The following is a 104,880-nucleotide window of genomic DNA, read 5'->3' on the forward strand; positions in this document are numbered from 1 at the left end:
GGTTAAACAACCCTCATGTAACCCTGCTACTAATCGAGAGTTGTTTAACCTTTGAATACCCCACAATGGCTGGTTTCCCACAACATGGAGCAATACCTGATCACGCCAATTGGGGTTGCATATTGAAAATGGCGTCCAGACATCATCATCTTCCATTTGTGACCTTCCTATTTTTTCCTCATCTCTTCTTCCATCTTTTTTCTTTCCATAAAAAATCAATTAAGGAAGGAAACGCAGAATAGCTGCACAATGACCTGGTTCTCATGACATGGCACGGCCTGTCATGGGCTAACCCACAATGAGTCATGGAGCCCATGGGCGCCACTTTGCATATCCAACCCTCACTCAGGGTTTGTGTCATGCAGACCTGGCAAGCATGGGTTATACAAGGGTTAAACATGGTCTGTTCTAGGATTATGTGAGGGTTGTTTACCCCTCACATAACCCATGGTCACTGGGGTCACACAACACAAGCTCCGAGTGGGGGTTGGATATGCAAAATGGTGGCCGCATGTGCACCGCGGCGTCACTGAGGGTCAAATAACCGAAATCAGCTGTCTAGCTGCAAACGCAAGGCGGCTGAAGCGGGGAGGGGATGATCCCCTCCGTGCTTCTCCTGCCCTGCGGCCACTTATCCCTATAGGATTGCGCCCTTAATTTAAAAAAAAATCTATTTAGTAAAAAACATGTCAACCAAAGTAAAGCTAACTGCTCTAACAACAAACCAGAAGCATGGAAACAGTTATTAACTCTGAAATAGCCTCATCCCCTTCAATGATTTTACTGTATCCTTTCATCTTTATTCTATCAACGGAGGACAGAAACTAAACCCTGCATGTTTTTTTTTACCTGATAAGAAGTAGCATGTAAAATGTTTGAACTATGCCTCTTATGTGAGCTCTTTGAAACTGAAGTTGCAGTGACTAAGTGTTAAAAGTAAATAAAAAGCAGGAAACTGCAATTTATCATATAAAATATGATATAGAATAACAAGCAACAAAATGTTGCCAACATTAGCAGAGCAGGAAGAGCATTTCAGTATCTCAGACGATGGCTCCCCCTTGTGTTATATAGCCCATTTTGCAATAAACAGAAGTAATGATGGTATCGATAGAACGCTAGGCTATACTGGCAGTGTAACAAGTAAATTATATGTCTTTTGCTCTAGCTCTTTTAAAATCACCAACGGAGTTCTGAAAACCATTTTTTTTTTGCTGTATTTCCATATTTTGCTGCACAAAGGTGTTATGCATGACTGTTATATAGCAACTTACACTGGCACGATCCCACTTAAATGTCCAATTCTCTATATGTTTACTCAGAAATCATTCCCACTGTGTTCAATGAGGCTTCCTCCCAATTGAATGTGTTTGGGATTGCAGCCTCAAATCAAATTAAGGGTGTGATCATGAGCATGTTTAAATAGAAAGAATTTACACAACTCCCAGCATTCCCCTGCCAGCATAGCTGGCTGGGGCATGCTGGGAGTTGTACAATTTTCTTTTTCCATCTAAACATGTATAGGATTGCATCTTAAATCAGCTTGGTTTTCCTTCTGCTTTTTATGTTCACACACATACACAGTTTTGTTTTGTTCCTTACAGGACAACTAAAGGTGCTTCAGCTCAAGACATTTATTGCATCATGGCCCTGCCTCATTCATGGAGTTTTATCAGGGGTTCCAGATGAACATTGTCTTCCACTTTCAACTCTCCCATATTTTGCCACCTCTCCTTCCATCTTTTTTATTACTGTGGAAAATCCATTAAGGAAGAAAAACTGGAATAGCTGCACAATACCTTCTGATGATTAGCACTAGGACTCTTCCATCTGGAAGCACCCCCAAGACTCTGGTTCAGAAAGGCACTTCAACAGATTGGAAATCTTCATTATTGTAACAAGCCTTATTTAAGAATCACATTATTTATCATTATGGCCATACTTATTAAACAAAATCTGCAAGTTAAACCTCATTACTGAGGAGGTGAAGAGATAAAGTGGCCCTTGGAAGTAAATCCCATTGAACTCAGAGAAGCTACGAAGTAAACATGGTTAGGATTGCGCTGCACAAGGCAAGGATATGTCACCATGTCACATCTAGAAAGTGGCCTTCTCAGTAGTGGTATCCACCCTCTGGAACTCCCTCCCCTATGTGATTCGGGTGGCAGAAAATGTGGTGAGCTTAAATGCCTTCTGAAAACATACCTGTTTACGCAACCTTTCCCTGGCTTATAATTAATATCATGATGCTGCTCCATTTGATTTTTTAAAATTATTGTTTATATTTGTTTGTTATTTTTTCTTGTACCTGTAATGGTTTATTAACGGAGTATGGCTATAATGATTTTTACCCTGGGATGTGAACTGCTTAGAGATTTTGTTATATCAAGCAGCACACAAGTAATATTAATACATAAATAAATTCCATCCCATATGGTTGCTTCCAAACAGAGGGCTCTTAGCACTACCAGTTAGAAGGCATTACACAGCTCTTCTGCTTTTCCTTCTAAACAGATTTGCCGCAGTAAGAAAAAAGATGGAAGAAGTGGTGGGAAAACATGGGAAGGTTATGAATGGAAGATGATGGGCTGCCTGTAAAATTCCATGAATGAGACAGGGAGATGGCTCAATAAAAGCCAAGCCAGCCTTTCTGTATCATGTCAGACAGTGTACGTTACCCCCACCCCCTGTATGAAACACTGGACTAATACAGGCCCCCAAGTTGCCTATTTTACGTTGCTATCTCTCATTTTGCAGGGGTAAAAGCTAAAGATGTCTGCATGCAAGTGGATGGAGCACAACCACATTTTCATTCTACTGATACTGCAATTTAACTAGATTTATCTTTGCCGCAAGCTGATGTTTTTTACATGGGGGGATTTGTGTTGTCACATCATTTGTTTTGAACACTATATAGTGATTTCAGATGATTTAGGCTGCAACCCTTTACACACTAACCTGGAAGTGCTACTACATTCAATGGGGTTTACTTCTGAGTAGACATGTGTAGGATTGCACTGTCAGACCCAGAGACAGAGAAATAAATTCACGTTGAATTTCCAGTATAAATATCTGCTTCTTGATAACATGTATGTACTGCATACTACCTATAGCACCCTTAACATAAGAAAGCCTTGCTGGATCACACGAGAGGCCTATCTAGTCCAGGGACGGACAGGATCCTGGGATCTACTTTGAGTTTTTTTCTAGAACTCCAAGTTCCATCAACTGGAGCCTAGTGCAAGAGACACACACTTAGAATTTAAGAATGCTGGGCCCAGGATTTTGAGTATCAGAACTTAATGGCACTCATGGTCCTAACATACAAAAAGCCACTCCTGGTTCCCGTCCCCCGTCCCGTCCCGTCCGCCGCACTTCAGCGGTGTAATTTAGAGGAAGTGGCACAATTTTGTTGCTGCTATAGTTAAATAACTGGGAGTCAGAAATCCTTGCTGCAAATCATTCAGAGATCTACCAACCCCTCCACCCGCAATACGGGGATACTCCAGAGTTCCCCACCCCCGCTCCTTCACACCGGGCTTTTATCCTGCGATTGAGATTGCTCCTTCACAGAGGCTTGCAGGCTCTCTACATGACGCCGTGACCCTGCCGTGACCCTCCCGCACTAAACCCCCTTTGTTCCGTTTTTAAATAAATCGCAGATGAGCTATCGAGTTACCCCCTTGTGTTCCGCTTCAGTTTCCTCCGTGAAAAGCCGTAAAGCGACAAGAAGAGCCGGGGGATCAATAAAGGGGCGGGGGGAGGGAGCGCGTGTAAAGGGAGTCAGTTGTGACCCTGCATTTACCATGGAAGCAGAAATCCCCGTTTTAAATGCAGGGTTTTAGGCTGGTGTAGAAATGCTCCCAGCCAACCCTGATATCCCGCTGAGCAATATGCGGATAATTCTGAATTACGCCCATCCCGCAAAATCTCTCAGCCCCGTCCCTGAAGCAGGAGGCATTAAAAACAACAACCAACACTTCCCAATATCATTTCCCCCCACGTAAGGAAACCGCGAAAAGCGCTTCTATTTTGAATTCCTTTTTGCGAAGGGGCAGGGAGGAAGACGGTTTCCAAGCGACAGAGCTACTCTGCTGCCTAGATTTCTCAGCCCCCATTTTTATCCCGCTAACCGGGGCGGAAAAACACACGCTATCAACAGTAAGCGGCATCCAAGCCAAAGTTTAGTTCGTCTTCAACTTTATTGTATCTATGTTTTGTTTTGTTTTTAAGCGCGAGGGCGCCTTAGGTGTCCACAGCAGTCGCCTGATTTAATTAACACCTATCCTGCGCGATCTACTTTAGACGGTGACGCCGCTTCCCCCGTTTTCATTGTTCCAGCAGTCGCGATCGCGGGCAAAGGTCATCTAATTAAATTTCAGGCGGTCTTGGAGACACGTCCTGCACGTCAGCCGTTGGTGGGCGTAAGGGGCCCTGAGATTTCGAACGGGAAGCGAGCCAATCAGAGAGGAGGAAGGGGGAGGCGCTCAGTTTGAGTTGATGCGGGGCGGCAGACGGCGAGCGAGCTGCGGAGATGACGGCCGAGCGGTGAAAGGCGCGGCCGGCGGGCGGGATGGAGGCCGTGGAGAGCCGCGGGAGAAGGCTGGCGCAGCTGGCGGTGCAGCAGCAGCTCCGAGCCGCCTACGGGATCAAGATAAAGACGCGGGCGGCGAAAGGGAAGCCGCCGCGATCGGCACCCGCTGGGAATGGAGGGGTGAGGCGGCGCGGCTGGGCGGGGAGGAGTGGTCAGTGCATGAAAAGTTCCACGATCGGGTTCACGCGAATATTTGCGGGCGGGTAGGCCAGAGGCGCCCTCCGGTTCCGAGGTGGCCCAGTTAAACGCGCCCGCCTAGGGACCCTTCTCAGCTTTTCCCTTCGCCGCCTGCTAGGAGGCAAACGGCTGTCCTGCAAGCGGCGCCCCTATGTATGCCCCCCCGGGCCCCCTTTGTGAGGAGACTGAAGAGCCAAAACAAAGTTTTGCCCTCAAAAGACTCTCTTAAGGTGCGACCCTAAGTCCTGCAACTCCCAGCGTGCCCCAGCCAGCCTTGCTGGGAGTTGTAGGACTTTTCTGAAGTCTAAACGTGCGTAGGATTACGCCTTCAGTCGCCTGATGACAGGAGTCTGGGGTTGGAGGAGCGGGAGTGTCCTGAGGTGCAAACTTCAGGTCCTTGTTTATGTTGCTCATGTAGCTGTGGGGAACAGGGAACTGGAAACCAGCGAGCAACTTCAGCCTCCTCTTCTTGGGAACATAGGAAGCTGCTTTGTCCTGAGTCTAGCCATTGGTCTAGCTCAATGTTCCCTACATCAGTAGTCTTCGCTTTTTTGTTAACTGAGATCCACCTTTGTTGGGGGATCCTTCCAGAGCAAATTTTGTGGGTAGGGGGCTGCAGTGGGGATGAAAGAGGCCTTTTGCATGAGCAGCCTTCTGCTCATGTGACATTGGGTTTCATACTTTAAAAAACTGAGGTCTGCGTTAAGAACTACTTGAAGGCAAACTCAAGAGAAAAATAGTTCATCAATGCCAGTTTATCTTTAAAGGCACAATGCTATGTGTGTTTAGACAGAAAGAAGTCCTACAACTCCCAGCATTCCCCAGCCAGCATGAAAGTTGTTGGACTTCTTTCTTTAGGATGCGTAGGATTGTGCCTTAAGTAAGTGTCCTAACCTCTCCCAACTATGTTTTTTTAAGCTCAACTTTAAAGAGCAAATTGAAGATTCTTGTGGGTTGCTAAAGTGAGGGAAACTCAGAAAGGCTGAAGCCCTTCTAGATGGTGCATGTTATAAAATTACAAGAACTTCTGCAAATTTAGTGACAAAATTGAGGCAGAATAGAGGCACTGTTGCACAACTTCTGGGGGCAAAGATAAATTAACAGGCAGTTATTTTTACACAAGCAAGGATTTGTGTGTCTAAGGATAAGAAATTGTGATTAGATTAGAGTGATTAGATAATGCTATCTGTAGTTTTTTCTTGAGCGCAACAATCACAAAAGTAATTTTTTATCTAAAGAAACAAGTGTCTGAGGGGCCATAGGATAGTTCGGATTCCCACCTCAGAGGTCGGAGACAGCGCTCTGACCTCAGAGGGAGGAATCAGAGCTCCGACCCCTCCTTTCCCCCGCTCACAGCTGGCACGGAAAGAACCACGCCAGCTGCTTCTCTCAGGTTGGGAAGACAACCTTGGAGAGTGGGTGGGGAAGCTATTCTGGAGCCTCCCCAGCTTTCTTCCCTCTCCCTTTGAAATGCTTCAGCTAGACTGGGAAAAAAGCCCATCTAGCAAACATGCACGGTAGGAGAATGAATTAGGAGGCTTATGATCATCACAACAGGATTGCACCCTTAGTATTCAAAGGGCTATGGCTATAGGATGCAAGCTGTTCAGCAGGCCTGCACTGAATATTTATGGACAAGTCCATTTCTTTCAGTTTTTAGTACATAAAACTGTAAAATGTTATGTATATCATGTTGTCTTACCCCAATATGGGGATTCTTAGGTATAGGGTAGAATAGTAATCTAATAGGCATATATGAATGTAGTGGTTTAGGATGTTTGATTACATGTGTAAGCCTTTCTGAAATTGTTATTAGACTTTGATTACATTCCACAAACTGCTAGCTTTGAGGTTGTTCTGGAGGCCTTAAGCAACTTTGTGTCCAGTTCAGATTAAGCAACTTGCAAACCAGAGTTTAATTTTGCTAGTGGTTAATAGTGGTGTATGTGCATTTTAAAAAATATTAGAATTAAAGTGTTATAGTTCATAAGAATTAGTAGATGTTGTTTCCCTTGGATTCAATTTCCTTTTTATACTGCTTATCAATAACGTATTTTTATGAGGTGTCATGTTTAAATGTTGTGTTTTTTTCATAGGGCAAAATATTTGGAATACCTCTTCATGAATTACCTCATCAGGTTGTGCCTGAATCTGGAAATATATCTTGGTAGGTTTACTATACTACATGCTTTACCTAACTGAGGTCTTCTCTTCACAAATATGCCAATTTTAACTTTCGATCACATATTTTATTTGGTAAGACTGTGCAGTAAACCTGGGAGAGCGTAACATCCTCAGTCAACTCCTGAACCCCCTCAAACAACCCTTCCCCAAGGTTGGGGTGGGGGAAGGGTGGTTCTTGTTCATCTTGACTAGGAAGAAGGTAATTGCAACACTGCCTACTGGTCCAAGCATGGGGCTACAATGACATCTTGATACTGGGGAGAACTTGAGCCTTCCTAGTAGTTGAGTGTTGAAATTATGTAACAGTGGAGATGATGAGGAGAAAGGGCAGCAGATGCCTTGCAAAAAACTGTGTAGCTTTTTTGTTTTTTCCAAGCTATCGATGAGAAGCGGGGAACCTGTAGGTCAGGTCCTTTGGGCTGATCAAAACCCACTTTGTTGCCCAGAAGTTGAGGGTAGATTATTCAAGTCTTGCATTTAAATATCCTTACCATTCGCAATATGAAGATCATGATGGCTCATTAAATGTGTCACTTTGTGATATTTCAGTTTTCAAAGATTGACTTCTTAATGCAAGACTCTCTGGTTCTTTTTCTTTTTACATTCAGCTTTTTAGTTGAGGCTTGCAAATACTTAGAAGAACACATTCATACTGAAGGGCTCTTCAGAAAGTCTGGATCATTTGTTCGCTTAAAAACATTAAAGGTAAAGTACTGCCGTCTTCCCTGTGTCTTTGTTGTGATGCTATCAACATACCTTTATAAGTACAAAAATGCCTGATATTGCTAGGCATTTTGTACAAAAAACAAAGATACAGGTTTACTCTGCCCACAAATCTGTAATAAAGCAAATTAAATTGTTATCATGGTGTATGCAAATATGTCTTTAAATATCTAAAAAAAAATTGAGGTTCTGTAGGGCCTTCCTTCAAAGCATGTTGTTTTCTCTAGCTGTTTCTTTCAGTGTGGCTTTGGCTTACAGTGGCAATGTCTATTTTTTCTTCTCTGCTAGAGTAAACTGGACCAAGGTGAAAACTGCCTGTCTACTGCACAGCCATGTGATGTTGCAGGACTTCTGAAGCAGTTCTTCAGAGAATTGCCAGAGCCCATCCTCCCAAGTGACCTACAAGAAGCTCTCATCAAGGCCCAACTGCTAGGTAGTGAGGAGAAGAATTCTGCTACACAGCTGCTCTCATGTCTTATGAATGACAGGACAATTGATACACTCAGATATTTTTTCAAGTTTCTCAAGAAAGTGTCCCTAAGGTAAGCTTAGGATATCATGAATATTGTGCTTATGATCAGCCTTCTGTAATGTTGCTGGAAGAGAACTACCATGGTTGTGAGAATCATGTGGTGGCTGAACTTCTGGAAAAAACTGAATTACAAAAATTTCTGATGCCTTGAATCAATTGGGATCTAATTTAGCATTTTTGTACTTGTAAAATTAACATGACGTAAAGTACATGTTGTATAAATGTTTTCCCCAAATAATCCCCAAATAACTGAACTGAAATATTTGACTAGGAAAAAAAAACACAATGAAGCATGCTTAATATGGTTTATACTATGTTATGTTCAACGCTTGGAAATTTTATTAGAATACTTGTAAATATATAAAGACATGACAAGTCAATAGTATACAGTTCCTTACATTCTTTACACTTAAAAGAAAAATGAAGGCACAGAACAGCTATTGACATACTAATTTTAGCACTCTTAAAGATCTGTGGCATTGTATATCATACTTTCTAGGGTAGTCAACTGAAAAAGTTAATTGCAGCTGTACTGTAATTACAGTTGCAATTACTGTACTAATTACAACTCTGAAGTTCCCAATTTGACAGTGTATTGCGATATATATATGCATTATATTACTAACCAATCAACATGTACCAATGCACTTTAAGCAATGGGAAATGTTCTGTTGGAAAACAGCAACAGAAAATGTTCCATTTCTCCTCACTGCCATTGAGCTACAACTGCAAACATTTTCTTGTACAACATGCTATGTTTTGGCTTCTTGCCTTTTATTTCATACTAGGATTTTTATTTTGTCCAAGAAGATCAGAGCAGGTTACCATAAATTTAAATACACCAACAATTAAAAAAAAATTCAAAATAGACAGTCTACACCCCATCCTTTTTTCCATCTGTTCCTGCGTGAATGTGTCTCATGCAGGGGAGTCCGTCTTTGATCCCAACCCAGGCCTTCTATGAAGATGGTGTCTCCAGCCTCACATAGACTGCATTGCATTTATAACAGAAGTGAGGAATGCCTCAGCTAGTGCTTTAAGGCACAATCCTATTGGGGTGGTCATAAGCCTTGAAACCCAGAGGCTTACAGTTGTCCAGTGCAGAGTGGGAAGAGCAGTGGAGGCAGTCTTCACCTCAGCACTCCCACTCTGCATTTTGGCTAGATGGGCTTATTTGCCTGTCTAGATGGGGCTCTGTGTAGTGGGAGAGAAAGAAGCTGCAGAGGCTTGGGGAAACGGTGTAAGCCAGCCTCCCCTTCCTGCCTACTGGCACGCTCCATTTCCGTCCCCCTAGAGGTTGCTTTTGGGAAGGGGAGGGGAGCTCAGATTCTTGGCCTCAAGGTTGGAGTGTTGTCTCCAGCCTTGAATCTAGGCATCCAAACTATCCTATGGCTCCGCAGACCCTGTGCAGGGGCCGTAGGATTGCTCCCTTAAAAACCCTGTTTATTAAAGTACCCCAGAAACTGTATATAATTCTGGTATTCATCAAAGAAAGCTGTAATATATTTAAAGACTAAATTGGAGAATATATCCCTGTATTTAAAATCCTAAAAATGTATACAAAGAATGTATTTTAAGGCTTAAGTTAAAATACACAAAGCTTAACTACTGTAGACATACAGTTGAAAATAATTCTTTAACAACCTCACTAGTTTAAAGGCTCAAGTATTCATTAATCCAAGATATTTTGCTGTAGTCAGAGGGAAGGCAAATTATAATTGTATTAACTTAAACTCTCCCCCCAACACACACAGTCACTTGCTGCTACACATTCCTACAAGTGAGAATTAACTATACTGCAAAAATCTGAAAGGCTATAAGGAAGCAGGAATGTTTCTCCCAAATACTCATCTTATAAAAGATCTTTATTTAAAAACCTGTATGTTATCTCTTTTCTTAAATACTTAAAATACGTTAAGTTTCTTGCATGAGAATTTTTCTCATTCAGAGTGCTCACAAAAGGGAGGAACTGCTGGGTCTTACTTGTAGGGCCATGCCCCAAAGTTCAAAGATTATCTTAAGTAAAAGGCCCTGTTTGCCCTCCTGACCAATGCAGAAACCTACCCTTGGATTAACTTTTAAATAACAACATTGCTTAAAGGGGCATATCATTCCACCAGTCCCTGACATATATAATGTCATGTCAGTATAAATATTCTCCCCACCAGGTTCTGTCCTCTTGTCATGCCCCTCACTCAGAATTTTTTCCCTATATCATTCTCATCCTACCTACCCCAATACTTTCCTGAACCCCACTAACCAAAGTGGAATGTTAACACATCACCCCTCCCAGTCCCATGCTAATAAAAAGAGCGATAGTTAAATAGTTAGTTCTTCCTAACTGGCTCCTGCATGACTTGCTGATCTTCATGTAGCTGACAGGAAGATGAAGAAGGAGCTCCTCTAGCTGCACCTTGTTGGTCTTTTCAGGAGTGCATCTACTTTTGAAACTGTTTTCCTCCTTGTCCAAAATGGCAGCAAGCTTGAGAAAATAGAATCTTGTTTAGTCCTTTTGCAATCACCTAAGCAGAACAGCTATATTAGCTAGCCTGTGAAGAAGAGCTCTTTAAGTGTAATGCTGATTGGAAGTTTGACCAACTGAAATAATAACTGCATTCATCTAAAACTATTAGTTAAGACTAGACACTAAGTATGAAATTTCTAACACTGGATTTTTGGATTCCCCCCCCCCCCAGTTCTGCAGAGAACAAAATGGACAGTAGTAACTTGGCAGTAATTTTTGCTCCAAATCTCTTGCAATCAAGTGAAACTGATAAAATGTCAGCTCATACAGAGAGGAAACTTCGTTTACAGGCTGCAGTTCTGCAGACACTTATTGATCATGCAGAAGATATCGGTAAGCTGACGTTCAAAGACATGACCTGGGGTATTTCTGTAGTTATACTATTTGAATAGCACACATAATAATTGTCCTCTAATTCAGGGCATGTACCAAAGTTCATCCTGGAGAAGATACCTGCTATGCTTGGTATTGATGATTCTGTTGCTACTCCTAAACTGCAAGACTATGAGGAAAGTGAAGTTGCAACTCCTGGTGAACACACAAGGAATCGAAGACGGAGCATAGGAGGTGAGTACAATTCCCCCTGTAAATGCTTGTGTTTTTTTTAAAGAACCTGGCTCATATTTATTATTTATTTATGGGTGATACTTCTGTTCAATATAATAAAATCCCCAAGCAGTTCACATCTACATATTAAAATCACTTTTAAAATACAATATTAAAAACAATTCCAGTTACAATAATAGTCCTGACAATACAAGGACCAGTAAGATGGAGCAGCATGATTCAATTAATTACAAGCCAAGGAAAGCCCAGGTGAACAAGTGCATTTTCAGGAGGCATTTGAAACATACCACATTTTCTGCCTCCTGAACTGCATGGGGGATGGTTTTCCGTAGGGTGGGCACCACTACCAAGAAGACGCATTGTTGAGGTATTACATGGTGACATTCTGTTCATTTTGAAATGACCAGCAATGCCTCCTCTGCCAACCTTAAAGGTTGGCTGGGTATATATAAGGGAAGTCGGTCTGCTAGATATGTCAAGGGAAAAATAACTGTACAATAGCTTTTCAAATGACTAAACAAAATTAATTGTGCTTATGTTAAACATTGGTAATACAAATGCTTGATTTTAATAACTGTACTGTGTGTATTTGACTCTGGGAGACAGGTTACTTAATTCTTGATTTATAGATGTATATTTAAAATAAAATTCATTTACTTAAATTAATGTGTACTGCAGCTTGGACTCTCTCTTCCAAAGTGCTGTTTGGTCTATTTTATTGGACCAGAGCATCTAACTAATTCTAAATATTTCTGTCTTTGACTGGTGGATGCATACCTCTTAGAAAATATCATAATGTCAATTCTCAGTTCAGTAATCTAATTAATGCTAGCAGTTGATATATTCAGATTTCTGTATCCTCCCTTGGGTAACTAATGCAATTTGATTATTTGGCTATAAGTCATAAGAGAGCTAGTTGCCTTTGAACCTAAACTATGTCACTTCTACTGACATGACGTTCTAATGTACACTGCAATCTGCGTATGTAAGAGTAATTTATTTAAGATTTTGCTACTGCAATTAGATGTACAATGTGCATTTTGCAGTGTACAGTTATAAGATATCAGTAAGAATGGTAAGTATGTATGATTGTTCTTCACAATTTCTTTTAAGAGTGGGTAGCTGTCTCGACTTCGTTTTTAAATCTTGGGGATAGTAAGCTATTGTACCAGAAATGGTTCTATGTCTATATTTCTATATCTGAGTTTTGTATACAAGCTGATATGTCCAGCTTGCTTATTGTGTGTTTTGCTTTTCCCTGAAGTCATGTTTTATTCATTCCTTTTTTAATAGTATTGAACTGTGTGAAAATTTCGTGCCTACTTTTGCTGGGATCTCAAACTGCTGTAACAAGAAATGGAAAAATTGCTTAAAATTTTAATTTTAAAATTAAAATTTAATTTTTTTTGCCTTGGTGGTTAAAGTGAAGGGAGGGGGATTAAGAAGAAGAAACATAGATTGGATCTTCCAGCTGCATTCATAAAAATAAGCAAAAGGGGCTTGTTGAAGGGTGTCAGGGGCTTAACAATGGTACTGTGCATCTCTTGATGGAATATTTTTTAAAAACCAAATGGTTAGAGGTTTTAGTGAAGCGTTTCTTCCTAGTGCCATTTTCTAACTTATGGAATGGCATAAATGTGCTAAACAGGGAGGGAGGACCTTGCATAAATAACATCTGTTGTCAATTCAACACTTGCAGACATCTTATGCAAATCACCACAGTTCCATCAGCACAACTGGGAGTTAATCATACTGAAATGGTAATTTCCTAAGGATCACATCTGTTCACATAAATAACAGCAGTGTTTTGCCAAACTGACTATCATCTCAGAGCTAAAAATTGATGTACTACTAAGAATCTATCACTTATCCTTTATATAATAAAAATCAGTTTCCATATTTAGAAATGGAACAAGTTAAGGTTCTTATTAAGCTTTATTGCTTGATGTGTCTTCAATTTCAGATATGGTTAGTGGAGCTCTGAATAAACTTAAATCTAACAGAACACCCTCCACTACACCTCAGAGAGACAGACGTGGTAGGTATAATGCATTTGCATGAAGCACTTCAGACCATGTGCTCAAGACGTGTGCATTATAACAGACTACCTTGTACTATGTGGGAGATATACAAGCAAGTCTGTAATACTGACTTGCTTGCATTCTTCTGCAGACTTGCTGTTGCATTGTTACTAAAGGACTGAATTCTAAAAGTTAGAAACTGGGCTGCTTTTTGTTGCTGCATACTAAAGCTTGGGTGCCATTAGTGTAGTATTCCGCCATATTAACTACTAAAGAAGCTATCTCAGCTTGGATAAATGCTGCTTCAGAAACATTACTCTTTCCCTAAATTCCCAAGAGCTTCGGCTATTGGGCGATATAGAAATGAAATAAATAAAATAAATAAATGAGAGATCCTTCTTTTATTGCAAATAGTGCATGGCTTTTAATGTTTTTAAGGAGAGATCAGACATTTCTGGAAATTATGGAAATGTTTTTTTTATAAGGACAAGCAGTAGGGGAGGAAATAGGAAAATAGAAACGTTTTTGGTATTTGCTTCACTACTCATACACTGCACATTTCTGTGTTTGTTTCCTCAGAAGGAAGTATCAATAAGTCTGTGCTTACTCACTCATAAGTGTGTTTAGGACCACAGCCTAACGATGCAATCCTAAACATGCAATCAGAAATAAATCCCACTGAGTTCAATGAAGCTCACTCCCAAATAAGCGTGTATAGGATTGCAGCCTTAATTTAGTAGTATCATTGAGGTTCAACAGTGTATAAAACAAACTTTCTATGTAGCTGTAGAAGAAAACCATGTTCATAGTAAACCACCAGGAAAACCAACATGTGTTCATGTGTACGGTCAAAGAGTTAAGTATACAAAAATAGTAGGCAGCATTCAGTACCACTGCTGCACTCCCACTGTTTCTGTTGCACTAGCAGGACCCACTGCCAGCACAACAGGAACAAGCACTTCCACCAGAAATCTCAAAAATGAGTGACAACGTTCATTTCCAGATCGACACAAGTGAGTGGAGCTTCCTTCTGCAAGCTCAGCTGACCTGCACTGTTCCAGAAATGAGTGTTTCAGCTCATTTCCAATTGCCACAGGATCCCCTAGCATGTGGGCAGTGTTGGATACTGCCCAGTGGTTGCACAGTTACAACATATAACTCAAAATATCAGATACAATCCTTGGAGAAAGGCACTGTGAACTCAAGACTTTAAAGACTTGTCGACCTATAGAAAAGAATTGTTTCAAATGAAAGGCTTTAAAAGCACCTAAACAATTTGCCTGAACAAGGCGTAATTCCAATACTTGAAATTACGGAGTTTTTTCGAAGTTGGCTGTGAACGATGGAATTTAGATTCTAAGGCATCCCTATTCCCATCTTCTCAAGTTCGTACGACAGAGGAGCCTTGATACCTCAGGTCTGCAGCAGCCTTCTGATGTTACAGAGGAGCTTGCAAGCCTAGGAGGTAGGTGACTCCATTGTAAGAGTAATACAGGTAGGCCCACAGTGACCTGGTTTGCACATAACCCAGAGTATGTGTTCAGTCATGGGTTGTTTTTGACTCATGGGTTGTTAGATGTAACATCATACACAATGGTTTAACTAGGTTGTTAACCACAAACAACCCAAGAAGAACCCATGGACTAGGTTCACACAATGCGGTGAGTTATCTTGGGTTAATTAACCCACAATTACCCATGGTGTGTGGGGCTGCCATTTTTAATATGCAACCTCCAATTCAGTGGGGGTTGCAACGTGCTGTGTGAACCTGACCATCGTGGCTTAACTGGAGCGTTAACCCATGCTTAACACAACTGCTAATTAAGGGTTAAGTGTCAGTTTTTTAACCCTCAATTAACCCACGATGCCTGGGTTCACACAACACACTGCAGCTGCCAATTGCGCTGATCCGAGGTTGCATATTCAAAATACAGGATGTGCACACCCTGGCTAATTGTGGGCTAACCCAAAATAGGCTGCTGTGTTATGCAATCTGGCCCATGGTTTGTTGCTGGGTTGTGAACTCTGGGTTGTTCATTTTTAACAACCCGCAGTTAAGACAACAGTGCAGAGTTCACACATAACAACCCACAATTCAATGACAGCTCATACTCAACCCATACTCTGGGTTGTCATTATGTGCAAAACAGGTCAATGACATTCAGCCTATCAAATTGATCTGTACTTAGCTAATACGGAAGGGCAGCTAAAACAATGGTTTAACTGTGACATCCACTTACTGAACCATTCATTATGAGACAATGGATTTCATGGGACTTTCAGTTTATCCAAAACTTCCAATTTTGTTATTTCTAGCCATGGAAAGAATTTTTCCTCCCAAAGATTTCTGGGACTTTTTTCTGGATGTTCACATCATAACTGCAGGAGGAAGCAGGCATCTGCAATTTTAAAAACTTTACTACTTATACTCTACCTCTGATGCTTTCATTAAAATATTTGAGTGCCAGACCTGCTTTGACTGCTTCTGCAAATATAAAGCGACATTGTTTCAGCTATACAACACTGTATCTTGTGACTTTCTTTACCATTTGAAGGCTTTTATTGTAGCTGTCACTTTTTTTTACAGTCTTTCCGTCGGTGACTCCAGTGATTGTTACACCAAGTTTTAAGCGTAAATATCCCGCTGATTCCTGTCAAGGCTTGTCTAGCAAGAAAAGACGCTCTATCAGGCATAATATGGGTCTTGAACTGCTACCAAGTAGCATTTTTAGCATTAACTCAACACCTGGATCAGGTAGAGTGACAATTACTTAATGTCTCCAGTTTCATCAGTTCAGATTTCTGTCTCTTCATAATATTTGTAAAGTTGCAATTTAACTATAGATAATTTTAAACTAAACACCTGTTTAACCCTTTGTTTTACAGCTCAGTTTGAAATGAGCCCCTCTATGTCGCTTGAGGCATCTCAGAGTTCACTATCTTCCTCTGTCACTAGTGAAAAACACCTGCCTAGTATAGGAAGCCGAAGAAGCAAAAGGCTTGCCAGCAAAAAAGTACAAAGGTAAGCTTGCTGAAACATCGGCACTCCTGGGACAGAAGAAATGCCATCTCTGTTTTGTGATATATAAAGTAGTCTGAATAGAACTTAATCTCTAAAATTTCTAGATGAAATATGAGTGAACAGTTCTGTTTCCTTGGTTATTTGAAAGCCAGAGTTGATTTCTTGCTTCCCATGTTACTGCTCTTTCTGTTCATTGTTAGATTTATTTTTTTAATTCTTTAATAGGGTAGAACTTTATACAGTCTTTTATTTTACCGCAATTTAGATATAATCTCCCGTTTGTCCTTAAGGGGCTGACTCACTGTGTATAAATTAGCTGAGATGGCTAGATGGCATCACCGATGCAATGAATATGAACTTGAGCACACTCCGGGAAAGAGCGGAGGACAGGAAGGCCTGGCGTGCTGTGGTCCATGGGGTCACGAAGAGTCGGACACGACTTATGACTGAACAACAACAACAAATCAAAGGTTCAGAACAATGTACAGTTAGCTTATATCTGCTTCCTTTCAGGGTTGAGTCTGGAAAAATGGGTTGCTTTTCTCCTAAAATTAGTCGGAAAGAGATGGTACGCAGGTCACTGCGATTGAAGTTCATTCTGGGAAGGAGCAGCAAAGAGGTACTGTGTATATCTCTTCCTTCGCTTCATAATGGAAGCTGTTCTGGAGTTTGCAGTTTGTTGATTTTAATAGTCTGTTGCAGCAATTCTGAAAAATCCATGCAGAAAATACCTGATATAGCTGGATCGGGTTTAGGATGCGGATTTCTTGGCTTTCTTGCTTTCTAGCAATCCTGTTTCATTTGTAACCCCTTAATTGCAAAAGTCTTTTACAGGCTATTCTTGTGGGTTTATTATTTTTGACAGGGGGTTAAAAAGTTAACCTATAGTAGTCTATGTATGAGAGGGGATGTGTGGCAAACATTGGTGAAATGGTTCATTAACCCCCATGAAGATCTTTGTACAGTCATTTCTCTGTCCCAAGCTCACCCAGTCAAGTCCTACTGCTTCTCAGTTCCCAATAGTTGACTCCTGCCTGCAGTCTTCTTCCCTTCCCATAGTTGGCTTCTGTCCCTTGCCACTGGCCTCTTGTCAACTGCTGTTCTTTCACAACCATTTTCCCCATAGATCATGTTTCTCAAGGGCTTGTGGATTGGGCTGTTGCTACTATCACTCGCGTGAACTCCCAAGGTCTCTATGTAAGACCATGGCAATGGGGAAAGGCAAGCTTTCCAAGCACAAATATGTCTCCCTTAAATTGCAAAGCATTAAAACATGGGGTCAACAAACTATTAACTGTTCATTTTTAACTAAAAAGAATACTGCAGTGGAGAATCAAGCTAGCAACAGATCTGAAAACATTGGTCGTCGACTTGCAAGTCAACAGGACATGGATAGTGGTGTGGATTCTATAAAGACAATTGAATTATTAAGCCCATGTGTTGGTGAGTCTAGAACAAAGAAAGGTAAATGTGGATCACTGCTGAATATCAAAGGTTGTTTTCTCTATCTGGTTCACCAATGGAAAGGAAGTTATACCTTTTAAAATCTGTCATATCTTCCTTTCAGGCTGTTCTGGGCTGCTCTCTTATTTTAACCATTTCCATATTCTTACTATCTAAATGGTATTTTTGCTCTGTGACCCATCCTTAGAATATGGTGAAGGATGGGATAAAAATCTCTATAACAAATAAAGAGGAAAAGAATTACCATGTAGTCTTTGGAGGCAAACCATTGTGCCTGCTGCATGACAGCCTTGCTAATCATTATTCAGGAGGTGTCTCATGTCTGTTCTACTTGGATAAGTTTCTCCACTCCCTACTCCCAATGATTTGCGATCTTTGCAGTGTTTGGCTGTTCTCATGGGACTCTTTTTCTTCTGGTTTTAAGACAGGTAGTCACCATTAAGGCTGACATTTTTCTCAGCTGTCTGTCCTTAGCACAGAGAAGATGCTGAGATGGTCTGAGCTGATCTCAGGCTAACTGCATGTGTTCGCAAGAAGTGCAGAGTGAGCAGCCACAGTGTGCTGATGTGCTTACCTGTGAGCCAACAGTTATAGCCTGTTATAGGTGTACTTTCTCTTTTCCAGGTGAAACAGTCATTTAGGGGTCAGGGTGGGGCAGTCTGCAAAGGCATGCACACATATGTATTTCAGATCATAAGTGATTATTTCTTGGGACCCTCTATCTCTTATATGGTATAAAAAAGTAACTACAACAAATTCTCTTAATTAGGACCCTTTTGGCACTTTAATTTTGAATATCTCCAAGAACCTTCCTGTAACCCTTGCTCTCTCCCCAAAAACTGAGATCTCTTTGCCCTTCCTTACAGAAACCTGAAATGGAGCCAGAGAGCACCAATGTAACAGGCACTGTTGTGTCTCCATTGTCAGTGAAAATGTAGAGTGGTGTGACTGCTACATCTATCTTCTCTTGGATGTGGGACCACCCTTGGTCTCCTGGTGGCTAGTTGTTATTCGCTGCAGGCAACCAGGAGAGTGCCTAATTGCAATGATATTATAAGGTACTATGATATTAATGTTCATTCAGTGTGCAACATTATAATTTACAGAGATCAAAAATAATCCTTTTTTCAAGGTTCCAAAGACATGAGCAAGTCAGAGGAAAACTTGCAAATTCCAAACCAGGAAACAAGCTACCGAATGTCCTGGACTGGCCCCAGTACCGCAGAATTTCAGGAGACTAGTAGCATTAGTACAACATTAATGGCAGATCTTGTAGCAGAGACGTCTTCTTCAGAACCTGCTCTTAAAGCTAGAGAACTACCAGTAATTAAGCCCACAGATGGACGGACTGAACAGGATAATAATAAACTACAAACCTCCTTTTGTGAGGATGAAAATAACTTGACTGTAGATACTTTACTGAAAATTAAGAAAGCATTTTCTGAATCTGGGAGCAATCTTCATAACTTATTTGAAACGGAACCTTCAAAATCAAATTTAACACAAGGAACAACATGTTCTTCAGAAGTCAATCTAAAAAGAGCGCTCTTGAAAGCTAAAGCTCAGAAAGTGACAAATTTAGAGCTGGGGACTCTGTTCACAAGCTCTACTAATAAATCAAGTGCCATTAACAAACATCTGTCCAGTACAGATCAAAGCAATGCTGTTGATGGATCCCTCTTCCATAATACTGCTGAGACTGATAATCCAATCCATGATCTAAGCAAAAGTGATGGATCCGTGCAAGAGGACCAACTGACTGCAGTGACATCTCCAGGTATCCAGTTAAACAGCACAGTTAATATGCAAAAGGAGATATTGGAATCAAATGAGCAATTCACTGCAGAAAGAATTACTGAAGATAAAGAACTTAAAAAGTGTAATGCAGAGCAAGAGATTAATGAATGCCTTGAAACAGGGGAATGTCTCCCTCAGTTGCCAGAAGATGGAGACAGAAATGACAAACAGTACCTACACATGGAAACTCATGAGAAATCTAAAATTTCACCTTCAGGAAAGGTTGCTGACCATATACATTGGTTCAACAAACTGTCATTAAATGAACCATGTTCCGCAACCAAAACCAAACCACTGCTTAAGTTCCAACGTACCCCTGTCCGACAGTCTATAAGGAGGATGAACTCCCTCTTGGAAGCTAATAAGCAGTCAGCTGCTTGTAAACTAATGAAAGCTGGTGAAAGCTGCCCTTCTCTTCCTAAATCAGTGAGCTATGAGACTGCACTGTCCTCTTGGGCAGAAACTACATCCAATACATCTATATCTTCACTGCCTTCTTCTGAACCAACATGCAAGCCAATGTCTTCTTCTGATCAGTTTGCTATATCTTCCAGATCCTATCCACAATTTATATATCCATTAGAGCAAGCCATCAGACCTGGTACAACCTGCAAAGGGACAGTGACTACTAATTGTCATTCCAAGTCTGTCCTTGAGGACCTAACTAATCATGAAGCACCAAAAACTGTTGTAAAAATTAACACAAGTGGAAATGTTTCAGTTGGTACACCTGATAAATGTGTTCTCAGGAAAACAACAGAAAAAAAGACTCGCTATAGAGGGTCTCCAAAAAACCCAATAGCCACAGTGAAACTTCTGCCAACTGTTAAACCTCTTGATTTATAGGTTTCAGAAGTCCAATCCTAGCCATGTTTCAGTGTTCTTGCATCTAGGTTTGCTTATTTAGTTTGCACCCAAAGTCTGTTAGTAGTTTGTCTTAAACTATTCAGTTTATTCTTTAGAAAAAAATTAAGAATTTTTTAGTTCTTTTTAAAAATGGGTCTGTCTTCAATTTGGTGGAAATGTTGATTGTGACTGAAACTTGAATAAGTAAATTCTGTTGGGTAGTGTTTATCTTGTGGTTCAGTCATATTTGTTTTTATGTTTTGACTGGATTTTAGGGGTGTGGGACTTGCAAGTGCTGGTAGCTACTGTTAACTCAGATTTAAAAAATTACAAGAAATCGATTTCTAGCTGATCTTCTAGAGAACGGAAAGTTTTAAAATTTGCATTTGTAAGGAAGTGCAGTCCTCATTTGCAAGGTATAATACTAGTACTTGCAAACCTTGAATTTGGCAAAATAGCCACTTTTCTTGCAACATTCAAGTGATCATAGGATTTGTGTTTGGCATTGGTGCACAACTTCCTGTAAGGCAACAGCAACTATTTTAAAAACTAGCAGCATCTGTACTTCTGAGATAGGATGTGCATTTTTTGTTGATTCAAACAAATGGCCATCAAATAAAATCGTAGGCACATTTAACCATTTTTCTAAGTAAGCAACTATATAATTATAGGTGAATGCACACTGAAGCTCCTCGCACAATATATGGTAGAATATTCCAAGGTTGCTGGATGTGTCTTATTTTATATGTTGCATACTTGGGGAGGAGCGAGGGTGGGTGACACAAAAGAACTTGCAAGTCTTTAATTTTTTTTAGAGTAATGTGATACAGCAAATTGAATGATTCAAAACAAAAGTGTGTTGATTGTGTCACTGAAATCAAGCAAACTGTATAAAGCCATACTGTTCATTTGCACAGGTATTTAGATCACTCTGCTGTAATATTGAAACTGTTCATATTTGTTTTTCAGTGTCTAAATTATTTACACTTGAAACTGATTTTTTTTAGCTTCTGTGTACCTTGATATGTGATAGGAGTGCTAAAAACTCTTATTTCCAAAACAATAAAGCTTATTTTTTCTATATTGTGCATGGTTCTTGCTAGTGACCCATTCTAAATTTTATTAGGCTTGTACATCTGATGCCTCCTTAAAAAAGGATATTAGCACATCCAGTTAATGCTGAAAAGGCCTGGCTTTATAAAAGTACTGTTATTATTTTATTAATCACACTTCTATAACCTTCCTCAAAGATACATTTGCTTTCAAGGAGCTTAATGAACCTGTTTAGGACTACAAAGTGGGTACCAACATTTCTGCAAACCCTTGTCTGTACATTGAGAAAGTCACAGAGCAAGAAAAGCATCAGGTGACAGCAGCAAATAGTGAGGGACACATGGCATGATGGGATTGCTACGTTATACAGGGCTAAACTTTTTATTGCTTTAAAGGTAGTAACTAACACCTGGAATTGAGCCCAAATGCAGATAAGCTACTGCTGATGAGCCAGAACAAATTAATAAGCTATGGACATCCTGAAAGGAGATAAGCTGGAGCATGGAGGCAGGGATTGCCTCCATGCCCCAGCTGTCCTGCACTGGGTACTCGGTAGCCTCTGACTTAGGAGGCTGCAGACTAGCTCAATAGGATTGCACCCTAAGATATCCAGATATAAACCCGTTTGCCCTAAAGTTAATCTGTAGACTGAATGGATGCCTCTGTCTGATATGAGTTAAAGGAGCATTTCTATGTAAATGAACAACCAATTTGAACATTTTTCAAATGTCAATATTTATACACAACCTACCAAATATAAGCATTCTATTTTCATCTCATGAAAATAAACTGCTAGTCTGCCCTGTAACTATCAGACCTTACTTCTACCAATCCGTTATAAGTATTTTGTTTGTGTCAGTTTCTTTGAGGATGGGTTTGGACCAAGGCAGAGTGAAACAAAAGAGCAACATTGGAAAGATGACAAAATAGTCCAGTGTGTAATATATTGTAATGTATGTTCCCATACTTAACAGTGCAATCCCATACATGTCTACTCAGAAGTACATCCCAATGAGATAAATGGTATTTGCTCCCATATACATTTGTACAGGATTGCAGCCTTAACCTCCAAACTGACATGGCTGCTGGCCATAAAAACAGCCCTATATTTTAAAGAAATTTGCTGTATAGGTAAAGCGTGGAAAATGTATGCAGTGTGCAAGAGATGCAAGACGCAGCTCTAAGAATAAAACAGTGTCAATAGTCTGTTTTTAGAATACTGTTTACCTGTAAATTAAATTGGCAATTTTCTGATTTAAATCAATCCAGCGCGCTGTGGAAACTTTCTTTCTCATCTCTGTTTCTTCTCTCAGCCCTTCCAGCTCTAGATCAAGCAAGGATGACAGATCTTGCTGGGAACAGGCAGGTAGCTTTGCACCCACGTTGAGCTACCACCACTGCCTCATAAAAAGTTACAGGTTTCCCCCTCAGGGCAATGAGATTTATTTTCACACATTTCCACCCTGAGAATAAATATACAGTTCCCTTTGGATCAACAGTCTGCTTCGCTACAGTACATTCATTAACTTGGAGGGAACACAAGGAAGGGCTATGTAAATGGACTCCCCGTGAGATCATCCTTGGAGCCAAAATGGGGTTTTGAACCATCAGTTTGCCCTTAGACTGTCACTGGAATGGACTCCAAGTGTTCACTTGTCCCAGGTTTGCAAATAGTGGTTGTTTTCTCCATAGTCCCACAAAAGGAAAAACATGATTCTTTCCCTATCACTAATGCAACATACCTCAGTATGACACAATTCTTTCTTAACTGTATGTGTTTTACCTTGATACTCTTGTGCTTCAATGGGGTCACAGATTTCCAGATATACAGTGCAATCCTCTATGTGTCTACTCAGAAGTAATACCCATTGATTTCAATTTGGCTTACTTCCAGTGCATAAGATTGCAGCCACAATAGTGATTAGAGCAGGGGTGTTGAACTTCAGGCCCATGAACCAAATCTGGTCAACCTGGGGTCCCGAACTGACCCTTGGGGTTCCCCCACTGTTAGTCATTTGGTGATTTCTCAGCATTTGCTTGGTCCTGCCCACCACTTCCTGGTGGCAGCTCCCAAAGCTTCTCTGAAATTTAATTCAGCCCTCAGGCAGAAAGAGGTTTGACACCCCTGGATCAGAACATCAGAGTAGGACTTGTTCAAGGTTCAAATCCACACTCAGCTCTGATGCTTATTGAGTAGCTTGGACCAGTCACCATCTCCCAGGTGGCTTAACCTACCTCCGAGGATAAAATGGATTGGGGGGGGGGGGAGTCCTGAGCTCCTGTATTGCAGGGATGAGGCACCTGTGGCCCTTCAGAGGTTGCTGGACAACAACTCATCACTGGGCATATTGGTTGGGGTTGATGGGAGATAAGGCTCCAACATCTAGAGGACCGTTTCCACCCCACCCCACCCCTGCTTTAGAGGAACAGCAAGACGACAATGTGAGAGAACTGATTTATACGTGACTGGAAAGGAGGGGGGGGTCTCAGTAGACCACATACACACACCGTGGCCCACTCTCCATACACGTGTAAATCAGTTCTCTCACACTGTTTCCTGCTCTTCCTCTAAACCTGAGGCCCTCCAGAAATTGGAATGCATCTCTGTTCAAACGATCAGTCGGGAATCCGCTGAAGGAAGATTAGCACACGCACACACTAGCGACGCGCCCCGACTCGGGGCCCAGCGCCTCGGGTTCTTCTCTTATCTCCGGCCCAGCGTGCGCAATGGGAGCGAAAAGCCCATCTGCCGGGGCTCGCGTCTGCCTCCGGGACGCCTGGCGTCCGTCCACGCACCTGCCACGGGAAGAGGAGGGAGGCGGCTGAGGAGCTGCTCCCCCAGCGCGTGATCGACTCATCGCGCTGACTGTGCACACGGGCAGCCTCCGCCAGCCCCGCCAAGCAAGCGACGCTCGGAGCCGCGGCGCTGCCCTGCGCCACACGGAGGAGAGCGCGCGGCCGTCGGCTTCGCTCTCGGCGGTGAGTGCGGCGGCTCGGAGAAGGGGAATCCGACTCAGACCCGCCGGCAAGGCTGAGCGGGGACCGAAAGCCAAGAAAGCGAGGCGCCGGGGCGGGGCGAGGGGGTGCTCTGGAGAGCGGGGACGGTTCTTCCTGGGGAGACCTGCGTCGGGGCACCGGGCGGGCGGTGGAGTGCAGCGGAGGCCACAGGGTGGGAAGCCAAGACGGAACAGCAGTAGCGCTGTGACGATGGAGAGGGCTCCAGGGCTGGCACGAGCAGACCTAATACAAATCATCCTCGTTGTTATCATTATTAATAATAATCATGTGCCTCGGCTTTTTTCTTTTCTTTTTTTTTACGATAAAAGGCCGACATATTTAATAGAATATGGACGGTTGCTTTTCCCCTTCTATTCTTTGTTTTCGCTATAATTGCAAATACCTCGGTTATATATATATATATAGAGAGAGAGAGAGAGGATAGAGCCGGTTGCAGGCGTAGAGACGGCACAGGGGAGTTCTGTGGGGCTTTCTCGTCGAGCCCCATCTCTAAAGCAGGGAGGAGCCGGATACAGGGGCAAGGACCACCCCCACGACCGCCTTTCTTTTTGGCTATCTCCTACCGCTTTTGTGCTGGGGTTGTTGCTGTTCGTGTATTATTTTTGCTATCTTGAGGGGAAATGGGAAGAGAAGAAGCTCGTACTGAAACCCCTTAACTGGGAGGGAATAAGATTATATTTTAATTTTTGACGCCTACAAACCCGTTTTGGGGACATACTAAAACGAATGTCGGAGAATACTTTAGTTGGCCATTCTCTGCCATTCGTTTTAACGTGTTGCCCTCATTTTGCTTTGGAATAATCATAATGCTGCATATGCTGTGTTTAGTATGGCGGATCTTCCCAGTATGCACTGGGAGAAAATTAAATTTCGGCTTGGATTTTGAGCACACTTACTTGGGAGTATAAGGCTCCCTTACGTGGGATAAACTGCATTGAACTCAGTGGTACTTATTTGTGAGTAGACATGTATAGGAGTGTGCTGGAAGACTAATTGAACCGAATAAACAAACATCTATAGGATTTGCTGGGGAAATATGAAAGGGAAATGGGATGTTCACATTCTGTTAATATTAGGAGTAATGGGAACTGGTGATTTGTTGGATTGTTTGCTTAATCTCTTCAACCATTTGGAGAATCCTCTCTGATGGGAATAAACAGAGATTTTGTGCTCCAGAGTAATGAGAGAGAGGGGAGGAGTGATGTGAATATTTGTTATATATGTTAGACATGACAGGGTCCATTCTCTTGAATGAAATAAACAACACATGCAGTTATATTGCAAACGTTCTCTTTTCAAGGCCTTCCAAATCAAATCCACAGCATTGCAGAATGTCGTCGTATGATTGAAAAGGCACTGAAGTTGGATTTAAACCTCCTTAAAGTGGATTAGGGACCCAATTTGAAATCCTGGTAGATGGAAAGAGAGAACCGGTGCAATGCAACAGCTAGAGTGCAGAGTTCATCATAAAGTGTTCGGAGCTAAATTTAAATTTCTAAGGAGTTTAGACGATCCTATGCAGGTTTAGACAGAAAAAAAGGCCTACAATTCCCGGCATGCCCCCAGCCAGCATAGCTGGCTGGGGAATGCTGGTAATTGTAGGCATTTTCTCTGTCTAAACCTGCATGGGATTGTGCCCTAAGTCAACCTTTTTTATTTGGCTATTTCTTTCCCACAAGATTATTATCACTAGTATCCCCTTGTCTTGTGATTCATGTAAGCCCATGGTTGAACCTGACTTTTGAGGCTTGCAGGATTGTTTGCCTTGCAATCCCACTGTGCAGATTGGATCCTCCTATGGTGGGGGTGGGCAACTTTTGGCTCTCCAGATGTCTGTGGATGCTTTTCTATATTATTGGGAATCTGAATTTTTGAATTTCTGTATATATATGTTATATCAAATAATGAAACAAGAAGCAGAATATTCTTTAAAAATGTGTTCTACAATTGTAATAATTTTTTTTTTAAGTATGAAGGAAAGTGCATTTGGCACATATCCTGCTCCTTTTGAGGTCTCTTAGGCCTGGACTTTCCCAACAAATCTCATATATTTTTGTTTATCCAAAATGCATTTTGGATGAATCTGCCTTGGCATACTGGGGCATTTGCCAGGGCCCCACACCCTGTTAGGGCCCACTGGAGCTAATGCCTTATTTGCCCCCCAGTGCCCACCACCTCTTGGATACTGGCAGTGTTGCAGCCTCCAGTCTCACCCTCATGCATCTGCAAGCACACAAGGGGGAGGCAGGCAGCTGTCCCTCTCCCTCACACTCGCCCTTGATCGGGCTTACTGGCAGCAGCGGCAGCACTCTGATGGGTTGAGAGCCCAATGGCTGGTTGGCTCCCAGCCCATTAGTGCCACCATGAGGGAAGCCCACTTGCTCCCAAGCATGAGGAGGAGGCTGGCTGCTCTAGCAGTAACATGGATGGTGGGAGGGTCATGTGGCAGCAGGTGCTGGGGGACCCACCAAGGGCTGCATGCCTAGGAGGACCCCCTGAAATCTGGAGCTGGGCCTTCATCTGTCAGCCACTGTTCTCAAAGGGATCTATCATCTTTCGTTCAAATGGTTGTCTTGAAGGTTATGAAGAATTTGTGAGGCTATTGCCACACTTAAAATTCTATCTAAAAATCATAGTTAATCAACATTATGGAGAATAATTAATTTAAAGGCTGCTTCATGGCCAGGAACTTTTTTTTAAGGCTGCAATCTTATGCACACTTACCTGAGAGTAAGCCCCATTGAATGCAGTTGGGCTTACTTCTGAGTAAATATGCATTGTGTTGTTATTCAGCTCCACACTTTTTTTTTCTTTTTCTCTTTTGCTTAACATAAAGATTAAAGAAGAGATTAGGTAAACTCAAAAGCTTGCACGCTACTTTATGATTTTTCATTAGTCCTAATAAAGGCTTTATTTGAGCATACCAATATGGAATCCTAATGGAACAACTTGACTGTTTGTTCTTTTTCTCAAAAATAATGAATTTCCTACATGGAAATTCATTATTTTTCCTACATGGAATCTCCTACATGGAAGTCGTAGTACCCTAATCCTCCACCCATTTATCTGGGACTAAGACCCATTGAACGCCATATGCATAAGCCACACATTTTCTCTCACAATCCCAGCCTTGCCTTTGAGAAATTAGTTTATTAATTTGCCCATAGAAGCTGACCAGTTCCCTTGAAAAAAAAGGGTGGGTGGAGCATGTGGTATTTCATACCTCATTACTTTATTTCTTTATTATATTGGCACAGGTTGCAGAATACAGACTGACGACACCATGACTTCAGCCTTGCTTTGCAGCAGCGTGTTACTTCTGCTGGCCTTTAGATTAGCGCTGGCATTTAGTCACAGTCCTAGGAGCCCAGATAGAGTTTCTGAAGCTGATATCCAGAGACTTCTACATGGGGTAATGGAGCAACTGGGCATTGCTAGACCCAGAGTTGAATATCCAGCACACCAAGCGATGAATCTAGTAGGCCCACAGAACATTGAAGGTGAGTATTTATTACTTTGAATTATTATCACTGTTATTATTTTAAGATTTTTAAACAGTAATTTAGGGAGCAATCCTATCTAGATAGGTGGCCGCCTCCAAACTCAGAGGTGACTGCCTATCCAAAGCAGGGCAAGAGAAGCATGGAGGGGATCGTTCCCTCCGCGCTTCTCCTGCCCTGCTTTTTCAGCTAGACAACTGATTGCGGCTGTCTAGCTGCAGGAGCACAGGGCAGGGAAGGAGGCTGCTGTACGACACATAAGATGTGTCATTCAGGCAGTTACGCTCTTCCCATCCTGGAACATCCCCAGCCACACCCCTTTTTCACCACTCCATGCTCCTCTTGCAAGCGCAGAGGACGGGGCTGTTCTGCGGCATGGAAGTGGGGGGAGGTCGGTTCCCAAAAAACAACATATCCTGTGGCTGTCCTTGTCCTATGCTATTCCTTGGCTGTGGATTCAAATCAAATGACAAACCAGTAACAGAAAATAAGATTTTAGATGGTTTCTCTTATAAAGTTTGTGTAATCTGTTATGCAGATGTGGTTAATGCTGAGCCCTAAGTACATTTTTCAGAGATTAAGGTTGCAGTCCTATACACACTAACCTGGGAGTAATTCCCATTAAACTCAGTGAGGCTTATTTCTGAGTAGACATGCATAGAATTGTGCTGTAGGTTTCATGGCAAGTTTGCTTTGAAGGGCAGTTTTGGTCTTTCCCTCTCTGCATGGAAATTGTTTCCAGCATGCATTGAGATGTATCTCAGTAACCTTGGCTATTTGATAGCATGTTATTTAACAGCATACTTTTTTTTTTTTTAAACCCACTATGATAATGCACATTTGTGGGTGCGCTTATCTGCATATCAGCTGTATGGTCCACTTATCACAGTGTTATCTATTTTGCAGCAGCGATCCAGAGTACCAAGCTGGGAAGGAAGCATAATAACAACTATACATTCATCTACACTAGGGGTGGGCAACTTGGGCCCCTCCAGATATTTTGGCCTACAACTCCCATCATCCCCAACCTTTGGCCATGCTGCCTAGGGCCAATGGGAGTTGTAGGCCAAAATATCTGGAGAGCCACAAGTTGCCCAGCTCTGATCTACACACATGTGCTCTGCTACTGATCTGTGGCCCTCCCCCTGGCAGAGAAGGGGAAAGCTCAGAGCTTCCCTGGCTGTGCAGTTCTTTCTGTTGAGATGTTTATTAACACATAATATGCCAACAATTGATTGCATCGCAATATTATATAAATCCATTATATAATATTTTAATATCTACGTTTCTTTCTTTTTTTTCAAATGGGTCAGGGGAGAGAGTGCCGATATTATTTTCTAGTCTATGCTGCATAATCTGATCTACTACCTGGTATGGTACACATGAACAAAATATTTGATGTTGTCAGATTGTTCTGGACATAATAGTGATGGGTAAAACTACAAAGTTTGTGTAGTGGGTAAAATGGCAGTGATTATCATTTTAGTTATGTGGGAAGGGGAATGATAGGTCGGAGGGATAATATGTTAGAAGTTGAATGGCAGGAGGGAGTCGAAGTTGCAGAAGGGAACTGGATAGCGCCAGCATCACTGTAGCCAGGCTATCCCTGTCCAGGAACGCTGCAGCTGATGAGCCAGCTGAATCTCGCAAAAGGTGCTCTGAGCCCCCAAGACCCCACAGGCCTCAAGTGACTCTGTTGGATCCAGGAGCACCCCCAAGCTGCATACCTGCTTCAGAACAGATGGTACCCCAACTTCAGAGAATCATAGAATAGTAGGGTTGGAAGGAGTGTATAAGACCATCAAGTCCAACCCCCTGGACCACCTTCCAATGAGTCCAGTTTCCTGGACCTGGGAACCCACAATGCCTCCATCCTATCAGGATTTACTTGGCAGTAGGTGCCACTGATTTCAATGACATAACTTTCAAGTATGTGTTGTTAGGATTGCAGCCTTATGTTCTCCTCAGTGTATTATGTAATTCCATTAAATCAATAGGATATCCTTCCAAGTATGTATGTTTAGGTGTGTGTGTTGGAAAGGGAGTAGAAATGCATGTTTATGGCTGAAAATGTGAGTGTATGGATTGAGGGGATAATTTCTCAAATACAGTCAGGGCCAGAAATATTGGAACAAGGATAACTGTTTTGGCAGTTGGCCTCTGTACACCACCGCATTGCAGTTGAAAGGAAACACACCCAGATGGGAGCCAAGTCAGGACTTTCAGCTGTAATGCAAGGGGTGTGACAAAAGTGGAGCACTAACCATTCAGGAAGTACAGCCAGTGACATGCACACACACCCATCGTTAGGGGCTCATAAGTAATGGAACGAATGGCTGACAAGCAGCTGCATGGCCAGGTGTGTCCTGTTTCCTGGGTACCCCATGACCAATCAAGCAGATGAAAGGCCTGGAGGTGGTTCTGAGTGGTACATTTGCATTTGGTAGCTGTTCACTGGAACTCCCAACATGAGGTCCAAAGAGGTGTCCATGCGAGCGAAGGAGGCCATCATTAGGCTGAGGAAACAAAATAAACCCATCAGAGAGATAGCAAAAACATTGGGAGTAGCCAATACAGCAGTTTGGAACATCCTGAAAAAGAAGGAATTAATGGCAAGCTCAGCAACAGCAAAAGGCCTGGAAGACCACGGAAGACAACTAAAGGGGATGACCGCAGAATTCTGCTCATGGTGAAGAGGAACCCTTTCACAACATCTAGCCAGGTCAAGAACACTATTGAGGAGGTAGGCATGTCATTGTCAACATCTACAGTCAAGAGATGGCTTTATGAATGTAAATACAGAGGCTTCACAACAAGGTGCAAACCACTGGTAACACTCAAGAACCGAAAGGCCTTTGCCAGCAAACACCTAAAAAAGCCTGCCCAGTTCTGGAATAGGATTCTTTGGACTGATGAAACCAGATGGGAAGAGGAAAGTATGGAGAAGGAAAGGAACAGCTCATGATCCAACGCTTACCACATCATCTGTCAAACATGGTGGAGGCAGGGTTATGGCATGGGCATGTATGGCTGCCAATGGAACCAGGTCACTGGTGTTTATTGATGACCTGACTGCTGATCAAAGCAGCAGGATGAGTTCTGAAGTGTATAGGGCTATACTTTCTACTCAGATTCAGCCGAATGCTGCCAAACTGATAGGATGCCGCTTCATACTGCAGATGGATAATGACCCAAAACATACAGCAAAAGCTACCCAAGAGCTTCTCAAGGCAAAGCAGTGGGATGTTCCTCAATGGCCAAGTCAGTCACCTGATCTCAGCGCAATAGAGCATGCTTTTCACTTACTGAAGACAAGACTGAAGGCAGAAAGACCCACAAACAAGCAGCAGCTGAAAGCAGCTGCAGTAAAGGCCTGGCAAAGCATCTTGAGGGAGGAAACTCAGCATTCGGTCATGTCCATGGGTTCCAGACTTCAGGCAGTCCTTGACTGCAAAGGACTTTCATCCAGGTATTAAAGGCGATCCTTAAGTTTGAAATGATGTTGGTTTGTTCCATTACTTATGAGCCACCAACGATGGGTGTGTGTGTATGCCACTGGCTGTACTTCCTGAATGGTTAGTGCCCCACTTTTGTCAAACCCCTTGAATTACAGCTGAAAGTCCTGACTTGGCTCCCATCTGGGTGTGTTTCCTTTCAACTTCACTGTGGTGGTGTACAGAGGCCAACTGCCAAAACAGTTATCCTAGTTCCAATATTTCTGGCCCTTACTGTACATCCCATTTAATCTGCATTTTTGTGTTCGTTTATTTGGGTATGGGGAGCAAGAGGGTGATCTGAAGGTTTCATCACCAGCTCTAAAGCTGAGCAGGTGGGGGGCTTTGAGCTGACACCAGAGAGTTTTACATATTCTGCCATGAACTTTTGGGAGAAAGGGCAGGGTAAAAAGAGCCCTACAGGAGAAGACCAAAGGTCTCTAGACCAGCACCCTGTTTCATACAGTAGCCAATCAGGAAGTTCACAAGCAGGGCGTGATAAGAATAGCCCTTCCCTGTTTCCACCCTACGTCATCCCCAGCTGGAGGTAGCTATCATGGCTAATAGTTTTTGATACATCTGTCCTTCGTGAATTTGCCCGATCCCATCTTGTGACAGAGAATTCCATAGATTATGTGTTGTGTGGAAAAATAATATTTTCTCCTGTGTTGAATCAGTTTCATTGGGTGACCATCAATTTTAGTATTATGGAAAAGGGAGAAAGGGTTCCTCTCTCTCTATTTTCTCCACACTATGCAAATATAACAAATATCTATCCCCACCAACCAAAACGTAATGTAGAACAATGGGGTTGGATCCAACCTTGCTCTTCTGTGAACAGAAGAACCAAGATGCAGGGTGAGGGGTGAGGGAGGCAATTCCACTGTTCGGGAGGGTCCCCATACCCTCCAGAGCAGCTTTCACAGGCTGCAGGGGGAAGGACAAATTAGCAAAAATCATTTGTGATGCAGAGTGTTACAGAATAAATATCTCGATCTGTGTACTTTGAAACTGAACAGCTGAACATTCAAATAAAGGAAGGCTTCTTTGACAGAATTATGAAAAGCCTCCTCATAGTACTGAGTCTTTGTATAGCTGAATGTATAGTTGTTGTTGATTTCATTTTGTTAATCACCATTCTTTTAATGAGGAAGTTAAGGGGCTTCCCTTGGATTACCCAATTTTTATCTGCACAACAAAACTATGGTATAGGTTAGAGTAAGAGAGTGAGAGAGTGACTGTCCTCAGTTACCCAATGAACATCATGGCTGAGTGAGGGCTTGAATTCTGATTTGCCTGGCCAGGGGTGTTGTTAGAGAAGGGCCCACGTGGGTATGGGCCCCGGATCTTTTTTTGAGCTGTGCCCTGGATCTTTTGAGCTGTCCTAATTGCCCTTTTTTTTTTACATTTTCCCATTGACTTTCATTGGAAAACAAAAACGGCCATATCTTTTTTAGTTTGTATGATAAATACATGGATTTTGGAGGCTTGGTAGCCCCCATGGAACTGATTCAATCTGCCAAATTTCAGGCAGTTAGGCCCAGTGGTTTTGTGCTAGTCACAGGTAAAATTTGCTATTTTCAAGAAAATCTGTCAAAGCAAAGGGCTATATTTTTTTTGTGCTTCCACCTACATGCATGGAATTTGGGGACCTGCCAGCCCCCATAGAGATGACTGAGCCTGCCAAATTTCAGACAGTTAGGCATAGTGGCTTTTGTGCTAGCCACAGGTAAAATTTGCTTTTTCCAAGAAAATGTGTCAAAGCAAAGAGCTATAATTTCTTTGTTCTTTCACAAAAGTGTAGGGATGTATGAAACACTTGCCTGGCTCCGTTCCGGAGCATCCGCAGTGGGGGGGAGGCACTCTGTCCCTCCCCCTGGAATCCTCCATGGCCGGCTCCACTCCGCGGCAACTCCGCAGAGCTGCCAGCCGGGGCCAGCTGCTGCTGGAATTCCAGCCGCTGCCGGGCTGCTGTGGCCACATATGGCGGCCACTATGCCGGCCACCATTTGCATGGCTGCCAAGCCGTCATAGGCTACGTAAGTATTTACGTAGCCTATCACAACAAAAGGCAGCCACGCAAAAAGCAGGGGCGCAAATGGCGTAGCGGCCACCATTTGCCCCCCTGCTCTTTGTCGTGATAGGCTACGTAAGTATTTATGTAGCCTATCATGAAGAAAGGCAGCCACGTAAATGGCGGCCGCTATGACGGCCGCCATTTGCAGCTGCAGCAGCCTTGCAGTGGCCGAGAGACCAGCCGGACTCACCGAATCCGCCGCTGCCGGAGCCGCCGCCAGGTACACTCCGTCCTGGGAGAATTCCACGGGGTGGCGGGGGGGGGGGGAGGCCATTCTGCCACAGATTCCAGGGGACTTACTGGAGTCCATGGCAGAATTCTCTGACATCCCTACATAAGTGTATGGAATTTGTAAATCTGGCAGCCCCTATGGAGCTGATGGAACCTGCCAAATTTCAGGCGCTTATGTTCAGTGACTTTTGTGCTAGTCACAGGTAAAGTTCGCTATTTTCAAGAAAATGTGTCAAAGCAAAGAGCTATATTTTTTTGTGTGCTTCCACATATGTGCATGGAATTTGGGGACCTGGAAGCCCCTACAGAGATGACTGAGCCTGCCAAATTTCAGACAGTTAGGTCCAGCGGCTTTTGCGCTAGCCATGCGTAAAGTTTCCTTTTCTCAAAGTCTAAAACAAAAAGTAAAAACTGTCAAGTCACCCAGGGGATTAGAGATCCTAATCAGAAGGTGTTTAAGGTGACGGTTAGGAGGTCACTATCCCTAATCTCTGGTGTAGGGTTTTTCTGAGGTGCAAAAAACTTCTCTCCCCCTGCTTTTCTTTTCTGCTCTTACATGTCTGCTGTTGTGAGCTTGCCTACAATGAAATTTTGAAGAGAGAGAAAGAAGGGAAGAAAGAGCTCCATGTGAAATACTGGTATTACATACAGCATCAGATTTTACTGCCTCGAACTTTGGCTTCTGCAGAAGTTTAGTAGCTTCAGTACAGAAAAGGATCCAATCAGCCTCCACAAACTTCTTTCCCCCCCTCCACTTTAATTTCTCCTAAATAGCTGTAGGACTCAAATTATCCCAAAGGAAGGGTTAGGACTATGTGGCATCATGATCAAGAAACTGCTGGGGCTTTTAAATAGGGTCTACAGTTTTAAAAAAGCTAGAAAAAGCCCTCAGCCACCTCACTTCATAAAGTTCATTTAAGTATGTGCAATCCTTACAAACCCTCCACAGCCTCCTAAATTCCTCTGAAGTACTACCTCTCTGAAAGGAGCCACTTGGCTTAGGAAATTCTCTCTACCCCCTACCCCCGCACACATTTCCAGTCACCATTCGTCTTTTCTTCTTCCCTCCCCTATCCTGTTCTTTCTTTCTCTTCTTTATTCTACCCAGAGCATATCTTGGGGAATTCTTAAAGAGAATTCTCTTCAGTGGGCAAGAGAAGTTCTGAACTGTATTTGACTTTATACAAACAGACAAGAGGGTTGGTTTTTCTCCTTCTCCTCACTCAAGCCTTTGAGAAAAGTGGGTTCACATGGTTGCAGAGAAACAAAACTGGGGCTGTTTTGTTTGTCAGTTGCCATTATCCAGCAATAGGAAGGGCTGTAGCTCAGTGGTGGAGCACATGCTTGGCATGCAGAGGTCCCAGGTTCAATCCCCAGCATCTCCAGGTAGGACTAGGAAAGAATCCTGCCTGAAACCCTGGAGAGCCGCTGCTGCCAGTCAGTGTCAACAATACTGTGCTAGATGGTCCCAGGGTCTGACTCAGTACAAGGCAGCTTCCTGTGTTCCTCTGAACAGAAAGCTTTAATAAAAATAGGAGTTTTGGGTTTGTTTTTTAAGTGGAGGGTAGATAAATATTGCTAATTTATGCAATCCTATGTATGCCTACTGCGAAGCCCCATTATGTTTAATGAGGCTTACCCTCAGGAAAGTGTGCATAGGATTCCAGCACAAGTTACTTTTGCAGGGAGGTTTGCACCTTGATGTTCTGCATGTTTACTCAGAAATAAGTCCTGAGTTGTGAGCATGGTACTGCAGGCTTAATACAGTGCCTACCCAATTCTTTCTAATGAATTGACTACCCTTTCAGCTCAGTCCTATGCATGTTTTGTCGTTTGGGGGGGGGGGGTTGCATTAACTCTAGCTTCAGTGGTGAGGGAAAGGCACTTAGTGTATGCTCAGAGTTTCTCCATAACTGAGCCCTAGTTTTGAAAACAGACTCATTGGCTAAATCCTGGTGAAGTCTTGGCACAAATGAAGTTATGGGGAGGATGATACAATGAAAGCTTGTGCATAGAGAGGAGTTGCATGAAACAAGACATCTGTTTTTATGAAAAGTTGCTGGAGGATGGTAGGATGAGGAAGGATGGTTGCATGGAGGGGGATAGAATTGGTAGGGGGAGAATGCAAGTGCACAGTGGTGAAAGAAGAACATTCTGCACATGCTCAGATGCAATCTCTACTTAAGAACATAAGAACAGCAGTTCTGCATCACACCAAGGTGCTTCTAGGCCAGCATTCTGTTCACACAGTGGCCAACCAGATGCCCACTGGAAACCCACAAGCAGGACATGAGTGCAATAGCACCTTCCCACCCATGTTCCCATGTTCCCCTGCTGGTAAACATCTCCTCTGATGGGGCAATGAATCCTGAAATTTTTATCCAATTCTTCCAAGGAGTTAAAACGTTATTGGCAGTTCCCTTTAAAAGAAAATCAAAATATAAACCCTGCACCTATTTTTCTGACATTGGGCAGGTGTAATCCCCTTCTCGGGGCTACTATGCCTGAAATTATCCAGTTCTGATGAAGAGAAAAAAGTTAGTTTTTTTTCCTAATTACTGGGGAAGGGCAGAGAGTATTTCCAAGTAGCGCCAGAAAGAGTGAAGCGGCTGGGCCAAAGCTAAAAGGACACTCAGCTGTGGATGTGTCTGGTGGTGAAAAGAAAATCCGATGCTGTAAAGAACAATATTGTTTAGGAACCTGGAATGTCAGATCAATGAATCAAGGTAAGCTGGAGGTGGTCAAACATGAGATGGCAAGATTGAACATCAACATCTTGGGAACCAGCGAACTAAAATGGACAAGCATGGGCAAATTTAATTCAGGTGACCATCATATCTACTATTGTGGGCAAGAATCCCTTAGAAGAAATGGAGTAGCACTCATAGTCAACAAAAGGGTGGGAAAAGCAGTACTGGGGTACAATCTCAAAAACGATAGAATGATCTCAGTACGAATCCAAGGCAAACCAGTCAACATCACAGTAATGCAAGTCTATGCCCCAACCACTGAAGCCGAAGAAGCTGAGGTTGATCGGTTCTATGAAGACCTACAACACCTTCTAGAACTAACACCAAAAAAAGATGTCCTCTTCATCATAGGGAATTGGAATGCTAAAGTAGGAAGTCAAGAAATCACCGGGATAACAGGCAGGCATGTCCTTGGTGTACAAAATGAATCAGGACAAAGGCTAATAGAGTTTTGCCAAGAGAACACACTGATCATAGCAAACACTTTTTTCCAACATCACAAGAGGCAACTCTACACATGGACATCACCAGATGGTCAATATCGAAATCAGATTGATTATGTCCTTTGCAGCCAAAGATGGAGAAGCTCTATACAGTCAGTCAAAACAAGACCTGGAGCTGACTGTGGCTCAGATCATGAGCTTCTTATTGCAAAATTTTGGCTTAAATTGAAGAACGTAGGGAAAACCACTAAATCAGTCAGGTATGACCTCAATCATATCCCTTATGGATATACAGTGGAGGTGAGGAATAGATTTCAGGGATTAGACCTGATAGAGTGCCTGAGGAACTATGGACGGAGGTCCGTAACATTGTTCAGGAGGCAGCAACTCAATCCATCCCAAAGAAAAAGAAATGCAAGAAAGCAAAGTGGCTGTCTTGTATGATCAAAGCCTGATGAGGCTTTACAAGTAGCTGAGGAAAGAAGGGAAGCAAAAAGCAAGGGAGAAGGGGGAAGATATATCCAACTGAATGCAGAGTTCCAGAGAATAGCAAGGAGAGACAAGAAGGCCTTCTTAAATGAACAATGCAAAGAAATCGAGGAAAACAACAGAATGGGAAAGACTAGAGATCTCTTCAAGAAAATTGGAGATCTCAAGGGAACGTTTTGTGCAAAGATGGGCATGATAAAGGACAAAGAAGGCAGGGACCTAACAGAAGCAGATGAGCTTAAGAAGAGGTGGAAAGAATACACAGCAGAACTACGCAGGAAAGATCTGAATGTCCCTGATAGCCGTGATAGTGCGGTTACTGAACTTGAGCCAGACATCCTAGAGAGTGAAGTCAAGTGGACCTTAGGAAGCATTAGTAACAACAAAGCTAGCAGAGATGACAGTATTCCAGCTGAGCTGTTTAAAATCCTAAAAGATGATGCTGTTAAAGTGCTGCACTCAATATGCCAACAAATTTGGAACACTCAACAATGGCTACAAGACTGGAAAAGGTCAGTTTACATTCCAATTCCAAACAAGGGCAATGCCAAAGAGTGTTCAAACTACCATACAATTGTGCTCATTTCACAAGCCAGCAAGGTTATACTCAAAATCCTACAAGCTAGGCTTCAGTAGTATGTGAACCGAGAACTACCGGAAGTACAAGCTGGGTTCCGAAGAGGCAGAGGAACTAGAGATCACATCACCAACTTTCGCTGGATCATGGAGAAAGCAAGAGAATTCCAGAAAAACGTCTATTTCTGCTTCATTGACTACGCTAAAGCCTTTGATTGTGTGGATCACAACAAACTGTGGCAAATTCTTAAAGTGATGGGAGTACCAGACCACCTTACCTGTCTCCTGAGAAATCTGTACGAGGGTCAAGAAGCAACACTAAGAATCGGACATGGAACAACCGATTGGTTCAAAATTGGGAAAGGCGTATGACAAGGCTGCATATTGTCACCCTGCTTATTTAACTTATATGCAGAGTACATCATGAGAAACGCCGGATTGGATGAATCACAGGTCGGAATTAAGATTGCCAGGAGAATCATCAACAACCTCAGATACGCAGACGATACCACCCTAATGGCAGAAAGCGAAGAGGATCTAAAGAGCCTCTCAATGAGGGTGAAAGAGGAAAGTGCAAAAGCTGGTTTGAAACTCAACATTAAAAAAACGAAGATCATGGCATCTGGCCCCATCACTTCCTGGCATATAGAAGGGGAAGAAATGGAAGCAGTGACAGATTTTACTTTCTTGGGCTCCAAGATCACCGCAGACGGTGACCGCAGCCATGAAATTAAAAGACGCTTGCTCCTTGGGAGGAAAGCTATGGCAAACCTAGACAGCATAGCGAGAAGCAGAGACATCACCTTGCCGACAAAGGTCCGCATAATCAAAGCTATGGTTTTCCCAGTAGTAATGTATGGCTGTGAGAGCTGGACTATAAGGAAGGCTGAGCGCCGAAGAATTGATGCTTTCGAACTGTGGTGCTGGAGAAGACTCTTACGAGTCCCCTGGACTGCAAGGAGGTCCAGTCAGTCCATCCTAAAGGAAATCAACCCTGACTGCTCATTGGAAGGACAGATACTGAAGCTGAAGCTCCAATATTTTGGCCACCTAATGCGAAGAGAAAACTCTCTGGAAAAGACCCTGATGCTGGGAAAGACTGAAGGCAAAAGGAGAAGGGGACGGCAGAGGATGAGATGGCTAGATAGCATCACCGATGCAATGAATATGACCTTGAGCACACTCCGGGAGAGAGTGGAGGACAGGAAGGCCTGGCGTGCTATGGTCCATGGGGTCACGAAGAGTCGGACACGACTTAACGACTAAACAACAACAAGTCAACAGGAAGCATAAAGATTCATTTTTCCAAACATTGACTCAGGTTTGGTGCTGAGCTGAAGTGGTCCGACTACAAATTGGCCCGAGCAGAAGTGGGATGTTTTCCAAAATGCTGAATTGGGCTCTGAGTTGAAGTGGGGTGGGGGGTCAGTGCACACTTCTGATGTATGTATATATGTAATCTGTACACACACGCAAGCACACTGTATGCATGCACCACACACACGCACGCACACACACACATATTAGACGTGCGCTTAGACTTGTGTGTGTGTGTGTGTGTGTATATGCAAATTTGTGTTATGGGCCTGTGCTCTGGATCTTTTAAGACCCTAGCAATGCCCCTGTGCCTGGCCAATGTTAAACACTCTAAAGGGCTAATTACTGCACCACACTGGCTCTAGAGTTAACCCCGAGACTCTGAAAAGTGCCTAAACATGTTCATGAGACTCAGGCGTTGTTGATGATACGGGCAGGAACTTTGTTATTAAAATAACTTTCAAAAGCTTCCTTGATAAACGCTTTGCTGTTCCTTGCATAGACATTAGGTGGCTGTTGAGTGCTGGATGTAAGTTCTAGGAATCCACTTAAGACCGTATTTATACATTTTAGTCAGCAGATGGTGCACTGTATGTTAACAGCTAAGCAGAAGCCAAATGCATTTTGTAAGAGTGTAATGGAATAATGTCCAAGATGTTAGGGATACAAATCAAAGCTTGATGTTAACAACAATTTATTTGCTGCTGCCTGGGTTTTCTTTGAAGATTTCCTATAATTCCTTAAAAGAACAAAATAATTAAGTATACCAGTAACTACTACCACCTTCCTATATCTTACATTCATATTGCTGTGTTGCTGTCATTTAACAAATCTATAGCAGGGCAGTATGAACGAAGAGGCAGCTTGAAAGTAAGTATATTTTTAAAAAACTAACTTATTTTTACAGCACAATTCTGTGCATGTCTACTCAAAATAAGCCCCATTGAGTTAAATGAGACTTACTCCTAGGTAAATGTGTCGAAGCCTGTATTCTTAATAGACTAATCTAAACTGGAATTTGGATTCAAAAGATGTAGTCTGTCAAAGTTCCATCTGCATCAAGCATTTCTCTTGCAAAACCCTCATTCACTTTGATTGCAAAACCCTCATTCACCTAAAAGCCCAATCCCATCTGCTCTAATCTCAGAGTGCAGATGCCAACCAGGAACCAGAAAAGAGATTTAGAGATACCTTATAATCTGAATTCCAAGGAACATGAGCAAATTATATTAAATTTAACTGTCTTATTATGCAATGTACCAAAGGGTTTCAAAAAACACCTTGTTGGTGTTGATCAGATGAACAGCTGGGTAGCCTTTCCTGAGAAAAGGACAAGTGAGACCTGCTGTTTATATGTATCAATCCTGTTGGCTGTACTGCTTTAGCCTTCAAGTAGCACATTGGGGCAAACGGGCTATTATGCAGTGAATGATTTAAACATATACCCTGAAAGGTATGGCTGACTTTTTTTTTCTGTTTCAGGAATTTAAATTAATACAGAGATAAATTCAGTGGCTAATTACTTATAAAGTTCATTTGAAATCAAAATTAAATGTTTCCTGTATATAGCCTTCTATATAGGAGAGCTTACAGTTCCACTATGTTGCCCAGTCTTCAAAGGAAAATAAAATAAGTTAAGAGCTGATGCATTCTGTCTTACAGTCCCTTAACAATTAGACATTGAGAACACCAAACAGCTAATCCCAGTCCCCACCTCCAGTCCTCCTGTGGATTTATTCTCCATTGCCTGTGTTATTGTTTTTCATTGTTTTGTCCATCAAAACTGCAATTGATAGTTCTTAAGCTCCTTTCTTTGAGTGAGTTCAGTAGTCTAAAAAGCTTGCTGGAAAGAATACTTTGCTGGTATACTTTGGAGAGAATAGTGCAACTACCAAATTGGCTCTAAAATAATTTGCCTGAGGAATGTCACCAGCCATCCTGATATACACCTTCTGAGTTTCTGTGTCACCACATTAGGTATGTCATGATTATCATTATCACGGACATCAGTGCATATGTTACATACCACACATCTTTGGAGAGGCATTCCCATCAGCTGTGTTTGTTTGGTGGGGGGCATTGTGTGTGTATGTGAAAGAGAGAACACAAAGCTACCCAGATAGGGGGATGAAAATACACTCTGTGAAAATGCACTCTGATTCCAGTGACCAAGAGCATCTCTACAACAGCCTAAAATTCTGCATTTAAAATGGGGCTTTCTGCTTTCGTTTTAAATGCAGGATCACGACGGACTCCCTTTATACGTGTTTCCTCCCCCTTTCCCCCCTTATCTGAGTCTTCCATATATTTCATTACACACCCACTAGATGGTGCTATGGTCTAACTCCTCTTATTGCGGCTTTTCCTCTTTTCACGGAAGGAACTCAAGCGCTGTAATTTAAGAGCTCATTATCTCCTATCTTTAAAAAAATGTAATAAAGGTCATTTGGTGAGAGAGATGTCATGGAGGTTCACAACATCATCTAAAGGACCTGCAAACTTCCATGAATAACCAATCTTGATAGCAGGATAAAAGCTCCATGTGAAGAAGCCCCAAGTCCACATAAGTCCTGGAGAGGCTGCAGAACGTATCTCAGGTATTACTAAATCTGGGGACTTTAGCAACAGCTTCTGCACATCTAGCATGCATAGATTCAACATGGCTTGAAAACCTATGGGTGAACTGAGGTCAGCACAAGGGTTCCCTGAACAGGTGACTATTCTGCATTCTATTCATTACTTCCTTGCACAACTCCTTCCTTTGTACTCTTTCCCAGCCACTGTGTTCAATATATCAAGAGGGCAGTCTTCTGTTGACTTTTGTGGTTGACAGTGTAGCATATTTATACTGCATTATTTTGATTCTGGAGCTGCATTGCCTAGTAAGCCTAACATTGAAAGTACAATGCCAGAATTAATGGTGTGTTTGAATTACTGTCTGCAATAAAGCAGTCAGCACTTTGTTTCTGCCACTCTGGCCCTTTACTAGGTAAACAGTTCATGAAGGTTTATAAGGAATATGATTTGCAAACACTATAAAATCACTCAAAAGTGCAAAAAATAAGGCATTAAAATCAGGGGGTTATTGGCCCTGTCTTTTGGGAGAAAAAAAGAGTTGGGATGGGTGGAAGAATCTTGAACTGAAGGAAACAATAATGTGTATTGGTATAAAAAATTTGCTTTGTATGTAGTCCAGAGAAATTTTGGCAAGCACTGGAAACTGTAACTATATACACACAATAAATAATAGACTATATATGGAGACTGTGAGATTACTTTTTGCATAGTGGGCAGAGCTGTGGTGTAAAGGAGTCTGTACAGTGTACAAGTGTTGACTTGATGGTTTCTGAAGGACTTTTTCTATACAACTAAGTGGTAAACATGGATATCCAAACACTTTGGGGAATGTAATACAGAACAATAAAATTTTGGTCTTTGGGATTTCAAAGCAGCAAACACTCAATTGAAAGGCCTGTGTTTATGTTTGTTAAAGAGATGTTGTAGGTGCCGAAAACACTTGTTTGTCAGCACCCTGAGCAAAAGTATATAACACTGGAAAGCATTTTCTATAGACCTCTTCTTCCATTTTGCAAAATAGACATATCTGCACTACAAACTTGTATTGGGTGTATTATACTAGTTTAACTGTTATGGCTTCCCCCAAAGAATCTTGGGACTGTAGTATGAGGGAAAGTGCCAAGACTTTTCTGTTAGCCGAGTTTCCTGGCAGAGGGAATGACTATTAACCCCTTTTAAGTTTGTGGTATAAATTATTATTTTACAAGTTTGAGTTACAGAATAGGAAGTTTTTCTTTTTAGTTGGAAATGGAGCTCTGGTCATTTTGACAGAGAACATTAGGAAACAGGTTAAAAAAAAATTATTCAACCAACAAAGCAAACACAAAGTCATAACCATTGACTTATAACATTAGGTCTGTAGTTACATAGCTCTTGGTTCAAAATACAAGGTAAGACACATTACAGAGATTGAGTCTTTTTAATAGGAAACAGTTATATAAATGAGGAATCCAAGGTTTCCTCTCCCCACTCCCAGTGGTGCAGCGAAAAGGAGGCTGACTGGAGGGAACTATTCCAACTCACTGGAAATTAGGAATTTGGTTTTATCTCTGGAGACTGTTTTAACTTGTTCCTATGCCTGTTGGAAAATTCATTCCCTCGAAATTCAGGATTTCCAGGATGGTGAGTGATGCAATGCAGAATGGATACAGTCCATGGAGAATTCTGAGTGTTTGTGTGCCCTAGTATATAGATTTTGGTGATTAATGCCGGGTTGTCCATTCCAGCATAAAGAACTTCTTGTTGCTGTCTGATCCATTAAACTACTGGTATGCCACTACTGGCTGCTTCTCATCATCCCATCAAAGATAGAAAGAAGTGAATTACTTCAATCTGCCCACATCCACTATTTTTAGATAAATAGAAATGCTGTTTACATGGAATCCACATTGACAGGGGAAATACATAAAAAAGACACGCTGTGGGTAAAATCCAATGCAAGTCCTACTTAGAGTACACCCATTCAAATGAATGGGATTAACTCTAAATAGGACTTATGTTGGTACCCTGTGAATTTAAATAATTAGGAGTGTATCTGAACATAACAGAAAGACTGCCATGCTGGGTCAAATTGAGGTCCATGTAGTCTAGTATTACAGTGACCAACCAGTCAGATACATTGGTGATATAAGCAAGGCATGGCATGAAGTTATTTATTTGGCATGAAGCATAGAAGTTCCATATAACTGTCATGGCTAACAGTAGTTGTGGGCACTATCCTCCAATTGTGATTAGGGTGGCGGTGCTAGAGGGGAATGCAGAATCCTGAATTCCAAATTTATGATTTTAAAGAGGTTAACATCTGCTTTATGCTTTTTTTCATATGGCCTTTTTAGCCATATGCCTGTACTTATGCACACCCTTCATTTAATTAAGTTTGCATGTGAAAGACATAAAGATACACACGAACAAGATGTTTTACACACAATTAGCATTGGTCTTAAAACATCTGGACTCTTTCCTATGGTTGGATTTATGGAATTTCTAAAGCAAATACATAATTTCTGCAAAGTTGCACACTGAATAGTATTTTTAAATGATATGCTTGACTTTGTCTCCTTGCATTATGCTATTGTCCCACAATGCACCATTACAATTTTGCAGAGTGAAAAATGTCACTTGGAAGAAAATTTATACTACAGTAAAATGTGTTGTCTATGTTCCAATGCAAAATGTTCATTCTTACATTTAAAAAAGAATAATCTATGTAATTAGAAAAGCAATCTTTAAATCTGGGGCATGAATTCATATTTATGATCCTCTTTGTGAAATAATTAATACATAAGTGGCCAGATATTCTTGCTGGGTCACTGACAGCCTGAAACTAATTGTGTGTGGTAGCTGTTGTAATGGAGCACCAGGGGGGAGTAGGAACAAATCTGTTCTGCCACACTTAGTCCCAATTTCTCTCAGATCTTAAGTGTGTGGGACTGGCTTCACAATGGCCAATGTGCATTTATGATGCTTCATAGGAAAGCTGTTTCCATCCTGCTTATTGTGGTGCAATAACTTAATGTACAGCTAATACAGCTGTGTGGCAGATCTCACATGGTATTTGTTCCTGGCATACCAGGCTTGACCTATGCTTCCATCCCAATATTCTGGGCTGACAAAAGAAAAATGCTCCATTCTGACAGTGAAACATTTGTGACTCACTAAGCCTAAAGTAAACACCTGGGGGGATCTTCACGAGAACGGAATGAGAAGCGTGTTGGAGTATTGCCTGGATTTTCATGAGATCGGCTTTGGTCCGTCAGGGACCCACAAAGCAAGAAAAGCCGAGTGTACAGCACTGTTAAAATCCGGTTTTCAGGGGTCACACAGCACTTGAAAGGAACATACTTCTGAGTAGGGTGGGGGGAGTAAAACTGATTGTCATCAGACTGGCAGGGGATGCTCAACCAATGAGAAAGACTTGTCCCCCCTCCCCGGTCCAGGCTCCCCCCTGCTACATTATTATAAATGGAGAGCAACTAATTCACAAAAAGCTCCCTTTTGCTACTATATTATCTCCGCCCCAATGTGCGCACTTTTGCCTTGAGAAGACAAATAGCTTCCCATCTAAAGGCTTCCCATGAAAGCAGCCCAGCCCCTCAATTTCACCCCATTCCAGCACTCTGCCAGGGAATTATTGCTTCCAATCAACCTTTCTACCCCCCTTCCTCCTCCTCCCTGCTCACAATGAGCTGAGAAGCATCCATGATCTTGAATTATCACTGTTGTTGTTTAGTTGTTCAGTCGTGTCCGACTCTTCGTGACCCCATGGACCATAGCACGCCAGGCCTTCCTGTCCTGCGCACTCTCCCGGAGTGTGCTCAGGTTCATATTCATTTCATCGGTGATGCTATCTAGCCATCTCATCCTCTGCCATCCCCTTCTCCTTTTGCCTTCAGTCTTTCCCAGCATCAGGGTCTTTTCCAGAGAGTTTTCTCTTCGCATTAGGTGGCCAAAATATTTGAGCTTCAGCTTCAGTATCTGTCCTTCCAATGAGCACTCAGGGTTGATTTCCTTTAGGATGGACTGATTTGACCTCCTTGCAGTCCAGGGGACTTGTAAGAGTCTTCTCCAGCACCACAGTTTGAAAGCATCAATTCTTCGGCGCTCAGCCTTCCTTATAGTCCAGCTCTCACAGCCATACATTACTACTGGGAAAACCATAGCTTTGATTAGACGGACCTTTGTCGGCAAGGTGATGTCTCTGCTTCTTACTATGCTGTCTAGGTTTGCCATAGCTTTCCTCCCAAGGAGCAAGCGTCTTTTAATTTCATGGCTACAGTCACCGTCTGCGGTGATCTTGGAGCCCAAGAAAGTAAAATCTGTCACTGCTTCCATTTCTTCCCCTTCTATATGCCAGGAAGTGATGGGGCCAGATGCCATGATCTTCGTTTTTTTAATGTTGCGTTTCAAACCAGCTTTTGCACTCTCCTCTTTCACCCTCAACAAGAGGCTCTTGAGATCCTCTTCACTTTCTGCCATTAGGGTGGTATCGTCTGCATATCGGAGGTTGTTGATAATTCTCCCAGCAATCTTAATTCCGACCTGTGATTCATCCAACCCGGCATTTCTCATGATGTACTCTGCATATAAGTTAAATAAGCAGGGTGACAATATGCAGCCTTGTCGTACTCCTTTCCCAATTTTGAACCACTCGGTTGTTCCATGTCCGGTTCTTACTGTTGCTTCTTGACCCTCGTACAGGTTTCTCAGGAGACAGGTAAGGTGGTCTGGTACTCCCATCACTTTAAGAATTTGCCACAGTTTGTTGTGATCCACACAATCAAAGGCTTTAGCATAGTCAATGAAGCAGAAATAGTTGCTTTTCTGGAATTCTCTTGCTTTCTCCATGATGCAGCGAATGTTGGCGATTTGATCTCTAGTTCCTCTGCGTCTTCGAAACCCAGCTTGTACTTCCGGTAGTTCTTGGTTCACATACTGCTGAAGCCTAGCTTGTAGGATTTTGAGCATCATCTTGCTGGCATGTGAAATGAGCGCAATTGTGCGGTAGTTTGAACACTCTTTGGCGTTGCCCTTCTTTGGAATTGGAATGTAAACTGACCTTTTCCAGTCTTGCGGCCATTGCTGAGTGTTCCAAATTTGTTGGCATATTGAATGCAGCACTTTAACAGCATCATCTTTTAGCATTTTAAATAGCTCAGCTGGAATACTGTCATCTCCGCTAGCTTTGTTGTTACTAATGCTTCCTAAGGCCCACTTGACTTCACTCTCGAGGATGTCCGGCTCAAGTTCAGTGACTGCACTATCATGGCTATCAAGGACATTACTATCATGGCTATCAAGGACATTAAGATCTTTCCTGTATAGTTCTTCTGTGTATTCTTTCCACCTGTTCGTAATCTCATCTGCTTCTGTGAGGTCCCTGCCTTCTTTGTCCTTTATCACTATTATTATCACTACTGCAACTTTAAATAACACAGCATCAAGATAGCGATTTCACAGAGAAGCGAAAGAGCACTTTAGGGCGAGTTATTAAAGTCAGCCTTTAACCCTTTAAATGGTTTAATGATTTACCATGGCTCTGTATGCATTGGTATCTGTTAAAGACTCACTGTAGGGGACTAAATTTATTTCCTACTTCTGAGTAAACATGCACAGAAGGTGGGTGTTCTGGTTTGCTTTCTCTGTAGCCAGACTCAGCCAATCATGGGTTCCCACTGCTATAAGCAGCACTAGTTAGCACTTCATGCTGGCTGAGCCCGGTCAAATGCACGATCAGTTTATAAAAAAATAAATAAAGTGGGTGGGTGTCCTAAACTGGGGGCACCTAGGTATGCAGGGTGGCTGATGTAGTGAAGAAGATAAAAAGCAACTGCAGTGACTGGCAAAGTGAAGCGAGGAGAAATAAAATACTGGAACTCTGAAGTGCCTGGCTGCGAAATGGCGGAAACCTTGGGGAAATAGATACCCCTTGACACATCTGAAGTAGGTGCAGAGGATAGAAGCACACAGCACAAGCGTGGAGAGCCTGAATTAAAGGGGGAAAAACCTAGAGTACAAGTAATCTCAGAAAATAAGGATTTTCCACCGCAAAGCCTGGGATGGCTTCGGTTTTGCCACGACGTCATCTGCTGCCAATGACCTCCAGATGCTCCCAATTAGCAGCAGTTCATCCGGGAGAACAACCCCCTGTTCTCTGGTTCCTCATGTGATAGGATTGGCCATTAGGTTATGGTCCTAAGATAGGTTGAAAAATACTCAGCGCGGATCCTGACCAGGATGGATGGATAATTTATTCCAGCCACAGGAAGCCTCTTTAGAACAGTGGTGCTGACTTTAGATGCCCACATTTTAAGAGTTCTATTACTGCTGTTCAGACTTCGCTGATCATGAGATATTTGTGGCCAGGTTTAATGTACACCTTCAAATGTATGATTTCAAGCATAACAGTAAACTGTGTGAAATATAATGACATGTTGGCTCAGTTTACACATCATTATGAACAACCCACAGTTAACAAGCCATGAGTTGTTTATGACAGGTGAACTGGGTCGTTGTCTTAGAAGAAGTGAATGTGAAATGATAGTGAGATATCTAATAATAGTGAGATAGTGAGATAAAGGGAGGTTTTGTGTCCTGTCGTAGACTCCATTAATTTGGTTCTCTTGATATTAGGGAAATAAACAGGGCCCTTGGCTTAGATGTCTTAGCAAATCTAATGCAAAATTTTATCATGTTATTGAAAAGATTGTGTGTATGATTCTGTCTTCATTAGGTGGTGCACATGAAGGTCTGCAGCATTTGGGGCCTTATGGAAATATCCCGAATATTGTAGCTGAGTTGACAGGTGACAATATACCTAAAGATTTCAGTGAAGATCAGGGATACCCAGATCCTCCAAATCCTTGCCCAATTGGAAAAACAGGTAAGCTGCAGGGGCTCACTACAGGATTTGGTGCTGAATTCTGAAAATATTTGTATTGGGTAGTTTCTGAATAATGTTGTACAACAGTTAGAATGGTTTTGGTGTAAATTTGCATTAACAATTATAGTTTTTAAAAATCTAAATTATGCACTAAATAATCCAGATTTCCTGATCAGAGTAAATTATTCACACAATTATACAACATTAAAGTATGCTTCATTTGCAAAGTTTATTCTGCTTCCAAGATGCAAGGTTTTTAAAGGCATGATCCTATGCATGTTTAGATTGAAAAAAGTCCCACAACTCCCAGCATTCCCCAGCCAGTATGGTTGGCCGGGAATGCTGGGAGTTGTAGGACTTTTTTCTGTCTCAACATGCATAGGATTGTGCCCTTAAAGTAGTGGCCATTTTTGGCAGAGGGGAGATAGAAGGTGGGAAAGGTATAGAAATTGGGTACTAATGAGTAGCAGGGACCAGGGAGTAATAAGGAATCGTGGAAGGGACCGTAACCCAGAGCACCGTCTTCATTTACGTACCCGGCCAATGCTCTGTTGAAATGTAGGCCATGTTGGCTACTCAGAAATGTAGGTGTAGAATCTGAGATCATATATTTCATTGGTCCATCTCACAATTTAACTATGTTACGCAAGATTTCTTCTTCATACGAAATGGCTGTCCCTAGCACAAAAAGGTGCCATGAGGTTGTGGTACCCTATTTGATTTAAACAGAGGTATGGAAGAGCTGCTTAATTAGATTTCTTCTTGGACAGAAGTGTAGTATAAGTCAATTTTGAAAAGTTCAAACTCCTACTTTTTATAACCCTAAGCACACTTACCAGAAGCTGGCTCTCTTTATACAAGGCATTTATAGTGCACTCGTGACTGGCCACCCACAGATGTTTGCGGGTCCATTACATGACGCCGTCATCATACAGGGCCCCTCCTGCGCTACCCCCAGCAAAAAGTGTAGTTAAAAAGAAAGTTCTTTTAACCCGCTTCGGGTTTCAGTCAGAACCAGTCAGAACTCTAAAGAAGCTGTCCAAGGTACTCCTTTAAACTTCTGACTGGTTCTGACTGAAACCCCGAAAGGATTCGCTGCCTCATTGACATCAGAGCCACCAGCCTCCACTGCTTAAATGCCCAAGATCAGGACAGCAACCCTTCAAACCAAGTATGATAAATTGTGGATTATACGGTCTGAGTTTATGTATTTTTACTCAGAGGTAAGTGTGCATAGGATTGCAGATTTAGTTTCATTCCCCTTTCACTTCAGTCTTGCAGATGTCCTGGCTATGGGACTGAAGAAACTTCACTATTGGCATTTTCAGTGAAAATTTCCAAATGACTTGCATACTCATATGGTATGAAAAACATGCAGAAGCCCCTCGTGGTGTGCCTGACAATAAACAACTATTGTGTAACTTCTTTCCCTAGAAATAGCATCTAAATTCTCACTTTGTTCCACAACTCTTATCATTCCTAATATAGATTTGGATTTCTTTTTTTCTTCAGATGTACTGTTTCTCCTGTTTACCCCTATACTCTGTTAGTGCTTAAAATATCAAGACTGAAATCATATCTCCAGTAGAATTATTGTGTATAAAGAAGGAGATTTCTGGCCTTTCCCCCTCAAAGCATTGGTTTAAAATTACAGCCCCCAAAATGATGGTTGTTCAACTAAGATGATGCATCCTGATATGAAAACTGATGGTATTCCTTGGAAACTGCTGCTGTCTAAGTAAAGCTGCCCTTTTTCATGGATACATTCTGAGTGAAGAATCGTAGCTTACTAGGATCTAAGCAAAGTGGTTTTCAGCAATTTAAATATAAACTTCATTCTCTGCCCAAGTAGAGACTGTAAAAACATACTAAACTTATTAGAGAATTTCCTCATTGAGGTTTGTGGGACTAGCTTATTGAAAGACAAGCCTACTTGAGTTGTTTCTGCAGCAGGATGTACTGGCTAGATTCAGGCATTTTGGCACCTAAGCCATCTACCAATGAAGCCCTTGCTGCTTGGCTGTAGCTGCCTTACTCCTTTCCTGAAGTAATAATTGTAAAGGCTGGTAAATCTGTTCTCTAACACTTGTAAGGTTGCCAAATTTAAAAATTATGAGCCAGCAGGTCCCCAAAACATGGAATTGGCTTAGAAATAATGCTGGTACAGTTAATCAAACAAATAATTAATTACAATTAATTTATTAAAAAGGTAGTGGTACTGGGGTGAAGGATGAATAAAGTGATACTTGTGCTGAACAAATTACTTATGTCTGTACAGAGAAGCTGGGACTGTCCTGGCAGTCAGAGAAAAGGGGAAGACCGAGGTCAGTTGTAAGCCACTTATTTATTAATTTATTTAAAGCACTTTTACCCTGCTCTTCATTTAAAAAAAAAAAAAGGCTCCCACAGCAGCTTACAAAAATCAGTAATCAGACAGTCCTTGCCCTCAGTTTATGATCTAAAAGACACAAGGAAATAAATTGGGAAGGAGGAGGCAAAAAGAATGATGATTGTGATTGATTCAGTTGCCCAAATGGATGAGAATATATCTATTATTTCCAGATCCAATTGTATTCAGGTCTGCACCTCATCTATTCCCCTTCTGGGTTGGCCTGTTTCTCACTGATCTGTTCCTCTTTTCTTTCTTTTCTTCTGCTGTTTCTCTTGGCTGTGAGGGAAAGTGTCCCTCCATCTGTGGAATGACCTCCCTGGGGAGATCCACCTGGCATCTTCTTTGTGTACATTCACCTGTGACGAACCCCCCCCCCCCTTTCACCCAGCCTATGGTCCCTCAAGATGGGAGGGGTTTGCCTTTGCTTCAGCCTAGGCAGGTTGTTCCTGCCCACCTCAGTATTCCACCTTTTACCACCTTTATTATACTCCTTTTTTCCTAGAGTATAATTGTGTGTGAGAGTTGTGCCCTTTTTTAACTTCTACCTAGGTTAAGTATAAATAGTGTGATGAGGACTTAAGTACAGACTCAATGTAAAAGTATCAAAATAATTTATTTCGATTACCATAAAGATTGAACTTTCTCTTTACGCAAGCATTTAATCTTTAATTCTGTTACTTTGTTCTAGCTAAATATTTTTTAATGTTTCACACTGTATTATTTTGATACTTCTATTATTGTATCTTTTGTTTGATTATTTTGTTGTTGTTGTTGTTGTTTGGTTTTATGATTGTAAACTGCCTTGAGGGCATTTGGCAGTTGGATGATATGCAAATCCAACAAACAAACAAACAAATAAAACAATTCCCAATTTATGTAAATTCGTTGTATTTCGTGTTATTAGTATTGTACGCCGCCTAGAGTAGCTAGGTAGCCGGCCAGATGGGCGGTAATAAATCTAATAAATAAATAAATAATTTATGTTCTCCGCAAGGGCATTTAGTAGTTATGCTTTGGCTAACCAAATATGAGACGTCTCTCATAAAGCCTCTCATGAGTTGTCAACACACAAACCTTCCAGTCTTGGACACATGTTCAGCTAATGGGCAAGCTCTGATTTTCTGAATGGATCTGATACCAGTGATCTGATACAAACCTGCTGAACTATTCCACAAGACTTGGATAATTGCATTTCCAGACATGTATATGAATTCTTATATCCACGTGCACGGAAAAGTCAAGTAGTAATCTGGAAAAATTTCCTCTGGAAAAAGCATTATGAATCCATAGTTTAGACGTCAAGCAACTACAAAACAAAAAGTTAAAGATACTACATAACCAAGTGTGTTTGAGTATCTGCACAAATACAAATATACAATTATAGATTAATAAATCAACTGCAGTTTGTTGTACACACTAGTGCTGTGCTGAAAATTTCGATTCTTCCATTTTCAGCATTTTGTGGGGGCAAAAAGAAAACTCTGGCAAAAGAGGCTGGGAGAGGTGAGAATTTCAGAGAATTTTCTCCCTAGGGAGAGGGACAGGGTTTCCACATACCTTTTTAAGTGTAGGCAATTCTTGAGGGGTCTTCTTTCTGTTTTTTATTTTATAAAAATAAAGGACTCTTCTCAGCCCAGCAGTTCTTTATGAACTCCAGGAGACCATGTGACCTCTCCCTCTCCCATTCAGGAATAACTCCCAGATGGAGAAGAAACCCTGTCCCCTCCCCAAGGAGAAAATTCTCCAAAATTCTCCCCCTCCCTGCAAAAGAGGCAGAAAAAACAATGCCTCTTTTGCAGGGAGAGAAAAAGTTCCTGAAAATAGGGGGCAGGATTTGGCACGGCACTAGTACATACACATTAACCTATGACTCTGCAGGAAGAAATTGGTAAAGAAATTAGTAATACATTGCATGTATTCCAAGGGATTGTGGAAATTGTTTTTAAACAACCCCAAGAGTGATGTTTCCAAGAAAAAATGTTCTATTTTGTAATTTGCCATCCCTTTATAATAAAATTCATTGCACATGTTCTTGATTAGTTTTCTTGATATATGTATTTTACATGCTGTCAAGCAGCTCAGGTTTCCCAAAATGTCTTTGCAGTTGATGATGGATGCCTTGAAAACACACCAGATACAGCACAGTTCAGCAAAGAATACCAACTTCACCAGCATCTTTTTGATCCAGAACATGACTACCCCAGTATGGGCAAATGGGTGCGTAAATCTTGTTTATTTTCTAAATCTCCAAGTAATCACTAATGGTGTGATCCTATGCACGTTTAGACAGAAAAAAATCCTACAATTCCCAGCATGCCCCAGCCAGCCATGGTGACTGGGGCATGCTAGAAACTGTAAGACCTTTTCTGTCTAAACATGCATAGGATTGAACCCTTAATTACTTACATGATTCCTAAACTTTTAGTCAGTCAAGACAAACATCTTGAGAAATTCTTATTGAATTGTGTTTGATTACGAAAGGTTGTAACACTAAACAAACCAGATATTGCACTCAGATGTTTATGCCGGCTTAAGTAATTTGTTTTTGAAATACTATTTTGGGAACGATCAAGTAGCTGTGTCTATACATTCCCAGATGTATTCCTGCGAATATAAGGCATGATCCAGTGAGAGTTGGTCCTGTTGGTTTCAGTGGGACAGATCTAGGTGCTTGCTTTATTCTCTCACTGAAATCAGTTGGTAAAACATGCTTAACCTTGATTGGATCATTATTATTACTGCAGATTAATTTTGTATTGTGTTGTTTCATAGTTATGTTTATTGGGGGGGGTTGATGCCATTGTATTTTATGCTCACCAGTTTGATACCTCTGTGGAAAGTGGTATATAAATTTGAGTAATAAATAATATATTTATTTACTTTACAGCAATTGTATGCCAACCCATAACATATAGGTCTATGGGTGGCTTACAATAAACAAATTAACAAACATAAAAGCAAATTAAATACAAAATAAAACACAAGACCATAAATAAAAGCAGCACAAGGGATGCTCTGACTTGGATTCCTGCACTGAGCAGGGGGTTGGACTCGATGGCCTTGTAGGCCCCTTCCAACCCTACTATTCTATGATTCTACAAATATAAGACAAAATAACATAAGCAGCCCCAGAATTTGTATACAGATTTAAAACTGAGAGACTACATGAATTATTTTAAAGTCCTGGGTGAACAGAAATGTTTTCACATAGTGCCTAAAAACCACCAGGATGGCACCAGGCGAACCTCTCTAGAAACGCTGTTCCATAACCGAGGTGCCACTATCGAAAGACCTGTTCTTTGGTGGCCACCAACCTTATTTGGTGGGGCCACTCGGAGCAGGACTTCTGAAGATCTTTAAGTTTTGGTAGGTACATACGGAGGAAGGCAGATATTCAGGTAACCTGATCTCCAGCACTTTAGGATTTTAAATTGGCCCTGGAAATGTATTTGTTTTATTTATATAAAATATTTTATACCGCCTGTCATATAAAAATATATCCAGATGGCGTACAACAATAAAAAACATAACATAAATATACACATATACAATATAAATATACAAAAATAACTAAAATGGAACCAATGGCCATCAACTAGAAATTAGGATGACAGGCATCACAAATCATCAAATGCAGAGGCAAATAAAACAGTCTTCAACTTGCACCTGAATTGGCACATATTTTGTCTCTGGGGGAGGGTCTTCCAGAGAGTGGGTACCACCACAGAAAGTACCGTTTTCCTGGTTGTCACCAAATGGACATCTGCAGGATGTGGCAGAACCAGGAGGGCCTGTGATGATGATCACAGCAGCCGGGCAGGTCTATATGACAGGAGGCATCCCCTCAGATATCAAAGGATCTCTCTAGACTGGGAGAATGGGCATCTAAATGGCAAATGTGGTTCAGTGAAGGCAAGTGTAAAGTGATGCACATTGAGGTAAAAAATCCCAACTTCAAGTATGACCTGATGGGATCTGAGCTAGCAGTGACCAACCAAGAAAGAGATCTTGGGGTTGAGCTGGACAGCTCGATGAAAATGTCAACCCAGCGTGCGGCTGCTGTAAAAAAGGCAAACTCCATGTTAGGCATAATTAAGAAAGGAACTGAAAATAAAACTGCAAAGATCATACTGCCTTATACAAGCCTATGTGCAAACACATTTAGAACACTATGTGCAGTTCTGGTCACCCCACCTCAAGAAGATACTGTAGAGCTGGAAACAGTGCAGAAAAGGGCAACTAAAATGATCAAGGGGCTGGAGCATCTCCCCTATGAGAAAAGGTTACGAAAGCTGGGATTGTTTATCTTGGAAAAAAGGCAAATAAGGGGAGACATGATAGAGGTGTACAAAACTGTGCATGGTTTGGAGAATGTGAATAGGGAGACATTTTCCTCCCTCTCTCATAATATTAGAACCTGGGGTCATCCCATGAAGCTGATTGGTGAGACATTCAGGACAGAGAAAAGGACGTACTTCTTCACACAGCACATAGTCAAACTATGGAATTCGCTACCACAAGACATAGTGATGGCCACCAATTTGGATGGCTTTAAAAGGGGGTTAGACAAATTTCTGGAAGAGAAGGCTATCAATGGCTACTAGTCCTGATGGCTCTATGCAACCTCCAGTATCAGAGGCAGTACACCAGTTGCTGGGGGACATGGGCAGGAGGGTGCTGTTGCACTTATCTCCTGCTTGTGGGTTTCCTGTCAACAGCTGGTTGTCCACCATGTGAACAGAAAGCTGGACTAGATGGACCCTTGGTCTGATCCAGCATGGCTCTTATGTTCTCAAAGTATCTTGCAATAGTGTTATGGCATGCTTCCAAGGGGAAAAGCCCCACACCACCCAGAAAAGCTCCACTGGATGACACTGAGGGGATGCCATGGTGGAGGAGAAGAACTGTTTCTTCACCTTCATTACTGCCACAGAATAGGCCCAATAATGGAGGGCTCTCCTGTTCAGTCAATGTGATTTTTCCCTCCACCTGCATCCCAGCTGTCTTCTTGCTTGCTTCATTGCTTAGATGCATATCAAGGAGTTGCGTGGGCCCTGCTCAATGGAAGAAGGTGCTTGGAAGCAACTGTGTCAACTGTGCAAGTTATCTCTCCATTGCAGAGGGCAGCTAGGGCTTCGATAGGAATGCCAACCAAACCAGCCAGAATATTCTCCAGAGCCTCAGGAATCCATCACAATCTGGGACAGACGATTTCAATAGGACCCCCATTCTTGTGGAAAGGTAATGCCACTGACAGCCTTCACTTCAACAGGTGATGTGAAATTCCACGCTTTCGGATCTCTATCCTCCTGTCCAGCTGAGCAAACCAATACCACAGGGTGTCCTGATCAATAAATTGGACCAAAGACATATTGGGTTAGCCCCATGGTTGTTGTGGCAGTCATGAAGTCCTGAGCCATCCCACACAACAGTCCTGGCATGGATATTAAGGCTTCAAGGCCAAGGCCATTCAGTCAGTTCTGGCAGCCGCAGGGAAGCTGCTGGGCACCAGGGTGGGTGGTATACCAGCAGCATCCCCAACTGTCCTGAGTGCCCAACACTTGCCTTGGCACTCACGTTGCCACTCATCCTGTATTAAGGACCTGTAATAAGTTGTCAGTCAAGTGCACACTTAATATACATCATAAAATACATTACTTTGTTTCTTATAGAGCAGTCTCTCTTATACTGATATTAATTCTAGATAGCATTAGCTAAGTTCTTGTGAAAACAAATGATTTTGTTCTTCTGACAACACAAAGTAAAAAAAAATCAGATCTTTTAGTGACAGTGTTGCAAGGGTCCAGCTCCAGAAGGCAAAGCCCAAAGCTTGCTTGTTTATTTATTGAGTTACACCTTGCCATACGTATACAGTTATTTCAAGAAGGTAAGGGTGCAATCCTGTGGTCAATAGATAGTGGCTAGACAGTCATAGAATTTTTCATTTCCTGGGAACCAAACTCAGAGTCAGCGCTCCAAGGTTGGTTCCCAGAAAACCACCTCCCAGCCCCCTTCCCTGCTGCCTCATAGGCAGTGCAGTTCATCCCCGGCTCCGCACTCGGAAGAGCAGTGCAGAGTGGGGCAAAAGGGGGCGATCCTGAGGGTGGGGAGGGGAGAGCAGAAGTGCCATTATGACACTTCCTATTCACCATCCGGCCTCCCCCCTCCCCGACTCCTAGGCGACCCAGCTAGACAGCCAAAATTGGTCATCTAGCCGTACATGCAGGGTGGCTAGAGTGCAGAGGAGAAGATCCCCTCCGTGCTCTACCCACTCTGCATTGCATAGTTGGTCACCTCCAAGTTCAGAGGTGGCCGACTATCCCCATAGGATTGTGCTCTAACATTTTTTTTTAATTTGTAACCTCTTTATGAATAAAGCTAATTAAAGTAGCTAACATAATTTTACCAAGAAAACATCCAACATTGAAACATTAATAATAAAATAGGATTAGGACTGAGTCAAAATGGGAAACACAAATGGGCGAGGGTCGGATTCAGTGATTTCAGTGATTATTGGGGGAAGTGATGGAGCGAATCTTCCAGGGTGGAGGGCAAACTTACCTCCAACCACATTATGATTCTCCAAGTGAACTCCACCTGGCAACTGCCATTTTATTTGCTCTTAAATCCCTACTGAGTGATCGTATGCAAGCATGTTGCTATTTATTTGTTACATTTATATCCCGCCTTTTCCTCCAGTGAGCCCAAGGCACATGATCCTCCTCCTCTCCATTTTATCCTCACAATGATCCTGTGAGGTAGGTTAGGCTGAGAGTCGGTGACTGACCCAAAGTTACTTAGTGAGCTTCACGGCCAAGTGGGGACTACTTAAACCCAGGTCTCCTGAGTCTAGTCCAACACTCTAAACACTGGCTTCATCCTGAGAAACTGAGGGCCTTTAAAAAAAAACAAACCCAGCTCTTAATGCTTCTCAGAGTGATACTATGTGATGATGTTGCATTACTCAGAAGGCCATTATGGGAAAAATAAAATGGTTGCTGCTGGCAGTAGCACTTGCCACTATTGCCACAAAACAGTTGGCAAAAGAGAGAAGTGGCAGCAGGAGACGTAGGCCAATTTTGTCTACTCTTTCCCCTCAGTACCATTTTAAAATCCAGACAACAGTTCAAAAAGCCAGACTTTTGGCTGACTGTAGATTAAAACAGCTGCGAAGAGAAAACTCTCTGGAAAAGACCCTGATGCTGGGAAAGACTGAAGGCAAAAAGAGAAGGGGACGGCAGAGGATAAGATGGCTAGATAGTATCACCGATGCAATGAATATGGACTTGAGCACACTCCGGGAGAGAGCGCAGGACAGGAAGGCCTGGCGTGCTATGGTCCATGGGGTCACGAAGAGTCGGACACGACTGAACGACTGAACAACAACCTGAACAAGATTAAAACAGCACTAAACACCATGGCAGAATTTTAAAACAATCTCGTTCTGAATTAAAAGGTGAATTAAATGAGTTTCTCCTACTGCCTAAAACTCAAGAGGGTAGGTGCCAGGCTGTCTGGCTTGGAGAGGACATTCTAGAACTGGGAGGCCATGCCACAGCAGAGAAGGACCATCCTTGATCAACAGGCACCTAACCTTATTAAGCCTGGGTCCCCAAAATAGGGCCTGCCCAGATGACTAGAGAATGGGCAGGGTTCATACTAAAGCCAGCAATCTTTGAACATGGGTCTATGTAGTCTTTGGGCCTATCCACGTGACCACCGAACATATAGCTGCCTGCTTTTTGTTCTTCTTTTTTAAAACCTGGATTGCTGTTTGCTTGTGGTAAAGGTGTCTTTTGACAACTTCACCTCAGGGCCAGACCACATTTGACCATTTCATCTTTCTACCACCTTTTGGCATATGCAGCTGGAATCAAGGTCCACTGGAATTAATACTCCTGCCTGATGGAATTCTATCGTTCCCTGCCAACTTTCCAAGTGTTGCTAGCCGGCACTAATTTGTCACTGCCTATTCCATATGTAAGATTTTCAAGTCTGTTTTTCTGTGCTGTAGGAGGGTCATACAATTCCTTCCACAGCCTGGCTTCCTTATGGAGTTAGGCATCCTACCTTTTGGGAAAGCATTACCTTTTGGGAAACCATTACAGAAGTAAAACTTCTGAAGTTTCCTGGACAGTGTCTCCAGGACAACAGAAGGAGAAGCAAATGGAGGCGTACCGGATTTTTTAAAAGGAATCAGCCTTGCTGCGCTTTGGTCCATGCAGGGCTCCACAGGCAAGTGCTCCGCACCAGTAAAAATCGCATCACAGAACATACTTCTTGGTGGGGGTAGGGGTGGGGGTTGGAGTGAACATCATCTGACTGGCAGGGGCTGCTCAACCAATAAGACGCTTCCCCTCCTTTCTCCTTTTCCCTGAAACTCCAGATGCACCTACCTTCGGGACCAAGCCTCACTGAGTGCAATGGGAGTTAATTCCGGGTAGACACACACACGTGTGTCCTGGTTCAGTGAAGCACTTTACAGGCTTTAAACTCTGTATTCAATTCAGGGAGATCTCTGAAAATTCTGATGTGGGCATTCAGAGGGCAAGCCTCATTCAGCACAATGGGTGTTACTTCTGAGTAGATACATATAAGCTCGTGCTGGGAAAGGGACGGGGACACAGGAATGGGAAACCAACCCCTTCTCTAACTGCAGTTTCTCTATAAGGGAGGTGTGAAGTAGTTACTTACTAAAGCAATAACCCAAGCCATCAAGTACCACAGGTTCAGTGAAGCACTTTACAGGCTTTAAACTCTGTATTTAATTCACAGGGATCTCTTTAAATTCTGAGGTGTGCAAGCCTCATTGACCACAATGGGAGTTACCTCTGAGTAGACACTATTTGGTTTGTGCTGGGAAACAGAAACACAGGGGTGAGAGACAGGAAGCACTCCTTGACCGGGGTCACAGTGAAAGGCACACCCCTGGGCAGGGCCAGCATACCCAAGGTAAATACGGGGGTTGGGTCACACAACAGCTATACCACGGAGAACCAAACTTAAGGAAAAGAATCGGACTTCAAGCAGTCTCAGGAAATCTGTTTTTTCCCTAGTAAGTTCTGAGGTGGCTGCTGGATGGCCACGATGTCATGTATCCCTAATGACCTCAACACATAGCCAGCTCAGAGTAAATCGGTGACGGAGACACCCCCTCAGTCAAATTCCAGACAAAGCCCCACAAGCATTGCTTCATGATTGCAGCATACGAACATTACAAATACAGTTACAAACACAAGAGCTGTGCAGGATCAGACCTGCTTCAGGCTGGGTACGGCACTGAAATAGCCTTGGTTGCTCTGACTGATGACCTACTCCAGGTGAAAGACAGGAGGGGGTGCTACCCTATTGATCTTCCTGGATCTCTCAGTGGCTTTTGATACCACTGATCATGGTATCTTACTGGATTGTCTCTGCAGGTTGGGAGTTGGGGGCATTTTATTACAGTGGTTCCGCTCCTACCTGCAGGTGGTTCAGCTATTAAATAAGGATGGCAAAATGATAACAGATGATAAAGAAAAGGCAGAGGTGCTCAATTCCTACTTTGGCTCAGTCTTCTCCCAAAAGAGGGTCTATGACCCTCCTGGCAAAGGCGAAGTGCAGGCTGAAGGGGCAGGATTGCAGCTTGAGATCGATAGGCATATGGTCAAGGAACACCTAATTACTCTGAATGAGTTCAGATCTTCAGGGCTGGATGAACTGCACTCTACAGTAATAAAGCAACTGGCAGAAGAACTCTCAGAACCGCTGTCTATTCTTTTTGAGAAATCATGGAGGATGAGGGAAGTGCCAGATGACTGGAGGAGGGCTAATGTTGTCCCTATCTTCCAAAAGGGTAAAAAGGAGGAACCTGGGAACTACAGACCAGTCAGGCTGACATCAATCCCGGGGAAAATTCTGGAGCAGATGATAAAGCAATTCATCTGTAAGCACCTTGAAAACAATGCAGTGATGACTCGAAGCCAACATGGATTTGTCAAGAACAAATCCTGCCAGACGAATCTGATCTCAGTTTTTGATCAAGTAACCTCCCTTGTGGACTATGGGAATGCTGTGGACATAAACATAATATGCCTCGACTACAGCAAAGCTTTCGACAAAGTGCCCCATGATATCCTGACGAGCAACTAGCTCAAAGTGGGCTAGAAGAAACAACGATCAGGTGGATCCACAGTTGGCTACAGAATTGGACTCAACGAGTGCTTATCAATGGGATATTCTCAAACTGAGGAGAGGTAATGAGTGGGGTACCGCAGGGCTCAGTTCTGGGCCCAGAGCTGTACAACAATTTTCTTAATGACTTGGAGGAGGAGGTGCAGGGAATGCTGATCAAATTTGCAGATGACACAAAATTGGGTGGGATCGCTAATACTTTGGAAGACAGAAACAAAATTCAAAGTGATCTTGATAGACTGGAGCGCTGGGCAGAAAATAACAGCATCAAATTTAATAGGGATAAATGCCGAGTTCAGCACCTAGGGAAAAGAAACCAAATGCACAGTTATAGGGTGGGGGATATGTGGCTCAACAACACTACAAGCGAGAAGGATCTTGGAATTGTTGTCGATCACAAGCTGAATAGGAGCCAACAATGTGATATGGCTGCAAAAAAGGCCAATGCTCTTTTGGGCTGCATTAATAGAAGCATAGCTTCCAAATCCTGGGAAGTACTAATTCCCCTCTACTCAGCACTGGTTAAGCCTCATCTGGAGTACTGTGTGCGGTTCTGGGCACCACACTTTAAGAAGGATGCAGACAAACTAGAGAGGGTTCAGAGGAGGGCAACAAAGATTATCAGGGGATTGGAAACAAAGTCCTATGAAGAGAGACTGAATGAACTGAGCATGTTTAGCCTTGAGAAGAGAAGACTGAGGGGAGATATGATAGCGCTCTTCAAGTTCTTGAAATGTCATCACAGAGAGGAAGGCCAGGATCTCTTCTCAATTATCCCAGAATGCAGGACACAGAATAATGGGCTCAAGTTACAGGAAGCCAGGTTCTGGCTGAACATCAGGCAAACTTCGTGACAGTTAGAGCAATACAACAATGGAACCAATTCCCTAGGGAGGTGGTGGGCTCCCCCACACTGGAGGCATTCAAGATGAGTCTGGACAGCCATTTGTCAGGGATGCTCTGACTTGGATTCCTGCATATAGCAGGGGGTTGGACTCAATGGTCTTGTAGGCCCCTTCCAACCCTACAATTCTATGATTCTATATGATTAAACTGTGGGGTGCCACAGGGTTCTATTCTATCCCCCATGCTTTTCAATATCTGTATGAAGTCATTGGGTGAGGTCATTAGGAGTTTTCGGATGGGGTGTCACCAGTACACTGATGATACTCAGCTGTATTTCTTCTTGTCCTTGGCTGAGGCAGTAAAGGTGCTGGACCAGTTCCTGGAGGCTATAATGGTCTGGATGAGTGCCAGTAAACTGAAGCTAAGGTTCCTGAGACCAGGAATTGGGTAAGCCACCTGTCCTGGATGGGGCTGCACTCCCCCTGAAGGAGCAGGCACGTAGCTTGGGAGTACTCCTAGATCCATTCCTGTCACTGGAGCCCCAGGTGGACTCCGTGGCTCGGAGTACTCGGGGCCAGCTTCGGCTGATCCGCCAGCTGCGGCCTTTCCTGGACAGGGATAATCTAGCCACAGTGGTACATGTGTTGGTAACTTCCCGATTAGACTACTGCAATGCACTTTACGTGGGGCTGTTCTTGAAGATGACTCAGAAGTTGCAGCTAGTGCAAAATGCAGCAGTTAGACTGCTGACTGGAACAGCTCATAAAGATCATATAACACTAGTTTTAAAGGAATTGCCCTGGCTGCCAATATGGTTCCGGTCAGAATTCAAGGTTCTGGTGATGACATTTAAAGCCCTAAGTGGCCCAAGGATTGAGATCTGTTGGAGGGGCCCTCCAGACATACACTGTGGTGGGACGTGGGAGAGGGTCTTCTCTGCTGTGGCACCCCAGTTGTGGAATGCCCTCCCCTTGGAGGCCCAATTGGCGTTTACATTGGTTTCATTTCGGCGCCAAGTAAATACATGGCTTTTTACCAAAACCTTTGAGGACTAAATGCATTCCCTAAGTTGCACACTATTTTAACTGTTTTATTGTTTTAGATTTTAATTGGTTTTAGCTTGTTTAATAGTTTAATATATTTTTAGCTGTTTATATTATTTATTGTTTATACTGTTGAAATTGACGTTATCTGTACGCCGTCCTGAGACCTTAATGATATAGGGTGGGATACAAATGTTTCAAATAAATAAAATAAATCAAAGGCCTATTTAGTCCAGCATTCTGTTTTCACAGAGGCCAACCAGTTGCCCATGGGGAACCCACGAACAGGACATGAGCACAGTAGGATCCTTACACTCACTTCCCCAGCTGCTGGCACTGAGGGGCCTGTGGCCTGTGATATTGAGGTTAATATATAGCCATCATGACTAGAAGCCATTAATAGCTCCATGAATTTGTCTAATCCCCTTTTAAAGCTGTTGGCCTTCCCTACATCTTGTGGTTGTGAATTCCACACTGCATGAAAAAGAACGTCCTTTTATCTGTCCTGAATCTCCCACCATTCAGCTTGATGGAATGACCCCAGGCTCTACTGTTATGACAGAGGGAGAAAAACTTCTCCCCATCTATTTTCTCCACACCATGCATTATTTTACATGCCTCTATCATGTCCCCTCTCACCTCTTTTCTAAGTTAAAATGCCTCAAGCACTGCAACCTATTCTGCCTATTCGCTACCAGGCCAGGTTTAAAGTTCTAGTACTAGTGTACTAGACTTGGGACCAGGATACCTGAGAGAGTGCCTTCTCTGTTACCAACTTGCCCAGTCACTGAGGTCATCAGAAGGCATGTCCCTGGTGGTTCCACATGGACCTATGGCCCGATTTGAGTCCACCAGGAGAAGAGCCTTCAGTGTTATGTCCTCCTTTCTTTGGAACTCCCTGCCCCTGGAAGTCGGGCAGGTACCAACACTGTGTTGTTTCCGGCACCTCCTGAAGACACTGTTCCAGGAGGCATACTTTAACTGACCAGCCATGATTTCATTGGTATTGTTTTTAAAAAGCTTAATTTTAATGTGATGTTTTAATGTTTTTATCCTTTTACTATTTTACCTTTTATGTTCACCCCTCTGAAATCTGTTTAAGATATGGAGTGGTATACAAATATTGTAAATAGATACATACATAAAAATAAACCTTTCCGCATTGGGGAGTTGCTCCAGCCCCTTGATCATTTTCATTGTCTTCTGCACCTTTTTTTAGCTCTGCAGTATCCTTTTTGCAGTGACCAGAACTGTACACAGTATTCCAAATGTGGTCTACACACATACAGATTTATATAAGGGCATTATGATATTGGCCGTTTTGTTTTCAATTAATTTCCTAATGATCCTCAGTATGGAAGTTGCCTTTCTCACAACAGTCACACACTGGATCAACATTTCATCAAGCCATCCATCATAACCCCAAGATTCCTTTCCTGCTCAGTCACTGCCAGCTCTGCCCTCATCAGCGTATACATGAAGTTGGGATTTTTGCACCAAAGTGCATCACTTTACACTTGCTTACATTGAACTGCATTTGCCATCTTAATGCCTCTTCACTGTCCCTTTTTATTCTAACCACCCTAAATAATTTGGTGTTGTCAGCAAACTTGGTTATGTCACTGCTCACCCCTTTACTCCAGTTCATTTATGAAGAAGTTAAAAAGCACTGGTCTCACTACAAATTATTTGGGGGTCAGTATTGTTTACATCCCTTCACTGTGAGAACTATCCATTTATTCCTATTCTCAGTTTTCTTTAACCAGTTACTGATCCATAAGAAGATCTCTCCGCTTATCCCATGACTGCTAAGTTTGCTTAGGAATCTTTGGTTTGGGACTTTGTCAAATGCCTTGTGAAAGTTCAAGTAAACAATGTCTACTGTTAATTAACTTCTGTTAATACAACATCTGTTGTTCGTAAACTGAAAAAAATAGTTACATTAGAATCACAAATGGAAGCTGATACTTTTAAAAGTTATGCAAGAAGCAAGTGGATTGGAGTAAAAAAAAAATTGTAAAATATCACAATCAAAATTGTATGCCCAGGAATTTCTTTTGAGTACCAGAACTGAATGGAGCTCACAGTCCTTTTGCACAAAATCACCCAGTCTTTCTTCATTTCAGCAGTACTATTTAGGGCAGCGGGAAGTCATTTGTTGTTGCTATTGTTAAACAACTGGGAGTAAGAAATCACCCAGAGATCTACCTGTGAATCCTGATGTACCTTGTACCCACCCCTGCCCTGCTCTTATCCCTATACTTGGAAATTTACATACCTGTGCGGCTCTTTCAAACCTTGCCTTCCATTTCCAGCTTGAAGTTCAAGAAATACGATTCTCTATAAAATCCAGTCCTGTGATGTATAAAATGCTCTTAATTCTTGTTCAGTACAGATGGGAGCAAAAGATACTCTGCATCAGAAGCCCAAGTTCTCCACTTGGGGGAACTTAAGGGGCATGCTGCATTTTCAGATTTACCCGTATTTCAGGGGAAATATCTTATATCAGATTTCATTACCTTATCTGCACTCTGCTGCCTATTATATTTAAACATTAGTTATGGTCTTAAAATATTCAAAGACAGACAAAACAAAATATGATCCTTGTGGAGCCAAAGTGGTTGAGCTGAGTTTTTCTTTCTTTCCAAGATGCAGCTTCTAACTTTAATTTCAATGCATCTTATTATTTTTTTTTAATGTAGAAAAAACTTGCTCATAAAGAAGATTTAGGTAAAGCAATATGTTAAGAGAAACTGCAAATGATGCATTGCTTCCTAGAGGAAATAACATATACTTCTCTTGTCTTTTTGCATGTTGAATTGAATTTTTCCCCAAGTGAGTTTGCACAAATTACTATAGCCAAGAATGTCTCTTCTTGGCCAACTTCATCTCCGTTTCCTTGTCTCTGGCACAGCTCAGATGAAATAGTTGAGGTCAGGCAAAAACTATGTCTTGTGAACTTGGGGTTTAAATTAACATGAGAAGTACCAAACAGATAATGTCTAGCACAAATCACGTTAGCTCTCTAAACTGTTTGTTTCTCACAAATCAAGGTTTCATTCAGAAGTGATTGTTTTGTGTCTCACTACTGTTGATACTGTGACTGTTGAATTAATTGTTTATATAACAATTACATAGCATTCTGCTTTTTGAAATATAGCTTTTAGCCTAATCTCTTTTTCTTAACTTTTTTTTTTAGTATAACCCCAAATTAAACAAAATCTGTTGAGCATGTGTCTGACATTCCAGTCCTTATTTGAGCTCACTGCATCTATGAAATATAGCAGTATGTGGAAACACTTGTACAAGCGGTGGTCATAGCCATCGCTTTCCTTTTCTCTTTTTGTAGAAACCTTCTGTCTGCCAAGACAACATTGGCAATTTTCAAAAGGTTCAATCTATTAAAACCTAGCCAAGCAGGCTTTTCTTTTTTCTTTTCAAAGGAAGTTTATTAGGGTGCTTCTTAAAGGAAGGACGGGATTGTGACCAGGATTTCTTTACCCAGAGAATGTTTAACAATTTGATTAAAATATAGAAAGCAGCAAGAAAAGCAGTTGAGATGAGAAGAATTGTTAAACAGCATTTAAAAAAAATATATGCACAAATTATGGGCGACATCCAGGATCACACAAGCAGATTTCTGCTCTTGTAGCAGGACTCCCCCTTCTTCTCCTTCTCCTTGCAGCTTCTCACACACCCCTAAATCTTATCCTGAAGGTACACAGTTGTCCAGAGCAGTTTGGAGGAGGGATGCAGGGAGAGGGGATGGCTGTTCAGCAGGCAAAGAGATACAGTCAGATGCAACCCAGAGTCAAAAGCATTCAGGAATAACTGCTTCATAGAAATAAAGACAGTTTTGCCTCCGAATGGAATCTCTGGTCTTCCTTGAAATGTTAATGGCGTTCCCTTGCTAAGTCAAGATTATTGGTCTGTCTAGTCCAGTGTTGTCTACTCTACAGTAAAGCAGGTCTCCAGAGTCACAGGCAGAGGTCTTTCCTACTCTTGGGACCTGAAATCTGTTCAGCCAGAGACAGAACCTGGGACCTTATGCACATAAAACATGTTCTCTGCCACTCTGCTATTTTTCCATTCTGACTCTTCCCTCACTAAGACAGTTAAGATTAAAACCATCATGCAACTTAAAATCATCATATATTCCTATCCTTATAATAGTTGATGACACTGAGTATCCCAGAAGAATAGAGAAATATTTTATTAATAGATGCAGTAATTCAAATGTTTTCTTGTGGTTTATCTTTCCAACAACATAGCATTCTCTCCCAAACTGCTTTCCAAAATATTCATATGCTAATATTTAGATGGCACAAAGTCTTGCTTGAAAAGTAGAGTTACAAAATTTGATCCATACTTTGTATTTTTCCCCCTTTCAGAATAAGAATTTACTCTTTGAGAAAATGAAGGGTGGACCAAAAAGAAAGAAACGGGTAATTTTCAGAACACAACTTGTTTTCATTTTAGTGCCTTAGTGTAGGATCAGGCAAGAATGCAAAGTAAAATCAGATTGTTGAAATAGCTATGACTAGTACATCTGTATTAAAAATTTGGACTTAGTCCTTGCTTCTAGAAAATATCTGTGATAAGCAACACAGCTTTTGCAGAAATTTCTTGTCTAAGCCAGTATTTCTCAATATTCTGTTAGCCAAGCCAAAGCACATGGTTTTTGCATTAAAACTGAAAGTACACTTCACCCTTCCAACCCCCCTCCCCCCACCCCCAGCTTACTTTTACAATGTAGAGATGTAAGAACTAGCTACTCTAAAAGGAACCAAAAGTATTTGCATATGTTTCACTGTTGAGCTCAGTTAGAGGGCATGTAATTTTGCTGCTTCTCTGCATCAGGCATGATTCGAGATACAACCAATGCAGGATGTGGCAGAATCACTTGTCCCAGCAGAGGCTGACTGGAAGGAGGTGAGGTGAAGGCAGAGCAGTAGACTGTGTGGAGATGTGGTTTGAAGCCTGCTTTGTCTGTGGCTGTTCGGGGCTGACAGGAAACTTTAATTTAATTGATCACTTCACACTAGCAATTCTTTGATAGCATTTCCTATGCTTGTTTGGGAATTACTGATCTAAACTTTAGTCTGTTAGGAGACAGCTAACAATATTCAAAAATGTAATGTATAATACCATCTGAAGACTATATTAATAAGCACTGTAAACACCATTTACTGTATATTTGTTTACAAAGACATCTGATTGGAGTGCTGTAGTATTTTGTTTCAAGTAACAGATAGATATACATATAGATCAGACTGTTCCATATCAGCATTCTGCTAGATCCCCAGGGATTCAGCCACACTCATAAAACGCACTAACCTCATGTGTCATCTGTACTGGCAGTGTAATTATGCAGATATTAAAGACATTACTTCTCAGTTAGCAGCATATTAGCAAATGGAGAATCAAACCCTTTTTTTTTTTTTTTTGCTGCTTACATGTATCCGTTTACACAGACATTGGGTGCTTCCAGATGAGGCTTTTATAGCACTATAGCCCTGCCTCATTCATGGAACTTTACATGGGTTCAGATGACATCAGGTTTCTCTACATGAGGCATTTATCGTGCACTTATCATTCCCTACTCACGGTTGTTTATGGGTTCTTTAGACTAGATCGTAACCATCCAGTTAAGCTTCTGTATCTAAGAGCACTTTCAGCGAGTTTTTTTAGAGCAGGGAAAATGCACTGTGTAATTGTAAAAGTGAAAGAAAATGTTATTTCCACTTGTGTAGTTGCACTATTTTGCCATACCACAGTGCCCCCTAGAGGTTATGTAGCAGAAAAGCAGAAAAGGAAATGCTCTTCATGTAGTGCTTGCATCTCAATTCTGCAGCAAAACTGAAAGTAGATATAGCAGATTAACAACCTCAAAGTTCATCGTCTTCCAGTTGTAGCCCTCCCATGTTTTCCCCCTACTTCCATCTTTTTACTTACAGTAGAAAATTCATTAAGGAAAAATTATGGAATTGCTGCACAGTGCCTTCCGACTGGTAATATTAGAAGCTCTCCATCTGGAAGCACCCCCAGTCTTCTCAGTGACCTAAGAAAGAGCTGTCTGTCAGTCAAGTGCTGTCTTTTGTATCTAGTGCTAACTCTTTCCTTCTCTCACTTCCTCTGTCTCAGAAAAGTGAGCAAATTGAGACCAGCTGACACACTCAACAGATGTCAATCTCCATTTTTCAGAATTAGGGTTGAGGGAGAACACTTTAGACTGCAATGTTAATTACTCGGTCTTACTCAAGAGTAAGGCCCACAGAACACTAGGATATTTCCCTGGATTCTTTCCAATTCCTAATCACTTTAAAAATGTATTTTCAGAGCGTAAATCCATATCTTCAGGGACAAAGACTGGACAACGTTGTGGCAAAGAAGTCTGTTCCACATTTTTCAGATGAAGAGAAAGAGATTGCAGAAACTGAATGAAGTTTCACGGAAACCCCAATACTGCTTACATATAATTAGTAGATCAAGTCTTTATAGTGGTTGCATGTTTATTATTTATGTAATTATGGCTGATTTATAATATTTGTTCTTCTAGATACATGAAAACCCAGTTCTGCTTTTTGTTAAGTTCTGGCAATAGGATCCTTTTGCTTTGCTTTGGACCTGGAACAAGCTTTGAAAATTAATAATTTTAATCATCCGTCTGACTTAAATGACTTTAAGAAGCAAGCTTTTAAAGAAGAGGAGGATTTTAAGCATGTTCCACTTCTTGTACTTTCTCACATGATGTGATGTTTGCCCTTTGGGAACAATTATTTTATCATTCTGTTTGTAAATAAGAGCCTAATTTACAATAAATGTCCCAATACTCACTGTTTGTTTTAATAAACACTGAAAGCATTCTTTGGTATCTGCATGGAGATATAAACGTGTTTCAGACAATTTTTGAGAAAATGGCTCGTCTTATTTACTCTAGTCAAATTATAAACTTTGCTTTGAATGGGGTCTAGACAGTGTAGCATTTTGCTTACTGCTTTTTAGTTCTTGAGAAATTATACTTGACTTACTTCCTGGTTAAACTCTCTGACACAGGAAAACAGTCACACACTCACTCACAAAGTGCCGGCCAATATAGCAAGGACCCTAGTTGGTTCAGGCCCCAATGAACTTAGCCTAATTATGGATGAGATAAACTCACTCATTTTTTTCATTTATGCTTACTACTTAAGTCACTGATTTCCAGCTGCTGAGTTTAACTGCAACTGTGTCAAACTCCAACCGAATGTGGGTCATGCTGGTGGCATTATCAACCCCCTTTTGTTGTTGTTCGGGAAAGGATTTTTTTAAGGGAAGGGTGGACAGATAAAAACAGGCAGAAGGAGAGAAGGGAAAACTTGTTCATATGATAGATTCAAGTGAAACCCAGGTTTTAGTTGGAATGAAATACATGCTCTGGTTCTGAAAATTATGCAGACTAAGAGCACAGTCACCAATGATAGATAGACAGACAGACAGACAGAGTCCTACTGAGTTCAATGAAACTTACTCTTAGGTAAGTACGTAGAGGATTGCAGCCTAAGAACATAAGAAAATCACTGATGGATCACACTCAAGGCCCATGTAGTCTAACAACCTGTTTCCCAGGCCAAGCAGATGCCTCCAGGAACCTGAAAGCAGGACCTCTGATCATGGAAGTTGCATTTAGCCATCACACCTAATAGCATATTTGATAAACAACGTCATGGAGAATAGGTCTATTTCCCATTTAAAGCCATCTAAGCCAGTGGCCATCACCACCTCTTGCAGCAGTAAATTCCATAAAGTACTTTCTGTCTGTCCCAGATAGTCTGTCCATCCATTTCATTGGATGATCCCAGGTTATAACATTACGGAAATGGATAAAATATTTTTGTCTACACCACACATAAATTTATAAACTTTCCTTTTAAAATTTATAAACTTTCCTTTTCCTTATAAATGTTTCCCCTCGGTAATCTTTTTTCAAAACTAAAACTTTATCTTAACTCTGTTTGTATTGCATCTTTGGAAAAACTGTAAGAGGGAAGATCTAGTATGTGTTTTGCCCTAGTAGTAGTAGATGGTATTTTTAGTTTTTATTAAAAATCCGCCCCCCCCCGGCCCATTTTATCCTATTGGAGCTCATAAGGTCCATTCCACACATGCCCAGTTCATGTTGGCCAGGAGGGAGGGGTATAGAATGGGAGTTAGTGTGGCTGGTTACCAGGAAGATGGGAGAGAATGTTGTGTAGAGTAGGTAGGCCCAGTCGATCTCTCAGAGAAAAGATTTCAGAAGAAATCTGAAACTGCCCCCATCCTCCAGGAAAGAGGAAATGTGAAAACCAAGGCCAAATATAAAATAAATTCTATTCCTGTTCTTGAGAAAAGTCCAGAAGTGCACTGTTTTTCAGACAACCCACGTTAGTATAGAGTTCAAACCCACCCACCCAGGAAATATTGTCATGACGCCTCCAGAGTCAATGTCTGTACTTGGAGAAAGCTGAATTGTGTGGAACTCCCTGCTACAAGGAAATCACTGTGGCAAAGAGTTTCCAAAGAGTGATTAGATACCAATTTAAATAATCTTGAGGATAATTCCACCTCTCTCATCCTATGTGGATGGTTGCCAGTTGGGTATTTGCAAAGTTGCATGATAGCTTCAGTTGCATAGATCCATGTGTCTGTTCTAGTGGAGAGACGGATCTGGGACCACCATTCTGCCATGGACAGCTGTCCAGCTCCAAGGTGGAGGTGAAGCTGAACCTAGCCACATAGGATACCATACCATATGTATATTGCCTAAATAATGCATCTGTTAAGGGCATGGCCTTAACAGATGCATTAGTTAGATGTAATTTCCCAGCATTCTTGGAGCCTGAGTGAATGTGGAAAACATGTTACACATTTCCCCCCCATTAATTGAATATGTTCTTATGTTCAGGTGCACGCTGACTGCTTCTGAATTCTGTGATTCTTTGAATCTGCCACCTGGGCCAAGAAGCTCAACTCAACTCATGACGGGGCTTGACTGAGACAGTTTGAACCCCACCAGTGATGGGAGTCTTTACACTCAGACACATGCACATGTCATGCATTGCTTATTACAAATGATTACCATTTCCCCTTTGCACCCCAAGCAGCTGTGCATAGTAAGCAGATTTGGAATAATGGAAATAAAGATGGAACATGGAGCTCATATGCTAGGCAGTAGAGGTGCACACAGAAAAAAATATTTGATATGAAAATTGCTTTGGATAGTGGACAGCTTCATCTTATACTGCTTCTGGCATGACCCACTGAAGAGCCTCATTTCAGAAAAACCAAAGTGTCATGTGTTCCCACTGACTACACTGAGAAATGCACAAATCTCTTCTTAAAACTTTTTGACTGAATTGGATGAAATATGTAGGAATAGTAGCTCTTTCTGCAGGGAAGAAGCCTTCCAAATTTCAGATAAATCAACTCAGGGTATTGTACTAGGTGCTTTTACATTGTGTGTGTGTAGAACTTTTTATTTTTTATGGCTTTACTGGAGGAAATTTGCAAACCGAGTTGCCCCTTCTGAGGAGATGAGGCTTGCCAAATTTCCTATAGATAGGTACAGGGGTATGTGTAAAATCTGTAAAATTTGGAGAGTTAAAAGAGATTCGCTCCCTCTCGCCCCTCTCTCACACACCCGTTTTTTTGTGGGCTATTATTTGTTTGAAAATGGCATACACTGCAGAGGTGCCCCTAGGCAAGGAACCTCCAACAGAAGCATACGTGCAGGGGGTAGCAAGTTATGATGAATGAAAAATAGTTCTGGGAGGTTGTTTGTTTTCTGTTCCAAGTGGATCACACTCATTGAGAAAAGATGGTAAAGTGTACACTGTAGTCTGCATGCACAAGGGGTCAAGGAACCTTTAATGTTGGGAATGTTTTCAAAAGGGATTCCCTCCCCCCACCCTTTTGTAGCAATTTGCCATGTTCTTTGTAGTGGGTGTGGTGTGACTGTGCTATATAGATGGAGGGACAGACAGACAGAAACATACATAGTCATTATTTGCAGTGTGTGTGGTGTGACTGTAATATGCACACATGCACGCACGCACACGCACACAGTGTGCTTGGTGCAACTCTAAAACCATGTTGTTGTTCAGTCATGTCTGACTCGTCATGACCCCATGGACCATAGCACGCCAGGCCTTCCTGTCCTGCGCTCTCTCCTGGAGTGTGCTCAAGTCCATATTCATTGCATCGGTGATGCTATCTAGCCTTCTCATCCTCTGCCGTCCCCTTCTCCGTTTGCCATCTATCTTTCCCAGCATCAGGGTCTTTTCCAGGGAGTTTTCTCTTCACATTAGGTGGCCAAAATATTTGAGCTTCAGCTTCAGTATCTGTCCTTCCAATGAGCAGTCAGAGCCCTTAGAGCACTGCCCATCTACTCTTTCAGTCAGTATGTGTAAGTTCCTTCTAAACTCCAGCCCAAAGCACTGGGAAGTATAAAGGGGAGCCCTGGTAAAGCCATTCCCTGCTTGGAAGCTTAAGCTGTGTGAGTCACAGAACTACACACACCCTCCTCTCCCTCCCCCTCTCCCCTTGCCTGATATTTTCCTTTTATGGAGAGCTTGGAGGTATATCCATTTCTACATAAATGCAATATCATTGTGCCCTTGCAGGTACAAAGCATCAGGAGCAGCCCAATTTGCTCTGGACCAACTTGGAGAAGACCCACTTTGCTTCAGATATGGCCCAGATCTCTCCAAAACAGCCTGTTTCAGCTTGGGCTCCAGGCTTTGTCCAAAGCAGATGCACATGCCTACTGGGTAGCCATTTCTCCACTTCATAAGCACCTTGGAATAAAGGCAGAGAAATTTGTTTCTCTGAGAGACAGTGAAAGTGTTAAGCACATCATTCTCCTGTGACATATATTCAGTATTTGCTCTTCCATTCTGGAGCTCTCTGACATAAGTTGAAGGATCGGCTTAAATTCCTGTGCCTTTTCCTAATTCACCATGAGAAGGAAGTCTGTAGTAACTGCTCATGCTTGTTTTATTTATGATGGCAACTGTTTTCTAGTGACTCTGTTGATCCTCACTTTGGAACTATCTGGTAGCCATATGTTGAACACATGGGAGCATTACAAATCTTAAATGATAGTAAATGCCATGGCAGAAACATTAGCAATTACAGCTGACAGAACTTTGAAGATCTTGCACAGCTAGCGATACCTAGGTTTTTTTTCGCTTTCGGACACAAGGGAAAATAGGATGGTGAAAGATGGTTCCAATCTTGAAAGATTGGGGTCACTAAAATCATTTTTCCACTACAAAGAGAATAATTGCTTTCTACAAAAACATGGATATTTTACTGCAGTGTTATTTCCTCATCTACTTCTACTTCCAAGAAAAAATAAGGGTTGGAAGCAGTGACACAGCTTTTCCTTTACAATGAAATGAGGATTTATTGGGTAAAGCTGGAAGCACAAAGAAGGATAGTAACTTGTCATTCTGATTCTTACCTCAAAGTTGCAATACTGCTCTTGTTATCCTATCCCTCTGTCTTCATGCCCCCCCTGCCCTGGTTCAAAAGGTTTAATAAATTGTAAGCAGATGCTGCTTCGGAGATTGTCTTGTCCCTCTGTTAAATCTACTGCACTTCCAGTGACACAGTAAAGAGGGAAAGAACAATTAACTTGGCTGCTTTAAAGCTGACCTTAGGGGATTTGACTGAGGCTATATGGCAAGTCAACATCAACCCACAGCCTTTTCCCCATTATGGATAAAACAACTGTCACAGTTGGGTATCCACAGTCCCACCTCTAATTACGATCACTGTATAAAACAGAGTTTCAAATGTCCAACAAACATCCTGGCATAGCTGGCTGGGGAGTGCTGGGAGTTTAGGACTTTTCTCTGTCTAAACATGCAAAGCATTGCCCCCTTAGGGGGCAGTCCTATGGCTTGCACTCTCGATGCTTGTAAGCCCCCATACTCAGAGGCTTACAAGCATCCTATGCAGAGCAGGAGGAGTGGCAGAGGTGATCTTTGCCTCCCTGTCTTCCCGCCCTGCATTTTTGCTAGATGGGCTTTTTTGATTATCTAGCAAAAGTGTCTCGGAGGGGGAGGGAAGGAGGCTGGAGAAGCCTCAGAATAGCTCATGTCCTGGCCTCTCCAGTCTGAAGAACATAAAAACAGCCATGCTGGAGCAGACCAAAGGTCCATCTAGTCCAGCGTTCTGTTCACACAGTGGCCAACCAGCTGTTGACCAGGACCCACAAGCAGGACATGAGTGCAACAGCATGCTCCAGCCCATGTTCCCCAGCAACTGGTGTACATAAGCTCACTGTCTCTGGTACTGGAGGTAACATGTAGCCATCAGGACTAGTAGCCATTGATAGCCTTCTCCAGGAATCTGTCCAACCCCCTTTTAAAGCCATCCAAACTGGTGGCCATCACAACTTCCTGGGGTAGCAAATTCCATAGTTTAACTATGCGCTATGTGAAGAAGTCCTTCCTTTTATTTGTCCTGAATCTCCCACCAATCAGCTTCATAGGATGGCCCCGGATTCTAGTATTTTGAGAGAGGGAGAAAAACATCTCCCTATCCACATTCTCTACACCGTGCATAATTTTGTAGACCTTTGTCATGTCTCCCCATCCCCTCCTTTTTTCCAAGCTAAAAAAATCCAGCTTCCCTCATAGGGGAGATGCTCTAGCCCCTTGATAATTTTAGGGCACAATCCTATGCATGTTTAGACAGAAAAAAAGTCCTACAACTCCCAGCATGCCCCAGTCAGTATGGCTGGCTGGGGAATGCTGGGAGTTGTAGGACTTTTTTCTGTCTAAACATGCATAGGATTGCAACCTTACTTGCCCTTTTCTGCACTTTTTCCAGCTTTACAATATCTTTTTTTAGGTGTGGTGACCAGAACTGCACACAATATTCTAAGTGTGGTCGCAACATAGACTTGTATAAAGACTATGTAGACTTATATTGGCAGTTTTATTCTCAGTTGCTTTTCTAATTATGCCTAACATGGAATTTGCCTTTTTTACAGCAGCTGCACACTGGGTTGAAATTTTTATCGAGCTGTCCAGCACAACCCCAAGATCTCTTTCTTGGCTGGTCACTGCTAGCTCAGATCCCATCAGTCTTCTCCCCTCCCCACCCACCAAAATGACCCCTTTTAGCCCTCTCCAAGGTTGTGTTCCTGACCTCAGAGGGGCAGCCGGTTCTTTCCATGCCAGCTGCGAGCGGGAGGGGGTGGGGGTGCAGAGCTCTGATTCCCAACTCCAAGGTCGGAGTGCTGCCTCCAGCCTTGGAGTTGGGAATCCAAAATATCCTATGGCCCCTCCAACAGTCGTAGGATTGGTCCCTTACTGTCTTAAATTATTCCACCCACTCTCCTAAGAAACTCCTTCTCAGCACCTTCATAGTGCCACCTCTGCCACTTCCTTCACATCTCTCCTCAAAAACTGAAGGCTTTTGCATGACCCCTCCAAGCCCTATCAAAATAGCTCAAGTATGCATAATTGCATGTGCTCACATTCATTGGGCAAAATCCATCCATGGGCAAAATCCAACCATGTGAGTGGGCTTCCACTCATCTAACAGGACTTTCCTCACCTCCCCACCCTCAGACTTTGAGGGTGTGCAGGGGGCTTGTACTGCCCCAGCTGTGGGCTTAGAACTCTTAGGTTAGAGGTGCCAAGATAGTGATAAATCAGATCCAGGTTTACTTACAAATAAATACTTTATTGTATACTTTATTGAGTAACTTACAGCACACAGGCATACCCAATGGTTGGATCAGACAGCTTCTCTGAACCCAGAGCCATGGGGTACAATGGGTTTTATACCATACATGTTAGCAATGAGGCAGCATGACAGCAGCAAGCACCCCCTAGCGTTCATTCCCACCATAGACTAGCAGGGCTTAGTTCTCAGCACAACCACCTCAGCTTTAAGACAAACAAACTTCGCTTCCCAGGCACATCTTGATTCACTCATTAGTATGGAATGTGCTAGGCTGTACTATCAGCCCTTTGACTCATCTTCACATGCTCAGAGGCTTACTATTTATTTATTTATTTATTGCATTTATACCCCGCCTTTCTCCCTCTCGCAAGGAACTCAAGGCGGCTTACATAATCCTCCTCCTCACCGTTGTATCCTCACAACAACAACCCTGTGAGGTAGGTTGGGCTGAGAGTCTGTGACTGGCCCAAAGTCACCCAGTGAGCTTCCATGGCCAAGTGAGGACTAGAACCCGGATCTCCCGGCTCCCAGTCCGTCACTCTCACCACTACACTACACTGGCTCTCTATACTAGCGAGGAAATTGTACCCGTAATGAACTTAAGCAAGGCATTGTGGATCTCTAGGCCCCTCTAACATTACAGGTGGCTTGGTTATGCTCCTGGGGCCAAGACATGGCTGCAGCAGGGAGAGGGAATAGCCCCTTCCCCATGCCACTGTCATAAGTCAGTCAATCGGCATGGGGCGGTTAAGAGGATATCCAGGCTTAGTTACTCTTGCCTCTCCCATTTCTCCCTTCTCTCTTGTTACCCGCCCCTCTCCTACCCCTCCAGTGCTGGTTCTAATTTTGGTGGGTGGGGCTTGGGCAAGATGTTCTCAGTTGGCCTCACTTCCTGAAGGGTCCCAGCATTTCATCCTCGCATGTGTGGGGAAGGGCACAGGGCTGGCTTTGGGGGTCAACATCATTTGCTTTTCCCTCCCTCTGGGCCCAATCTGCATCACATCTCAGGAAGAGAGGATAAGACCTGTGAAGAGTACTTAGACTCACAGAGACCTTGACATTCTGTAAAGGTGAGGGTCTGATTAAGATGATCCACCTCTAGAAATTGATTTATGCTGATGGTTTCCTGGTGGCTCCTTTACTGGCTCTTCTCACTACTCACTCAGTAGGAGAACGCAGACAAACAGGAAGGCAGCTAAACAAGTGACAGCGAGAAGGTGCAGGACCATGAAGCTCCAGGTAGTCAGCCGGCCCCTTACTGGAGAATGAGCCTAGGCAGCTGTCTAATGCTGCTGACCCCCAAAGCCAGCCCTGGGCCCTTCCCCACACATTATTCTGGATGCCCAAAATGTGTATTTGGCTAGTTTTGTGTCAAGCATGGAAATACTTGTGTAAGAAGCAACCACTTTATCATGGGCCAGCATTCTCCCCAGCTAAGGAGCAGGAGGCAGAAACAGACCTCAGATACAGTGAGGTCAGGTACAGTGTTTTCTTGTGGCTCTATGGGCTCTGATCTCTTGCTTCCTCTATTGAAATGAATGGGTAGGTTACTCATGAAAGAACTCTGTGTGTCCCGTGAAACGTGGAGCTCTGCAGCAGGTGATAAAGTATGGCCAAAGTTGAATGTATTTGGAATTCGTATGGTTTTTAATAGTAGTACAGATATTATTTTTATTTGATTTTTATTTATAACACACTTTGCGAAATCTACAAATAGAACATCTGTATCCAATATTGCATGTGTGCATGTTATTTTATTTGCTCTATTCAGAAATATCCCTTTGAGATTAAACTCAAAGTCCCAATCCAGCAAAGGCAATGTTTATAGTATTCAGGGAAAGTTGATTGATTATACTTACTTTTTACAAACTAGTCCTCCTCCCACTCTCCATATTTTCCTTCTGCTTTTTTTTTTAATATATATACATTTGCTGTACTATTAAATATCCTATAAGACTGGCTGTCCGATCCTAAACATTTGTGCTAGTGTATCTACTTGTGAGTCCAGCAAAATGTCATTGTAACCCATAGTGTCCTTTCCCCGCAAAATTGTCGATAAGTTAACTGTTTATTTGCTGCTGTACAAAATATGTAAGAATATAAACGATGCAGCAGCGTCTAAAGGCTCTGTTCACTTAGATAGGCTCGAGAGTGGGAGAAATTATATCTATCTTCTCTCTCTCTCTCTCTCTCTCTCTGTGTGTGTGTGTGTGAGTGATATATACACATGAGATCTTAATGATATAGGGTGGGATAGAAATGTTTTAAATAAATACAAAAATTAAATGATATTGCTTTGTCTTGCTCTAAATCACTCTTGCTACTGACCCTCTCTAAACATGGTCCATACTGTTACATCAGCTCCAGCTTGTTGGAAAGCCAAAGAGATGATCAGGGGCCAACCAAAGGGTGTCAAGAAGCAATAATTTCAATGACCTGGATTATTTCTCCTTCTAGAGGTTCACTGGGGCTTCAACAGGACCACCAGCTATGGCAACAACAGGACAGTCCCCCAGAGCCATCAGGAAATCATCAGTATTGTCTCTGGAGGTGGAGCATCCTAATCAGATCCTTGCCCCTACAGAGTTTCAAGGTCTCTGTGAGTCTAATCCAGACTCCTCAACCCGGCACTCTCCAGATGTGTTAGATTAAAACTACCATCATCTCCAGCAAGCGTGAGCTGTCCAAAACAGAATACCAAATCAAGAGTATGCCTGGCCACATTATTTATAATGAGACAGGTTTGTGTCTGAAACAATTGCTTATTTGGAAACAATTTTTTGACCCCAAAATGCTCCACGCTGAAATGTGAGTGATCTGCTCATTTGCTGTCATGTGCTGTTTTTCACTTGTGGCCACTGTGGGGGTGGGGAAGAAGAAAGCCAAAACTGTTCCATGATATAAATAGCCATGATGGAAATTGGATATAATTCTTATTCAATATCCATATGGCTGACTGACTAAAGGCAGAAAGTGAACAATGGAGCCAACTCCAATGAAGGCCAGCTGCAATTATTGAGGGTCCTTTAGGCAACTTGGCCCTCTCTTCCCTGCTATGCCCTAAGAGCAAACTGCAGGTATGTGGTTCTCAGGCCAGTTCTGACTTTGCTCCACTTCCACAGACAACTCAGAGGAATTTTGGCGCATGCCTGGGAGTGGGGCACTCGAGCAGATGTCTATGCTAGCAGTATTGCCCTAGTCTTTCTGGCTCTCCTCTCTTCTTGCCCACGCCAGACACAACACCTTATGGAAGAAAAGAGGCGGGATATAAATGCAATAAATAAATAAACAAACCTCTTCTGAAGAGTGGAAGTGGTTCTTAAACATTAGAAGTTTTAACACTTTGGCAATATTTGGTTAACACTTCATTATTTGTCAAATATTTATCTAAAAATGGAACAGATCTGAAGCATGATTCATTACATATTCCTACATTTGGGTTACTAAATGTTCACAAAAGCCCACTTACCATGCTTTGAATTTCTACATTCAGACATATAATTTCTTTTAAAAATGTGGTTCACGTAATCCTGATGATGTTTCAGTCAATTATATCAACTGATTAAAACAAGAACAACAAAAAAGCGAACAGGCAGGGCAACTCCACTGTTTGTGGAGAATATAATATCTTTTTTCTTCTTGGCTTTAAGCAGCTCAATTTTGCAAAAAGGGAAGAACCATCCTTGATGTGGATGTGGTTGGGGAATAAAATACAAGACGTGGGGAATGATAATCGCATTTCATGATATTATAGTAGTGGCAGAGATCAAGAAGTAAACTTGCAATTGCCCTTAGCTAAAGTAGGGCAGAGCAGGAGGGTTTTTAAAAATAGAAAAACACATGAAGGAAAACAGAACATTTGGAGAGAGAAAGACAAAAGATTTGGCCACAGGCTTGTGGTACCATTTCCCAGAAATGGAAAAGCTCTTGGCAGATCCTTAAAGATGAGAGAGATGTTTGGTAATAAATACTACTGAAAGGTAGCTATTCTGTTTATTCTTGTAATTTGGATGTCCATATTAATGCTATATGCACACTCTTACTTGCAGTTCAAACCCTTGTCATACATCACCAGCTGAGCATCTGCAAAGTTATCATGGCCTTCTGCAGAAGGGTAGTAATGGCACCTAAGTTAAAGTGCTCTTCTGCAGAACATGGCACATAAGATGTGTGATGCTTTTCATTCCTTGTATCTTCAGCTAGTCCTGCAAGGCTCAGAGTTGTTCCATTTGTAATGTTTCAAAGGACATTGATTCATATACTGCAGTTCAGCAAATCATGTATATTTATGGTCTTCTTCAGAAAGGTGCCAAACCACATGCACAAGCCTCAGTGAAGTTAATAATGATCTTTGAATTGGGATCCCATAATATTTTGCTGCTCAGCAGGACCAAAGACAATGTGAAAACTATGCGCAGCCTTCTTCTCATCCGGCCTTCTTAAAGAGTTCCACATGTTAAGACTGGTTTACACATTCAAACCAATATTTTGAGATAATTCATACTTAGACTTCCCACATCCTAGCTGTCTTCTGCCTTGCCCCTCACATTTCTATGCTGAATTGAACAGCATACATGATACAACCACTATCTTGCTTCAGCTTTACAGCATACGTACATCATGAAATGAGATCTAGGAAGAGATCCTGGGCCAAGCTGATCCCAAACCAAAATCCTGGACTCTGATCTGGAGTTGCTTATTTCTGACAGGGCAGAACAGTATTTAAATATACAGAATTAGGGATCACACACACACACACACACACCATGTGCCTTGGGGCACTGCAGTGAACATGATGCTACTTACAGCATCACAAACCTGTGCATGAGATACACTGTAAAAAGCTATTTTAAAAACTGGACAAATAAAATAGCAGAAAATGTCATACCAGCACAAGCCCCTCTGTGTGGCATCACAGTCATGTGTATCTATATGGTCAGTGTGCCAGGTGTGCACAATATAAATCACATACTTGAATATGGCACTACCAAAAGGATCCAGTATAACTGGCCAAGGCTAGTGGTAAAGGCTGTGGTGGCTAATAACCTTTTAATTTGGTGGACCTGCAATTTTTAAACTTCACTCCTACCTCCATTCTGGGCTTTGCATAATGCTTATAAAGGGACATAAAGCTTCTGAACATGTGCAGAATGCCATGACCACCCAAAAACATCAACAACACAGAGAATGGCTTCCATGTAGGAGGATATAGTCATGATTTCAAGACACAGTTGAGCCCTAGTACTGTTCATTTAACAATTAATCTGCAGCACAACTTTTCAGTGTATGCATTTGTAAGGGAATGCATACACATCTATTGCCAAAACCAAACCACCAAATACATCAACACTTTTAAAATGGCAGAGAACCCTTCCTATGTGGTTGCACATAGATTCTCCCCCCCCGCAAAAAACCCCCCACCCACCCACCATTCAATCTTTCAAAATCCAAACCACTTGTCTCCCTAAAATGGAAAGTATGAATTATTTCAGCCACATCGACAGGGCTTAGCACTGAAATCTATTTTCAATGCCTTGGAAACGTGAGGTAGTAACCTCTGATTAAGCACACAGAATCCCTCACTGAGTAATTAGAAATAATTTCTGTAGAATTAGGTCTTCATTGGCCAGGTATGCCCTTTTGAAGGAGTACAAACAAAACAAAAATGAGGAAATGTGATTTCCAAGACATCCCAATGTATGAATAAGGAATCACTGCAACAATTTTTTTAAATGTTGCCTTGAATTACAATAATATGTATCAAGTGGGATCTGCAACAAAATGTTGCACAGTGGAGTGGATCAGTGTTCCAGCCAACCAGACATACCTTCTTTAAGGAAACTCCATTACATCCCCCCTCTCCCTTTGTTTGCCATTCCTGCCCCAGCAGACTCTTCGCATTCTGTGGTGACTGAGCATGCCGAGTCCTTGCTGGGCTGGGTTTTTTTTTTGAGGGGGTGCCCTCTTAGGGTTCCCCCTCCCAGATATTGTTTCTACTTTTGAAAACCTCCTTCGTGTTTCTCAGTAGCTCTGTTTTGGCTACGTAGCCATCATAATTCAGAACCTAGTTCTCTATTACTATGTACAAATAAATAATATAAATAAAACATCATGCACATGTGGCCCACAAAAGGCTTACAACTCAATCCTCCGCATGTTTACTTGAAAAGAAATGGTTACATCCTCAGATGATGATGATTTATTTATATAGCACGGTCTATGTTTATGGTGCTTTACAAAGAATGAGAGGACAGGTCCTTATCCCAAGGGCTTACAATCTAAACATAGATATGAGGAAAGCAACAAAGAAAGGGGAGGGAGGGAAGCAGAGGTAAACAGGGAAAGAATTGTTGCTGTTGCACTTACTCAGGCTTCATTACAGTAGGGCAGGGGTGTTGAACCTCAGGCTCCAGGCCAAATCTGGCCCTCTGGGTTTCCATTGTAAAGGACTGAAATGCCTTCCCTAAGGCTTGGTTCCTAGCAGTAAGAGCTTTAAGCTAAACTATGCTGCTATTTTGGTTTTTTTTTTTTTTTAGTATCTTGGCCCCACTGTTTTTGCCTTTGGCCCAGCCACTACCAGAATGCAGCCCCTGAGAGCTTCTCTGAAAATAAATTTAGACCTCGGGCTGAAAGTGGTTCAACATCCCTGCAGTACGGTATTGGGGCTAGGAGTTTTTCTGAAGGCTTCACAGAAAAGGTAGATTTTGCATAAGGATTTGAAGGGAGAGAGGTTGCATCATCCAAGTGTTCTGCAAGGCAGTTCCAGGCACAAGGGACAGGCAGGGAGAAAGGACTCCTGTTTGAAGCAGCAGGAAAACTTCAGATCAGTCCTATATCGGTGTCCACCTTTCTATTGCAGCCGTTCCTCTCTCCAGGATGGATGATTTGTTGTTGCTGAATCCTGAGCCTACCAACACTTGTGTGAGGCTGATTTCATTTCAGCTAGTGTGCTCACTGTCTGCTCCTGCCTCTTATTCCTGGAGATGCTGTTTAGACAGAATCTGCACACTGTTGATTTTTCATTCCAGAAAAGGAACAACAGATATGGGCTCTGTCTTCTACTTCGAACTGGAATGAAATTTCCTATAGTTGTGCTGCCTGCTTTCTCAAGGTTACATTTTGATTATATATATATATATATATATATATATATATATATATATACACACACACACATACATACATACACACACACACATACACACACACCAGCTGACAGGCTCCTACAAGGCAGGGCAAGGAATAGATATTACATTTCAATAAAGGGCAGTCCTCATGCATATAAAGAAAAGATCAAAACTAGCTAGAATAAATAAAATATGAAGTCGTCAGAAAGAGAGATGTTAATGTGGAATCTTGGGGTATTGGGAAAACATTGCCAATGCAATTCTAAAGTAATTAGTGACTATGCCAGGGGTGTGGAACATTTTTGGCCCAAGAGTCAGATTGCCACCCAGGAAGCCTCCGGGGGGGGGGGGGATATGTGCAAGGGTGAGCATGGCAACAGCCAAAAGTAGCAAAACAGCATGAGCAAGGCCACCCCACTGTCTCATGGACATCCACACACCATTAATTCATACACAAACCCCATTCATACACATACATACAAACATACCCTTCCTGAACCCATATTCAGCTGAGAATGAGCATTTTAAATTCCTATCCTGGCATGTTGGATGGCAAGATATAAACTAGGGCTGTGCATGGACCCCCCAATTCACTTCAGAGGCCAATTTGGAACTTCTGAATCAGCCCTGATTCACTTCAGGCTGATTTGGACCTGATCTGATCCAATTCAGATTCAGATCCGAATCGAGATTCAGATATTCAAATTATTCAGATTTTACATTTTCCCACTGCACTGCATTGGAAAACAGAAATGACTATAACCTTTTTGGCTTTTATGATAAAAACCTGAAATTTGGGGACCTGGCTGCCCCAGTTGAGATGACTAAACATGCCAAATTTCAGACAGTTTGGTTCAGTAGTTTTGTGCCTGCTGTTGTTGTTCAGTCGTTTTAAGTCGTGTCCGACTCTTCATGACCCCATGGATCATAGCACTCCAGGTCTTCCTGTACGCCACTCTCTCCCGGAGTGTGCTCAAGGTCATATTCATTGCATCGGTGATGCTATCTAGCCATCTCATCCTCTGCCGTCCCCTTCTCCTTTTGCCTTCAATCTTTCCCAGCATCAGGGTCTTTTCCAGGGAGTTTTCTCTTCGCATTAGGTGGCCACAATATTTGAGCTTCAGCTTCAGTATCTATCCTTCCAATGAGCACTCAGGGTTGATTTCCTTTAGGATGGACTGATTTGACCTCCTTGTGGTCCAGGGGACCCGTAAGAGTCTTCTCCAGCACCACAGTTTGAAAGCATCGATTCTTCGGCGCTCAGCCTTCCTTATAGTCCCACTCTCACAGCCATACATTGCTACTGGGAAAACCATAGCTTTGATTATACAGACCTTTGTCGGCAAGGTGATGTTTCTGCTTCTGACTATGCTGTCTAGGTTTGCCATAGCTTTCCTCCCAAGGAGCAAGTATCTTTTAATTTCATGGCTACAGTCACCACCTACCGTGATCTTGGAGGCCAAGAAAATAAAATCTGTCACTGCTTCCATTTCTTCCCCTTCTATATGCCAGGAAGTGATGGGGCCACATGCTGTGATCTTAGTTTTGTTAATATTGAGTTTCAAACCAGCTTTTGCACTCTCCACTTTCACCCTCAACAAGAGGCTCTTTAGATCCTCTTCGCTTTCTGCCATTAGGGTGGTATCATCTGCATATCTGAGGTTGTTGATAATTCTCCCGGCAATCTTAATTCCGACCTGTGATTCATCCAACCCAGCGTTTCTCATAATATACTCTGCATATAAATTAAATAAGCAGGGCAACAACGTACAGCCTTGTTGTACTCCTTTCCCAATTTTGAACCAATCGGTTGTTCCATGTCCATTTCTTACTGTTGCTTCTTGACCCTCGTACAGGTTTCTCAGGAGACAGGTAAGGTGGTCTGGTACTCCCATCTCTTAGTTTTGTGCTAGCCAGGCATTAAATTTCCTTTTCTCAGAAACTAAAACAAAAGGTAAAAAAAACTGTCAGCCACACAGGCAATTGGATATCTTAATCAGAAAGTATTTAAGGTGACAGTTAGGAGGTCACTATCCCTAATCTCTGGTGTAGGGTTTTTTTTGAAGTGCAAAAGTACTTTCCTTTTGTCTGCCTTGCATCTGCCACTGACCTGAGGCTCTCCTTAAGCGAAGAAAGAAAAGTTAAACATCTCTTTGGCTGCAAATTGCAATACACATTACCTGGAAAAGTCACACTGACTAAACTCAGTGGGACAAAAGCTGGTTTGAAACTCAACATTAAAAAAACTAAGATCATGGCAGCTGGCCCCATCACTTCCTGGCATATAGAAGGGGAAAAAATGGAAGCAGTGACAGATTTTACTTTCTTGGCCTCCAAGATCACGGTAGATGGTGACTGTAGCCATGAAATTAAAAGATGCTTGTTCCTTGGGAGGAAAGCTATGGCAAACCTAGACAGCATAGTAAGAAGCAGAGACATCACCTTGCTGACAAAGGTTTGTATAATCAAAGCTATGGTTTTCCCAGTAGTAACGTATGGCTGTGAGAGCTGGACTATAAGGAAGGCTGAGCGCCCAAGAATTGATGCTTTCAAACTGTGGTGCTGGAGCCTGGAGAAGACTCTTATGAGTCCCCTGGACTGCAAGGAGGTCAAATCAGTCCATCCTAAAGGAAATCAACCCTGAGTGCTCATTGGAAGGACAGATACTGAAGCTGAAGCTCAAATATTGTGGCCACCTAATGCGAAGAGAAAAGTCACTGGAAAAGACCCTGATGCTGGGAAAGATTGAAGGCAAACGGAGAAGGGGACGGCAGAGGATGAGATGGCTAGATAGCATCACCGATGCAATGAATATGACCTTGAGCACACTCCGGGAGAGAGCGGAGACAGGAAGGCCTGGTGTGCTATGGTCCATGGGGTCACGAAGAGTCGGACACGACTGAACGACTGAACAACAACAACTTTCTCTACTCCATATAATTTTATACCCCCCTTTATTTGCCTTTCTTCTAAATTAAATAGCCCAAACACTGAAACCTTTTATAGAGGAGTTGTTCTATTTCCCTGATCACTTTGGCAGCACTTTTCCTCAGGAAGGGTAAGGTGAAGCAAACATTTTTTCACAATACATATAGCCTAGCCTGATCATATTCTTCTTATGGTCATTATATGCAACAAAGGAAAACAAGTGACAAGCAAAGTGTCTTGGAAAATCAGCAAAAGTGATGATGCTTCATATTATGTGTATTGTGTACTGCTTTGCTCCACAGTATATATTGGGCTGTGTATTAGTGTACTGCTTTGGCCACACACAGTTTGCTTGTGCACAATAATGTGCACTCACACAGCACACACACACCCTCACAAAATCAAAAGAAAAGCACATACAGAAAGAAAAAACTACCTACAAGCTAAGAAGTGAGGGGAAGAGTAATAATACTAAAGCCTAACAGAAGAGAAAAGGGGTTGTTGGTTTTTTTTTATTCTTCTGTTTCTTGTAAGAATAGAGAGAGTTGAAAAATGGGAAAGAAATAGTAATTGAGAAGGGTGAGGAGTCAAAGAACAAACAGTACAAAACAAGGAAACAAACTACTTGGTTAAAGGTTCAGCCCTATTAGCACCTAGAGATGTCACTTTCCAAGACTCAGTTCCCACCTCCCAACTCCTTCTCTCCCCCTCCCTTCTCTAGCAAGTTGTTACATTTGCTCAGACAGATCTCTCCGACCTGCTTTGGACCACTGCAGACCCACTTCAGATTCGGACCGAACCAGTCCTAATCATCACAATTCACTTCAGAATTTGGGATTTGGACTGAAGCAGTGCATGGCCTTAGTAAAAACTTCCCTGCCCAGTGTGCCATAATAGGGATGAAAATCCCTCTAGAGCACTGTAAAAGCTCTTATCTCCAGTCAGCTTCTAATCAGCGATAAGAGCTTTCCCCTGCTTGATGGGGAACCCTCATGGGATGGAGGTTCCCCACGCCTGAATTACACCCCATTTTAATATTCCACCCTCACATGCTCATGAAGTATTTCAGTATAAATCAAGTGCTTAGTTGCTGTGTTGAGATAAAGAACTCCCAAATTGTTACTCACTCCAAATATCCTGAGCACCAAAGAAATGGTGTCATACAATAGTGATCTGAAGATGGAGCAGACTTGTTTTTTTTGTCGCTCCAGGGGGCAGGATAAGAACCAATGGGTGGAAATTGCAGGGAAGCACATTTCAGCTACAGACATTAAGAGAAACTTCCTGAGAATAAGGACTGATTGATAGTGGAACAGATGCACTAGAGATATCTAAGCAGAGTCTGGATGGCTATTTGTCAGGGATGTTGTAGTTGCAAGATCAACTAGAGGGTGGTGATGATGAGTTTTTGTCATTGTCGGCTTTGCATGCCAAATATGACTTGCCTGCTATGGCTGAATCTTGGAACTGCAACATTTGTTAGAATCTATGTTTGGTCCTGCCACTTTTACTTTTTGGTCCTGCTTCAGAGTCTCTTTCACTGTTGGAAGGACTTATTGAGGCCAATCAGTTATATCAACCCGCGATCCATGTTAATAAATACTTATGATTGGTGAATAAATATGATACATGAGGTCTTAAGCAGGAATGGAATATGCAATTGGATTGTTCCATTTTGCCTAATCAATGGTTTGCTACTTTAGCGTCTGTATCTGAAGTGACTATGGGTCTCAGGTTACATTCAGCAAAAACTCTTGTTCTGTGTCTATTGGATGCCACAATGTCTCTTTAACAATGGTTTGTCTAAGTCAGCTAGTTGTTGGAGGTGGAATACAGCTAATGCTTCTTTTAACCATGGGTTTTGGCAATGTCCAATAGTTGCCTCTTTTGGGAAGGAGATTATACGGATAAACTTTGTATTGGAACACCCTTTAATATTTACTGACGTACATACTCTTTTAATTATCTACCTGCTTCTTGGAAGTCAACTCATAGTCAATTCAAATGGATTCTCTGTGCCCTTTGGACAGCTAAAAGCCCAATATTACAGCATTGTAAGGATAAATGTTCACCTCCTATACTGCAATGGATTGAAGACCTTACAATGCTTTCAGCACTTGAACGGGTCATGTACAGACGCCACCTGCCAATGGATACTTATTTGGATATTTTCTCTGGTTTTGTTTATGTATAATTCTTAGAAAGTTATATTTTCAGATACACACACACTTCATAGGCATGCATTGAAATTGACATATTTAAATTTATCTAGCTACATTTTTTTCTTTTCCTCTTTTTTTGTTTTGTTTTGTTGAAATTTCACGATAAAAAATAATTTAAAAAAGATTCCAATATAGAGCAGGGTGTTGGACTAGATGACCTGCAAGGTCCCTTCCAAGTCTAAAATTCTACGCCAGCCTTCCCCAACCTGGTGTCCTCCAAATGTGTCAGACTACAACTCCCAGCATTTCTGACTATTGACAATGCTGGCTGGAGCTGATGGGGATTGAAGCCCCAAACATTTGGAAGAGGGCAGCGGGTTGGGGAAGGCTGCTCTAGGTCAACCTGCCCTATGCGTAGATTAGGGACACACAGTAATTTCTAGTGGATGCTTGTAACTCTCTCAGATTTTACTGTCGATCATGGAATTATTGAATCTGTAATTGTCTTGTGGTATGATGGTTTGGTATATTTTGTAATATTTTTGTCTTGTTTATTTCTATATGAGATGGTTTGCTCTGATGTATGCCACTTTGAGTGCAACTATTGTAGGAAAGTGGGATATGGAATATGTCACTTTCCTACAACAGGGTTAGTCCAGTACATTTTGCTGCTTGAAGCGAAGGACAAGATGGCGCTCTCTCCCATTCCATGTACATAAGCTGACTAGTCTGGCAGTTGAATCTTTCTACAAAGCTGGTGATGGGACATCATCTTTCACTGCATCTGAAAGCAGCAGGCTAGCTTAGAGGGCACAGATCAGATCACGAGGCACACACAGCTCTCTCCTTCAACACCTTTCTGCTGCCCCCCAGCATCTGCCACCTGAAATAACCTCCTCACTTTGTCTAATGGTAGGGCCGGCCCTGGATATCAACAACAAACACATAAATAAGTCATGATAGTATTACTGGCAGATGTTTCCTCACCCTACACAATTTTGCTACACCTGCTGCCACAATTATGTTAACCTCTATTGCCACCAGGCATTTATTTAGCATCAGCAGTGTGTTTGCTAGTACTGAATGACAATGAGTAGAAGATATTATGATAAGGGCCAGCTGGCAGTAGAACACTGTATTGTTGGCTCACGGCATGTCAGGAAATGTTTTGTATGGGCTAAACCAGCCGTCCCCAACCTGGTGCCCTCCAGGTGATTTGGACTTCAACTCCCATCAGCCCCAGAAAGCATGGCTGATGGTCAGGGAGGGTGGGAGTTGTAGTCCAAAATGTCCAGAGGACACCAGGTTGGGGAAGATTGGCCATGTGGAAACAGGATTATGACAGAAATTGCTATATATAAAGGAGAAGAGCAAAATGTAAAGATGCTCATATAGAAATAGGACTGGCTAATTTGTTGGCATATATAGGTGTCTAGACTAGCAGAAAACACGGCTAAATGCAGCTGCCCTCAACTTGGTACCCTCAAGATATGTTGGACTGCATGGCTGGGAATGATGGGAACTGCAGTCCAACACATCTGGAGGGCACTAGATTGAGGAAGGTGGGCCTAATGCCTGAAGGAAACAATGGCTGGGAGTGTATATGAAGGTCACACACCGCTAAGCGTGCACAGAAATCCAGAGTGGGAGGTAGCAAAATCTGACATGAACGCAAAATCTGTCACTACTTAACTATTATGGTCTGAAACTGTACGCTGTCCAGCAGAGACACTGTGCCACAAGGGTATAGAGCACTTCGTTGGCAGTGGGCAGATTTCAAGCATGTGAGATCTACTTTGTTTTTAACTAGAATCCCAAGATGCACCAACCAGTGCCCAGTACAAAACACACGCGCTTAGAATTAAAGAAGTCTGACCCCAGAAATTTGTTTTGAGTACCAGAACTGAACACAGCTCACAGTCTCAGTATCAGGGGCACTATGTGCACCAATGGCTGGGGAACATGGGCGGGAGGGTGCTGTTGCACTCATGCCCTGGTTGTGGGTTTCCTGTGGGCAGCTGGCTGGCCACTGTGTGGACAGAATGCTGGCCTAGAGGGACCCTTGGTCTGATCCAGCAGGTCTCTTTTTATGCTCCTCCCAAACAAAAACCCAATTCCTGTCTCTCCCCCACCCTCCACAAACTTACTTCATTTCAGCAGTATATATTTTGGAACTGGGGGGGCATTTTGCTGTTGATATTGTTAAACTGAGTTAGAAATCCTTGTAGATCTACTGCAAATCACCAGGAAATCTACCAGTACCTTTTGCTCACCCCTGCTCTAGAAAGGAATGATACTGAAGGAACAAGTTTATTCAGTATTTAGAATTCAGTTGTGATGGCTCACAATTCTCACACTTACTCGGAATACTTTACAATACTATTCTAAATGGGAGAGGGATGAAGCCTGTCACTGAAACAGCAAAAACAAAAAAACCCACAAGCCCCTAAAATTACTGCATCTTTTGCACAATAGTAAGCCATACACCTTTTTGCTTTAGGGTTCAGGTATATATCTGAATGAGCTCACCAAAGCACCTGTGCTGGCAGGCTGTAGATCAGGAAGAGAGAAAAATCATGTAATCTTATGACTACACCAGGATAATCCCAAATCCTGGTTGTCCGTAAGCAGTAGCAAAACTTGTGGAGACTTCAAAAGTCATGTTCGTGTCTATTTTTGTGGATGTGAACAATTCCAGCAAGAGAGTATCGACTCAAGAGAAACACCAATTAAGGCAGGAGTGTAAAGCTTTGACTCTATCTATCCCAAAACCAAGTTGGCTCCTTGTTGGTAACAGTGCATAGCCTGAAGCTCACTTACTACAATAGTCTAACAGTAGACATACATCAGTGACCCACCCTTGAAATCAATTGTGGATCATGCGATTTGTGGTTTAACCTAGGCTTACAGGGAGAGGGAACTTCCAGGTCTGAAGGCATGAGATCCTCTGACCCTCGGAAGTCAGTTCCACTGAGTTGGTTGGAACTTACTCTAAAAGAAGTGTATATAGAAACTAGGAATGTCAGAGAATTCCGCCATGGATCTCAGTGAAGCCAAATGCGCCGAAATCCATGGCGGAACGAAGCTCCCCGACCCACCACCCCACAAAAGGCGTGCGAAATGGAGCACTTACATGGTGCCGTTCGCGCTGCTTTATGAATGGCGGCTGCATCTGCAGCCGCCATTCGCTTCCCCATTTAGGCTGAGATAGGCTATGTAATTGCTTACATAGCCTATCACGGCTAACGCAGGGATGCCATTTGTGCCATTTGCGCCCCTGTCTTTCACCATGATAGGCTACGTGAATATTTATGTAGCCTATCATGGCCAAAAACATGAACGCAAATGGTGGCCGCCGTAACCACTGCCATTTGCATCCGCAGGCTCCAGATGCCTGCGAATGCACCCAGCCAGCAGCTCTGCGGAGCTGCCACGGAGTGGAGCTGGCCGGGTTAGGATTTTGAGGGGAGGTGAGGAGCACCTCCCCGCCCCACGAATCACCCCTGAGAAAAGGTAAGTGACTTTCGTACATCCCTAATAGAAACTGCAGCCTCACAGAGACTTGAGCCGAGCCAAGCCTTGCCCTTCAGATGTGTTAGACTGGCTGGAGATGATGGGAGTTGAAGTCCAACAGATCTAGCCTAGATACTACCCTATCCTCTCTGGCACATGGTGATCTAGATATTTCGTAAACTGATGGTCCTGCTTTGCACCACTGTGTGGCGACCATCTCTAATTGCCCTTTTGGTAATATATAAGAATATTATTTATTAAGCCTCGAAAACAAAATTAGTACAGAGGAGTTAAAAAGTAAGCAAGACCCTACCCACCAGCTTATATATGAGTTTGTAAGAGATCCAGCTTTAAGCCCTGCTTAGTATATAGAGCCAGTTAATAGCTATCCAGCATCCGACAAAGGTCCGTATAATCAAAGCTATGGTTTTCCCAGTAGTAATGTACGGCTGTGAGAGCTGGACTATAAGGAAGGCTGAGCGCCCAAGTTAGGGATGTACGAAATTGGCCTTACCTGGCTCCGCCGGGTTCCGCTGGGGGGGGGGGAGGCGCTCCGTCCCTCCCACTGGAATCCTCGCCCGGGGGGGAGGTGCTCCATGCCTCCCCCCCAGAATCCTGGCCAGCCGGCTCCGGTCTGCGGGGATTCCGCAGAGCCAGCAGCCGGCTCCGCCAGCAGCCGGACATCCGGCCGCTGGCTAGCAGGGCCGCAAATGGCAGCGGCCGTAGCCGCCGCTGTTTGCGTCCCTGTAGTCAGCCGTGATAGGCTACGTAAATCTTTACGTAGCCTATCACGTCTGACTTTTAAAAAACAAACAAATGCGCGTACGCAAATGGCGGCAGCTGCGGCCGCCGCCATTTGTGTTCCTTATTTTGGGCCGTCTTAGTCTACATAAATATTTACGTAGACTAAGACGGTGAAAATAAGGGGAACGCAAATAGTGTAGCGGACGCTATTTGCGTTCCCCCTTATTTTCGCCGTCTTAGCCTATGTAAATATTTACGTAGACTAAGACGGCCCAAAATAAGGAACGCAAATGGCAGTGGCCGTAGCCGCTGCCATTTGCATACGTGCGGTTTTTTTAAAAAGTCAGACGTGATAGGCTACGTAAAGATTTACATAGCCTATCACGTCATTTTTTGGTTTTTTTTAACCTAGCCATGATAGGCTATGTAAATCTTTATGTAGCCTATCACGTCTTTTTTTTTTTTTCAACACTGGAAATGGCGGCAGTGGCAGCCGGTCAGAAGACCGACCGCCGCCGCCGCCGCCGGAGCCACCGCCGTCCGGAAGATCCGCCCCAGGTAAGTCTCGTCCTGGGGGGGATCCACGGGGGGGCAGGGGGGCAGGCTGTTCTGCCACGGAGTTCGGAGGGCTGAATGCACTGGCATTCGGCCTCACCGAGATCCGTGGCAGAATTCTCTGCCATCCCTAGAATTGATGCTTTCGAACTGTGGTGCTGGACTCTGGAGCCTGGAGAAGACTCTTACGAGTCCCCTGGACTGCAAGGAGGTCAAATCAGTCCATCCTAAAGGAAATCAACCCTGAGTGCTCATTGGGAGGACAGATACTGAAGCTGAAGCTGAAATATTTTGGCCACCTAATGCGAAGAGAAAACTCTCTGGAAAAGACCCTGATGCTGGGAAAGATTGAAAGCAAAAGGAGCAGGGGACGGCAGAGAATGAGATGGCTAGATAGCATCACTGATGCAATGAATATGAACTTGAGCACGCTCCAGGAGAGAGCGCAGGACAGGAAGGCCTGGCGTGCTATGGTCCATGGGGTCACGAAGAGTCGGACACGACTGAACGACTGAACAACAACAATCCATCCACTTCTGGACCATAAGCCCAGGAGTGCAACTAGGTAATTTTAGACCCTGGACTAAGGGTGCAGTGCTATGCCAGGAAAGTTAGCCAGGAAAAAGCCCTACAACTCCCAGCATTCGCCAGACAGCCAAAGCATCATCATGACTGCCGGAATAAAACTGCGTTTGCTCGGGGAATCCACTTCGCCTTATTGCAGTAAAGGATAATACATTTTAAAAGCAAACATGAACGTCTGTATATGCCGTCTGACTATAAAAACATTTTTTTTTTAAGAAGAATGGGTGCTGCGGTGAGGAGCCCCAGCGGGGCCCATCTGCGGCCCCCGTAGGCTGTAAGGGCCCGGGGTCCAGCCCCGAGGTCCAGCCCTAGCAGCACCACAGCGAGGAGCAGGCGGGGTAACGGGAGCGGCGGCGGCGGCGGCGGGCGGGGGGCTTGCATCATCGGCTCGCTTTGAGGGTCTCCTGCGCAGACAGACGGGGGTTTCCTGCGCCTTCCCCGCTCCGACGTGCGCGCGCGCGGGCGGGGCGGGCGCGGCGCCGTTTGCCCAGCTCTAGCCCTGGGTGGGGGGCTGCCCGAGAAGCTCCGGGCGCCGATTGCGGGGGCCTGCGAGTTCTCCCTGGCGGCGGCCGCTGGAAGCGCGGGGCGGGCGGGATTGGGAGGCCGCCGCTGGCCAATGATCGGGAGCGCCGCTCTCCGATGGCAGGCATTTAAATGGGAGCCAGCGCGGCGCGCTCGCAATTCGGAGGCAGCGGGAGCCGAGCCGGTCCCCCTTCCTCCCAATGGGCTCTCGGCCCAGCCGCTCCGCTCAGTGAAGCGCCCCGGACGGGAAGAGAAGCTGCGGAGCCGCGCCCAGCCCAGCAGGTGAGGTGTCAGCGGGCAGGATCCGGGCTTCGCACCCAAGCGTGAAGGATGCGGCTGGCGCTCTGCTTCGGGAGCGAGCCGCTTGGCTTTACTCTGGAGTAGAGTCATTGAGGTCAATGGGGTTACTCGTGGCGTACGCCTGATTTTTCCGTTCCGTTTGGCGACTTTTTTGCGACGTAAATTCTTGCGAGTCGTGAAGACTATTGATGATCGCTATTTCGTGGGGGGGGGGCGCATATTTGCTCCGGAGTAATGGGGCCATTGAGATCAGTAGATTTATGCCTGGTGCAAGCCACAAAAAAGAAGAGTGGTTTGGATGGCCTTGTAGACCCCTTCCAACCCTACTGTTCTATGACTATTCCATGATTTACTTCGGAGTAATTCCGGGGAAGCCTGTAAAACTACTCTACGAAATAGCAAATCATGATTGAAACCTATATAGTGTGGAGTATACTTACCGAGGCTCGTGTAAGTGGATTTTGTTCTGCGGAGGAGGATATTGCTGTTACTCCGAGGGGAACCTAAAACGGGTTTCAAAAGTGATGCTTTGCAGCGCAGTTCTAGGCATAGTTACTTGGAAGAAAGTACTAATTTCCCTGGGACTTACTCCTTAGTAAGAGTGCATGGAACACTTTGCCTAGATTTTTGTATTCCCTGCATCTGACACTGTAATGTAAGACCTCCCTTATTTAGAACATACACTAAGAATGGGTCCCAATTCTGTTCTTTTCTGCTTTAATGTTCCTGCTGGATGTTCCAAACTATATATGCTTAAGAAAACGTCTTAAAAGTACGTCCTGCGTGAACGCGACATTAACCGTCTGATCCTACGCGTGTTTGTTCGGAAGCAAATTCCACAGAATTCCGTTTGGGCTTGCTCCAAACTCAGGGTAAAATCCAACGCAAGTCTGAAGTCCCATTCATTTCAATTGGTCTACTCTAAGTAAAACTTGCTGGCTTTTAACCTCTGTACAAGGCCACATTGTTTCCGAGTAAGGATGCACCTTTGCGCTCTGCTTTCCTGTGCCCCTTAATACGACAATCCAACCTTACGTCGGTTTAAAACGGCCTTTCTTCTGCGTCCCGTGCGGCCCTAATGCGGGGGTTTGTTTTTGTTTTTAGTGCGCCGCGATCCGGCCGGCTAATCAATCAACCAGTCAATCAATGAATGTCTTATGCAGAGCGGGCAAGATTGTTTACGGCAGGGGGGAGCTTCAGGCAGCAGCACCTTGAAGGCGGGGGGCAGATGCAGGCGGTAGGCAGTGTGTGACTGGTGCGGCAAAACTCTTTTAAAAGTATTGCTCCAAGCGGCGCGGGTAGCCGCTTCAGAAGGAGACGTTTGAGGCCAGCACCTAAAATGGGCCCTGTACGGAGGTTCACACTTTTACTCCGGTATAGTGTAAATCGTTCGGGTCCAAGGGACTACTCCGGGTGTCGTTCCGGGGGCGGTGGGGGGGGGGAGAGAGAGACTTGCTCTGGAATAATGGGGCCATTGCGATCCGCAGATTTATGCCTGGTGCAAGCCAGAAGAAAAGAGTGGCTAGATTTACTTCGGAGTAAATCCGGAGCAGACTGTAGAACTACAGCCGGCCACGTCCTTCCCGCCCGAGAGCCGGCCCCAGCCGGAATCTGTAGTTGGCTCGCTCCGCGCTGAACGCGAGTCCCGCAAGGCGCGGCGAACCTGGGCGCGGACCAGCAGCTTTCGCTGGAGCGCCCGGCCGGCCGCAGTCGCGCTGGGCATCCGGCAGGTCCGCGGCCGCCCCGGGCGGCTCTTCCCCGGGAAGGGCGGGGCGGGGCGGGAGCGGCGCCAGCGGTCAGCCGCGGGGCTTTCGCGCGCCCGGGCCCCGGCTCCCACCCCTTTCGCGGCGGCGGGCAATTCTTGGCCCGCCCGATCTTGGGGCCTACATCGCCCATCAGCTGTAGCCACCAAAGCCGGTGGTGAGAGACGGTGGGAGTGGTAGGCCAGAATTGGCCGCCGCCGCGGGCAGCCCAGGAAAAGGCCATTTCTTTCGGCAAGGTTGGACTTCAGGGCGCTTTCCTCTCACGCGGGGCGGAGGGCCCTGGAGTCGCCGAGCCACCACGGAGCGCTTCCCGGACCGGCAGGGCCTCCTTGATCGGGAGCTTTCCAGGACCCGGCCGGTCGGAGCAAAATCCCAAGCAGCCAAGCCGACACAGACAGGCATCTCCAAGGAGACGGACTGGGCCTAGGCCTGGATCTGTAGCTTCAGAGAGAGAGGCTTGCGGGGGGCCGGGCCGGGCGGAGGAGGGAGGACGTTGCAAGCCCCCAGGACGCCCTTGAGAGAATTGGGCTTGTTGTGTCACTTTCCACAGGACACCCTACCCCTCTGTGGCTCTGTCTGTATCTTTCCAAGACTGCGTTGACCCCGCTGTTCTGGGAGGCAGATCCAGGCATAAAGGACAGACAGCAAGAGAGAAAGGACTCCCGTTTGAAGGAGCAGGAGAAGTTTGGATCAGTGCCTGCCTCTTTATTGCGTCTTTCCTCCCTAACAGATCTTTTTGTGAAAAGGAAAAAGATGGAACAAGTGGCGGGAAAGCATGGGAAGGTTATAAGTGGAAGGCAGCGTTCTGGAACGGCCCCACCACTTCCCCAGTGAAATTCCATGAATGGGGCAGGGTGGTTGCCCAGTAAAAGGCCTCCTCTGGAAGCACGCGAAGGCTAGGTTCCTGACAAGCGGGACATGAGTTCCACAAAACAAATGACGGAGAAGACAACTGCTGCTCTTTTTGTTTTATTTATTCATAAAGTAATGTAATATCCCTAAGCAGTTCACATATAAATATTAAAATCACATGTAAAATACTGTATTAAAAACAGTAAGATGGAGCAGCGTGATGCAATTAATTACAAGCCAAGGAAAGCCTGGGTGAGTAAGCGCATTTTCAGGAGGCGTCTGAAACATACCATTTTCTGCCTCCTGAACTGCCCGGGGAGGTTTTCCCAGAGGGTGGGCGACGATGCCAAGTAGGCCCACTGTCAAGCTGTCACATGGTGACATTCTGTTACTTTCGGAATGATGAGCAAGGCCTCCTCTGACTATCTTAAAGGTTGGCTGGGTATATATAAGGGAAGGTGGTCTGCTAGATATGATGAAGGCCCCAAATGAAGGTAAGGGTACAGTGGGAAATGCATGGTTGTACTGTGTAAAACGCTTAAGATGATGTACTTGAATCCATGCCAGTTTCAATGTACATACGACCATTTCTCTTGTGGAACCCATTTACAACCTTTTCAAATAGTATTCAGATACAGGGCTGCCTCCAGGATCTGCTTTCTGCAAGAGAAATGGCTCTGCTTATGGAAGGTCCCTCTGCCTAATTTTGGGGGATCTCCCCCCATTCAACAGGGCCTCCGGATTCTCTGACCTGGTTCACCCGACACAGCGGCCCATCACGGGTAAAGTTACCTGCAAGGAGCTGTGGCATGTGCTGGCCGTCATTGTGAATGTGCAACCCCCAGCTGTGTCATCCAAATCTGGATTATTTGGGGGTTAAACAACCCTCACATAACTCGCCATCTGTTTTATTTAACCCACGGTGAGCTGTCATGTCACACAAACAAGCCCAATGTGTAGCATTTTCAAGGGCCTGCAGGGTTGCCGTGGGAAGCAGGGAAATACAATTTCATCAGTGCGTTTGATGCATCATAATTCTGGATACAACTCAATGTTTATGATCTACAGCAGGGATGCAGAACCTTTTTTCAGCCTGAAGGGTGAACTCCATTTCAGATAAGGCTTTGGAGGCTACATTCCAGTGGGGAACAGGGCCAAAGGCAAAAGCAGGGAGCCCAGACCAAAAGGAGTGGAGCCAAAAATCCCAGCATATTTTAGCTTAAAGCCATAGGAGAAGCATCTCAACCTTTTAGAATTGGCAAAAAACATGTAAAAAACAGGCTAGAAGTGTGTAACTCTTTCTGACAATAACGGCCAGATCAAAGCTGGTGACTGTATATTTTAGATCATTTGTGCAGTTCAGTTACAAGATCACTATCAGCCCAAACATCTGCAGAGTTGGGTATACTTAAACCATTCAATTTCAATGAGCTTAAGTACACCTAACTGTGCATAGCTATAGGTGTGCAGCTTGACCCTATTTGGAAATAGAAGACTTTTTCCATCCTTTAAATCTGTTCCTTCAAAAGTCCTTCTAATACCCTCAGAGTTTTACGTTGCAGTTAGATGATTTGTTTGATAATGCAGTAAGTGATCAGTCTTTCGCCTTTAATCTCTTCTGTTGAGCACTCCAGAGTAATTTAAATGCAGACAATAGAGTATAGAAATTCTCACCACCCCATACCCAGTCTTTATTTTTAACAGGAATTAAGTACTAGACTTCTCTCAAACTAGCTATGCTCTGCTTCACCAACCCAAGCTTGTTCTTTAGGTCTTTGGGTACATTGCGGTTATAATAGCAACGTCATTGGTATTCTTGGGTTGCAATCCTGTACATACTTATGAGAGAGAGTAAGTCCTAGTGAACACAGTGACCTGATTTGCACGATATGGCAGCCCATGGTGGGTTAAATGACCTGTGGAGGCTGTCATATCATTTTTGCCCAGCTTGCCATGGCTTGTTGTGTCATGCGAACCCAGACAACTTTCAGATAACCTATGGTTTGTTTTAGGGTTATTTGAGTGTTGTCTAACAGAAGAGAGAGTGGTTTAGGTCAGTAGTGAGAACTACACCAAAAATACTTTCTTGCTGGAATGGAATCATAGTATGGAGGTTTTGACGTAAAAATGTGTGCGTTGCATTTCTATTGATCCTGAAGTGGGGGTATTCTTATTGTTGGTTTCCTGTTATGTTTACTACTCTGGCCTTGCAAGCCAATGCATTACTGAATGTTCAGACAAAAATGGGGCTATGTCCTGCTCTGGTGCAGTGTGCTTTTTCCTGAGAATATGGGCCTCATCTGCATGCATAATGGAATCATTAGTCATCACTCGTGTGTTAAAAAACCCTTTCTGACACTAAATCAGAACATTCAGCACATCTCTTATGCTGTAACAACTCTTAATTATACTGTAACAACTCCTAACAACAAGCACGTCAGCTCAGACTCTAGAATCTATATAGGAGGTACCATTTCACCCAAAGAACTGAGTATTGCTGCGAGATAACAGCAAACTAAAATGCATCTTAGGGGGCAATCCTATGCATGCTTAGAAAGAAAACATGCATAGGATTGTGCCGTTCTTTTTTTAAGTATTTATCCTGCCCTTCCATCCCTAGAGCTTGAGGTCTACTCTTGGACTAGGCCTTGCTTCTGGAGAAGCAGATCAGAGCTGCTGCTTTTTTCTATCTGCAGCTGATCAGGAAGTTTCTTCTCTCAACAAAAAAGAAAAAAACGGGCCTCCTATAGCCAAGCAGAAAAGAAAGCAAAAAGGCCTATTACAAATGCAGAAAGTAGAATTGAAAAGGCTCACAAATAATACACAAATGGCAAATTAATAGCACATATCCCTAGAGCAGTATCCAATGCTGTAATTCTGTTAGCACAAATCATAGACTCATAGAATAGTAGGGTTGGAAGGAGCCTACAAGGCCATCGAGTCCAACCCCCTGCTCAATGCAGAAATCCAAGTCAGAGCATCCCCGACAGATGGCTGTCCAGCCTCATCTTGAATGCCTCCAGTGTGGGAGAGCCCACTACCTCCATAGGGAATTGGTTCCATTGTCATATTGCTCTAACAGCCAGGATGTTTTTCCTGATGTTCAGCCGGAATCTGGCTTCCTGTAACTTGAAATGACATTGCACTAGCGGAAACTAGGTTCCGAACTATGTGCAAGAGGAGAATCCAACTGAAGTTACATTTGCACAACCATGGTTGCACATCATGCACAACCACTTGTGGAAGCATAATGTTTAACGACTTGCACAACAGAAACATGGCAGAGCTCTGTTAATGCTATTTGAGTTTGCTGAATGACATCGTTGCATACTACCACATCGGTTGGTGCAAATTGATGTCACATGCGGTAAGGCATAAACAAATCAAATAGTCTCTCTCTCTCTCTCTCTCTCTCTCTCTCTCACACACACACACACACACACACACACACTCTAATTATGAATGTACACATTTGTACTGTGAGGATCATTTTACATTCACGTGATAGATATAATTATTTGGATAGCTAGCAAAGATCAATTTCAATTAAAATCTTCAGAACTATCCATATTTAAAAAATGAAAATCCAAATCTCTTATGAGAAGAAATATCACCGTGACCATACATGTGTGTCAATGAAGTGTTAGAATGAAGTTCTAATTGCATAGAGAAAAATTGATGAACTAAAAAAAACAAGCTTTATTTGCCTAGAGAGCAATCCTATGGCCGCTAGACACTGTCTAGCAGGTCATAGGATATGCTGTATTCCAGGAACTGACTTTGAAGCCCATGTTCTGAGGTTGGTTCCCAGAAATATGACCTTCCCCCTTGTCTGCGCTGCCTCCAAGGCAGCGCGGAGAAGCCCTGTCCTCTGCGCTTGGAAGAGGAGCGCAGAGCAACTGAAAAGGGGCAGGGCTGGAGGGCATTCCAGGGCGGGGGGAGAGGAGCTGTGCATACGACTCATCCTATGTGTCATATAGCAGCTTCCTCTCCTGGTCGGGCCCCCTGCCGCTAGACCCCTAAAAACAGCTGTCTAGCGAAAAAGAGCAAGGCAGGAGAGGCGTGGAGGGAACGATACCCCGTGCCTCTCCTGCCTTGCTTTGGACAGGAGGTCGCCTCCGAGGTCGGAGGAGGCTGCCTATCTAGTTAGGATTGCGCCCTTACTCATGAATATCATTAATGCAACTAAAAAGATTGTGCAATTTGCTTTCTCATATCAAAGTTTGACTGTGAAGGTTTAACGTGAAAAATGGTCTGTGACTTGGCCCAAAGCAGCATTTTAGGAATATATGTGTTCCAGAGTCCATTTTCTGGACAGTGTGTTCCATCCAAGGATCTACCCTTGCTATATCTCTTCTGTTTCATCTGTTTCTCACTAGAAATATTCCTTCTGGAATCCTCTGGCTGGAATTGGCTATAGTCTACATTTCTTTACTCAGGTAGCCCTTGGTAGTGTCATTGCTTAGATACTTACATATATGTCAGCTTCTGGCTGAGGTAAGGCCACCTGACCTGGTGTAAGCTAGTTCCAGAGCATAGACAGAAAACAAACAAAAAAGTTAGATTTGAGCTGCCCCCCCCACCCCTACCTATGGGGTGAAATGCACTTTATCGTCCTTCATATTAGGCCTGTGGCTGCTAAGCTGAGGGCCTAGGTTGTGTACAAGCATCATCCCTCATCCAAACAGTCTCCCTACCACAGCTGTGCTTCATTTTATTTTATTTTATTTTATTTTGGCTGCCTTACTACTTTATTTTTAAAACCCTCTGAGGCACTGTAAGCAGATTAGACAACGAAAGCAACAACATGATAAAACAAAAACCAACGATGAACAATTACTTAAAAACAAAACTACTGAAAACAATTTAAAAGGCCAAGTTAAAAATATGTCTTGTCTAAAAGCAGAGTGATTAGGAACCAACCATAACTCTAGGGGGAGTGCATGCCACAATTTGGGAGCAACACAGGAGAAAGCACACTCAAGTGTGTCCATCAAGCAGGCCTCTGCAAGTGGTGGTATCCTCAGAAGGGCTTCTCTGCAGATCTTAATAACCGGACAGGTTCATAAGAAGATAGATGGTCCCTTGGATAGCAAGGCCCTAAGCCTATTAAGGTGTTAATTGTTTGAACTGAATTGAGCCTGGAAAACAACTGGCAACCACAGCAGATCTTTCAAGATCGGGTAGTAGGATCCTGAAAACATGTACTGGTTAACAACCTAACTGCTGCATTTTGTACCAGCAAAACGCAGCAGTTAGGATGCTCTTCAAGAGTAGACCCATGTAAAATGCATTGCAGTAGTCTAAGGTAGGGACGTTGCAGGAGTCCAAGAGGGGGATGGAGTCCAACAGTCTCCGCCCTGCTCAGCCTCCTGGACCCCGTTCGCCAAGCTGCCACGCTTACTGGACCCTGCTCACCAAGATGAGTAAATGGTCCATTTACGCTTGTAATTTTACGCAACATTATATTTACGGAAAAACCCGAGCCACCATTTTTTTGTAAAATGGCGGCTCGCGATGGGATCAGGCAGCCTCCAGGTGCTTGTGGACTGTGCAGCAGCTCATCCAGGGAGCTGAACAGGGGCAGATGGGCAGTGGAGGCTTGGCGAGTGCCTGGCGGCGCAGACTGACGTGAATCCGTCCATCTAAGCTTTATGTTCTCCATAGCCCAGGAGGGCTAGATAATGTACCTGCAAATGTCTATGAGCATGGGTCAAATAATACATCAAAATTGGCTTTTAAGAACTAGAATTAAGTTTCCTTGAGATTAATCTTTTAAGTTTTTACATTCCATTCAACTTTCACTAAGGAGGTCTCAGTCATGTTCCACTGAAATAAATGGAGCCAGAATTAATAGTGACTCTCTGTAGGAGTAGGTTTTGGAATTGGATAATGATGCGGTAACCATCAAACTAGATCACGTTTGATTTGTCATTCTGGGAATACATTAGATAAGGACTACTCAAACCATCTCTGCTGGTGCCTCTTCACATTCACTTTGTTCTTTATCTATTTGGTGACTTCCTTTTTTTAGAAACTCCAATACTGATGTAAACCAACATTGCTTCAAATATTGTTTCCCAACTACACCGTGTGTCTGTCCACCCCAGAGGTCATCTTTATGCAACTTTGATCCATGCTGATCTGAGAAAATAACCCCTGCTTTGAAATAGGACTAAAAGAAACAATTATATTAAAAAAGAAACATGTTTAACCAATATGAAGGTGGTAGCATGAACTGCCAAAAGCCAAGAAATGCAAAAACAGTAACATTAGTTTTAGTGTTGTTCTTTCATCTGAATTTCTCAACGATGTTGTATTTTTGGCTTGAATTGAAATTTAGGTATGACATCAAAATTGTGTTTTGGAGATATCATGGGCTGTATCCAGGATCTGCCTTCCATGAGAGAAAGGGACCTCTATCCCACATCATAGGCAACCCCATTCAGCAGGGCCTCCCAACTCTGTGTAGCATTTTCAGGGGTTCAAGGGGCTGCTGTGGGAAGGAGGGTATGAAGAAGTCCGCTTCCATCAGCACAGTTGATCCTGTGCAAATCTGGATCCAACCCCATTACTATGGCATGCCTGTCACCTTTAAGAATTGCTTGGTGTTTACAGTTGTTCAGAATGAGTGTGTTGTCAGGTAGCCCATCTGCTCAAACCAACAAACTTGGCAAGAGACTTTATTTTCTGTCTGCATCTTTCCTCAAGTGTAAAGTCGAGATATGGGCAGAATCCAACGGGGCACTTATCCCCCGCCAATTCCTTTCTGCCCTGCAGAATTCCTTTCTGCAAGT

At 43.1% G+C, this 104,880-nt stretch overlaps 3 protein-coding genes across 7 annotated transcripts in view; all 3 read left to right on the forward strand.

Moving 5' to 3' along the window:
- Nucleotides 1–4,499: 4,499 nt before the first annotated feature.
- On the forward strand, nucleotides 4,500–22,766 carry ARHGAP11A (Rho GTPase activating protein 11A). Of its 4 annotated transcripts, none has more exons than XM_084844722.1 (12): nucleotides 4,500–4,714; nucleotides 6,868–6,938; nucleotides 7,564–7,660; nucleotides 7,967–8,220; nucleotides 10,907–11,067; nucleotides 11,155–11,301; nucleotides 13,265–13,339; nucleotides 15,910–16,077; nucleotides 16,209–16,344; nucleotides 16,858–16,963; nucleotides 17,661–17,808; nucleotides 18,941–21,532. In XM_084844722.1, exons 1-12 carry the CDS (start codon nucleotides 4,574–4,576, stop codon nucleotides 20,449–20,451), a joined length of 3,015 nt encoding a protein of 1,004 aa, XP_084700848.1. In that variant the 5' UTR covers nucleotides 4,500–4,573; the 3' UTR covers nucleotides 20,452–21,532. The 4 variants fall into 4 exon arrangements, with proteins under 4 accessions (XP_084700848.1, XP_084700858.1, XP_084700860.1 ...); XM_084844732.1 differs by having other exon boundaries at nucleotides 17,661–17,787; XM_084844734.1 differs by lacking the exon at nucleotides 13,265–13,339 and having other exon boundaries at nucleotides 18,941–22,766.
- A 1,648-nt stretch (nucleotides 22,767–24,414) lies between these two features.
- Nucleotides 24,415–70,279, forward strand: SCG5 (secretogranin V). Of its 2 annotated transcripts, XM_084844755.1 has the most exons (6): nucleotides 24,415–24,483; nucleotides 27,780–28,022; nucleotides 48,707–48,856; nucleotides 53,353–53,465; nucleotides 67,702–67,755; nucleotides 69,650–70,279. In XM_084844755.1, exons 2-6 carry the CDS (start codon nucleotides 27,806–27,808, stop codon nucleotides 69,752–69,754), a joined length of 639 nt encoding a protein of 212 aa, XP_084700881.1. In that variant the 5' UTR covers nucleotides 24,415–24,483; nucleotides 27,780–27,805; the 3' UTR covers nucleotides 69,755–70,279. The 2 variants fall into 2 exon arrangements, with proteins under 2 accessions (XP_084700881.1, XP_084700891.1); XM_084844765.1 differs by lacking the exons at nucleotides 53,353–53,465; nucleotides 67,702–67,755; nucleotides 69,650–70,279 and adding an exon at nucleotides 51,135–52,126.
- A 25,050-nt stretch (nucleotides 70,280–95,329) lies between these two features.
- GREM1 (gremlin 1, DAN family BMP antagonist) overlaps nucleotides 95,330–104,880 on the forward strand; it is a 14,126-nt gene continuing 4,575 nt past the window's right edge. The window contains exon 1 of the mRNA XM_084827379.1: nucleotides 95,330–95,450. The gene's annotated coding sequence lies outside the window, so the exon portion shown is untranslated. The remainder of the gene's footprint in view (nucleotides 95,451–104,880) is intronic.

Source organism: Heloderma suspectum, chromosome 1, assembly GCF_057233095.1.
Source record: "Heloderma suspectum isolate Gila_16-S chromosome 1, 16-S_ref, whole genome shotgun sequence".
Classification (NCBI taxonomy): Eukaryota; Metazoa; Chordata; class Lepidosauria; order Squamata; family Helodermatidae; genus Heloderma; species Heloderma suspectum.

Coding starts and splice junctions, on each gene's coding strand:
- ARHGAP11A (XM_084844722.1), top strand. CDS start 4,574: ATGGAGGCCGTGGAGAGCCGCGGGAGAAGGCTGGCGCAGCTGGCGGTG. Junction 4,715..6,867: donor CACCCGCTGGGAATGGAGGG/GTGAGGCGGCGC, acceptor TTTTTTTCATAG/GGCAAAATATTTGGAATACC. Junction 16,078..16,208: donor TAACTCAACACCTGGATCAG/GTAGAGTGACAA, acceptor TTTGTTTTACAG/CTCAGTTTGAAATGAGCCCC.
- SCG5 (XM_084844755.1), top strand. CDS start 27,806: ATGACTTCAGCCTTGCTTTGCAGCAGCGTGTTACTTCTGCTGGCCTTT. Junction 28,023..48,706: donor AGGCCCACAGAACATTGAAG/GTGAGTATTTAT, acceptor TGTCTTCATTAG/GTGGTGCACATGAAGGTCTG. Junction 67,756..69,649: donor GACCAAAAAGAAAGAAACGG/GTAATTTTCAGA, acceptor ATGTATTTTCAG/AGCGTAAATCCATATCTTCA.